The 144179-nt window shown below is 40.4% G+C and overlaps 1 long non-coding RNA gene across 10 annotated transcripts; it reads right to left on the bottom strand.

The window, feature by feature from the left end:
- Nucleotides 1-60029: 60029 nt before the first annotated feature.
- On the bottom strand, nt 60030-128086 carry LOC131813115 (uncharacterized). 10 transcript variants are annotated; one of them, XR_009346612.1, is made up of 5 exons: nt 127937-128086; nt 127651-127820; nt 100730-100840; nt 74331-74504; nt 60030-62189 (listed from the first exon to the last, which is right to left on the bottom strand). It is a non-coding gene; the product is annotated as an uncharacterized LOC131813115 (long non-coding RNA). The 10 variants fall into 10 exon arrangements; XR_009346613.1 differs by lacking the exon at nt 60030-62189 and adding an exon at nt 72704-73085; XR_009346619.1 differs by lacking the exon at nt 74331-74504 and having other exon boundaries at nt 127937-128085.
- Nucleotides 128087-144179: the final 16093 nt, after the last annotated feature.

The raw sequence follows: 144179 nt of genomic DNA, 5'->3' as shown, positions 1-144179 counted from the left end.
AGAGGATTAGCAGAGAGAATATCCCAAGCCAGGACAGAAACCAATGCAAAGGCCCTGGAAGCCTGACTAAGCACATGGACTCTGTGAGGAGCATAAAGAAGGGTGATGTGGCTAGAGGATCATGAGTCTGGATAGCAAAACCTGAGACTGGAGAGGAAGGAAGGGAGAAGGCCACAGGGCTTTGTGAGGGATCCCACTACCACATCTCCAGATCCCAAATAATGAGGAAAAGTACATTGCAATGGAGAGTTCAAACTTTTGTTGAAATCTGTCTTCACATGTTAACCTTGCATCATAGTTCAACAGATGGAAACGACAGGGCACTCTGATCTGGTGATATGAAGTTTTCTCAGGGATGCAGGGAAGCCACAGTGAAGCTGCCCGGGAGACACCTCCTCTGCCATTCTCTTTGTGTTAGCCAATATATTTGCATTTGTTCTTACAGTTTTGAATGTGAAAGGTCTAAAAGGCTATGTTTTCCCAACACATTCTCCTGAGGCTCCACTATAAGACAGGAAGGTCACATTTCAAAAAGGGACACAACAGACTAATTGGCCAGAAGTCTGCATCATCTGCACATGAAAGGGCTGGAGATACACTCTTGTTCAGGAATGGAGAGGGTCCCCTGCTCCCTTGGTCTCTTTCCTCTACCTGGTGTACTTTGGCTCTTGGATTCGAACTTAGAAGTGTTCAGAAGAAAACCACAGGCCCCAAATGGGGTCACCTAGACAAAGTTCCCAAGTGGGGCTAAATACCTGATCTAATTGCAGTTTCAACCTCCCCTGGGAAATGTAGTGTAAATTGGTCAGTCAGGAATTTTTCAGTGGGCCTTGAAGATTCTACCTCAAAGGCCCTCTTCATTCCCCAAAGGAAGATGAGGTAATTTGAATGATAAGACCTCTTGCTTTTCGTCTTAGAAGTGGTCTTGGCTAAAATAATGAATACTGTTATGCCAGAAAAAAAAAAAAAAAAGAAGTGGTCTTGGCTGAAACAGTCTTTTTCTTTTGCTCATAACTTTCTTGGCAGGCCCTCCTTCTGTAAAAATCTTCCATTTTGTATACCTCCTTAGATCTCCCCTCTACTTGCCAGATGGGATGCTGCCCTATTCATGAATCATTTAATAAGGTCATTAGATCTTTAAATTTTATTACACTGAATTTTGTTGTTTAACAGAGAGAACACCAGTATGTGTTTTCTGGGCCTTTGGTTTTTCTCATAAGTTTATGTTCAATACCTCTAAAAACATGGTTCATCTTCTGGACACAGAAAAGGGATGGCCACTTTTCTCTAGGAACTTGTCTAAGTATGGTAAGTGTGTGTGCTTCTGGAGAAGTTCCACTGATCATTTCTTGCTTGGACTATGTAATGCTCTATGTTGCTTATTATCTGAAGGAATCTGTTTTTGTTTTTGTTTTTGTTTTTCCAGTAAATGTAGCCTTTGGGCTCTGCCATGCATTGGGAACTTTTTCAATGCAGGATCATTATTATAACCAGTAGCCATTAAATGCTTAAACAAGGCAATTACTGAGGTAAATAGTTAAATTTGTAAAGGACAAAGATGTTAAGCCAAAGAAATCAGGGAGGGAAAATAATAAAGGTAGAAATGATTTTTAAAGAATGTCAAAAGAGAAAACAGTGGGTGTTTTGGTTTCTCTCTTCCTTCCCATGTCATTAAACAGAAGGGTGAAGAGCTTCTTATACCAATAGGATTAATATGTCTGCTGGTAAGGAAAGTGATACCAGGCATAGAGTCAGGAAAAGTAAATCCTAATTAGAGTGACCATATTTCTGATTTGCCTGGGAAAGTCCAAGTTTCCACCTGTTCTTCTGGCATAGTTACTAACAATGTTCTCCCTTCACTTTCAAAAATTCTTTTTTGGGATGATAAATTATATGGTGGCATTAGCCTTAATTTTGCTTCCTCCAGTAAGTGGGTATGTGTCTCTGGGTAAATCCCTCACCAATCCAAGTTTCACTTCTATAAAAAGAGTTTAAATGAGTTTTAACTAAGGTGATTTTTAAAAAAGATTTTATTTATTTATTTGACAGAGATCACAAGAAGGCAGATAGGCGGGCAGAGAGAGAGGAGGAAGCAGGCTTCCCACTGAGCAGAGAGCTGGGATCATGACCTGAGCCGAAGGCAGAGGTTCTAACCCACTGAGCCACCCAGGCGCCCCACTAAGGTGATTTTTATCCCAATATTCTGTGGTTCCATTAAGGATAAATGAAGAAAAAGTAGAATTTGGGAATTATGGAATGTATATGCTTTGAATTAAAGGGTATCACTTTTTTAAAAAAAAACATATAATGTATTATTTTCTTCAGGGGTACAGCTCTGTGAATCATCAGTCTTACACAATTCACAGCACTCACCATAGCACATACCCTCCCCAATGTCCATAACCCAGCCACCCTATCCCTCCCTCCAACCCCCAGCAACCCTCAGTTTTTTTCCTGAAATTAAGAGTGTTTTATGGTTTGTCTTCCTCTCCGGTTCCATCTTGTTTCATTTTTTCCCTTCCCTACCCCCAACGAACCTCAGTCCTGCCTCTCAAGTTCCTAATATCAATGAGATCATATGATAATTGTCTTTCTCTGATTTACTTATTTTGCTTAGCCTAATACCCTGTAGTTCCATCCACGTCATTGCAAATGACAAGATCTCTCTTTTTTGATGGCTGCATAGTATTCCATTGTATATGTATCTATACACCAATTCTTCTTTATCATTTATCTGTTGATGGACATCTAGGTTCTTTCCATAGTTTGGCTGTTGAGGACATTGCTGCTATAAACATTCGGGTGCATGTGCCCCTTCAGATCACTACATTTGTATCTTTAGGGTAAATACCCAGTAGTGCAATTGCTGGGCCACAGGTTAACTCTATTTTCAACTTTTTGAGGAACCTCCATACTGTTCTCCAGAGTGCCTGCACCAGCTTGCATTCCCACCAACAGTGTAGGAGGGTACCTCTTTCTCCACATCCTCGCCAACATCTGGCATTTCCTGACTTGTTAATTTTAGCCATGCTGACTGGTGTGAGGTGGCATCTCATTGTGGTTTTGATTTGTATTTCCCTGATGCTGAGTGATGTGGAGCACTTTTTCAGCTGTCTCTTGGCCATTTGGATGTCTTCTTTGCAGAAATGTCTGCAAATGTCAGAAATGTCTTCTTTGCAGAAATGCATTTCTTGATTGGATTATTTGTTCTTTGGGTGTTGAGTTGGATAAGTTCTTTATAGATTTTGGATAATAGCCCTTTATCTGATATGTCATTTGCTGAAGAAGAATGGCCCGACTATGCCTTGGATCCTGGTTTAAGGTAACCCCGAGCTGAAAGTTCACTCTTTAGCTCTGTCCCTGCAATGGCTTTCCCACTCCAATACCTGGGAGCTCTGCTGCACTCAGGCACCCCTGATCTTTCTGTGACCCAGTGGGTCCTGAGGCCACCCTGTTCCTGTGAGGATCCACACCCTGCTTAGCCTCTGGAGAGACGTTCCTCAGTGGAGCAGACTTCTAAAAGTTCCCATTTTGTGCTCTCCTGCTCTACCACTTGCCGGAAGCCGGCCTCTCTCCCCCACGCAGTCTGTCTTCCCAAATGTTGCCTTGAATTCACGTCTCTGCATATCCTACCTTCCAGAAAGTGGTGGATTTTCTGTTCCTAGAATTGCTGCTCTTCTCTTTTCTCTCCTGTTGAGTTTGTAACTGTTCCTAGTAGTTTGATAACTATCTAGCTGAACTCCTGGCACCTGGTGATACTTAAGTCTCCTACTTCTCTGCCACCTTGCTCCTCTCTCAGTATCACTTTTTTTAAAATATTTTATTTATTTATTTGTCAGAGAGAGAGTGAGCGAGAGCGAGCATAGGCAGACAGAGTGGAAGGCAGAGTCAGAGGGAGAAGCAGGCTCCCTGCGGAGCAAGGAGCCCGATCCCAGGACACTGATCCTAGGACGCCGGGATCATGACCCGAGCCGAAGGCAGCTGCTTAACCAACTGAGCCACCCAGGCATCCCTCAGTATCACTTTTGAGGGCATATTTGTCTCCTAGTTTAGTACTGCCTTTGTGTATCTAACAGCTTTTATTGATGGTGATTGGAAGATTGCTCTCTGTAGGCATTACACTAAAGATCTTAAAGGCATTATCTTATTTAATCCTAACAAAATTATTACAGTTTTTATTTTATGTGGACATAGTCACTTCAAACCATCTTTCAGAACTAATTCTATCTGATATATACCATCATGCCATATCTAGGATACTTTCCTTCGAAATTGCAAAGAAAGTACTTAGTGGATCAGCCAGGATAGGCTAAGTAAGGAATGCAGCAACAACAAATAATTGTTTTACTACCTTAAAACATGTATTTCCCAATCATGTTACATTTTCATGAGACGTTATTTGAGGTTGCTGCTCTAGCCTAGTCTCTCTCCAGAACTCACCAGGGTTGACAGAGCAGTTGCCATCTAGACTGTGGTCCCAATGTATTGGTAAAAGAGAAGAGACAGGGTAGAACATTTTATGCTGGCTCTGAAAGCTTCATACAGAAGAGACTACATCAGTTCTGTTCATATTTCACTACCCAATTCAAGTCCAAGAGAACAGGAAGTAAAATTGTACAATGAACCAGGAGGGAGAACAGGAGTATTTGGTGACAAGCACCAGTGACTACCACAGCAAGGTATTCCCCAAACAGAAGATTGAAAGTCTCTTTCAGCTTTTAAATTCTCTCAGTTCCAATTAATTCTTAGCAAAATTTTGTAGAATGAAGTGTGGATTTTGATTCTGTTTCTTTAATGCTTCATTGAACTCTTTGTTAACCACAGACTTACTAGCTCACCTCTGCTAAGAAACAAAAAGCAAATAAAAAACACCAGTTTCTTTCTATATCCAAATAAGCAAGTAGAATGATAAGGATATATACTACTCCTAATCCAATTATGTCCATCTTCTCCCTCAGAAGGACTTAGCTGTATCTACTATACAGCTAAGAGATGACACTTCAGTGAAGGAAAACATGTGTTTACCTCAGGAAAGAGTGTCTTTATGACACTGATCTGCTCTGATGAATCCACTAATGTGAAATTTCTGACCCAATAGGCAGTGATTGCACAGCTCTGAGACTCCTCTCATTATTCATGAAATATGTGCCGAGCGGTGTCAGTGCGCTCCCTGCAGACTCACCGCCAAGCAATTACTCATTTCCATCACTTAGCTTTTTATTATTATTATTTTTCAGTCTATATATTCCACACACTTCAAAAAGCAAAGCACAGTCCCAGAATGAAAATGATGCTTGTCTTGTTTGATTTTAAATAGAAAAGCACTTTCAAGTCTTTAAAAATTGATGTTGTTTTAAACTTTACAACAAACAAGAGGGGGAAGTGGTAGCTGCAGAAATAAATGGAGAGCAATCAGGAGCACTTCCACTGTTATACATATTTGCTACCCAAGAGCTGCTGGAGGGACTATATTATATATCCTGATTTATTTCCCTGACACCCCCCAGGAGCCCTTAAGAGGAACAATGAACCAGAAATGGCAATGGAGCCCTGGTTGCAGTCCTTAGCCAGAGGCAGCAGTACTCATGGGCAGTGGCCCATGCTTAGAAAAGGGACAGGCTCCAGGAACCATGTCCCTTTCTCATCACAAGGCTTCTTGTAATGTCCTTGCAGACATAAAGTCTAACATTAAAGCATGACTATCTTTTGCTGCTCTGTGATCTCATCTGTGCAGAGCACTTGTAGCCCTGTGGATACCCAAATGAAGAATATGCCAACTCCAGAAGTTGTGCCAGAAGATTTTTGGAAATGATGAAACTTTATTAAATGAGAAGTCCTCAGTCCTAGGCTCCAACCTTCCTCTGTGGACAAAATATTAAATTCTGTAGTCAATTATAGTTATGGCCCCAGCTCTTCTTAGTCCCTGTATCTACCTAGAAGGAGAGAGAGCAACATATGGAATTACATCACTTCAAGGGCAATGACTAGTGGTTTGGTTGGATGGTCAGGAACTTGGTAGCAAGGAGGTCTGGGGAGAAGCCTGTGGAGACATCTCTCAGAATAGGCAAAATATGAAAAGTTTGTTTTTGTTTTTTTTTTGTTGTTGTTGTTGTTTTTAGTTTCACAAAGAATCTTAGTGATCAGGTGGGTAAGATGACCAGTTCTGTGGCTCTTGGTCAGCCTCTTTTCTGAGCAACACCTGTCCTTGCCCATTAAGCTAATAAATACGGTGGCCATGTCAGCAGGAATAGGGGTTAGTCATGGACTCAGCAACATGAATGTCCACTCAACAAGGCTACAGCCATGCTCCAGGTCCATCACCCCTTGCTAGCTGTGCACCTACAGATGCTGTAGCTTCACAGGGAAGACAGCCTTCTGTGGGTGTTTCCGTAAGCTCCTCCTTTGTTGTTCCAGTTTGGTGGTAGGATGCACTGGGCTTCTTGTGTTTCTCTTCAAACTCTGTCTTCAGAACCTTGCCAGTGGTCATCCAGCGGCTATATTAATTCTTTCCCTGATCCTTAAACTTCCACTTCCCCAGCAGGGGGCCACATTTGTATAAAGTCTAATTTTCATAATAGATATATTATGGAATATTATGGAAATACAGAATTTATTTTATTTATTTATTTTATGAGCCATAAAATATTTATTTATTTATTTATTTTATGAGCCATAAAATATTTATTTATTTATTTATTTTATGAGCCATAGTACCCATGGGGCTTTGTTTCCTTGACTGAACTCTGGCAGGTAAAAGGGGTTTAGGGAATGGCCATGTAAACCATTCACTGAGGCCTGTGAAGATTGCTTAGTTTAACAAGAGATGACTTGTATTTGCAGTTTGTCCATAGTCTGGAAGGTGAGGATCAGGATGGGATGGGCTTCCCATATGTAGAAAGAAAGAAAAGGAAATACTCTGAATCTAAAATAAAGTTAAAGGCTTACTTTTGATAGTGAGACTGCATGATTTATGTTTTTCTTTTTTCTACAGCTATATAATTTCCAAATTTTTTGGAATAAATATACTTGATCTATTTCTTGATTAGTGGAAAAAATGAAATTTTCTTTAAATAAAGTCAGGAAATTTATAGAATATAGGTCATTTGGTAACTTACATTCCTACACTTGTGAAAGAGTTGAATTAACCAGTTTGCACCCAGTGTCAGCTATAGTTCAAAAATCACCCGGGTTTTTAGGACTTCAAACAATAAGTAAGACTCACAGGGTGTATGTAAGGCTCCTCCTGAATAGGAAGAGGCTTCCTAAGGCTCTAAGTATGGTGGTTTATTGTAAGAACACATAAGACATTACAATTGCTATACTTTATAGTTGTCCCAGATTTCATGGAGGCACAGAGTACATGGGCCTGGGTTGAGGTTCCTCTGGCTCTTGGGGGAAAGTTATGGGTCTTTACAGAAATACTTTACTAATCGATGGTTCAGCATCTTCCTTCCTGTGGTTTTCTGTGTGTGTGTGTGTATGGTTGGTAACAAAGAAAATTAAATCATTTCTCAGAAAAAAATTAATCCATCCCATTCTTCATATGTCACAAATATTTTATCTTACAGGCATTGAGAAGCAATAGTGAGCTTTGAAACAGGAACGTAAACTGTTCAAGAGTGAGGTTGAGATTAATAATGAAACACCCTGGAGGGGTGCCTGGGTGGCTCAGTGGGTTAAAGCCTCTGTCTTCAGCTCAGGTCATGATCCCAGAGTCCTGGGATCAAGCCCCGGATAGGGCTCTCTGCTCGGCAGGGAGCCTGCTTCCTCCTCTCTTTCTGCCTGCCTCTCTGCCTACTTGTGATCTCTGTCTGTCAAATAAATAAATAAAATCTTTTTAAAAAAATGAAACACCTTGGAAATGGTACAAAGAGAAGAGTCACAGAGGCAGAGAAGCCAACCGGGTTGCTAGTAGAACAATGTATGCAAGAAATAGGGAACTGACTCAGGAAGCCAGCAAGAGAAGCCAAACATTATGTTAGAGAAACTAATGGAAGTATTAACATAGTTAGAAACCTATTAGTTTAATTTTAACAAAAAGCCACATTTCTGTTGGCAAAGAACAAAGAAAGGTCTACCTTGCTTTTAGGCAAACGGATGTGGGATTTACAGTGCTATGGATTTGTTAAGAGCAGATTCTTCCTTCCCGTCTGACAAAGTGAACAGATGAGGCATGATCATATGATTGCTATTATCTGAACGAGGGGAAAGCACAGATCACCAGAGATTAGACTGTGCTGCCATAACAGCCCCCAGTCCCGGGGACTTAAAACCACACATCACTCACACTACATGTCTGTCATGGTTCAGCTGAGGATTGCCACTGTTCTAGGGCTCGTCTCCAGGACCAGGCTGAAATTGCAGCCACCATCTGCCACCACTTACTTGCCTTTCATTGGAGAGAGAGAAAGAGATAGCGGCCAGCCATATAGCAGTTTCTGAAGAACCATCTGGAGTGGAACATGACATTTCATTGGCCATAGTGAATCCTATGGTTCCACCCAATTTCTGAGGAGTGGAGAAGTATAGTCCTACTATATGTCCAGTCAGAACCTTCACAGAATCTTTCTGTAAACAGCACTAATGTCTACCCCATTGGTTATGGCTCATGGTTGGCAGGGATGTCTTAGCTGCCTTGAATCTCATGAACTACCCAGAGATCAGGAAACATGATTTAAATTAAGACCCCACCTGCTGCAGCAAGCAGTGATGCTATTAATTCCCACAAGCTCAGTTAGGAAGCCCTAAGGTCTTAGCTATTTATAGTTGCAAACACCCAAGACATTTCCTGACAGATTATGGGTGTGGAGTACAGTAATAGTCTTAGTAGAATTTCCGTTCTGGTTTCTGTCTTGTCAGAATCTTCCCTGCGGTCTACCTAGGGCCTCCCCAGCCATCCGCTGGGCTTGTGCTTCACCTTCTGCCCTGCGGCACATGGCGATTGTTAAGCAGCTGTCCTCTCCCACTGCGGGGAGGGACTTGCATCCACAAGGCGTTTTCAGTGCAGCGGCAGGTGCTGGTGGAGCACTGGGGAAATGGGCTGCGTGGAAAACTCAGGGACTTAATTGAATTCGAAGCATACACTCTGGATATTCTGGCCTATAGTCTTCAAAGCCCTTTTTCTGCTTGCCGGAGAAAACCTATCTACTTTCACGTGCTTTGCTGGCATTTATTCTCTGCCCTTTCTACTAGGTCCAGTGGCCATCTGTTATCCCCTTGTATCTTCGCTTTCTATAAACTGGAGAGAAGATGGTCTTTAGCAATAGTTTTGCAGTCCTTGCCAGAAATGGACAATAGACGCAGTGCTAGAATGACTGAGGACCTTAAGACATCCCACATGCTAGCCTCTACCTTCTTGGTACCTGCCAGCCCTCTAGGTAGGGATCCTTACACTTTCCTGATGATAACAAGCAATCAGGTTATTGGTTAAAATACTGATTACCCATCATAGCCTGGGGGAGATGTGAATCCGAAGGTCTGGATAGAACCCAGGAGTCTGATTAAAAAAAAAAAAAAAAAAACACTTGAGATGAATCTTACTGTCAAGCAAGTTTGGGAAATACTAGACTGTATTTGTTCCCTTCTTCTTGCGATGCTTGGATATTTTTCAACTTCACCAAACAAAGCTGCAACGCTAGAGAATAATACCACCAACCCTTTCTCAAATAATTTCAACTCGATCTGCTCTTTCCAAAAAATTTTCAGCCTCAGTATACCAAGTGCGCTTTCATAAAATTTGATATAATGTTGGGCTATTTTCTTCAGGTTCAATGCTATGTATATTTAGTTTCTTCTAAAAGTATACATTCCCTAAGGTCAAGGATAGTGCCTCTACTTTATCTTCCTCTCTCTCCTCCCACATCTAGTGACATTTATCTATCTTCCTAGCTAGCTAGCTATCCATCCATCCGTCCGTCCATCCACACACCTATCTACCTATCTCTCCCCATCAGAGTGGAAACACCTTGAGAGCATGAAGCTTGCCTCGTCCACAGCATCTAGAACTGCTCCCAACATACATTAGGGACTCTGAACAAATGAGTTTTTACTTGTGGGTCAGATTAAAAAGTAAGTTTTTTTTTTTTCAAAGATTTTATTTATTTATTTGACAGAGAGAGATCACAAGTAGGCAGAGAGGCAGGCAGAGAGAGAGAGAGGAGGAAGCAGGCTCCCTGCTGAGCAGTGAGCCTGATGCAGGACTCGATCCCAGGACCTTGAGATCATGACCTGAGCTGAAGGCAGCGACTTAACCCACTGACTGAGCCACCCAGGCGCCCCAGATTAAAAAGTAAGTTTTGAACAAGTCTGAGACATCTCAAAAGTCACAAGGTTGCCTTCTGTCTTCATGGTGCTTTATCAATATGATTATTCCCTTCTCCTCTTTGCTCTCTTTCCAGTTCCTTTCCTTTTCTTCTGTCTAGATTCTCCTAAAGAGTGTTTTCACCTAAACTAATGGATAGAGCAACGGAAGCCCAGAGGTGAATACAAATAGCGTAGAGTTTGGACTTTTGCCCACCCATGATCTATTTCTCATGCTTTGGTTGACCGCAGTCTGAATCTCCCTCAGGGAACTGTCTCAGTTTCTGTGTTGAGGTAAGATTATCCCAGAACTGACCAATTCGCATATTCCTTGTCTTCAAGACTTACTTCAGGAATGGCTGTATGGTCTCTGCATGATCTAATCGAAGTCTGGGATTTGGGCTGGGATTCTGGGAAACAGTGGGTCTAGTCCTGCGGAGGCTTGCTAGCTGGAAGAGCTAGAGCTTCCAGGAGCCTGTCTGTGGAAAGGGCCTGCCTGAGACTGAAGCGAACACGGCGCAGAACAGGACAAAGGACTGGCCTTGGAAAGAGAGAGGCACAGTGTGACATCAGGGCACAGGCCATAGGAGTGTGAACCAGGAGAAGTGGCTATGGGACACATGTTCTCTTTTACCTCACATAAGCACCCAGACACTGACTGTGTTGGGGGGCCACAGTCCTCAGGGCAGGCTGAGTAAAGAAAAGAGCTTTCTTTGGAGGAGACATACTGCCCAGGTGCTCTGCCCACACATGGCCAGGCCATCCTCTTGCCCTCCTTGACCAGTATCTTTCACAGGGTTTCCTAAGTGCCCTCACATGCTATTTTTAGATACTCTGCACTCATGTTGCCACTCCGTCTGTGGTCGACTTGTTCCCACTCAAGTCTGTGAGCTGCTCCTCAGACTTTCCATGTGTTGCTCTCCCACAGCTGGCAGCCGCTGTAGGGGCTCCGTGCCCAATCCATTGTTTACACAGTGCAGGGGGTACACGTAGTAGATTACAGAGTTCACCTCCAAGTTTCTTCACCTTCACAAATCCAAGGGACATGCTTCCACCAGAGTTTAGGGCTGCTAAAGGAAATGCTTCTTGTTTTCTCGACCTTGCTGCATGGAGATGAGTCAGCTATGAACTGAATCATTGGCCCCCTTTCTTCTCCACAGAGATGACAGCCTGTGAGGAGACATGCCACTGAGAAGCAGACAGCAGTCTCCTGCCACTGGACGAGATGGGCCATGAGGACAGCCTGGCTCACTGCTCCACTCACTGGAGGAGCCCGTAGTGGCCTGCATGCCACCTATGAAAAACGGAAGGAAAACATTTCAGCACCCAAATGGAGAGGATGAGAAGGTAAGAGAGAGAGCGAATGGAGATTGTTTTGCTCTGTTTTTGTTTATAGTGTCTACTCCTAAGGAAACTGACAGCAGCCATCCCTGTGGAAGTCTATGGAACCCACTGGATGGAAATGCAGGCTGAGGCACAAATGCCTGGCTCATTTCTTTTTTTTTTTTCCTTTTTTTTCCCTCATATAATGACATTTACCTCCAATTGTTAGAAAAAGTTGCTATAAGTCGTTTTCATTTGAGAAACACTTTGAAGAGACTAATCGAAACACCACTTTTTCACATCTTAGCTATTGTGACTAATGCTGCAATGAATGTGGGAGCACAGATATCTCCTTGAGGTACTGATTTTATTTACCCAGATATATAACCCAAAATGAGAAGGCTGGATCACCTGGTAGTTCTATTTTAAATTTTTTAAAGAACCTAATAGCTATACCAATTTACATCCCTGCCATCAGTGTACAAAAGTTCCCTTTGTGTTTGTTGATGGGTGAATAGCTAAAGAGGATGTGGTAAATATACGTAATATGCATATATTTATAGATCTCCATATAGATACAGAAATACGCAATGGGATACTATTCAACATTAACGAAGGAGATACTATTATTGGCAACAATGTGGATGAACCTGGAAGTGAAATAAGCCAGTCATAGAAAGGAGAATACTGCATGATCTCACTCATATTCAGAATCTAAAAAGTCCCAACTCACAGAAGCAGAGAATGGAATGATTGTGTGCAGGAGCTGGGGGATGCGGAAAATGGGGAGATGGTGCTCAAAGGGTCCGAGATTTCCGTTGTATGAGATGAAAAAGTCTGGAAACCTAAAAAGTAGTATGAGGACTATAGGTAATCACTGTATTGAATACTAGATATTTGCTAAAAGACTGGATCTTGGTCTCTTTCATCACACCCACAGAGAGAAATGGAACTGTGTGAGTGGATGGACATGTTAATTAGTTTGACTGTTGGAATCGTTTCACTGTGTGTGTGTGTGTGTGTATCAAACCATCATGTGGTACACTTTAAAAATACAAATTTCCATTAAGGAAAGGAAATGTCACTTTTCCTCATAACCAATTCCTGTTAGAATGGGATTTCGACAAGATTTCTCTGCCTAAAGGGAGAGGCTGCCTTTACTCACTACTTCTCACAAGCGCTACTGGCTCTCTTCAAATTCCCAGGTTACCTCATTGTCTTCTTTTTGCCTTGTCTACCTTTTCTTCTTCGAACCTATATTGAAATCATGTCTGAAGTATGGACAACCAGCTATGAGCAGGATAGTGATTGTGAAACACAGATTGCACAAATAAACAAATGCCGGTGGACATGGTTTCGGCAATTAGACAAACATTTTGTTCCTCTTGGCAAATACTTTGATGAACAGATCCCTTCTTGGGCCAACTTTACTCTCCCACTCTTTAGATCATCTTCTCAGCTCTGCTAGGCTCCCTTCTTCTTTTTGCTGCCTGCCTTCAGGGCAAACTTTAATCAAAGTTTATATGCAGTAAATCAAGATGGAGGAAGGTTTCTTGGAAATGCATAAAGCCCAATTCCACAGAGCTAGAGAAAGAGGTAACACTTGTGTAAATACAGCTAAGTATTTAATTAGCAACTCTGGTCCAGCTTGTGTGGAAAGGCAGGTGAATAGGATTCCTATCAGGTGTGCCCAGCTCTTAAAGACCTAGTGTCTTATTCTAGTCTGGCAAATATGCTTACAAAATACAAGCAAATCTCCAAGGGCCACTCTTACGCACTTTATATGTGTTAGTAATTCTCTAATCACTCATATGATGTTCACATAATGGCTTCTATTAATGCAACAAATAAGTTTTGCAACAGTGCCCTACATTTGTTTGATGTCTCTCAGTATTTCTGTCTCCTGACAGTGATAAAAAAGAATACCCTATCTTCCTTGATATTTTGAGGTAATTATTCCAATTGCTGTTATACAAACTGATTTGACTCCGGTGGAAATCCCACTAACAGTGACAACCTGGTCTTTGCCACCATTTGATCTCAGGAACAAGAATACTGCTTTAGATGTCTCTGTCTATCCAAGGTTACAGAGAGATGTTGACAATTGTGCATTCTGGAGACACAGAGACTTAAGCTAGGTGTGACCCCTGAAGCAAATGGCCAGTTTCAGTCATACTCTCAAGTCTCTCAACGACCAAGTGGAAAACAATGGAAGGTGTTGCTAACTGTTAGTGTGTAGTATCATTTATAGCCCCCTTTTGCTCCCTTACAAAAATTATTTTTCAAATATGTAAGAATGTAGCATGGCTATATAATTTTTTTTTGTCACAATCTAACAAATACCAATGATAAAAAATGGTCCTATTTTATGTCATTTTTGGCATGGATGATAATAATAACTAGTTTTAAGAAGTTATATATCACAACATTAATCCTCTTAGGACATGATTGAGTAGTTGTAACTGTATCAGTATAATAGAGGAAGGCACAAGGCAAAAAGAGGGGCTTAGAGAAAGGTTGCAGACAGATGTTTGCAGGAGCTGACTTACAGGAGCCCCCGAGAGCTAGTTGTGTACAACTCTCTGTACTTTGCAGTCAGTGACACCACATGGTGGCTTGACATCCCACCATGGAAGCACTTATACTATGAAAAATAGCAAATACTACAGATCAAAAACGCTACTCCCCCAAAAGCTGGTTGGTAAACATTTACTTGAACACCATTGGTTACAAAACTAGTAAGTAAATGATTTGAGATCTAAACTCATCTGACTCCAACTTGGGTGGAAACCACTGGCCTAAAAGTCAGGAGGCATTTGTTCTACTAGCTTTGCTGTGGAATTTTATGTCCTTAATTAAGCAAGCCCCTTCATGTGTGCACCCAGCATTTCATCATCTATAGCATGCAGTTCCTGAATCTTTAAATGATGAAGAGAAGTATGAAGGGATATTTAAGGGAACTATCAGTATACTTTTGCTTGGTGAGGACAAGAGTCTGAGCTTTGGTGATCCCCACCCCCCACCGTGTTCACTTAGTAGAATGGAAGCAAGGACACTCCTCTAGCCAGCCATCCTTCTCTAATCCCTCTTCCCCTGACCCCTGTTGGTAAAGTTCCCTCCAAAACAAATCCTGAGACAAAGAATTGAATGCAAATGATTTGCTATGGAAGTTCTCCCTAAGAAACCCTGGGAAGCAAGATAGGGATGAGGAAGAAGCCAAGCAAAAATGTGATTTTGGGAGAAAGCCATAGGGGCTCAAGACCATACATTATACCCCAGTTTGTCTGGCCTTGGATGAAGGGAGCTGGGATTTTGTGCACAACCTCCCCACCCCCGTGCACCCATCCCCCACATGCAGCCATTGGCTCTGGGGGACAGGAGTTAAACCCCCAGGCCCTTTGATCTCTGCATAGAGAGTTTGATTCCAGCACCACCACTGGAAGTCACAGGTGCTGGTCATTAGCGGCAGAGCCTGGAGAAGAGGGAAATGGGTGTACAGAGCAGGGAAGAAGGAGGCAGTGACAATGTTGACTACACTTGAACAAATCATCTTTATTGATGATCCGTCTTGATCCAGACTAGCCAAGGGTAATATAACTTTTGTCAGAAAAACTAACCTGATTTGTCTATTCTCCTCCTGGTTTGATGGAGGCATATCAGGGAACTAGAGCACTTACAAATCTCAAAAATAAGACAATAGTCCTTCTGGATAAAAATATTCAGTCTTACTTCGGAGAGACACAGACAGACAGACAAAAGCAGAAACAGAGACAGGGAAAGGGCATACATGGTGGACACCACAGCCTGTGTTAACCTGACTATGAGAGGAGGGGCTGGTCACTTGCGGAGGGCACACAGTGTGTCCCTGACCACAGATTGCTTTTGAATATGGAGCTTTTCCTGTTATGACATGTTGCAATAACCAAGTTTTATGCAACCACCCTTCCCTCACCCTAAGAAAGAATAAAAAGTACATGGCCAGTACAGTTGAGTGTAATTTGATAAGTGAATAAATATAAGTGGATATTTACACTACTCAGCAAAGAGATTGTACCAGGTTTTCTGGCTGGGCATTCAGACTAACCATAATGCAAAACTATCTGTTTAATCACATGTCATTCATGCCACAGGAAACCATGATACCTTGAGAAAAATCTCTTTATAGTCCTGCATCATTTCCATGAAATCTTAACGTGCCACAGAACTCAGTGTTTCCCCTTCTGTAAAACGTCCAGAGATAATGTAAGAATTATTACCCCAATGTACACACTGGGAAGCTGAGGCACCAATTAAGGGGCAAGTCCCTTAGAAGAGTCTTATGCTTTGAAATAATAGTTCCTTGCAGGGAGACTAGCATTGACTCTGAATACTTGGAGACAATACTTTCTATTGCATGGAAACAGCCACACCCCACCACACACGCAGTGCTCACCAGGTTTGGTGGGGTTTTTTTGGTTTGGGTTTTGTTTTCTTTTAAAGACTTATTTATTTATTTGAGAGAGAGAGAAGGGAGAGGCAGAAGGAGAGAGACAATCTCCAGCAGATTCCCCACTGCTTCAGCGGGACCAGGGCTCCATCCCAGGACCCTGAGATCATGACTTGAGCTGAAACCAAGAGTCAGCTGCTTAACCAACTGAGACACCCAGATGCCCCACAGGTTTTGTGGGGGTTTTTTTTGGGGGGGTTAATCTCCTATATCAAGCAAGCCTGCATTTTTTTAAAAGATTATTTTTCTATTTGCTCCTTTCGTTTTAAAATGTAATCCTAGTTACCTCAGGGAACAGAAAATCCTAGTGTGAAATAGTTAATAAGAATTTTTAATAATCATTACTCATAAAATCTCAAGTAGCTTTGGTGGACATCTGGTCATCATTAAGAGGATTGAATTTATCAGACAAGTCATTTTGCTGAATTAGGTGGCTAACTGGCAGGGTCTTTCTTACTGAAAAAGCATTAAAATAATCAGTGAAAGCCTCAAGAAGCCCTTGATTGGACCATTTTGTCATTGTTTTAGTGGGTATCATCAAATTCCCACTTGCAACTGCTAGGAATTAATTCAAGTTCCAGGACCCTGCATAAAGCTCACATAACTAGGTAGCCAACTTAAAATAGGGCAACTTAACTAAAAATAATAGACGAATCAGTATCTCAGGTCCTAATTTACATAAAGGAATTCATGCTTTGGTATGATACTGACTTTAAGTACGGACAGTCCCTTATATTTCCAAGTCTAGACTTAGAACAGATATGGCATAATAACAGGAATGCCCAGTTAGCAAGTTCCAGGTCTTCCTTAGGTAAAGAAGGGGCTTCAGAGATGACAACAGATGTTTTAATTGGTCAAATACCAACTGTTCTTTCATGCAGAAACGAATAAGCTACAACTCAGTGCCATGTTCATTTTTTTCATGTACTGTGTATCAAAAAGAAAAAGAATGCAATATTTGAGTCCCAGAGTTAAAAAAAAAAAAAAAGTCATCCAAACTATTTAAAAAGGAATTAGCCCTAGAGTAAATGAGCAAGGACATGATTGGTTTAAGGGGGAAATACTAGGGCAAAAATCTAGAGTGCAGTATCTCTCTTCACCAGTACTAGGGGTTCTGACATTTTAATAGGCAGTTCAAACCTTTCTCTTCTGGTAATATCCTTTGCCTTATTCCTGGATGGGAAACAGAATTCTAGTCTTTGAATTCAAACATTCCCCAATAGTCATGTGGAGGCTGCCCATAGCTCCTAGGTCTAACAACTCTATCAGGGTAGAAGAAACAATAGTAATTAGATCCCATGAGCCTCTACTTGCAGTAGTCAAGGAATGGAAGGTAAACTGATCGAGATGTGTGGCCAGGCAACTAGACTTATGAATACCATTTGATAGAAAACAACCAGAGAAATAAGGAGGAGAGTTGGCCCCCTGGGATCTTAAATGCATAGAAGTACCTCTGAGTATACTTGCATGCTCCCTCTCTAGGATGGAGAAATTCTGGGCAGAGTTTTCCAAACCACTAATGCTTACAGTGAAGAAAGGTGCTATAGATAGCCTACACCTTAGATAGGCTCCTTCTCAAAGTTTTTGCTGAAGCCATACGCCAGCTGGCCTGTTCTCGCATTAAACTGTCTTACACAAGCTACCTTGTCCTCTATGTAAGCTGAATTGTTTTGTTTTGTTGTTTTTTTTTTTTAATATAATTTTTTACTTTTTATAAACATATATTTTTATCCCCAGGGGTACAGGTCTGTGAATCACCAGGTTTACACACTTCACAGCACTCACCAAAACACATACCCTCCCCAATGTCCATAATACCACCCCCTTCTCCCAAACCCCCTCCCCCCAGCAACCCTCAGTTTGTTTTGTGAGATTAAGAGTCACTTATGGTTTGTCTCCCTCCCAATCCCATCTTCTTTCATTTTGAATTGTTTTTTAATTTCAATATTTCGCTTGTCATTTTTCCCTTCCCACAAACAAAGTTGACTGGAATCTTGCAGACACCAAATTTTAAAACTTTTCTGTATAATTAATTTATGTGCAAAAGCATATGATCCTTGCAAAATGGGAGGTTTTCATAGGTTTTACCAAAACATAATAACTTAATTTACTTATTAATTAGAGTGTAGTAGATAAGAGGATAGGCTTTGATACATGAGAATCTTATTAACAGACATCACACCACTTGTGAGTCTTGATTCAAAATGTCCTCTGTGTCTTACGCCTTGACATGAAAATCCAAATAGGATCAACTAAAAGTCCAAGCCTTTCACTGAAACTGCCATCAACTACTTGTGTATCTGAGCATGTTGGAAATTTTGGGGTCTTTAGTTTTCCTAATCTACAAAATATAGGAGTTGGAATCCAAAGGGATTCATTCATGCTGCAACATCTACTTTTTTTATTAACCATAGTTTATAGTAAATTAGAAAGTTTACTGTAGCAGGAAGTGATTTTGTTTAAGTAAAAATTTAAGAAGAGAAATTTGGTAGCAATGTCAAGCACCAACCACAGAAGGGTGGTTGTGGAGGGTGGTGAAGGGAAATAATCATCATTAATGCCATTTGCTGAACAAATAGCATTGTTCAACAGGCTATGGGATCCTCCAAGGGCTTCCTTTCATGGGCTTTATTGGTCTAAGGGGGCCACTAGACTATTATTCAAAACACTTATCAACATTTACCATTTCTCCCTTCTTAGAGAGGTGGCTTAATTCATACCATGGGAAGGTAGGTGAATCTCTGTTCTTGCTTTCTTCTTTCAAATACTGGTGAAGGAGGGGACATGAAAAGATTGACATTTCAAAATGTTTTTCTGGAGCTGCAAGAATAAGACTGGTTTAGTAATCCTTGAATAAGTTCAATAGGCCTCCATTGTAGAAGGAAGGATAATAAGCTAAGATAAAGTGTCTTCCCAGAGGATCCAAGTTTGAGAGACTCAGAAGAATGGAATGAGAGGGTGATACAAGGAACATATAGAGCCAGAATTAACCAAGCCATAGACATATGTAAAGCCCTCTCATCTTCCCAACCCATTAGCTGAAGGGCTCAAGTTCTACAAGACAGAGTGGAGTCAGTGTAGAAGACAGACCTCAGACATGAGTATTTAGAACTGATATAGGGTAGGAGAACTCCATGGAGTTCCCAAGAATCTTGAACCTTCATATATAATGAGAAATGGGAGCATGGCATTTGTCTATAAGTCTAAAAGTACAAGAAGCCTTCCAACAACTTGGAGGTACTTCACCCTCAAATCTTATAGAAATTCTTTAAATTATACTCTTTAAATTATATTGCCATCCCCATCTTACATCTTTCTATCCCACTGTGGTCCGAAGAAGAGCCTAACACTGTGGTTCAGGAAGAAAAATGAAAAATGAAGAGGGCTTGGAGCTTTTGTTTTTTTCATGATGTCAACCAAAAAGCCACAATCTTGGCTGAATGACATCAAGGACTGTTTGGGAGTGAGGTAATACAATGGTGGTTCTCACCATTGATTCCCAAACTGGGGAAAGTGAACAGAAGATAGATAAGATGTTCTGTCTTCACCTAGATGGGAATTAGAGTTGGAATTTCAGATTACCTTTTTTTTTGAAAGATTTTATTTATTTGAGAGAGAGTGTGTGTGCACAAGGGGGGAGGGGCAGAGAGAGAAGGAGAAGCAGACTCCCTGCTGAGCAGAGAACCCAACTCAGGGCCCGATCCCTGGACCCTGGATCATGACCTGAGCCAAAGGCAGATGCTCAAACTACCTTTTTTAAGGTGTTTATCACTCCGGGACTCTCCGACTTGAGCAGCAGGATCCCATCTGTGGTAACTGGGTGCAGCCAGAGTATCTGTGACCTACCTTTTGGTACTGTTAGCAATCCACAAACGTCTGGAAAAGGAGAGTTTTTTGGTTGATTATGAAACTAAAACAATACTCAAAGGAAGGAATTTTCTTCCCCAAATGTCTTTTTTTTAGTACCCTTTTTTACTTGTTCTGCTTTTGTACAAAGTAAAAAAAAAAAAAAAAAAAAAAAAAAAAAATTAACCCTTTCAGAAGATTCATGACCCCATCAGATAAATTTGCCCTCTCACGTTATCAGTACTAAATGCTAAATTCTACCCTACTGCTTTTACATTTTTCACGTTTCATCTGAAGGATCAAAGCACACTTCCAATTAGTTCCTCAAGGTCATATTGCCAATTCTGGTGTCAAAGTCTTTGAGCTTATAAAACTTTCACCATGTGTGGGTGCCCGGGTGGCTCAGGGGGTTAAGCCTCTGCCTTCGGCTCAGGTCATGGTCTCAGGGTCCTGGAATCGAGCCCCACATCATATCGGGCTTTCTGCTCACCAGGGAGCCTGTTTCCCTTCCTCTCTCTCTCTGCCTGCCTCTCTGCCTACTTGTGATCTCTGTCTGTCAAATAAATAAATAAAATCTTTAAAAAAAAATAATAACTTTCACCATGTGTGAAAACGAAGATGCTGACAGAATGGGAAAGATTTGTTTGACCCCCTCGCACATTTTTGCTTCCTCCCCTTGTTTGGAATACCTGGTCAGAATTCAGAATGAATTGTGTGTCTGTGGCATGGAATAAAACTAAGCAGCCCATTATGAACTCAGAATGGGCGCTCAGAATTAATGATTTTTACCTAGTGAGTTCTCTGCTTTCTAAGGCCGAAGAACATCTGATGAGGCTGAGTAAATGAACAAGAATGACATGCTTTTCTGAAAAGAAATAGGCAAAATAGAATCAGTATAATTTGTACTAGAATCCTAGGGTTATAGATGAAATGAAGTTTTTGTTTGTTTGTTTGGTTGGGTTTTTTTTAACCATAAAAGTATTAGAAGCTCACTACAGGAAATTTGAGAAGTTTTAAAAATTTGAAGCCATCCATTTTTACAGTAACATTTGGTATATTTTTCTATATGTTTTTCATATATTTGAGAGTATGATTTATATGCAATTGGTTCTACTGTTTTTTAATACATCATTTAAAAGGCTGATGCTAAAGTTCTGTCCCTAAAGATACCTTTCAGTGACAAAATAAATTCCTTATTGCATTATGTAAAACCATGATTTATGTAATTATGTGGGTTAAAATACAGTGTGGATTTAAATATTTTAAATTATTCTTTTACTAAGTAAAACTGTGTAAACATGGGGTGATATTTACGAGTAACAAGTGTAAAATCTGAGTTTCTCTTTTACATGGTGATAAAGAGTGCTTAATGTAGTTATAGTGTTCTTTCCACAAAAATATTGGAGGGAAAGCAGGCCGATTGGTGCTTCTTTCCACCCATGGTGGTTGTTATCTTTTTGAATATGTATGTCTACGCTTTGCCTCTGACCCCGGTCAGAACAAGCAAAACAAAAACCGTGTTCCTTCTGCTGTAAACAATAGCGATGACCCAGGGGTGAGAAGAGGCTCCGGCTGCAACAACACACTGCTGTTCCCGGCCACGGAGCTCATAAATAGTCTCTCTTTCTGTTGTGTCCTTTCTGTGCTTTCTCGTTTCCAGCCAGATTCGGGTGCAGTCATTACGGCTATGGCCCAGATATCTGTGCTTCTTTGGGCCGCCCAGTTCTTGTTGAAAGGTCACTGGCTCTTCGATTTCTTTGAGAAGAGACTTCAACCATGTCTTCCATCCTAACAATGGTTCTCATGGCTGTTACACTTTGGAAGCTGTGGGAGTTGGTAGTTGATTTTGTTTTTCTTCTATATTACAAATTCTTTTTCAGGTTTCATTTTTCCTTGCTCACTTGACTGATTTTTTTCTCATGCAACTTTCCAGCCGATAGTTCATTTCTTACTTAACCTTTCAACATTGTCTCAGGTGCTTATTTTCTTTCCATCAGGTCCGTTTGTCAATCTTCTAATGGATTAACTATGAAGGAAGGTCTTCTCCTTGCTACTGATCCCCCAGAATCTCGGGGATCCCCCTGACTCACAGGACAAGAGCCAGAGACTTAGACCTTAGAAGGCCAGCAATTGGAAGGCACGAGGCCAAAAGCCTTGCCCTAATGTTGAAATGTTGTTCTGCTAATGTGTATCTCTTGCCTAGTATTTCTTATTAATAAGACACTAAATCAGGTGCAATCCAGTGTTTCCATTGCCAAAAGAAAACATCTCTTTTTAAATTAATCAATGTAAATGGGCCTTTACTGGAAAATAGAAGGGAAGTGTTTCTAGAACTCAGGATATAATGTTACCTCAGGGACTACCGTACCCTCTTTTCAGTTTGAAGTAGAAATTTTTAAAAAATGCAGAGACGCTAGGTCTGGACTGGCTGAGAGAAGGTTCACAAATTATTGCTGAACAGGTACTTTTTTGTAAACTCAGGACTTTTGTTTCTCAGTTTACTTTCGCTACATTTCATTTGTATTCAGTCTGGTGGGAGCCCAAATCAAGCGAATTATCTGGATGGAGCAATTTATGAAACAAGAAATAACTCCACTTCTTCCTTATTTCTCTTTCTCATTCCCTCATGGACCAATGCAATTATCACTCAGCCAGGGACTAACATAAATATTGATCAAAGCAGAAACCCTGCAAGGTGACTGCTCCGCTTGGCCTTGCTTCAACTTTTCCTGGTCCTTAGTGCCTCTCCTGGTGCAGAGGCTAAGCTGCTTTCATTTCTCAGCTCCTTTGTGCTTCACTTTTTCTCTCAAGACAATCTAATTTAAAATTGATCCAAAGCCACCCAATTTTCCCTCCAATATCATATAATCTATTATTTGACACAGGCATTTATACATGATTATATACTATGTAAACCAAATGAGTTTATTTAATTAAGGAAAATCAGGAGGAACCAGTTTTTAAAAACAGTGGGCTGAGCACATGCATTGTCTTCTCTCTTTTCCCTAAGTCTGCAACAGCAGCTCCAAAGGGTGACAGGAGCCAGGATGGAGATATCCGTGGATGAGAGACTAAGGGAATTTTGGAGAAAGGGACCTCTAGAAATGTGAATCAGTCTGGCATCAGATTTTTCATCAGAATGAAAATATTAAAAGGCAGCAATTCTGTCCTTCAAATATTGAAAGCCAAATGATTTAGAACCCATCGTTCTAAACCTGGCCAGTTTTTAAATAGATGGTGAGGACAAAATGAAGTTCTTTTTGGTAAGACAATATCTCTAGTAAGATAATATCTTAAATGTTACTTCTCCACAACTGTTTTTGAGGAGGAAACTTCATCGTTGAACTCCAGGGCCCTGAGTATGAACACCAAGTGGAGGGAATGGGATCAAGAAGCACATGCCATAAGGAGTCTCACGAAGACTCCTCGGTGGCCTAGGGGCCTGGGATCATCAGTCCAGATAAAAGTAGAAACAGAAAACATTTCCAAAGGGTTGATTTGCCAAAATGTTAGGATTTTTTCTTAAGCTTTCATTTTTTAAACATTTTTTTCAACTTGTTGATGGAATACTTAATATGCAAAAAGCTGCACATTTAATGTATACATTTTGACGCATATCCCCATGATACCAGTATCACAAAAAAGGTAATAGACATACCCACCACCCCTCAAAGGTGTCTTGTGTCTTCTTACTTTGTGATGGTGTATGTGTGTGTATGGTAAGAACACTTAGCATGAGATCTACCCTCTTTAGTTTCTAAATACACAGCACAATGCTGTATTGTCAACTGCAGACACAGCGTTCCCAGCAGATCTCTAGAACATATTCATCTGGTCTAGCTGTAACTTCATATCCATTGAACAACAATGCCCCATTTCCCCCTCTCTTCATCCCCTGGAAGCCACCATTCTATTCTCTGCTTCTGTAAGTTTGATAATTTTAGGGTTCTCCTGTTTGTGAAATCAGTCAGTATTCTTTAAAAAAAAAAAAAAAAAGAGGGTGCCTGGGTGGCTCAGTTGGTTAAGCCTCTGCCTTTGGTTCAGGGTTCTGGGCCCGAGTGGGGCTCTCTGATCAGCAGGAGTCTGCTTCTCCCTTTCCCTCTGCTCCTCACCCGGCTTGTGCTCTCTCATTCACACTCTCTCTCTCAAAAAAAAAAAAAAAAAAAGAAAAAAGAAAAGAAAAAGAAAAAGGGAGAGACAAATCAGGCAGTATTTGTCCTTCTGTGACTGACTTATTTCACTTAACTTATGTTCCCAGCTCATTCATGTTGTTGCAAAGTTATGATTTCCTCTTTTGAAGCTTTTATTTTGCTTCAACCACTGACCCCTTATTTAATTGGGTGAGCTTCCCTTTAAATGCTGTCCCCTGGGCTGTTCTGCTGTCTGATGCTCTTCCTCTCCTACTGCCTAGGTCTGAAATACTTTTGTCATGTCAGTTTTGCCAATGTAGGGGCAAGGACAGGACAGGTATTCAATCAAATAGAGAAGCCAGTAAACAGTATTAATGGTAAGCCCATTTATTTTTTCCTTTATAAAATGAGTGAAATCAGGGGCAGGATGGTGGCAGCAAAAAAAAAAAAGAGAGCAAATATTAATCTTTCATAAAGGGAATAGAAAAAAAAATCAACTATTCAATGATTTAAATATTTGGCAAGTTGACCATGACATTAGATGAGTAAGTTAGTAGGCTCCAAATAAAATATCTTCAAGGAAAAGGAAAGGATTTTAAGAAACTACAAAATGAATAAGAAATGAGGTTATTAGCGATATGATAAGAAAGGTGTATGTATCATCTCCTGAGAAAAAAGCAAAGCAATCAGAAACTCCAGGGGAGGAAAATGCTGTACAAGAAAAGTGTAGCGCCAATATGAATCTGAAATTCAACATGACTTTGAGCATTGTGTACAGTTAAAAAAAAGAAAATCCATTTGATCTTCATGTGAGGAACATTCTTAGTTGAATGAAGGATGGGATGGCATTGGGACCATTAGAGAAGGAAATTTGATGACAGCACACTGCTGGAAATGCAAAAAGCAGTGGGAATGAGCTTCATGATGATCAGAATATGCCTCTATTTTTCTATAATTCTTGCTGCTTTTCCTTAGTCTGTCAGCTGAGCTTTAAGGCTGGCTTCCTCTTCAACTCAAGATGGCTGCCTGTGTCAACAGAGCCTCGTGTTTCTTGTTTCTAATGGAGGATGGGGAGAGCAGGAGTGAAGTCCCATAATCACTGAGGCTGGCATTCATTGGACCATCCCTGAGCCATTCCTCAAAACCAGAATGCCAGGTTCTGATTGGGTTTGGCTTGGATTATCTGCAGAAAACAGAAGGCCCCTGGGTGAGGGCAGTTCTACCCCAACCACAGACTGCTGTGTCACGAAGGAAGGCAGAATGGGTTCTGGGAGGCAAAAACAACATGCAACATGCCCTACTACTTTCATGGCTTTTGTAAACTTTGTAAAAGGATGTGATTTTCTTTCAATTTACCTTCAGAACTTAGAACTGGGCTGTGCTAGCAGCTACTAGTCATGTGTGGCTATTCACATTTAAATTCACATTTGGTTACAATTAAGTACAATTAAAACTGGTCTTTCAGGGGTGCCTGGGTGGCTCAGTTGGTTAAGCAGCTGCCTTCGGCTCAGGTCATAATCCCAGCGTCCTGGGATCAAGTCCCGCATCAGGCTCTTTGCTTAGCAGGGAGCCTGCTTCTCCCTCTGCCTACCACTTTGTCTGCCTGTGCTCACTCTCTCTGACAAATAAATAAATAAAATCTTTAAAACAACAACAACAACAACAACAAAACTGGTCTTTCAGTTTTACTAGCCATATTTCAAGTGCTTAATAACCACACATGGCGGGGCGCCCAGGTGGCTCAGTGGGTTAAGCCTCTACCTTCCGCTCAGGTCGTGATCTCAGGGTCCTTCGACCAAGCCCCGCATCAGGCTCTTTGCTTAGTGGGGAGCCTGTTTCCCCCCGCCCGTCTCTGCCTGCTTCTCTGCCTATTTATGACCTCTGTTGCCAAATAAAAAAATTAAAAATAAAAATGAAAAGTGTAAAAAAATAACCACACATGGCTCATGCTACCATATAATACAATGTAGATTATTGAAATTTCTATCATCACAGATAGTTCAGTGGACATAAATGCTCTGACTTGAGGATGCATGTTTTCTATGAAGTCCCATACTTGGGTATGCTTTATCTGTGATTACAATGCCTATTTCCCCCCAAAGCTTGCAGCGTAAATAAGAAACACGGAGGTTTTTCAGCTTCAGCAATATCTCTTTCTTGTGTACTTACTTTCTCAAAGGAAAGCTTCTAGGGGTCACTGGACAGAGATTACGAGGTAGATCAATTTTTTTGCATTTCAGCCCATTTTGGTTGCCTCTTATCCACCTGTTCCCTATATGCCCTCCCTCTAGGTTGTGCTCCATTCCATGATTTTCCTCCTTAAACAGCAGCTGATACTCCATTATGCAGCTACCATTACCTTACTTTCTAAGGTGCATATCTCATTATATTGAAATTGATCTTAATGTGTTCATGGGTGTGAGTACTGGTTGGAGGGCTGGCACAAACTTTAATGCAAAACTCTGTATTTAACAAAGAAATGATTTGGTGATAATTGAGGTAGCTAAATTTAGTAATTGATTGCCAACATAATTTTTTATTTTTTCTGAGTAGAAATAAATTTCTTGGGGGTGTTTGAGGGATCACATCCTTCCAGAATACACAAGAAGGAGCTGAAGGTGGTGTGGAACAAGCAGGGTTCTTCAATGTTGCTCTCTCTGAAGGCATAAGGAAAAAGCTTTTGAAATAGGGAGTGATTTAAAGGTTTACAAGTGTTAAAAAAAATCAGCTAAAAATTAATGAGAAAATAACATAAGTATCATTTACTGGGCACTTAATGTATGCCAGGTACTGCTTTATCTGTAATATTCCATTTCTTAATCTCAACAATTCTATGAGATAATTCCTATTGTTTTCCCATTTCTTCACTGTTAAGGAAACTGAAGGACTGAGAGATTAAGCAACTTGCTGTAGGGTCCAAGACTATGAAACGACCCTATATATGTGAGCCAGTCTTGTGATTCCCGCCTTGGCAGGCAGCCTCTGTGGCTTCATCAGCATGCACTGGCTTGAGGAAGCCATTAAAACTCCCCAGGACCAGTGACTGGCCTGGTCTCTGAATTTTTGCTATCCCTGTTTATCAGGAAGTAAACACAGGCAGGGGGTTCTAAGGTTAGTTGGTTGATTTTTATGAATCCCCCATAGCTGAAAAGATTCTAAATAGTCAAAGTTTGCTTGAGGGTGAGATAGTCCAAGTCAAGCTAAGCAGCAACTGATAAAGTAGAAATTAGTAGTAAAATCTATTCAACATTTACTTAAACATTTATATTAGTTTAAATCTTGCCCTATTTTGACTTAAATCTGTTCTATGATAATGATTAGAGAATGTCAGTTATTTTCAAAGAGTCTTATTTTCCTGTATGTGGTTATATTGTTCTACAACCAAGCAGCCATAGGACTTTTCAAGGAACCAGGTGTCCCTCCACTAAGACATTTCTTTTCTTTTCTTTTTCTTTTTTTAAGATTTTATTTATTTACTTGAGAGAGAGGAGAGAGAGCATGAGGGGAGAGAGGTTAGCGGGAGAAGCAGACTCCCTGCCAAGCAGGGAGCCAGATGTGGGACTTGATCCCGGGACACCAAGAGCATGACCTGAGCCGAAGGCATTCACTCAACCAACTGAGCCACCCAGGCGCCCCTCCACTAAGACATTTCTAACTGCTTTAGTGAAGGCAGGTCCTTCTGGGCTTTCTTATGGCTCATAGTTGGGATGGGTGTGCAGATCACACATGACAAATCCAATCTATCATTTGGATTCTCTCCAAAGCCTTTGGATTCTCTCTTCCATGACATGACAGGGAAGCTCTGGAATCTCAGTCTCTTAAGCTGTAGACCACCTTGGAGTCCAAGTCTCTTCCCACCAACCTATAAACTCTTAGAGCTACCTACAGCTGCATGAGCTAACACCTTAAATCCAAAGAGTGAATTGAAGTAGATAGGCAGTAAAGTAGTAAGTGGCACAGCTAGTTATATATCGTTTACTGAAAAGTAATCCTAATTGTTTAATTCAAGGAAATACCTGAAACATAACCCAGAGACTTTAAACCCAGAATCCTCCCAAATTTTCTAACAAAGCCATATGCAAAATTATACCTGTAAAAATCCAACTAATGAAATAGAAAGCCAGATAAATGTCCTTTTTGTTTGTTAAGAGATAGTCTGCATTTCAAAACACTTGTAACAGTGTTCTATTTCTTGTGTTGTGAGTCTGTGCAACCCAAAGGGCTTGGGCTCTGACTTTAAGCCCATGCATTTCACACAGAGAGGCAAGAGGGCCTGCTCACAATGAAACCTCTGACTATGGGCTAATTATCAATGTGGTCTGGTCACTTGCCTAGCCCTATTGCCCCAGGATACTTGTATCAACTACACCATACTGCCTCTCAAATTCATGTTTATTTTGGCATAGAAAGCATTTCACAAAATGATGGGAAATGAATTTTCTGTGACTTATTGGTGAGGGAGATATTCGGGGGAAAGGAGAAAACTTTTTCCCTGGGGTAATTCCCCTAATTTCCTAAAGGATAAAATAAAGTTTGGGGCAGCTATATGTAGAAGAATGAAACTCGACCATTCTCTTACACTGTACACAAAGATAAACTCAAAATGGATAAAAGACCTCAATGTGAGACAGGAATCCATCAGAATCCTAGAGGAGAACATAGGCAGTAATCTCTTCGATATCAGCCACAGCAACTTCTTTCAAGATATGTCTCCAAAGGCAAAGGAAACAAAAGAGAAGATGAACTTTGGGGACTTCATAAATCAAAAGCTTCTGCGCAGCAAAGGAAACAGTCAAGAAAACAAAGAGGCAACCCACAGAATGGGAGAAGATATTTGCAAATGACAGTACAGACAAAAGGCTGATATCCAGGATCTATAATGAACTCCTCAAACTCAACACACACAAAACAGACAATCATATCAAAAAATGGGCAGAAGTTATGGACAGACACTTCTCCAATGAAGACATACAAATGGCTATCAGACACATGAAAAAATGTTGATCATCACTAGCCATCAGAGAGATTCAAATTAAAACCACATCGAGATATCACCTTACACCAGTTAGAATGGCCAAAATTAGCAAGATAGGAAACAACATGTGTTCGAGGGGATGTGGAGAAAGGGGAACCCTCTTCCACTGTTGGTGGGAATGCAAGTTGGTGCAGCCTCTTTGGAGAACAGTGTGAAGATTCCTCAAGAAATTAAAAATAGAATTTTCCTATCACCCTGCAATTGCACTCCTGGTTATTTACCCCAAAGATACAGATGTAGTGAAAAGAAGGACCATTGTACCCCAATGTTTATAGCAGCAATGGCCATGGTCGCCAAACTGTGGAAAGAACCAAGATGCCCTTCAATGGACGAATCGATAAGGAAGATGTGGTCCATATACACTATGGAGTATTATGCCTCCATCAGAAAGGACGAATACCCAACTTTTGTAGCAACATGGACGGGACTGGAGGAGATTATGCTGAGTGAAATAAGTCAAGCAGAGAGAGTCAATTATCATATGATTTCACTTATTTGTGGAGCATAACAAATAACATGGAGGACATGCGGAGATAGAGAGGAGAAGGAAGTTGGGGGAAATTGGAACGGGAGGTGAACCATGAGAGACTATGGACTCTGAAAAATAATCTGAGGGTTTTGAAGGGGTGGGGGATGGGAGGTCAGGGTACCAGGTGGTGGGTATTATAGAGGGCACGGATTGCATGGAGCACTGGGTATGATGCACAAATAATGAATACTGTTATGCTGAAAATAAAAAATAAATTAAAAAAAAAAGAAACGAATAATAAATAAATCCAGAAAAAAAAGGTTAAAATAAAGTTGAGAGCAGTATAGATTTGATCTGATCCAGCCAGGGGTTGAGGAGGGCTGAGACTAGGCTGAGACAAATAAATAACACCATTTTTCCAGATGCTCGTTCAAGGCATTACCCTTAGGGGATATCTACTATCCATACTTGTCTTTATCAGATACTTTCCAAACACTTTATTTTTTATTGCTTTTACCTTATTGTAGGTGGTAGTGAAAACTCTGCAGTTCTACTCTCAGCAAATTTCAGTTATACAATATAGTATTATTAACTGTAGTTAATAATCACCACGTACATATGAGATACTCAAATCTTATTTGTCTTTAATAGAAAGTTTGTGCCCTTTTAACCACCTCTTTCTGTTTCTCCCATCCTCTAGCCTTTGGAAAACACCATTCTACTCTGTTTCTAGGATCTTACCTTTTTTTGTTTTGATTTGATTTCACATATTAGTGATACCATGCAGCATTTGCCTTTCTTTGGCTGACTTAATTCACTTAGTACAATGCCCCGCCACCCCAGTTCATCCGTGTTGTTGCAAATGGCAAGATTTCCTTCTTTTTTAAGGCTAAATAATATTCTGCTGTGTAAACACACCAAATTTTCTTTATCTATTCATCCATTGATCAACACATAGTTTCCCTACCTGGTTATTGTGAATAATGATACAGTGAACGTGAGAATACAGATATCTCGTCAAGATAGTGGTTTTGCTTCTTTTGGATATATGCCCAGAAGTGGCGTTGCTGGATCAGAGAGTAGCTCTGTATTTATTTTCTTGAGGAAAAGCCATATTGTTTCTATAGTAACTGTATCAGTTTACATTCCCACCAACAGAGTGCAAGTTTTCCTTTTCCTTGCTAGCATTTGGTATCTCTTGTAGTTTTGATGATAGACATCCTAACAAGTGTGAGGTGCTATCTTCTTGTGCTTTTGGTTCTCATTTCCCTGATGATTACTGATGTTGAACACATTTTCTATTGGTCATTTATATTCCTTCTCTGGAAAAATTTCTATTCAAGTCCTTTGTTCATTTTTCAATTGGCTTGTTTGGTTTTTTGCTCTTGAATTATATTTTTACTCTTGAGTCATTCCATAGGTTGTCTTTTCATTTTGTTAATGGTTTCCCTTGTGTATGTAAGCTTTTAGTTTGATACAGTCCCACTTTTTAAAAAAATTTTTTTTAAAGATTTATTTATTTGACAGAAAGAGAAATCACAGGTAGGCAGACAGGCAGGCAGAGAGAGAGGGGAAGCAGACTTCCCGCTGAGCAGAGAGCCTGATGTGGGGCTCGATCCCAGGACCCTGCTGAGATCATGACCTGAGCCAAAGGCAGAAGCTTAACCCACTGAGCCACCCAGGCACCCCTAGGCCAACTTTTCTATTTTTGCTTTTGTTGCCTATGCTTTTAGTTTTAAAAAAAAATCATTGCCAAGACCAGTGTCAAGGAGGTTAGTCCCTATGTTTTCTTCTAGGTCTTTTATAGTCTCAGGCCTATGTTCAAATCTTGAATCCATTTTGAATTAATTTTTGTTTATGGTTTGACATCAGGGTGAAATTTCATTGTTTTACATGTGGATATCCAGTTTTTGCAGCATCATTTATTGAAGAAACTCCTTTCCCCATTGTATATTCTCAGAACCTTGTCAACAATCAATTGGCCTTGTATGCATGGGTTTATTTCTGGGTTCTTTATTCTGTTCCATTTATCTAAAAGTCTGTTTTTATGCCCGTATCATAATGCTTTGCTTACTATAGTTTGGTAATATAGTTTGAAAGAAGGAAGTGTGATGCTTTGTTCTTCTTTCTCTACATTGTCTTGACTGTTTGGGGTCTTTTGTGATTCTTAGGAATTTTAGTATTTATTTTCCTATCTGTAAAAAATAACATTGAAATTTTGATAGGGATTGCACTGAATCTGTAGTTTTGGGTAGTATGGACATTTAACTATATTAATGTTCCAATCCATGAACATAAATATCTTTCCATTTATGTGTGTCTTCTTCAATTTCTTTCACCAATGTTTTGCAGTTTCAGTGTATAGGTCTTTCACCTTCTTCATTTTGTTCCTAAGCATTTTATTCTTTTTGATGCTATTGTAAACAGATCTTTTCTTAATTTCTTTTTCCAGATATTTTGTTGTTAGTATATAGAAACACACTGATTTTTGAATATTGATTTTGTATCCTGAAACTTTACTTAATTTGTTTATTATTTCTAACAGTTTTGGGTGGGATTCTTAAGGTTTCCTATATCTAATATCAGGTCATCAGCAAACAGACAAATTTACTTCCTCCTCTCTGATTTGGATGGCTTTTATTTCTTTTTCTTCCCTAAGGCTAGGATTTCATTACTATATTGAATAAATGTGAGAGTGTGAGGTGAGAGTGTATATCCTTGTCTTGTTCTTGATCTTAAGGAAAAGTTCAGTTTTTCATTAATTGAGTATGACGTTAGCTATGGGCTTGTCATATGTGGCCTTTATTAGATTGAGGTACATTCCTTCCATACTCATTGTGTTCAAACTTTTTTTTTATCATGATATAATGTTAAGTTTTGTCTAACGTTTTTTCTGTATCTATTGAGATGACCATGTTCTGTTTTTTTCTCCTTTATTTTTTTCATGTTTTATATTACATTTACTGACTTGCATATATTGAACCATCTTTGCATCTCTTGAATAAATCCCACTTGATTATGGTGTACTTTCCTTTGAATGCATTGTTGATTTTGGTTTGCTAATATTTTGCCCGGGAGTTTTGCACCTTTGTTCATCAGGAACATCAGCCTGTAGTTTTTTTCTGGTGTCCTTGTCTGGCTCAGGTATCAGAGTAATGCTGAACTCATAGAATGAGTTTAGAAATGTTCCCTCTTCTCTTTTTTGGAAGACTCTGAGAAGAATTGAGAATAATAATAATATCAGTTATTATTTAAATGTTTAGTTGAATTCACCAGTGAAGCCATTATGTTCTGTTCTGTTGCTTGTTGGGAAGTTTTTGAGAGTTAATCCAATCTCTTTAGTAGTAACTGTTCTATTCAGATTTTCCATTTCTTCAAAATTGAGTCTTTGTAGCTTGTGTGTTTCTAGGAATTTATCCATTTCTTTTTTTTTTTTAATATAATTGGAATTTATCCATTTCTTAAAGGTTATCTACTTGGGTAACATATAATTTTGATAGTACTTTCATAAGATTCTTGGTATTTCTGTAGTATCAGTTGCAGTGTTTTCTTTTTCATTTCTGATATTTTTGGTCTTTCTTTCTTTTTTTTTTTTTTTTTTAGCCCAGGTTAGGGGTTACCTATCTTATTTATCTTTTCAAAACATTAGTTATTATTTTCATTGATCTTTTCCATTGTCTTTATAGTCTCTATTTCGTTCATTTCATTTTATTTACTTTCTCCTACTAATTTTGGGCTCAGTTTATTCTTTTTCTAGTTCCTTGAGGTATAAAACTAGGCTGTTTATTTGAGTTCTTTTTTTTTTTTAATGTATGCACTTCCCTCTTCAAACCGCTTTTGCTGCATCCCAGAAGTTTTGGAATGTTGTGTATCCATTTTTATTTGTCCAAAGATTTAGTTTTTATTTCTCTTTTCATTTCATGCTTGACCCATTGATTGCTCAGGGACTGTATTGTTTAGTCTCCACATATTTGTGAATTTTCCAGTTTTCCTCTTGTACTCGTTTTTTAATTCTATATCATTGTAGTCAGAAAAGATGTTTGATATGATTTCAGTCTTCCTAAATTTCTAAGACTTGCTCCGTGGCCTAACATACGATCTATCCTGGAGAGTGTTTCGTGTGCACTTGCAAAGAATGTGTATTCTGCTGCCGAGGGATAGAATGTTCTATACATGTGTGTTAGGTCCATCTGGTACCCTTGGGCAGCAGTTTGTGAGGTATGCAGTCAAATTTCTTGCTGGGAAAGGCTGGGAAACTGGTGTTTTTGCCTGCTTTCTGTATGCTGAACCCTGAGGGGATAGCTGTGGCAAGTGTTGATGTCCCTTTTAACAAGTGTTTCTTTGTTTGCTATAATCCCAAGGGACTTATGAATGCAAGCCCTCTTGCTTTCAGAGCTAGATGGTTTGGGCTCCTGTCCCTTGGGTGGTAACCCACAACTGGGGCACAAAAGAAATTGTGGTCCAAATCTTTCATTCCTGTGGGTGAAGCTAAGAGTTAGGGATTCCCTCCTGACTGTATGACATTGTGTCAAAGGTAGGTTTATGATGAGAGTGTGTCTCAGTATTTCTTACTGTTTTAAGGTAGGCATTTCTTGTCATCTGATGTATAGGAGTCCCTCACCTAATTTTTGAATTTCTCTCACAGGGAAATTGTTTTCTGTGGCTGTACTCAGTGCAATCATGGGGGGGGGGCGCGGAATTCAGGAGCCTCCGATGTCACCATCTGGTCTGGATCCCCCAGGTTATCTCAAGTACTTGAAAAAAGTAGAAATGTAGGAGGGAGGATATAAGAAGTTATTTCTCACAGATGCAAAAATTAATTGACATGTTAGTTTTAGAAGCTATCATATATTGTGTCCTTTAATCCGAATGACTCTCCAGAAGCACAGGTGTTACCATTCTCATCTTAGAGATAAGAAAACTGAGTCCAGGAAAGATGAATGACTCACCCACATTAGTAAATCTCAGAACCCAGTTGACAAGTTGGTTAACCTCTTCTGAGGCTCCTATTTTTTTCTGCTTTATTGCCCCTTAATAACAATTAAATCTTGTTAAAATACTTATTTAGCATCTAAATAAAATGTCTTCAGAGCCTACACAGGGAAAGTGCATCAGTTATCCAGGCAACTGGAACAAGTAAGACCTGTGGTAGGAGAGGAGTTTATAATTATTTAGATAATAAACGGATTGTCTGTTTTATCCAATGTTTTATAACAACTCTCCATTTCTTCCTTTCTTTTTCAGTAAGTCTAAGTACATAATGCATGAAATATAATTTCTCTCACATTATTTATGGCCTCCTTCCTTTGACATAGCTTTCTAATTGTAACAGGGTCAGCTTCAATTTGCCATATGGAAACTTAATTGAAAACGAGTGAATAATCCAGTCCACTAAAATGTCAATCCTGTAAGGAGAGAAAAATAGGTCAAGTTAATAATTTAGCCTCATATAAGATTTACTGCCTTTCTTATTTTCTACACATTTATTCCAGTCTTTTGTGAGTACTGGCTCTGGTTTTGAGAATTGGAAAGATCTGGCCTATAAAGTGTTCCATAAAGCATACCACTGAAGAACTCTGAGGCTGTCTGCTTTTCTTCTATAAAAATGTTAATTAAACTGAATGTATTATTAAAAATATATTAGTTGAAATAATGCATTGTCAAACATAATCCTGACATATAATAAAAAGTATTACTGAGCATAGATGTTTTTGTCAGTTTCTCCTCTTTTTGAGTCACATATGTTGGGCTAGAAAAGATCAAGTCCTATGACTTGCTACTTTAAAAAAGTTATTTCCCACAATAGACACCTTGCAAGCGGAAATGGAGTCCTAGTACCTGAAATGAACCCCTGCAAGGCCTTGTTCTCATCCCCTTCCTAAGACCCTAGGAAGTTTATACACACACACTTCCACATCATCTTCAGGTTTTAAGAAACAGTTTTAAAATCATTAACTTGTCCAGTCCCTTTTCTTTAGAAGAGGAAATGTGCCCGAGCATGTCAAAGCCTAAAACTACACAGTTTTCCACAGACAGAAGCTGTTAAGGACACAGGTGTTAGGCCTAAATGGCTTGTGGCTTGTGGCTTGCACTACAGGGACTCCTTCAACCACTTCTTTAAATGCAGACAGGGCTTATGTTCAGACAGGGCGCATGCTATATTTCAGAATTTCCAAAGTCACTCACTTTGAGGAAAAGTTGCAGAATTACTTTCCCTGAAGAATAAAACATGTTGACTAGATACCTGTCTGTTCAGGACCAGAAAGGAGCTATGTTCTCTTCAGAAGTTGCCTCCTCTTCTATATCACTGCCCTCCTCCATCCTATCTGCTATTTACACAGATATAATTTAGATGAAGCTTCAAAGAACTTGTTTCACTAAAGAGTCCTATTTATTTTGATTAGGAGATGAATCAACCAAATATATAACTCATTAAGAAATTCAGCTTCATTAAATTTGCTTGTAATAAACTGCATTCATGTAAAGAACAAAATTTGATGAGTTTTGACAGTGATAAACCAGTGAACCGCCAGCATTATCGTGATACAAACCATATTTATCACCTCCAAAAAATTCCTCTGGTTCTTTTGTAATTTATTCTTCCCTTGGCTCAAAGCTCCAGACAATGTTTGGTCTGCTCTTTGTCCCTATAGATTAATTTGCATTTTCTAGATTTTTATGTACTCTGAAGTCTTTTGTGTCTAAATTTTTCCATCATGGTGACAGTTCTTTCTTTTTACTACTGAGTGGTATTCCATTGTATGGATTTACCACTTTTGGTTTATCCAATCAGTTACTGATGAACATTTGGTGTGTTTATAGTTTGAGGCCATTTGGTTTTCCATTTCATATTGTCAATGATATATGAGCATTCCAGCTGCTCCAAGACTTTATCAACACTTGATATTATCAGTCTTATTAATTTTAACAAGTTCAATGGTTATATATTAGTATCTTATGGTTTTAATTATTATTTCCTCAATGATTAATGATGTTGAACATTTTTTCCTGTGTTTTTTGGTTATTGTACTTTTTGAAGCATGTGTTCAAATCTATTATCACGTTCACTGTCTTCTTCTTGAGTTTTAAGATTTTTTTTTAATAAATTCAGGATACAAGTTCTTTTTTAGATATATGTTTTGTGAATATTTGCTCCCATTCGGAGTCCTTGCCATTTGCACCACAGAAACATTTATGGTCCCTATAACCCATTTTTGAGGCATATTATGTAGATGGCAAACAAGACAACAAATAAAGTTAGAGTGTGTGTTCCACAATTTAATTTTAAAATATGCATTACACACTTACTAGTAGTGATTATCTTCTCTTCATCCCAGGCTGTACATTATGTACTTCATAGTCTGATTCTTCTTCTCTGAAAAATAATATATTACAGCTAACGCCCAGGGCCATTCCTGGCAATAATATCCTTGCTATTTTAATGTCTAATTTAACACACACATGCACACACACATAAACACAAGCACACACACACAATGCAGTTCAATGACCCCAAACCATAATTGCCCATTAAGTGTATGTTTTATGTAAGTGGATCTCTTTTCAAGTGTGGAAATAACTGCTTAACAACAGTCTTGTAATTAGCCCACAAAACAGGCATGATCATTTGTTAGAAAAACAAAGTGGACTCAGCTCATTTCCAGCCTGAGATGCTAAGCATCAAGTTTGAACTGAGAAGAGCTTTTATAACCAATGGATACAGCCCTGAAAATGGAGTTTCCCACTGGTGATGCCAAGGGACACTTGAGTACAGAATCAGGCACTGTGGTGATAAACATCTGACATTTTCATTTGCAAGTATTCATGTTTCATTTTAGATAATGTTCCCTCTATTTACTTCTTCAGCAGCAATGCATCAAATACCCTACAGTGTAATTCTTCTCTCAGCACTTATCAATGAACTATGAGATAGTATTAAATAGAATTAATTAGAAGCTTTAATGAATCATGTCTGTCCTCATTTATTATACAATGTAATTTTCAAGGAGTGATTAATTATGAGTTACAGATGAGTGAATGGTTAATGTAGTTTGTTAACCTTACTAAGGAGTGACGATACACAGCAAGCTGCTTCTTCTCTGTTTATTAGCATGTGGCTTTGTACCACTATCGGTTCAACTAAATGAAAATGTTTTAGTGACTTTGCAATTAATATGCACTGTCAGCTAATAATTTATTCCCTTATTTTCTTTCATCTATATCCTAAGAACATTGTGAAGATTTACAGGTAGAATTTAGCCGCCCTTACTTTGGAGTGTTTCTACAGAGCTGTTAGTTTGCCCCTAGCACGTCCACCTGAGCTGCGTGATTATTTTAAGTAGATCCTATTTAATACAAGGTGGCTTGAAATGATTCTCCCTGCATATTTCCTTGAAGAATAGACCAATTTACCACATCATTACTATCATTATCTAAAAAGTGGTAGCTGGCTGCCCTTCATTTTCAATTTTCTTAGATGCACCTTTCAGAAGCTGAAAAATGCCCAAGCTGACAAAAATGCTGTGGTTAAATACAGAATAATTTTGTGGACGGAAAGTAATGGAGAATGGCATATAGGAATGCCAAGAGGTTTTTTTTTTTTGTTTGTTTGTTTTTTGTTTTTGGCTTTTTTAGCCTTCCCAACAGACACACTCATAAAATACCATGACATCCCTGGGGAATGAGTCACCATCTCACAACAATCTAGTCTGCTTCTTCTTCAAAGAACTCATTTGCTGTGGTTAGATGGAGGTGGGAACCCTCATGGCGTGCCCCCACAAACGCCTCCATTTGCTACCTGAAGTGCAGAGAGCAAGCAGCTCATTTTGCTGTGGAAAGCAGAAGCTAGTGTTTTCTGCTCTAAATCTAGGGAAGTTTGATAGCTCTTTGGAGGCCCGGCTAACCTCAGTAGGAAAAATAACAATACTTATTTATATCTGTGTGGTGTCTAATGATTTTCATTATTTTTTCATAGGTATTATCTTATTAAATCTAGGTAAAAATTCCCTGAATAAAGAAACTATTACAAGATGTTAGCTGACTTGTCCAGGCCCCCATGAGCAGTGAAAGGATAAGCTAAATATTAATTCAACAATATTGAGCACCTAATATGAGACATCTACTACTTGTTGACTGGATAAGTCTAAGTCTTCTCCATCATGAACCTAGATACCAGTAGGGGAGACAAGACATAAATGAAGAAAGATAGTGATAAGCCCTGTAAAGAAAATCTGAAAAGGAATGTGTTCAGAGAAGAACTGGGCATGAGGAAGGTTATTTATTTCTTTTAAAATTTTTCTTTATTTGTTTGACAGAGAGATCACAAGTAGGCAGAGAGGCAGGCAAAGAGAGAGGAAGAAGCAGGCTTCCTGCTGAGCAGAGAGCCTGATGTGAGGCTCAATCCCAGGACCCTGAGACCATGACCTGAGCTGAAGGCAGAGGCTTAACCCACTGAGATCCAGGCTCCCCAAGAAGGTTATTTTAGACAAGGTAGTCAGAGAAAGCCTCCTTGAAGAGATGTGATATCAGAACAGAACTGAGTAATGAGGAGTAAGTTAATTAGGAAGAACATTCCAGGCAGAGAGAACAGCAAATCCCAAGGTCCTGAGCCTTTTGGTGTGTTTGAAGAAGTGTAAGAGACCGACGTGGCTGGAGAGAAATGCAGCGAGGGAGAGATGAAGCTAGAGAGATACACAGGGGAGATCTTCTAGTTAGTTCTTTTGGAGGTGCTAACAAAGACTTGGTATTTCAACTCAAGAGATAATGGATGTTGAAAGGACTTTTCCAATCCAATTCTGCCTAGAATTTGTAGGACATGAGAAATGGAAGCTAATGTGCTAGAACATCAGATAGCATTTTAGTTTCCATTTCTCATTTTAAGGAAGAGAAGTAGAAAAAAGAATTTCCCCTGGAGCCTAGGATTTGAAGCTATTAATATAAAAGTATACTGGTAATGTCCTATCTTCATTAGGGGACTCAACTGCCAGAAGAGCAATGCTCTTTGAAGTCAAGGACTACTTTTTATTCCATACTGCACACAAATCAATGTCTCATGTTTCCAATAATTGCTCTCTGAAATGAACTGAATGACCTGATATTTATTGCTCTGTCCAGCCCTAGTCTGAGGAATCCTGATAGGGGATGTCATGGTGTTTGAAATTGCTGTAGCAGAACTGAACCAGGAAGAAATAGAAAGCCTGAACAGACCCATAACCAGTAAGGAGATTGAAACAGTCATTAAAAATCTCCAAACAAACAAAAGCCCAGGGCCAGACGGCTTCCCGGGGGAATTCTACCAAACATTTAAAGAAGAACTAATTCCTAGTCTCCTGAAACTGTTCCAAAAAGTAGAAATGGAAGGAAAACTTCCAAACTCATTTTATGAGGCCAGCATCACCTTGATCCCAAAACCAGACAAGGATCCCACCAAAAAAGAGAGCTATAGACCGATATCCTTGATGAACACAGATGCGAAAATACTCAACAAAATACTAGCCAATAGGATTCAACAGTACATTAAAAAGATTATTCACCACGACCAAGTGGGATTTATTCCAGGGCTGCAAGGTTGGTTCAACATCCGCAAATCAGTCAATGTGATACAACACATCAATAAAAGAAAGAACAAGAACCATATGATACTCTCAATAGATGCTGAAAAAGCATTTGACAAAGTACAACATCCCTTCCTGATCAAAACTCTTCAAAGTGTAGGGATAGCGGGCACATACCTCAATATCATCAAAGCCATCTATGAAAAACCCACCGCAAATATCATTCTCAATGGAGAAAAACTGAAAGCTTTTCCGCTAAGGTCAGGAACACGGCAGGGATGTCCATTATCACCACTGCTATTCAACATTGTACTAGAGGTCCTAGCCTCAGCAATCAGACAACAAAAGGAAATTAAAGGCATCCAAATCGGCAAAGAAGAAGTCAAATTATCACTCTTCGCAGATGATATGATACTATATGTGGAAAACCCAAAAGACTCCACTCCAAAACTGCTAGAACTTATACAGGAATTCAGTAAAGTGTCAGGATATAAAATCAATGCACAGAAATCAGTTGCATTTCTCTACACCAACAGCAAGACAGAAGAAAGAGATATTAAGGAGTCAATCCCATTTACAATTGCATCCAAAACCATAAGATACCTAGGAATAAACCTAACCAAAGAGACACAGAATCTATACTCAGAAAACTATAAAGTACTCATGAAAGAAATTGAGGAAGACACAAAGAAATGGAAAAATGTTCCATGCTCCTGGATTGGAAGAATAAATATTGTGAAAATGTCTATGCTACCTAAAGCAATCTACACATTTAATGCAATTCCTATCAAAGTACCATCCATCTTTTTCAAAGAAATGGAACAAATAATGCTAAAATTTATATGGAACCAGAAAAGACCTCGAATAGCCAAAGGGATATTGAAAAAGAAAGCCAACGTTGGTGGCATCAGAATTCCGGACTTCAGGCTCTATTACAAAGCTGTCATCATCAAGACAGCATGGTACTGGCACAAAAACAGACACATAGATCAATGGAACAGAATAGAGAGCCCAGAAATAGACCCTCAAATCTATGGTCAAATAATCTTCGACAAAGCAGGAAAGAATGTCCAATGGAAAAAAGACAGCCTTTTCAATAAATGGTGCTGGGAAAATTGGACAGCCACATGCAGAAAAATGAAATTGGACCATTCCCTTACACCACTCACAAAAATAGACTCAAAATGGATGAAGGACCTCAATGTACGAAAGGAATCCATCAAAATCCTTGAGGAGAACACGGGCAGCAACCTCTTCGACCTCTGCCGCAGCAACATCTTCCTAGGAACAACGCAAAAGGCAAGGGAAGCAAGGGAAAAAATGAACTACTGGGATTTCATCAAGATCAAAAGCTTTTGCACAGCAAAGGAAACAGTTAACAAAATCAAAAGACAACTGACAGAATGGGAGAAGATATTTGCAAACGACATATCCGATAAAGGACTAGTGTCCAGAATCTATAAAGAACTTAGCAAACTCAACACCCAAAGAACAAATAATCCAATCAAGAAATGGGCAGAGGACATGAACAGACATTTCTGCAAAGAAGACATCCAGATGGCGAACAGACACATGAAAAAGTGCTCCATATCACTCGGCATCAGGGAAATACAAATCAAAACCACAATGAGATATCACCTCACACCAGTCAGAATGACTAAAATCAACAAGTCAGGTAATGACAGATGCTGGCGAGGATGCGGAGAAAGGGGAACCCTCCTACACTGTTGGTGGGAATGCAAGCTGGTGCAGCCACTGTGGAAAACAGCATGGAGGTTCCTCAAAATGTTGAAAATAGAACTGCCCTATGACCCAGCAATTGCACTACTGGGTATTTACCCTAAAGATACAAATGTAGTGATCCAAAGGGGCACATGCACCCGAATGTTTATAGCAGCAATGTCCACAATAGCCTAACTATGGAAAGAACCTAGATGTCCATCAACAGATGAATGGATCAAGAAGATATGGTATATATACACAATGGAATACTATGCAGCCATCAAAAGAAATGAAATCTTGCCATTTGCAACAACATGGATGGAACTAGAGCATATCATGCTTAGCGAAATAAGTCAAGCAGAGAAAGACAACTATCATATGATCTCCCTGATATGAGGAAGTGGTGATACAACATGGAGGCTTAAGTGGGTAGAAGAAGAATAAATGAAACAAGATGGGATTGGGAGGGAGACAAACCATAAGTGACTCTTAATCTCACAAAACAAACTGAGGGTTGCTGGGGGGAGGGGGTTAGGGAGAAGGGGGTGGGATTATGGACATTGGGGAGGGTATGTGATTTGGTGAGTGCTGTGAAGTGTGTAAACCTGGTGATTCACAGACCTGTACCCCTGGGGATAAAAATATATGTTTATAAAAAATAAAAAATTAAAGTCTAAAAAAAAAAAAAAAAAAGAAAGAAAGGACTACAACTTGTCACAGTTCTCTAAAGGAAATGCATTAAATTCAAGGGTGGATAGTAAGAAAAAAAAAAAAAGTTTGCTTGTCCCTCTGCCCCTTCCCTTCCTCTCTCTCTCTTTCTAATAAATAAATAATAATAAAAATCTTTAAAAAATAAATAAATTTCATTAAAAAAAAAAATGTTTGGTAGAATTCCCCCAGGAAACCATCTGGCCCTGGGCTTTTGTTTGTTTGTTTGGAGATTTTTAATGACTGTTTCAATCTCCTTACTGGCTATGGGTCTGTTCAGGCTTTCTATTTCTTCCTGGTTCAGTTGTGGTAGTTTATAGGTTTCTAGGAATGCATCCATTTCTTCCAGATTGTGAAATTTGTTGGCATAGAGTGCTCATAGTATGTTCTTATAATTGTTTGTATTTCTTTGGTATTAGTTGTGATCTCTCTTCTTTCATTCATGATTTTATTTATTTGGGTCCTTTCTCTTTTCTTTTTGATAAGTCTGGCCAGGGGTTTATCAATTTTATTAATTCTTTCAAAGAACCAGCTCCTAGTTTCATTGATTTGTTCTATTATTTTTTTGGTTTCTATTTCATTGATTTCTCCTCTGATCTTTATGATTTCTCTTCTCCTGCTGGGTTTAGGGTTCCTTTCTTGTTCTTTCTCCAGCTCCTTTAGATGTAGGGTTAGGTTGTGTACCTAAGACCTTTCTTGTTTCTTGAGAAAGGCTTGTACAGCTATATATTTTCCTCTCAGGACTGCCTTCTCTGTGTCCCACAGATTTTGAATCGTTGTGTTTTCAATATCATTTGTTTCCATGATTTTTTTCAATTCTTCTTTAATTTCCTGGTTGACCCATTCATTCTTTAGAAGATTGCTGTTTAGTCTCCATGTATTTGGGTTCTTTCCAAACTTCCTCTTGTGGTTGAGTTCTAGCTTCATAGCATTGTGGTCTGAAAATATGCAGGGAATGATCCCAATCTTTTGATACCGGTTGAGTCCTGATTTAGGACCGAGGATGTGATCTATTCTGGAGAATATTCCATGTGCACTAGAGGAGAATGTGTATTCTGTTGCTTTGGGATGAAATGTTCTGAATATATCTGTGATGTCCATCTGGTCCAGTGTTTCATTTAAGGCCTTTATTTCCTTGCTGATCTTTTGCTTGGATGATCTGTGCATTTCAGTGAGGGGAGTGTTAAAGTCCCCTACTATTATTGTATTATTGTTGATGTGTTTCTTTGATTTTGTTATTAATTGGTTTATATAGTTGGCTGCTCCCACGTTGGGGGCATAGATATTTAAAATTGTTAAATCTTCTTGTTGGACAGACCCTTTGAGTATGATATATTGTCCTTCCTCATCTCTTATTATAGTCTTTGGCTTAAAATCTAATTAATCTGATATAAGAATTGCCACTCCTGCTTTCTTCTGATGTCCATTAGCATGGTAAATTCTTTTCCACCCCCTCACTTTAAATCTGGAGGTGTCTTCAGGCTTACAATGAGTCTCTTGGAGGCGACATACAGATGGGTTTTGTTTTTTTTATCCATTCTGATACCCTGTGTCTTTTGATTGGGGCATTTAGCCCATTAACATTCAGGGTAACTATTGAGAGATATGAATTTAGTGCCATTGTATTGCCTGTAAGGTGACTGTTACTGCATATTGTCTCTGTTCCTTTCTGATCTACCACTTGTAGGCTCTCTCTTTGCTTAGAGGACCCCTTTCAATATTTCCTGTAGAGCTGGTTTGGTGTTTGCAAATTCTTTCAGTTTTTGTTTGTCCTGGAAGCTTTTAATCTCTCCTTCTCTTTTCAATGATAGCCTAGCTGGATATAGTATTCTTGGCTGCATGTTTTTCTTGTTTAGTGCTCTGACTATATCATGCCAGCTCTTTCTGGCCTGCCCGGTCTCTGTGAATAAGTCTGCTGCCAATCTAATATTTTTATCATGTTACAGACTTCTTTTCCCAGGCTGCTTTCAGGATTTTCTCTTTGTCACTAAGACTTGTAAATTTTACTATTAGGTGACGGGGTGTGGGCCTATTCTTATTGATTTTGAGGGGCGTTCTCTGCACCTCCTGAATTTTGATGCTCGTTCCCTTTGCCATATTGGGGGAAATCTCCCCAATAATTCTCTCCAGTATACCTTCTGCTCCCCTCTCTCTTTCTTCTTCTACTCGAATCCCAATTATTCTAATGTTGTTTCATCTTATGGTGTCTCTTATCTCTCAAATTCTCCCCTCATGGTCCAGTAGCTGTTTGTCTCTCTTTTGCTCAGCTTCTTTATTCTCTGTCATTTGGTCTTCTATATCGCTAATTCTTTCTTCTGCCTCATTTATCCTAGCAGTGAGAGCCTCCATTTTTTATTGCACCTCATTAATAGCTTTTTTGATTTCAACTTGGTTAGATTTTAGTTCTTTTATTTCTCCAGAAATGGCTTTTATATCTCCTGAGAGGGTTTCTCTAATATCTTCCATGCGCTTGTCGAGCCCGGCTAGAACCTTGAGAATTATCATTCTGAACTCTAGTTCTGACATATTACCAATGTCTGTATTGATTAGGTCCCTAGTCTTCGGTAATGCCTCTTATTCTATTTTTTTGTGTTGAATTTTGCCGCCTTGTCATTTTGTCCAAATAGGAATATATGAAGGAGCAAGTAAAATAGTAAAAGGGTGGAAAATATGCTTTAACCAAATCAGAAGAGATCCCACATCGTGAGGTGGGAGAAGGGGGATAAAAAGAGGTTCAGAAAGAAAGAAAGGAGAAAAAAAAGAGAGAACAAATAAAGAAAAGTATAAAAAAAGAACAAAAACATATATATATATATATATATATATATATATATATATATATATTAGATAAACTAGTTAAAAACGTTAAAAAAGAAAAGGCTAAAAGTTAAAAAAATTTTAGCAGAAGAAGAGGAAAAAAATGAAAAAGAAAATAAATTAAATTAACTGCAAGACTAAAGAATCATAGGGAGAAAGCCATGAGTTCTGTGCTTTGCTTTCTCCTCCTCTGGAATTCTGCTGCTCCCCTTGCTATTGAAACTGCTCTCCTTGGTAGGTGAACTTGGTCTTGGCTGGATTTCTTGTTGATCTTCTGGGGGAGGGACCTGTTGTAGTGATTCTGAAGTGTCTTTGCCCCAGGCAGAATTGCACCGCCCTTACCAGGGGCCGGGCTGGGTAATCCGCTCAGGTTTGCTTTCAGAAGCTTTTGTTCCCTAAGCACTTTCCGTAGAGTTTTGAGGACTGGAATACAAATGGCGGCCTCCTGGTCTACAGTCTGGAGGAGTCAGGAGCCCAGGGCCCCACTCCTCAGTGCGCCCTCAGAGAACAGCGCCCAGTAACTCCCGTCTGCCTGACCTCCGGCCGCGCTCCAAGCCTACCGAGCCTGTGACCGCTTCAAGGTATCCTCGAGCTGTGAGCTCACAGTCAGCTCTGTCTCTGTAGCTGGCTTCCCCGTTCTAATACCTGTAAGCTCTGTGACACTCAGACACCCCCGATCCTCTGTGACCCTGCCGAACCTGAGGCCACACTGACCCCGCGTGGGCTTCACCCCGGTTTAGCCTCTGGAGCGATGTCCCTCAGCGGAACAGACTTTTAAAAGTCCTGATTTTGTGCTCCATTGCTCTGCCACTTGCTGGGAGCCGGCTCATTCCCCCCGGGGTCTATCTTCCCCTCGGTTTGATTTCACTTCTCCGCCAGTCCTACCTTTCAGAAAGTGGTTGTTTTTCTGTTTCTAGAATTGCTGTTCTTCTTCTCTTCAATCTGCTGATGGATTTGTAGGTGTTTGCAATCTTTAGATAAGCTATCTACTGATCTCCTGCTAGCTGAAGTAGTCTCAGCCCGCTACTTCTCCGCCATCTTAACTCCTCAACATATTTGTATTTTTGATGAAAAAAGAAAAACCTCTCCTTATCCATTTGCTAATAAGTCTGCTTCATAGTCACAAATTTTGTACTTAGTATTCTTTGCTTTATAATAATATATTTTCTGAATTAAATTATAAGGTTCTCATGTCACATGCATCTTTATACTTCTCATGATGTTTAGTGCAACAGGCACTATATATATATATATACTATATTAATGTCAACTGACTAATTAGCAAAGATTGGATGTTATCATTTCTGACTCAGATAAGTCATGTTTCTAATTTAATTATCTGTAAATCCAGAGAAATGTCTGCGTGATCAGGCTATTTAGAACCATAGTATGTAATCATATAATCCCAGAGGTGAAGAGACCATAAGTGGTCATTTTTCCAATTTTTCATCCAGTGCCTTTTAACTTCATGCTAAAACGTACCAATTAATAGGTATCCTGCATGGCTAAATACTGTCTGTTCAGGAGCGTCACAGTGACTAAAATATTCTAACTTTTAGAAAAATTTCCCTTACCCTGAGGTATGAAAAAAACCTCCTTGTATAACTTCAGTGGTTCAGTATGATCCATTAAATCCATCCAGAATGAATCCAGTGCTCACTTCCTATGAAAGACTTTCAGACACTGGAAGAGTTTTTGTTTTCTCTTTCCTCAGCTATATAGGTTGTGCCTCTCACCTCAGTGCTGGTGCCTGCCTATAGAAACCACATCCACTGTGTGTATTCCTGTAATTACTATGGCATTTCTGTCTTCCGGAATCTCAGTTACTTTGAGTTAAACTTTAGGGGGAAACATGGAAAGTCCTATAAAATCTAGCATAAAGTTCCTGGTAATAGAAGGAAGCCTAGAGGAAAGAAATCTGAAAATTTGTTATTGGAAGGAAATCCTAGTCTAAGGCATTGATTTTCAAGGTAAAAATTTTGAAATTAACTCGAGAAAATATTTACCATTCTTCCACCTACACTGGTGTTAAGGAAGAGGGAGTTAATTTTTAAGGTCTACATCACAACAGCCCCAAATCACCCTCCAGAACTATGGATACATGACCAACAGCAGCAGGAAGTGGAACAGATGGGCTCTGTTTTTACCTTTTAAAAAAAATTTTTTTTAATTTTTATTTTTTATAAACATACAATATATTTTTATCCCCAGGGGTACAGGTCTGTGAATCTTCAGGTTTACACACTTCACAACACCTTCCTTGTTTTAATCTGTGCCATTGCAATAGCTTGATTTTTATGTCCCTTGTTGCATGATTTAGTTATATGGTGTAAGAATACCAGGTATTGCTCATTTTTATTCTGCACAGATGCAATTGTTGACATTCAATGTCTGTTCCTCAGGCTTTGAATGGCAGTGACCCTGACACCGGCCATATCACCTTTGTCCCCTGTCTGATACCTTTGCAACTGCAGTGTGCCAGGGGTCTTATTAATACGTTTTCCTTCCAGTATTTTATTAATAGCTGGCTTTCATTAAACTACTCTTATCACTTCAAGGCAAAGGGATTTCTCATTGAAATAAGAACAATATTTTGAGTGCTCATAGAAAACTGAGTCTAAGAGCACCATGCAATTACATTTTTTACTCAGCTTATATTATTATTCTTACCATGAAGGTAATCAGTGTGATAACTGTCAAAATCTTTCTTTTCCAACTTCTAGCTTTCCAAAATTACAGTCTTCCATTGAGGACATTTTAAAGTAAGGGACAAAAATTTCAGGTCTTATAAGCTTTAGAGAAGGCAAAGGGTTATATGGAAAAATCAGTTATTCCTTGGACTTTCTTACTTTGTTGGAAGCAACTCAGATATCCTCTCAGAACTGAAAGCATACAATACAGGCCATTACAATGGGTAAGAAAGCATACATTGAGCACTCCTGGAAACCTTGGACTAAGCCAAAAGTAGGAATTAAATTGAAAAGTGACATTGATGTCTTTCTTGCTATGACTAAATTAAACTCTCAAATTTTATTATTCCCAAGTCCTCATCTGTGTGCTCGTGTTCATTTTATTATAACTAGGTAATTGTCAAATTCCAATTTGGTTTAATTTTTCAGCTAGAGGGGAACTATATCAAATTTCAACCTCACAGAAGGTACTTGGGAAAGGCAGAACTATCTTTACCTGTTGATAAGGAGAAAAGTGTGCAGCATTTAGAAACATTTCTACACTATTGCCTTATCCAGAAATGTGACAGCAAACAGTGCTGACCATCAAGAAAGTCACACAAATCTCAGGTTTGCTTCTCAGAATGCGGCCCAAGGGGTGTGCACCCCTTTTACTATGAGAGTTTATTAAAAAATCCAAATGACAGGTCCACTCAGCTGTGTTTGAAAAGGAATCCACTAAAAAACCTAAAACAAAACAAAAACAAAACAAAAAAAAAACACCCTTCAAATGTGTGACACCATATAAAATTTCATCATGAAATTCCAGTCGTACAACTCCCTTTATAGAGTTGGTCATCTATTAAATATTTCCTTCTCTATGTTTTATACTATGTATTTCAGGAAGTGATTTATCCCTGCTCCTCTCACATACATGTCTCAAAGTCCCCATGCAGGTTTCTATGCAGATAACAATGCAGATGCCAGTGACTTCCCATAAAAGATCTCAAAAATACAATTCAAAAGGCACATGCCCTGGGTTTCATTTCATGTTAAAATCACACATTGTAATTCCTGACCCAGATTAGCATCACGATATCTGTGATGTATTCTTCCTACTCTCATCCTCTGCAAGTTCAAGTGTTTTCCACTTGCTTTGCAATCTGCAATCCACTCCCTTTCCACTGTATCTTATTGTTGTTTGTATCTTTCTTTTTTTTGAAAATAAAAAATACAATTGTTGATTGAAGTAATAAAGCTCCCATAAAGTAGAGACTTACTGACTGATTTTCACGATCAGCATTCAACACAACTGCTAAAGAGTCACTTCTGTTGGTTTCTAAATAAGCATAATTCAGCATCTGAGTTCCCAGGAATTCATAAAATATCCAGAAGAACTTAACATCTCAAGATCTGTACAGTGTCTAAAATTGTGCTTTTGTGGACTGCTCAGAAAGAGCTAAACCCACCATTTGCCCAAGGCCCAGTCATCCTAACCTGCAACTCAAAGTCAGGATTTGCTCAAAAACGTGTGCCCACCAACACATGTTGTTTCCTGTCTTGCTAATTTTGGCCATTCTAACTGGTGTAAAGTGATATATCAATGTGGTTTTAATTTGAATCTCCCTGATGGCTAGTGATGATGAACATTTATTCATGTGTCTGATAGCCATTTGTATGTCTTAATTGGAGAAGTGTCTGTTCATATCTTCTGCCCATTTTTTGATATGATTGTCTGTTTTGTGTGTGTTGAGTTTGAAGAGTTCATTATAGATCCCGGATATCAACCTTTTGTCTGTACTGTCAATTGCAAATATCTTCTCCCATTACGTGGGTTGCCTCTTTGTTTTCTTGACTGTTTCCTTTGCTGTGCAGAAGCTTTTGATTTATGAAGTCCCCAAAGTTCATCTTCTCTTTTGTTTCCTTTGCCTTTGGAGACATATCTTGAAAGAAGTTGCTGTGGCTGATATCGAAGAGATTACTGCCTATGTTCTCCTCTAGGATTCTGATGGATTCCTGTCTCACATTGAGGTCTTTTATCCATTTTGAGTTTATCTTTGTGTACGGTGTAAGAGAATGGTCGAGTTTCATTCTTCTACATATATCTGTCCAGTTTTCCCAGCACCACTTATTGAAGAGACTGTCTTTTTTCCACTGTATATTTTTTCCTGTTTTGTCGAAGATTATTTGACCAAAGAGTTGAGGGTCCATATCTGGGCACTGTACTCTGTTCCACTGGTCTATGTGTCTGCTTTTATGCCAGTACCATGCTGTCTTGGTGATCACAGCTTTGTAGCAAAGCTTGAAATCAGGTAACGTGATGCTTCCCCCGTTTTATTTTTGTTTTTCAACATTTCCTTAGCAATTCGGGGTCTCTTCTTATTCCATACAAATTTTAGGATTATTTGCTCCAGCTCTTTGAAGAATACTGGTGGAATTTTGATCAGAATAGCATTAAAAGTCTAGATTGCTCTAGGCAGTATAGACATTTTAACAATGTTTATTCTTCCGATCCAAGAGCATGGAATGGTCTTCCATCTTTTTGTGTCTTCTTCAATTTCTTTCATGAGTGTTCTGTAGTTCCTTGAGTACAGATCCTTTACCTCTTTGGTTAGGTTTATTCCCAGGTGTCTTATGGTTCTTGGTGCTATAGTAAATGGAATTGATTCTCTAATTTCCCTTTCTGTATTTTCATTGTTAGTGTATAAGAAAGCCACTGATTTCTGTACATTGACTTTGTACCCTGCCACATTGCTGAATTGTTGTATGAGTTCTAGTAGTTTGGGGATGGAGTCTTTTGGGTTTTCCATATAAAGAATCATGTACTACAAAGAGAGAGAGTTTGACTTCTTCATTACCAATTTGGATACCTTTTATTTCTCTTTGTTGTCTGTTTGCTGTGATGGAAGGGATGTGGAGAAAGGGGAACCCTCTTCCACTGTTGGTGGGAATGCAAGTTGGTGCAGCCTCTTTGGAGAACAGTGTGGAGATTCCTCAAGAAATTAAAAATAGAACTTCCCTTTGACCCTGCAATTGCACTACTGGGTATTTACCCCAAAGACACAGATGTAGTGAAAAGAAGCGCAATTTGTACCACAATGTTTATAGCAGCAATGGCCACGGTCCCCAAACTGTGGAAGGAACCAAGATGCCCTTCAATGGACGAATCGATAAGGAAGATGTGGTCCATATACACTATGGAGTATTATGCCTCCATCAGAAAGGACGAATACCCAACTTTTTTAGCAACATGGACGGGACTCGAAGAGATTATGCTGAGTGAAATAAGTCAAGAAGAGAGAGTCAATTATCATATGGTTTCACTTATTTGTGGAGCATAACAAATAGCATGGAGGGCATGGGGAGATAGAGAGGAGAAGGGAGTTGGGGGAAATTGGAAGGGGAGGTGAACCATGAGAGACTATGGACTCTGAAAAACAATCTGAGGGTTTTGAAGGGGCGGGGGGGTGGTGGGAGGTCAGGGTACCAGGTGGTGGGTGTTATAGAGGGTACGGATTGCATGGAGCACTTGGTGGGGTGCAAAAATAATGAATACTGTTATGCTGAAATTAAAAAATAAATTAAAAAAACAAAAACAAAAACACGTCTGCCCACAAGTCTGACACCATCTTTTAGAGGTATTCTTTGGAACTAAGACATTATCACAATTTACTCAGGTTCTTATTACATTGCAAATAGTGGAGAATGCAGGTCATCCACACATTAGCATGTTTTCAGATTAGCTTGTTGTCACCTTGAGCTACAGAAGAACTGAGGCATAGGACTGGCCAATTTTAATAGAGTGTGAAGGCACAGAACATCAGTTTGTAAAATCTTCAAAGAAGCAAATACATGTCTTTGAAATCCCCAGTGCATCTACCATATCACTGGTCTTTATACTTGCTGAACAATACTTGGTGCCGAGAGCACCAAGAGGGCAAACCGAAATAATTGAATGTGCTTGTAGAAGGCTGACTCTTCTTACCTTGGCTTTTGCTCTTAAATCTGTTAACTCTGACCTCAGCTTACTGCCCACTTATGTGCTGGCTTATTTCCTTGACATCTCTTCCTCCATGTTCTTCATGGGTGAGTCTAGAGTTCCTGAAGTTTTCATTTTAACCATCTTATCCCAGAGATAAAGAAAGAAGGGCAGATATGAGCCTCTGTGTTTGTGGTGGTGCTGGTGGGGAGGAAGGAGTTCTAGAAATATTATTAATGATCATCTCACCTTCATAAAGGAAGTAAAAGTTATTCATAAATGTGTAGGTTTAGATATTGAGTATGTTTTATTTAGTTTCTATGGTACCTATTCGATAAGGCAAAAATAATTTTATTCAGATCAGCAAACTCCAGCTTGGCATTTAAAAAAATTCTAATATGATTTAATCTTTAGTATTTAATCTAATATGATTTAATCGAGTTAAGGAAGATGGTCCATTAATTAGGTGCCAACTTCTTTCAGGGGCTTTAGGAATAAATGAACCAATAAAATGAAGCATCATTTCCAGTGCATTAATGGGGAGCTGTGTTTTGATGGGGATGCATGGGGAGCTGGCGCAGAAGGGGAGAGAAGAGAACACTGCCTGACATTAAATAAAAACCACACTTTTTCTTAGGGGATGGAAGGAACTGCTGCAGGCGGCCACTCCCTCTCAGAGGTTGTGATGAGACTCCACTACCCATTTGTCTTTGTATTTCTTTGGTTGTTTGTTTCTCTTGTTGTTGTTGTTGTTTCCTGCAAGCATTGAAATAACTTATTTTTCTTTAACTCTGGTTACTTTTTTTCCCCACATTTATTGAGGAGCAATTGATAAAAAATGTATATACTTAAGGTGTGCAACATGCTGGTTTGATATAAATTTTCCTTGTGAAATGATTACAGTCAAGTTAATCAGCTCACAGAGTGACCTTTTTTTTTTTTAAAAGATTTTATTTATTTATTTGACAGAGAGAGATCACAGGCAGGCAGAGAGGCAGGCAGAGAGAGAGGAAGAAGCAGGCTCCCTGCTGAGCAGAGAGCCCGATGCAGGGCTCCATCCTGACCCTGGGATCATGACCTGAGCCGAAGGCAGCGGCTTAACCCACTGAGCCACCCAGGCGCCCCCAGAGTGACCTTTTTTATTTTCATGTGATGAGAATAGTTGCTATGTACCCTCTTAGCAAATTTCTTTTATACAGTAACGTATTATCAACTAGAGTCACCATGTGATGTGTTAGATCCTAGGAGCTTATTCATCTTTTAACTGAATGTTTGGATCCCTCTAACAGCCTCCCCCCATTTCCCTAGCCTCCAGACCAGACAACCTGACAACCACCATTCTATAATTTTATTTTCAGTGAGTTTGCTTTTGCTTTTTTTTTTTTTTTAATTCTACATATAAATGATACCATGCATTATTTGTTTTTATCTTTCTGGCTTAGTTCACTTAGCAAAATACCCCATAGATTCATCCATGTTGTCACAGATGGCAGGACTTCTTTCCTTTTTAAAGTTGACTAATGCTACTGAATGTGTGTGTGTGTATGTGTGCATGTGTGTGTGTGTACCTCCTTTCATCCAGTGACTGACACTTGTTTCCATATCTTGGCTACCATGAATAATGCTGCAATATATGCACACGAGTTTATGCACAGTATATATGCAGATAAATGCACAGGAGTACATTTATCTCTTTAAGATAATGATTTTGTTTCCTCTGGATATGTACCCAGAAGTGGCATTGCTGGATCACATGGTAGTTATATTACTTAGTTCTGTTTTCCATAGTAGCTGTACCAGTTTACATTTCCAACAATGGTGTTCCAGGGTTCCCTTTTCTCCATATTTTTACCAGCACTTGTTATCTCTTATCTTTTTCATCATAAATATCTAAACAGGTATGAGGTAATATGTCATTGTGTGTCTGATGTGAATTTTTCTGGTGTTTAGTTAGATAAGGGTTGAAGATTTGTTCCCTGTGTTTTATTCTAGGCATTTTATGCTTCCGGTCTTATGTTTAACTCTATTCCATTCTAACTTGATTTTTGTGTGTGGTATAAGATAATTTTTTGTTTTCATTCTTTAGCATGTGGATATCCTCTTTTCCCAACATCACTTACATGATCCTTTCTCATTGTGTGTTCTTGGCTCCCTTGTCATAGATGAATTAACTACATATGCTTGGGTTTATTTCTGGGCTATTATGTTCCATTGATATATGTGTCTGTCCTTATGCCAGTGCCATACTGCTTTGATTACTACAGCTTTGCAATATAGTTTGAGATTAGGAAGTGTTAATCCCCTAACTTTGTTCTTGCTCAATATTGCTTTGGCTATTCAGAGCCTTGTGTCATTCCATATATATTTTAGGATTGTTTTTCCCATTTTTGTGAAAATGCCATTGGAGATTTTATATGGATTGCAATGAATCTGTTGAATGGACAGGGAAATTGGATAAAACTAGTCAAGAAATGGCTACAGGGATATCCCCCACTGTCCACATTTGTTCTAGAGAAGAGAATGCCAGGATACTGAGATTATCTTGTCTGCTTAAAATCCTTCCTGTGTTAGACTATAAAAGAACAGAAATTTGGCCAGTTTATGCCATTTCCTTTTTTGTCCACAACACCACCAATAAACAAATGTATCACTGAGTAGTTGATTTGTGGTTGGGACTATGATTACATTCATGTGGTTATCATTGTAACACATGATTATGTGTGATACATATGTACATATGTGTGATTATCATATGATATCATGTATCACATGATTACATTCATGTGGATACATAACATGTGGTTATCCCTTTACACTCCCATATGTTGTGAAAGAGGTACTATTTTTACCCCATACAAATAAAGAAACTGAGGCTTGGAGGGAAATTAAGTATATTACATAGCTGCTAAGTACTGAGGTCAGTATTTGAATTCATGTACTGCTGAATCCAGAGGTTACATGCTTAATTCCTACATAGAACTACCTTTTAAAGGGCCCTCCTCCTCCTTTGTTTAAATCTCAGATTTCATGTGCTTTATTTGGCTCATCTGAAGAAGTGGAATGGGGACAACAATGGGCTGTTTACTTCTAAAACTACCTTAACAGCCATCTGGAATCATAATGACCTGCAGGAGGTTATTTCTCAATCTACAGATCTTAGAACATAGAGGCCAGCCCACTACCAGACTTGGGCACAACAGATTTTGAGAATGGGTATGGAATACAGCCTATCTCAGATCAGTGAACCTCAATTTCTACATAAGAAAGAGAAATCATAACAGCCAGACTAATTTAATTGGATATAGGTATAGGTAGAATTTGGATACTGGAAAGGCATGCTTTTTATATCACTCTTCTCAGATTTTCCTGGACCTCAGTTAATTTTTGATTGAGTGCTAGAAAGCAGTCAATGGGAGATTGAGTTCTTTAATGAGTTTTTAAAATCAGAGTGTTTTGTATTAACATTCAGTTCAATTAAAATTCACCATATTGAACCCTTGTCAAAAAAGAACAGGTAATGATTTTACTTTTGTTTTGCGTGTCCTTGTCCTAAGATCAGAGCCCTGCATATATTACAAGACTCCCTTCTAAAGGATCTTTTCTCTCATCTACTTAAAATTCTTGCATGTCTTCTGATTTTAGTTAAAAATCCTTACCATGAATCACAAAGCCTTCCTCTCCCCAGTCCTTCACACAGCCCCTGCACTTTGTACCATGTAGAACTATTTGTGAGTCTTAAAACATGCCTCTCCCTCTGCCCTTTGTGGGCATGCATCTATACTGATTATTCTGCTCCACAAATGATTCCCTACTTGTTTCCTCTCCAGTTCCACCAACTCAGCCTCAAATATCAATTTATATTTCCTCTTTCTGGGTCAAGTTTCTGAATGGGCTCACCCAAACTCAAAGAAAAGCATGGGCTAGCATTCTCATCAGTGTCTACAGCCCAACAAGCTGTCAAGAACTCATTCTGCAGTCACACAACAGGGTTTGACCTATCCCTTACTACTTAACAGCTGAGTCAACTTAAAGCAAGTTACTGACTTCTGTACCTCAGTTTCTTTGTTTAGAAGATGGTTATTAATAGGACCAAACTCAAAGGTTATTGTAAGGTTAAATGACAATGTTAAGTTAAAGAAGTTAGCATGGCACCTGAATCATTAAAAGTTCTCCATAAATGTTAACTAATAATCCCTGATCAGTAACACTACATTGTTTTACACTACATTGTTTTAGCATATTTATTGTCCTGTCTCTCACTAAACTGTGACCGATTTGAGGTCAGTCACTGATATGGGATTATTAGTTAATATCTATGGACTTGATTAACATTAACCATTAGTTAACATTTTGTCTTAGTTTTCCCTTGTGCTCAGCACATTGTAGGTGCTCCACAAATGTCTATTAAATGAGTGAAAATTAAATATCATAAAGATGATCAAAGAATGAACAAGATGCCCATGCTTAAATATGCCAGTTAGTTAATTATTGTGTTAAACATGTATGTCTAGAGTTCTTTAACATTCTCCAAAGATGTGCTCACATGGTAGAACTTTGATCCACTGCACATAAGTCACATCTATAACATGTGAGCATGAGAAAGTGGCCTCTTTATCAAAACAGTATAGGCGCACCTGGGTGTCTCAGTTGGTTAAAGCCTCTGCCTTTGGCTCAGGTCATGATCCCAGGTCCTGGGACTGAGCCCTGTGTTGGGCTCTCTGCTCAGCAGGGAGCCTGTTTCCCTTCCTCTCTTTCTGCCTGCCTCTCTGCCTACTTTTGATCTCTGTCTGTCAAATAAATAAATAAAATCTTAAATAGATAAATAAATAAATCTTAAAAAAAAAACAGTATAAATCTATCTGCTATGGAAGCAGAGCTTCTAGGTAGAAAAGGATCATTATGATCCTGGTCCCCAATTCTTTTCACCTCTCCCCTGCCCTACATGAGATCATTTCTGCTGCCACAAACCAGCATGCAGGGTCCCCCACCTGAAAACCACACTACCTCTTGTAAACTCTGACCTGAGATATATGCTGAAATACCATTTTTTGCATACTCACAGTAACTGTCTAAAATGACAAAGAATGTGAAAATGTGAAAACGCCCAAGTTTCTCCAGTATAGGTTTATGATAGTACATCTAAGAAGTCCTAATGTCCTAATACCCTTTGCCATCTCATGGAAGCCGTGGCCAGTTGGTTATTTCATTCAATATCTGCCCTGATTTCCACCTATACTGCAGAAATTAAGAAGATATGAATCACATTTCCCAGATGCTGTTGCCTCTGGGTTACAGATGTGACTGAAGTTCTCCAGTCAGTTTCACTGAATTCAGAGCGGGGAGGGTAGAGAGAGGACTGGGTAAGGCAGTGTCCATTTTGTCTGCAAGATTAAAGCTCTCTCATGCCTAGAAGCCAGCACTGGGGCCAGTGGTGTTTTTAGTTCCTGGCTCTCTAATGGCAACAGAGCAGTGCTATTTCTGCAACATTGTGTTGAAAGTCATTACTAAGGGCCTGGTAGGGAGCCCACTTCCTTTAGCCCAACCACACTTCTGTAAGCATCTAAGTCTTGGGATTAAATTCTTTTCTGCTTAAAATAACTAGACTTGTATGATATAATTCCTTTGGCAGGCTTTCCTCCAGCTTTGTCGTTGCTGTGGTCTTGTTCTCTAGCCAACATCTTCCCCCTTCCTGACTCCCCTTCCTCTGTCCTTCAACCCTACCCATCCTGTGCTAGAAACTGACTTAATGGCATTGCCTTTCTCCAGATAAGAGTCTCCAGATATCTCTTCGCTCTCAGATCCCAGTCAAGATTATAACCCATTGCACTCTGATTTCCAGGCCAAAGTTTCACCTTCTCATTAGGAAGTACACTGCTTTTTACCAACAGCCTGCACACGCTCACAGATCCCTAGGGAATACCTCGACCAGGGAAAGCTTCTGGATCTACTCACTTTGGGAGAAGTTTTTCCCCTTTTTATGGCATCAAATAATTCCACCCACTACAAATCCCTGATAGAAGAATACACCAAAAACACAAGCCCTGAAGGATTCCAAGAACACAACCTCAGTCACAGATAGTGATAACCGCCACATGTAAAACTACAGATGGTCACAGGAATAGAGCTCCAGCTTCTTATTACAATGTGTTTATTCATTCATACATGCAAACACCAAGGGCCTTTTGCTTTCTACTCACATTTCATTCTTCCCTTTCCCTTCCTAAGAGAGGAGGTTTACTCTCTAATGCTAAGATCACATTCTGAGAATGCTAAAACGTTACACAGCCAGGATGTGAGCACTTTGAGAATAAGAACTGTCTTAACCCTCTGTCCATCCTCAGCACCTAGCATTGAACCTGGCCCACAGTAGCCACACACATTCCCACAACAATTCTGTGACACCCAGTGGAGGTCCTACAACTTAATTAAATTCTGACACTAACTCCTTGGAGTTCACACAGAACCCACAAGTTAAGGGCTCAGTCCCATAAGACTGACCCAATTTCATCTGCCAGTCAAAAGTCTCAACTGTCTACAACATACCCACACTACTTCCCATCGGGCTACAAATTCAAGCACTCTCATAACACCCTTCAGGTTTGATCATTCACTCGGGAACTACAGACTCACAGAATGCACTACACTAAAAATTAGCATTTTGTTATAAGGATAAAACTTAAGAACAGCCAAATGGTGAAGATGAGCAGGGCCAGGTCTGGCAAAGAAGAGTACAGAGCTTCCATCCCTATGGACTTGGGATGAGGGGCGGTGGGCACCACTCTCCTAGTATATTAATTAATATGATCACCACCATGGAAGTCTTCTGAACTTTAGTGTTTGAGTTTTTATTGAGGTTTTACTAGGTGGACATGACTGATAAAATCAATGGTCTGACATCTGAATTCAATCTCCAGTCCCCCTTCTCTCCCTCAAGGTGTACAGCTAAAAATGTCAACCCCCTCACCAAGTGCTTAGTCTTACAAGTGGGGCCAGCATCACCCTTGAAAGATCCAGGGGCTCCCCTTGAGTCACCTTCTTAGCATAAACTCAGGTGAGCTGGAAAGGGGCTGTTTAGTAATAACGAAAGGGACTCCCATCAGGAGTTTTTGAAGCTCCATGACAGAAAGCAGGGACAAAGACTGATACGGTCTTTATTATTTCACACTATCTGAGACACATTTACCAAATTGAGTTGAGCTGGCTACCTCCAAGTTCCCATTGGTCACTTTATAAAAATTAAATGAAAGGGTCTTCAATTCTAGGATTAAAATGCTCCCATTGGAAGTAATGGTCTTTAATCTCTTCCTTGAATATTCATTTAAAACACAGTTAAATAATCCCCCATTGAAAGCCTGAATTTAAGTCCCTTTTTAACCAAGATGATAGGAGATGAATTCTGCAAAATCCCCAAATGGGCATTTAAGGCTTTAGAATATTTACTACTAGCATTTTTATATCACCTTTGAAGTTGCTATTGTAGGGATACCAGATAACTTTATGGCCAAATTCTGGGTGAAAATACAGCCCTGACAGCCAGAGTAGATATCAACCACTTTGAGTTTTATCAAGGTAAGCACACAGTAGAATAAAACATTTCTTTGTGTATCTGACCAGTGTTGTTTTGAGCAATGAAAATGGAATGAGGGTAGAGCTGTACAGTTACTATGCTTCAGGGTTTGTACTACTTAGATTAGAAGACAGAAAATCTGCCAGGAAGGGTTTGCTTTTGTATATAAGGAAAATTTAATGGTAGATAAATGGTAGGTAGATCCATAGGTAGATGATAAATAGATATTCATGTTTACAGATATACATATATGTGGATATATATAAATGCATGTATTTGAATATACAGGGAGTCAGTGAGCTTTTTTCCTACAAAGGGACAAAGAGTAAATATCGTAGGCTTTCTAGGTCATACACCACAATTACTCAACTCTGCCATCATAGTGGGAAACCATGCCTAGACATTAAATGAAGGAATAGTCATGGCGGTATTCTAATAAAGCTTTATTTATAAACACTGAAATCTGGATTTTATATAATTTTCACGTTTCACACAAGAATATTCTTCTTTGGATTTTTTTCAACTATTTAAAAACATAAAAACCTCTCAGCACAAAAATGCTCTCAGACAATTTACTGTAGACAATCTATGATGATGTCTTATCAATCTGGTTGCGTGACCTGAGTGAAACTGCTTGACCTGGGGACTCTTCTTCCCAGTCTCCCTCCTCTATCTCATTCTTGAAAGACAAGATGGGTTTAATGGCAAATGCGCCCCAGATACTTCCAACATTGACTGTTCATGCTATTAATATCAAGGCAACATAGCCGGTGACAGCTTCTTTCATTGATTCATAATTCTTGTCCCCGTTAAAGGGTATCTGATCTGACGAACTATACAAATTTCACTAAGAATATGCTAATGGTGTCAGTTGATATAAAAATAAAACCACAACTTATTTCTTTCCTGACTAGGGAATTAAGGGAGAAAATGCCACCATTGGGGGTGGGTGGGAAATCCCAAGGCTTGGAAAATAGCTCTGATTTTTGAAAGCTCAAGTCTTGTTCAAATCACAATCAAACTGCCTCTTAGAGATTATGCCCAAGTCAGTGGTGGGTGTCCTGTGGCAATGGCAGTATTTCTTATGTACTCACTTCATAGAGTTTCAAGCTTTGCAAATATATTTCAGAAAGTGGTTGTATTTTTTAAAGAAATTTTTTAAATTCTCTGTTTAAGTGAATAGATTCATCAATCAGAAAGCCCAAAGGCAGGTGGGGAAAAAAGGGCAATTTTTTATTGTTATTAAAGTAGGAGAGGCCTGAGGCTCAATTTCTGAAGAGCATGATCCACAGGACTCCTGTTCAAGGTAAGCAGCTGCTGAGACACTTCAAAAGATCATCTTTATTGCAAAACAATTGTCTGACCCAGTTTCTTGGTCAGCAACATGCTTTTGTAGAAACTTCAGGAGCTGATGAAAAAGCTTAGCAAGATTAGCATGTGTAATTTCATCTAGGGCTACTGGGAGGGGAAATATGAAAACGTTTTCAGGTCCCTTGGATTTACTGCTGACAGGTCTATGGCCATAGGAGCAAAGAATGAAACAAAAGACATTAACCTGTTTTAAAAGACAGTGTCTAATTTCTTGGCAAATGGGTTGCCTCTTTGTTTTCTTGACTATTTTCTTTGCTGTGCAGAAACTTTTGATTTTGATGAAGTCCCAAAAGTTTATATTCGCTTTGGTTTCCTTTGCCTTTGGAGACATATCTTGAAAGAAGTTGCTGTGGCTGATATCGAAGAGATTACTGCCTACGTTCTCCTCTAGGATTCTGATGGATTCCTGTCTCACACTGAGGTCTTTTATCCATTTTGAGTTTATCTTTGTGTACGGTGTAAGAGAATGGTCGAGTTTCATTCTTCTACATATATCTGTCCAGTTTTCCCAGCACCACTTATTGAAGAGACTGTCTTTTTTCCACTGTATATTTTTTCCTGTTTTGTCGAAGATTATTTGACCAAAGAGTTGAGGGTCCATATCTGGGCACTGTACTCTGTTCCACTGGTCTATGTGTCTGCTTTTATGCCAGTACCATGCTGTCTTGGTGATCACAGCTTTGTAGTAAAGCTTGAAATCAGGTAACGTGATGTCCCCAGTTTTATTTTTGTCTTTCAACATTTCCTTAGCGATTCAGGGTCTCATCTGATTCCATACAAATTTTAGGATTATTTGCTCCAGCTCTTTGAAGAATACTGGTGGAATTTTGATCAGAATAGCATTAAAAGTCTAGATTGCTCTAGGCAGTATAGACATTTTAACAATGTTTATTCTTCCGATCTAAGAGCATGGAATGGTCTTCCATCTTTTTGTGTCTTCTTCAATTTCTTTCATGAGTTTTCTGTAGTTCCTTGAGTACAGATCCTTTACCTCTTTGGTTAGGTTTATTCCCAGGTGTCTTATGGTTCTTGGTGCTATAGTAAATGGAATTGATTCTCTAATTTCCCTTTCTGTATTTTCATTGTTAGTGTATAAGAAAGCCACTGATTTCTATACATTGACTTTGTATCCTGCCACATTACTGAATTGCTGTATGGGTTCTAGTAGTTTGGGGGTGGAGTCTTTTGGGTTTTCCATATAAAGAATCATGTTATCTGTGAAGAGAGAGAGTTTGATTTCTTCATTTCCAATTTGGATACATTTTATTTCTCTTTGTTGTCTGATTGCTGTTGCTAGGACTTCTAATACTATGTTGAACAAGAGTGGTGAGAGTGGGCATCCTTGTTGTGTTCCTGATCTCAACAGGAAAGCTGCAAACTTTTTCAAAGGAAACAGTCAAGAAAACAAAGAGGCAACCCATGGAATGGGTGAAGATATTTGCAAATGACAGTAGAGACAAAAGGTTGATATCCAGGATCTATAAAGAACTCCTCAAACTCAACACACACAAAACACACTCAAAAAATGGGCAGAAGATATGAACAGACACTTCTCCAAACAAGACATACAAATGGCTATCAGACACATGAAAAAATGTTCATCATCACTAGCCATCAGGGAGATTCAAATTAAAACCACATTGAGATATGACCTTACACCAGTTAGAATGGCCAAAATTAGCAAGACAGGAAACAACATGTGTTGGAGGGGATGTGGAGAAAGGGGAACACTCTTACACTGTTGGTGGGAATGCAAGTTGGTGCAGCCTCTTTGGAGAACAGTGGGGAGATTCCTCAAGAAATTAAAAATAGAACTTCCCTGTTACCCTGCAATTGCACTACTGCGTATTTACCCCAAAGATACAGATTTAGTGAAAAAAAAGGGCCATCTGTACCCTTTTATAGCAGCAATGGCCATGGTCGCCAAACTGTGAAAAGAACCAAGATTCCCTTCAATGGATGAATGGATAAGGAAGATGTGGTCCATATACACTATGGAGTATTATGCCTCCATCAGAAAGGATGAATACCCAACTTTTGTAGCAACATGGACAGGACTGGAAGAGATTATGCTGAGTGAAATAAGTCAAGCAGAGAGAGTCAATTATCATATGGTTTCAATGATTTGTGGAGCATAACAAATAGCATGGAGGACAAGGGGAGAAGGGAGTTGGGGGAAATTGGAAGGGGAGGTGAACCATGAGAGACTGTGGACTCTGAAAACCAATATGAGGGGTTTAAAGCAGCAGGGGGTGGGAGGTTGAAGGAACCCGGTGGTGGGTATTAGAGAGGGCACGGATTGCATGGAGCACTGGGTGTGGTGCAAAAATAATGAATACTGTTATGCTGAAAATAAATAAAAAACAAAGACAAAACAAAACAAAATTACTTTCCAGGCAAGAGATAATACCTTTCTTAATATAGAAGTTTAAAAGAATTAAAAAAAAATTCTTGGCAAATGGGCTTGCTGTTAGGGTTTGTAGATCACAGAGGTCTTTCTGTATTCATAGTCTTTTGCCTATCAAAATATTTTTATATTGTGATAAAATCCTACTGTAAAGCACATTTTGACCATTGACTAAGGACTCACTGCCTCGGTATAAAAAGATATTCAAGTTGGTGCAGCCTCTTTGGAGATCAGTGTGGATATTCCTCAAGAAATTAAAAATAGAACTTCCCTATGAACGTGCCATTGCACTACTGGGTTTTTACCCCAAAGATACAGATGTGAAAAGAAGGGCCATCTGTACCCCATTGTTTATAGCAGCAATGGCCATGGTCGCCAAACTGTGGAAAGAACCAAGATGCCCTTCAATGGACGAATGGATAAGGAAGATGTGGTCCATATACACTATGGAGTATTATGCCTCCATCAGAAAGGACGAATACCCAACTTTTGTAGCAACATGGACGGGACTGGAAGAGATTATGCTGAGTGAAATAAGTCAAGCAGAGAGAGTCAATTATCATATGGTTTCACTGATTTTTGGAGCATAACAAATAACATGGAGGACATGGGGAGATAAAGAAGAGAAGGGAGTTGGAGGAAATTGGAAGGGGAGGTCAACCATGAGAGACTATGGACTCTGAAAAACAATTTGAGGGTTGTGAAGTGGTGGGGGGGTGGGAGGTCGGGGTACCAGGTGGTGGGTATTATAGAGGGCACGGATTGCACAGAGCACTGGGTGTGGTGCAAAAATGATGAATACTGTTATGATGAAAATAAAAAATAAATTTAAAGAAAAGATTAAGAAAAAGATATTCTTCTATCCAGTCTTATGTCTCCTTGAGAAAGAATTCTTGGTGCATAAGCATCTAAACAGTATTTAATTTGGAATCCTGGCATGCATCATAAAACTAACATAAAGAGCAACAATGTATGTTTTAATGATTTCAAGGGGAAAACATTTTCTCAAATGGCTCTAAGTTAAGGTCTATTCATTGCATTCTGGAAAATATGACATCTTTAACAAAGTGCTCTTCAGCTTTGTATTTTAAACATCTATGTACTCATATTTATCAGCAAAAAGAATCTTTCAAAAGAGCTAATTGGTTTTAGGATTTCCTCTTCCAGCTTTTTTTCCCCCCTTTAAGTTCATTTTGGACAATATCATTTTAATTTATTTTTAACCCTACTTTTTGTAGTATTAGTTTCCCAGGTTGCTGTAACAAAGTACCAAAAACTAAGTGGCTTAAAACAATGGAAAATGACACCTCATGGTACTTAGAGCTTAAAATCCAAAATCCAGTTATCTACAGGGCCATGGTCTCTTTGATGGCTCTAGGAGATGATCCTTCTTATATCTTCTAGCTTATAGTGTTTTCTGGTGGTTCTTGGTGTTTCTTTCTTATAGCTATCTCAGTACAGTCATATGGTTATTTTCTCCTTATGTACCTTCACGTGGTCTTCCCTCTGTGCACACTGTATCCAAACTCCCCTGCCCCCCCCTTTTTTCCCAATTCTGTTTGTTCAGTGTTCCAAGATTCATTGTTTATGCACCACACCCAGTGCTCCATGCAATATGTGCCCTCCTTAATGCTCACCACAAGGCTCACGATCCCCCCTCTCTTCTCCACTCCAAAACCTCAGTTTGTTTCTCAGAGTTCACAGTCTCTCATGCTTCACCTCCCCTCCAATTGACCCCAGTTCACTTTTCCTTTCCGTCTTCTAATGCTCTCCATATTATTCCTCATGCTCCACAAGTAAGTGAAACCATATGATAATTGGCTTCCTCTGCTTGATTTATCTTACTCAGCATAATCTCCTCCAGTCCTGTTGATGTTGATACAAAAGTTGGGCATTCATCCTTTCTGATGGAGGCATAATATTCCATTGTTTATATGAACCAAATCTTTTTTATCCATTCTTCTGTTGAAGGGCATCTTGGCTCTTTCCACAGTTTGGTGATGTGGTCACTGATGCTATGAACATTGGGTTACAAATTGCCCTTGTTTTCACTGCATCTGTATATTTGGGTAAATACCCAGTAGTGCAATTGCAGGATCATAGGGTAGCTCTATTTTTAATTTTTTGAGGAATCTTCACACTGTTTTCCAAAGTAGCAGCACCAACTTGCATTCCCACCAACAGTGTTAGAGGGTTCCCCTTTCTCCACATCCTCTCTAACACTTGTTGTTTTCTGTCCTATTTATTTTGGTCATTCTAACTAGTGTGAGGTAGTTTCTCAATGTGGTTTTGATTTGAATTTTCCTGATGGCTAATGATAATGAACATTTTTTCACGTGTCTGTTAGCCATTTGTGTGTCTTCTTTGGGGAAGTGTCTTCATGTCTTCTGCCCATTTTTTGACATAATCATCTGTTCTTTGGCTGTTGAATTTGGGAAGTTCTTTATAGATCTTGGATATCAGCCCTTTGTCTGTAGTGTCATTTGCAAATATCTTCTCCCATTCTGTGGTTGCCTCTTTGTTTGTTGACTGTTTCCTTCACTGTGCAGAAGCTTTTTGATCTTGATGAAGTCCCAAAAGTTCATTTACACTTTTGTTTCTATTGCTTTTGGACAGGTCTTGAAAGAAGCTGCTGTGGCCAATGTTGAAGAGGTTACTGCCTATGTCAAATATGTAGATTATTTGACCAGAGAGTTGAGGGTCCATACCTGGGCTCTCTACTCTGTTCCACTGGTCTATATGTCTGTTTTTGTGCCAGTGCCATGCTGTCTTGGTGATCACAGCTTTGTAACAAAGCTTGAAATCAGGTAATGTGATACTCCCAGCTTTGTTATTCTTTTCCAACATTTCCTTAGCAATTCAGGGTCTTTTCTGGTTCCATACAAATTTTAGGATTGTTTGTTCCGGCGCTTTGAAAAATGCCAGTGGAATTTTGATCAGGATGGCATTGAAAGTATAGATTGCTCTGGGCAGTACACACATTTTAACAATCAAACTTTCCCTCTTTATAAGGATGTCAGTTATATTGAATTAGGGCCAATCATAATGACTTGATTACCTATATAAAGACCCTATTTCCAAATAAGGTTGCTGTCTGAGGTACCATGTGTTAAGACGTCAATGTATCTTTTAGGGGGAAACACAATCAACCTATAGCACTTGCATTGTTATAATATAATGTTAAATGACAAAAGTAATATTTGCAGAGTATGACTGAGAAAATTTAACAGCACTAACAAAGGTGACAGGGTCCTTAAGTCATTTTCAGCTGTCTTAAGCCTTCACAACTTGGGGTATCTGCTCACAAATACAGCTTAGTCCAGCTCATCCCAAGCTAACTATAGGAGGGTAAGGAGGAGATAGGTCTGGATCTCTTTCGGGCAGAACTTTTCCTCATGGTTCCTAATAAAATATCAGGACATTCATTCTGACCCTCTTAGAATGCACTTCAAGGTCTTCAAGGTCCACCAGCCACAGTGACCCTACCAATGAGCCAGCACCAAAGGAGTAGAGCAGTTCGCATTGCAACTATTCTATGACTCCTCTGAGGAGGCATCACTCCTAGCCTGTGCTGTGGCAGTGAGAGACACTCTCTCACAGATCAATCAAGCCTTTGGCATATGAGTGTTGGGAAAATTTGTTTCAAACAGAGATAAGTATCAGAGCCTAGAGCAGTGGTTCTCAATTTCAATCACCTGTAGGGTTCTGAAAAAGATCTTGGTGGCTGATCCTCACCTCCATGCTAGTAACTGAATTGCGTTACTGTGCCATGAGAGCAGGAGCATTTTAAAGCTGCCCTCATGTTACTAATGTGTGGTGAAAGGTGAAAACAGCTCATCTAGCACTGTGTTAAACAGACACAATATTAATCAGACATTAATATATCTAGGAATCACCTGGTGATCTTGTTAAAACACAGATTCTGATTCCATGGGTCTGGGATGGGGCTTGAGTTTCTGCATTTCTCGCAGGGGATGCCATTGCTGTCAAATGCTTGACCACTGAGCTATACCCCTGCTGTTGACCCATTGACCACACTTTGAATAGCCAGGATCTAGAGAGCTAGTTATCCAACCTGGCTGCACAATGGGGTATCCAGCAGGCTTATACAAACTGCTGACCCTTGGGTTTTTACCTCCGATATTCCGATTTAATTGGTCAGGGGTGCTGTGTGAGCTTCAGGGTTTTTAAAAGATTCCTATGTCATTCTAAATTGCAGCCCAGTGTGAGGACCACTGTTACTGAAAAAGACAAAAGCAGTCTTTAGTTGTTTCTGACAATCCAACAGTGTGAGCAGGTGGGCTACACTAGGCATCACACAAGTGTACCCATGCTGGGCAAGGGAAGGTCACACCAGTGAGTACCAAGAAAGTTGCCTAGATAATCCTAATGTTCTAGCTTTAGGTTTCCACCCAATATTCATTACCTTCTTACCACTGCTATATGCTCATTAATACACTGACAAGTGTCCTGGTGGCATTCTCCTTGAGTCATGATACCATCCATTAATAACTGCCTTTCTCTTCCATGTCCCTGCTTCCCCCCTAGAGAGAAGGCTGGCTGGTCCTGTGGGCTCTCTGCAGGGAAGAAAGAAAGACTGGCTAAGTTCTCAAGGAGCATGGCACCTAATGGACCAGTTCACTTGTTGGGCACATAATTTAGAAAGGTGTCAAAGTGTGAGAGGTAAAACTAGAGAGAAAGGAGAAAAGAGAATAGGTTAAGGTGTTTTTATTACACTGTGTTCACCACTGGGGTAAGTGAGGGGAATATTAGTCTCTATGGGAAATCTTTAACAGAATTGATGAGGCTCAAAAATGCATTCATGGTGAATGCAAAGTGCTCCTATAAGCCTGACTTTAAGGCTTGTGCAGCATAAAAACCAAGGTTGTACAAGGAACCAGGAATCGATGCATAAAATAATTTTTAAATATTTTATTCATTTAGTTTTTGAGAGAGACAGCACGAGTTGGGGGAGGGTCAGAGGGAGAGGGAGACTTTCAAGCAGACTTTATGCTGAGTGTGGAGCCTGATGGGGTCTTGAGCCCAAGGCCCTGAAATCATGCCCTGAGTCCAAATCAAGAGTCAGATGCTTAGTCGACCTAGCCACCCAGGTGCCCCTGTGCAAAACAAATTTTTAAGGACAGGTGATAGGGGATCAACAGGCAGAAGTGAGAAAGCAGGCAAGGTGGCTTGTGGGGGATGGTATCAAAAGAGGTTAATTAAATCTCCTTCATCTTGGTCAACTAACGGCTTCCTTAGTCCACGTGAGAGCTGAAACAAGGTTTTGAAACAGCAGTCAGAACTGCTTGAACAGACTTGACCCCCAGGGAAGAAAGCTGAATACTCCCCACCACAGCAGCCCCGCCATATATCCAGTCCCAGTTTACATGGGTTGTCCCAGCACCTGGTGCAGTTTGTCATTTTAGCACTCTCATTGTGTTTGGGTTTGGACAAGAAGTGGTCACTCGTCAAATGGTAGACTCTGTGTTAAAGGCTGAATTGAGTCCTCCTAAAATTCATGTGTTGAAGCCTCTACTTGAGTCATGTCTACTAACATTCCATGAGCCAAATCAGGCCACAAGATCAAGATCAAAGTCAAGGGTGATTAAATATACTCTGCCAACCAAAGCCATGGTAATGGTGTGAATATACAATAGTATTTAAAAGGGAGTGAAAAATCACATCAATTATTTGATCTACCACACTTAAGTTCTATCAGTATATTTTTAGAGATTGACTGTCTGTGGATTTATTCTTAACAAATGAACTTCAGACTAGGGACTTACCATCAGGCATATCTAGAATAATTGTCTAGACAACATAACTATGAAGCAATCTCTTCCCATTGCTGAGACTTAGTTTCCATAAAAAAAAAAATCCATCTAGCTAGATTGACAATTATAGAAACCACTTGGCACACATAGTGTTTTATCTGTTTAATTAGTTGCAAATATTCCAAAGGATTTTGCATTAAAATCCTGTTTCTCTCAATAAACTGAAGACTCTGACTACCATGTGCATGAAGATAACAATCACCATTGGAGCTGCAATTCCCCCTTGACATGTCTGCCCTTGCCTGATGCCACAGTCCCCACCAGACAACTTCTTTTTTTTAAAAAATAAGTTTATTTTTATAAACATATAATGTATTATTAGCCCCAGGGGTACAGGTCTGTAAATCGCCAGGTTTACACACTTCACAGTGCTCACCATAGCACATAGCCTCCCTAATGTCCATAACACCACCAACCCTCTCCCTACAACCCTATCTCTGGCCACCCTCAGTTTGTTTTGTGACGTTAAGAGTCTCTTATGGTTTGTCTCTCTCTCAATTCCATCTTGTTTTATTTATTCTTTTCCTACCCCCCAAACCCCCCACATTGCATCTCCACTTCCTCATATCAGGGAGAGCATATGACAGTTGTCTTTCTCCGATTGACTTATTTTGTTAAGCATAATACCCTCTAGTTCCAGCCATGTCGTCGCACATGGCAAGATTTCATTTCTTTTGATGGCTGCATAGTATTCCGTTGTATATATATATACCACATCTTCTTTATCCGTTCATCTGTTGATGGACATCAAGGTTCTTTCCATAGTTTGGCTATTGTGGACATTGCTGCTATAAACATTTGGGCGCACATTCCCCTTAGGATCACTACATTTGTATCTTTAGGGTAAATACCCAGTAGTGCAATTGCTGGGTCATAAGGTAGCTCTATTTTCAACTTTTTGAGGAACCTCCATGCTGTTTTCCAGAGTGGTTGCACCAGCTTGCATTCCCACCAACAGTGTAGGAGCGTTCCCCTTTCTCCACATCCTCGTCAAAATCTGGCACTTTCTGACTTGTTAATTTTAGCCATTCTGATTGGTGTAAGGTGGTATCTCATTGTGGTTATGATTTGTATTTTCCTGATGCCCAGTGATGTGGAACACTTTTTCACATGTCTGTTGGCCATCTGGATGTCTTTTTTGCAGAAATGTCTGTTCATGTCCTCTGCCCATTTCTTTTTATTTTTTTAAAGATTTTATTTATTTATTTGACAGAGAGAGATCACAAGTAGGCAGAGAGGCAGGCAGAGAGAGAGAGAGAGAGAGGAGGAAGCAGGCTCCCTGCTGAGCATAGAGCCCGATGTGGGACTCGATCCCAGGACCCCGAGATCATGACCTGAGCCGAAGGCAGTGGCTTAACCCACTGAGCCATCCAGGCGCCCCTCCTCTGCCCATTTCTTGATTGGATTATTTGTTCTTTGGGTGTTGAGTTTGCTAAGCTCTTTATAGATTTTGGATACTAGCCCTTTATCTGATACATCACTTGCAAATATCTTCTCCCATTCTGTCAGTTGTCTTTTGGTTTTGTTAACTGTTTCCTTTGCTGTGCAAAAGCTTTTGATCTTGAAGTCCCAATAGTTCATTTTTGCCCTTGCTTCCCTTGCCTTTGGCGATGTTTCTAGGGACAAGTTGCTGCAGCTGAGGTCAAAGAGGTTGCTGCTTCTGTTCTCCTCAAGAATTTTGATGGATTCCTCTCTCACATTGAGGTCCTTCATCCACTTTGAGTCTCTTTTCATGTGTGGTGGAAGGAAATGGTCCAATTTCATTTTTCTGTATGTGGCTGTCCAATTTTCCCAACACCATTTGTTGAAGAGGCTATCTTATTTCCATTAGACATTCTTTCCTGATTTGTCAAAGATTAGTTGACCATAGAGTTGAGGGTCTATTTCTGGGCTCTCTCTTCTGTTCCATTGATCTATGTGTCTGTTTTTGTGCCCACCAGGCAACTTCTGTCAGTTAGGCTGTGGGCTTGCCTTCTAACTGAGCTTGGAACCCAATCTAGAGTATCCAGCTACAACATTCTGATATTCTGAATTGACAGGTTATACTTCCAATACAAACTCACTCCCAGTGTTGCTCTTCAAATAGTCTCTGTGTTTGGCAGTGTTTAAGTTTGGGGCGAATTTCTTACTACAACTTTAGTCTTGCATATAAAATCCGTTCTTCACACCCTTTATTCACAGTTAGAAGGGAATGCCTTCTGAGTCACCAATGTTCCAGATTTCTGTGCCGGGATGTTCTCTTAAGAACTGAAAGCTGTGTGGCACTAACGGCATCTTCTTTGGGGACTAGTTGGGAGCTTATCCTGAATAGAAACATAGTTTCTCTTTCTTTCTTTCTTTCTTTTTTTTTTTTAAGATTTTATTTATTTGACAGATAGAGACACAGCAAGAGAGGGAGCACAAGCAGGGGTAGTAGGAGAGGGAGAAGCAAGCCCCCTGCTGAGAAGAGAGCCCAATGTGGGGCTCAGTCCCAGGACCCTGGCATCATGACCTGAGCCAAAGGCAGATGCCTAGTGACTGAACCACACAGGTGCCCCCACAGCTTTCTCCATCCATGGTTGTTTCATCAAAATACTCATATCCAACCAGCTACCCTACTGGCTTGTCTTCAGGACCAAGTGGGTGGGCTTTCAGGCATGCTGTGCTCCCCCACAATTTATGACGATGAGCAAAGCTCTGTGAGGGTTGCCTCTCACAAGAGAACCTCAAAGAAGAGTTGTCAAAAGCTGGAAATAAAACAACAGACAAGAACTCTGGCAAAAGTTGAGATACTGAAAGATAGGTGATTTTATTATTGTTATTTAGTGTTTTGGGCTGGGCAGCTGCTGTAGAAGACAAAAAGGAGAGAAAGAAGAGAGTCCCAGAAGCAATACATGAAAGAGAGCATGAGAACTATAGAAAGTGAGAAAAGCCAGGAAAGCCAGGAGTATTATGAAAAATAGCTAAAGAAAGAGATTCCATACATCTTTCCTTCTTTGACCTATTTGAACACCAAAAAGTACCCTTAGGTGAGGGCACCCTAACTGGGGCTTGACATAACATTTGCAAAGTCTTTGTAGTTAAATATATTCATATATCTTTATCTAATTTAACCTTTTTTAAATGTCTGATCTTATTTTTTGTGTATGTTACTCTTAGAAAATCCCATTTTTGGCTGGACTCAGACTTAGATATAAATGCTCTCAAAATTTGGCCTCCTTCATTCTCTTGTCCAAAAATTTATCAAATTCTGCAACCCCACCCTTATTTTTCTTGGTATACCATTTCTTCAGAGCAATTCACTGATGTTTGCATTGCAGGACAAGTGGAGTAATAAAACACTGAACCTTGTATAATTTAGCCCTGGGTTTCTTACCTTCTTTGTGCAGGGGCTTCCTTATAACACACCAGTGGGCATCATTTTCTTTAGAGAATTTTTGAAAATTTGCAAATTCTGCTAGTTCAATTGGGGTTACAGTGACAAAGAGCAGTATATCAGTATTAGTCAGTTCAGGGATAGAAATCTTATTTTTTTTTAAACAACAACCAAGTTGAGAACAGTCATACTGGTGTTTACAGTGAAAGCTTGAACAAATTTGTGCTTCCTTTCTCCAGTTCTCCTGGGTCTATAACAGGAATTTCTCTACTCAGTGACGAGCAGACATAGTTATGGTCAAGACAGCCTACTTCATGTGGAAACCTTGTTTGCTGAACTGGACCATACTTTCCACTCTTCACTAGAGCATCAGCAGCAACTTCTGTGTCCATACCTTTCTCATAAAGGTATGTTGTTTTGCATTCATCATCCACTGCAGTAAGTTTCCAGCAGCTGGTGACTGGGAAGGAGATTTTCAGTTTCATCCTGAAACAGCTGATCATCTCCAAGATGCCCTGAAAAAGAGACAACCTCATTTCATCTTTCCTACAGTCCTTTACTGTACATTACTCTCTTATGCATGAGAAACAGAAGCAGAGAGATTTTTCTCAAAGTTTTTCATTCCATAAACGGTAAAAACAAGATTTGAAACTATGTCTCTGCTGCCACAGACAACACTCCTTCCACTGCATGAACCTGCCATCTTTAGATAAATAGGTGGGGATGGAACAAAGGCCTAAAACTGTTAAAACACTTGCCAAAATTCACACAGCTACCAAATAGCAAAGCCAGGATTTGAAGCCAGTCTTTCTGACTCCAGGCCCTAAACTCTTAAGCACCTTGATAACTAGGATTTCAAATCTTTTCACATAGGTAGATATCAATCTGGAGCTCAAATATATCCTGGGAAAGGAATTATATAAATTTATAATTATTGAGAAAAAATAAAGGAAAATTATTAATATTCCTAATAAAAATGAATCCTCCTAGCATACAAGGCTTCCAAGTATGGAGGTGTGGCTTAAGGGAAGGGCCAGGAACCTCTGTGTGCACTCCAACACTGTGTGTGTGTGTGGGGGGAGGAGTCAAGATGGCGGAGAAGTAGCAGGCTCAGACTACATCAGCTAGCAGGAGATCAGCTAGATAGCTTATCTAAAGATTGCAAACACCTGCAAATCCATTGGGAGATCAAAGAGAAGAAGAACAGCAATTCTGGAAAGAGAAAAACAACCACTTTCTGAAAGGTAGGACTGGCGGAGAAGTGAATCCAAAGCGACAGGAAGATAGACCCCGGGGGGAGGGGCCGGCTCCCGGCAAGCGGCGGAGCAACAGAGCACAAAATCAGGACTTTTTTTTTTTTTTTAAAGATTTTATTTATTTATTTGAGAGGGAGAGACAGTGAGAGAGAGCATGAGCGAGGAGAAGGTCAGAGGGAGAAGCAGACTCCCCATGGAGCTGGGAGCCCGATGCGGGACTCGATTCCAGGACTTCGGGATCGTGACCTGAGCTGAAGGCAGTTGTCCAACAAACTGAGCCACCCAGGCGTCCCCAAAATCAGGACTTTTAAAAGTCTGTTCCACTGAGGGACATCACTCCAGAGGCTAAACCGGGGCGAAGCCCACGCAGGGTCAGCGTGGCCTCAGGTCCCGCAGGGTCACAGAAGGATGGGGGTGTCTGAGTGTCGCAGAGCTTGCGGGTATTGGAATGGGAAAACCGGCTACAGAGACAGAGCCGACAGTAAGATCACAGCTCGGTGTTACCTTGAACCGGTCGCAGGCTCAGTGAGCTCGGAGCGTGGCTGGAGGTCAGGTAGACGGGAGTAACTGGGCGCTGTTCTCTGGGGGTGCACTGAGTTGTGGGATCTCGGTTCCTCCGGGCTGGAGACCAGGAGGCTGCCATTTATATTACCGTCCTCCAGAACTCTATGGAAAGCGCTGAGGGAACAAAAGCCTCTGAAAGCAAACCCGAGCAGATTACTCAGCCCGGCCCCTGGTAAGGGCGGTGCAATTCCGCCTGGGGCAAAGACACTTGAGAATCACTACACCAGGCCCCTCCCCCAGAAGATCAACAAGAAATCCAGCCAAGACCAAGTTCACCTACCAAGGAGTGCGGTTTCAATACCAAGGAGAGCAGCAGAATTCCAGAGGAGGAGAAAGCAAAGCATGGAACTCATGGCTTTTTCCCTGTGATTTTTTTTAGTCTTGCAGTTAATTTAATTTTTTTCTTTTTCATTTTTTGGTTTTTTTCTCACCTTCTGGTAATTTTTTTTTTTAACTTTTACCCTTTTTAAACGTTTTTTAACTAGTTTATCTAATATATATATATTTTCCTTTTTATATTTTTCTTTATTCGTTTTCTTTTTCTTAATTATCTTTCTTTCTAAATGCCCCAATCAAAAGACACAGGGTATCAGAATGGATAAAAAAACAAAACCCATCTGTATGATGCCTCCAAGAAACTCATTTTAAGCCCAAAGACACCTCCAGATTTAAAGTGAGGGGGTGGAAAAGAATTTACCATGCTAATGGACATCAGAAGAAAGCAGGAGTGGCAATCCTTATATCGGATCAATTAGATTTTAAGCCAAAGACTATAATAAGAGATGAGGAAGGACACTATATCATACTCAAAGGGTCTGTGTGTGTGTGTGGTACTGTGTGTGTGGATGTACCTGAATGTGGATATAGGAAGGGAGCTGAGGTGCTCTGATGGAAACAGGCGTGCTGAAGTTGGGAAATACGCCTGGGTCTGATACCTGATGGACAAACACAAGCAAGTTCAACTAGTGCAGTGAAAAGCAAGGTCCAAGCTCCAGTAGGATCAGAAACCAAGAATTAAGGTAAGAATTTATGATCATAACCAGAGTTGGAGAGGATGCTCTGTGTATTATTTTGTAAATATGTTGTGTTCTACTTTGTGGATATAGAAATTGAAGTTGAGAAAATATAGACACATTGCCCAGTGCCAGAGACAGAATGTGGCAGAACAAAGATTCAAACCTCTTCAAGTAGCAAGATGAAGACAAACACTTCCATGAGTAGGAGAGTTCAGATGAATCTAGACTATTAGGAAATTTACCAAGGTTCGGTGAAAGCAGAGGGCCAGTTGCCCTTACCATGGCCTTCAAAAGGAAATACTCACATCTGGCATCCTATTGTCACATTCTGGGAAAGGAGAGAGCACTTGTTTTTAAATGAAGCCACTTAAATTTCAGAATAGGAAGACAAGGAGAACAAAACAGATTAAAAGCTTTACTATCTTGGAGGGAACTGTTCAAACTATTCAGGCACACACAAAAAAAAAAAAAGAAGAAGAAGAAGAAGAAGGAAGGAAGTAGGGAAGAAGGAGGGAAGGAAAGGAAGGTGTGGGGAAGAAAAGGAGCAAGCAACAGAGAGAGGAAGAAACGGTAAAATGAAATAAAAAAGGGAAAGACAGAAAAAAGAAAGGAAGGAGGGAGAAAGGAATGAAGGAAAAACAGTGAAATGTTGAAGGACATGGGCCCACCACAAATTAGAGCCCTGAGCAGTGAATCTATAGACAGCTGTCACTGAAGGTTATTTTCAGATACTGAAATAAAATAACACCCTTATCTTCTTTGCCCCTGTAGATCATGAGTTCTGGAGATCATGGCCAATAATAACATACAAATTTTGATAATTCTCCAAGGACTTACAACAGTACTGTGCATACAGTGGGTGTTGAATAAATAAAGGGTGACATTGATTGGTAGTCTTTTCTCTAAAGGAAATTTATCTCCAATTCAAATCTCCAACATAACACTGAGCAAGGTTAATCTTCATATTCCCACAGATGGAGAGTAATGGGATAGGCCTAAGTAGGCAGAAGTGCATCAGGAAACCAAATTGGGAAATGATAGCTATTGTCACCCAGGGAATTGCCAAAAATGGATGTCAGTCATGGTCCCCAGCTCCAGTGCCTGAACACTATTTTCCCTGCAGATACAAATACACTGGTGAAAGAATACTGACCAAAATAAAAAACACATAATAAATAAAGTTTTAACAAATTATTGAGAACTGACTTCCGGGGCACCTATGTGGCTCAGTTCATTAAGCATCTGCCTTTGGCTTAGGTCATTATCCCAGGCTCCTGGGATCCAGCCCCATACCGGGCTCCCTCTGCTTCTCCCTCTCCCTCTGCCTTCCACTCCCTCTGCTTTGGCTCTCTCTCTCTGTCAAATAAATAAAATTTTTAAAAAAGAAAAGAAAACTGACTTTAGCAAGTTGGTCATGAACAGCTCTTAGATATGAAAAGCTCTTAGTTTCTGAAAGATGGCAGCAGCCAAAATGCTAAAGGAAGGTGACAGGCGCTTCCTCCTCCTCATTCTCAAACCAAATCTCAGTCAAAACACTGCCATACATGCACACAAGTATTGAACAAATGCATGTCAGCAAAGTGGTTTGGGTCCTTTGTAAATAAACCTCCCTTAGCAAGCTGACACTAAGCTCATACAACCTGCTCTGTAAACTTGAAGAAGCCGTAACTCTGTCCTTTCAGGGACTCCTAAATACTTCAGCCAGTCCCTGCATCTTAATTAGCATTCATTTCACCAATGGGAGTCCATTTCTAATAAACAGTATGCTGACTAGAAGTTGCTAGTTTCTCCAAAAAGCAATTATTTCTAATATCCATTATGCCAGTTAACAAATAATGACATAAGGATAAAACCATGTCTTTAATACTTACTTCTGAAATGTGGCCTTTGTTATATACTGTTAGATGATCACCTCTGATGTGGGGATTCCTGTTTGTAACAACCTGCCCCTTGGGAGTAAGACCAGCACTCATGTTTACATTATACTAGCTTTCTGTTGAGTATTTATAGTATATAACAACATAACATAAATGATGAACCATATTAAAATACTCTCCCTTTATTTTTATTAATAATGATTTTAATAACTGGCAAGTAAATACATTCCAATTTTCACATTAAATATATTTAATATTTTCTTCTTCTTGAATGGGAGAGAATATGAGACCTAATTGTCTATTATTCATATGTACACAAGAAGACCCAACCTAGCCACTCCAAGATAATTTCATACCCTGTGATATGACCTATACAATATTTTGAGCAGCTACTTTCATGTTTGTCTTTTTAGTGGAGGGAACACACATCAACAGGAATCACTCTGTTTTCTAATTTCCAGGTGTGGCTTAATCCCCAAGACCACAGGCCTTGGAAAGCCCATTGTCCTCCATAAAACTTCTGTAAACCCCCAGAGAATGTTATAGTCTTCTGTCCCCTCAGGCTCTTGCAGGCACATGAAGCTATATGCCTGGATTCACTGTGGTTTAGGTTATGGGTCTCACCTGCCCCCGTATCCCAAACCTTTTCTCATCACTTGACCCTAATATGGAAGTGAGTTCCTTGCACCGATTTTCAGAATATGCCCACATGCATTTTCTTTTTTTTTTAATTTTTAATTTTTTATAAACATATATTTTTATCCCCAGGGGTACAGGTCTGTGAATCACCAGGTTTACACACTTCACAGCACTCACCAAAGCACATCCCACATGCATTTTCTTATTCATTCACTCATTCACTCATTCAATGTCTTTACTGAAGATCTAGCAAAATTGAGATGTTTATATTTCCCAAATCCAAAACTATAAAATTTAAAACAAAAATACTTATTTTGGCTATTCTACCACACAGACCAATGTCCCATATCTGGCTGCTTACTGGTCCTCTGTGACAGTAGAGTTATTGGTTTTATGACATATTAGTTACATTATTTTATAGAGCAGGGTTCCATACTGTCCTTTAAAATCTCTCTTTCCTCAACCCCAGTCAGCGCTTTCAAATTTTGCACCATTGGGTGGTCTTGATTTTTCCAGGAACATACAACTTTTCACAATTGGGAGGAACAACAATAAGCAAAGATACGCAACATAGTGGCCATTTGAAAGTCGCATTATATGTGAGAAAGAAATACCAGGAACATTCAAATCACAGGACAATTATCTAGAAATCTCTAATACACATTTTCTAACTTTCAATCTCTGAGTTATTTACATAAGAACTATTATCCAGGAAAGGTCATTTCTCCATTCTTCTCCTCTAATGTTGAAACAGTATATTATTATTTTTTCCACATCTAATTTTGTGATACATGACCTTTCTTCAGTTTTCTAGAGAAGAAAGATTACTTTATTTCCAACATGATGAAGCTCTTACTCCCCTAGAGACAGCTTTTCTCATTCTATTCAACTCTCTGAAGATGAAAAACTAACCCTTTGAGATTATAAAAATAATCCATGGGTATGTTTATCTTCCCCCGGGGTCTGGACTGTAAGGTGACACAGAAAGAAGCTGGCATATTTATTACCAATAAATTCCTCATGTTTGTTCCCTTTATTATTATAAAAAAGATTAATCTGAGGTCCATTTGCCTATCCAGATGCAAATGAGGGAAATGTGTGTGGGTGTCTGTATCTTCTGATGTCTGAGTACTGCAAAATCCAGAGAGTTCTAGCCCAAGAGGCATGGGGAAGCCATGTTTGCTTCAGAGCAGTCCTGCCCAGATGTGTGTGAGAAGTCTGGGAAGAATGAGTTGCCTAGAACTGTACTTTCAACTGTGTAGAAATATGTTTTGTGAAAGATAAGCAGCAATGAAATTGCAAACTTATAGAGGCACTACTTCTCAATTCTAAAGGAATTAGCTGAGAACTTATTAAAATATAGTTTCTAATTCATCAGATCTAAGATGGGACCAAAGAGTCTGCATTTCTAACAGACTCCCGGGTGATGTCAAATGCTACTGGTCCAAGACATTAGAAACCAGTGGAAGTCTTTGCATGGACTCCAGAGGACATTCTAAACACAAGCTATTTTGAGTTTTAGTTCATTGTTACAAAGGACTTCAAAGCTATATATATTTTTTAAATGTCTGGATGAAGTCAAACTGTTTTAAAGGTTTTTATGGAAGCAAATGGCCTACGTAAAAAGTGAGGAAATCATGTTTCATGGATTTTTCAGAAAGCCATTTAACCACCATCCAGACCAAAAAAGAGCACTTTACCAGCATCCCTGAAGCCTCTTCACACCTACATCTAAATCACTACCCTCCCTTCCCCCTTCTCAAAGGCAATTAGCATCCTGATTCCTGTAAGCAAGGTTGGTTTTTACCTCTTGTAAACTTTAGAAAACAAAATTGTGCAGTAAGTTCTCTTATTTCTGGTGTCATTCACCATTATGTTTGTGATATTCATCCTCATTATTGTATGTAGTTGTGTTTTGTTCCTCTGTACAGGAGTTTAGCAAACTTCTTCTTTACAGAGCCAGATAATAAATAGTTTTCATTTCGACTGCCATAAAGACTCTGTCAAAATTACCCAACTCTGCCGCTGTAGTATAAATACAGCGCTAGATAATCCAGAAACAGACCTGGCTCTGTTCCAGTTAAACTTTATTTACAGAAGCAAGGTCATAGTTTACTGACCCCTCCTCTACTATAGTCCATCCTAAGTATATATCATCATTTATGTCTCCATTTCCTTCTTAATGAGTAAATTAGTTTTTTATTGCTGCTATAATAAATTACCACAAATTAAGCAGCTTAAAGGAAAACAAATATACCATTTCTCACTTCTGTATGTCAGAGTCTGGGTGGCCTCAAGTTTCCCCCACTCTGGGTCTCACAAGGCTGAAATCAAAGTATCAGGGAGCCTGGGGTCTTATCCAGAGGCTCTGGGAAAGAATTACTTCTGAGCTCATTCTTGTAGTTGGGAGAAGTTGGCTTATTGTCATCATAGGACTAAAGTCCCTGTTCCCTTCTTGGCTATCAACTGGAAGCTGCCTTTAGCCCCTCAAGGTCTCTCTTTAGTCCTTGTACATGGCCCCCTCCATCTCATAACTGGAAACAACTCAGCAAATGCATCTCACACTTGGAATCTCTCTTCCAGGGGCTTCATTTTTTTAATGTTTTATCTTTAAATTATTTTCCTCATCAACCGGTTTAGGGTATGGTATGAAGGACAGATGAATAATTATTATTATTTTTTTTGTCTGGATATCCAACTGACCCAGAACTGTTTATTGATAAGATTGTTCTTTCTCCATTGCTCCATGGTGTCAAATAAGTCAGTTGCCATGTATATGTGAGTTTATGTTTGGACTACTTGTTCCATTGGTCTAGTTCTCTATCCTTACACTACTAATGACTATAGCTTTATTACAAACTATCTGATAGTATAAGTCTTTGAATTTTGTTCTTTGAGATTGTGAGTCTGGCAGATTTTGACCTGAGACTGATTTTGATTGACACGTGCCACCTGATAGAGGGATTGTGGGGATGGCTTCCATCTGCCTCTTACCACTGAAACCACCAATACCACTATAAATAACTGAGGATTCACTCTATGAATTAATTAGTTTGCTATGCATTGCTAGGTAATTTTAAACTTTATCCCAAAGGCAAACAGGAGTAAGTAAAACAATTTAGGCAATGAATTAAGTTTTTTAATTGCTTTTTTAATAAAGAAGTTAGGTGAGAACAACATGGTTAAGTTTTACTTTAAACAAATACATGAATAATAATAAAGTAGATGGGTGAATCTGGAGTTTACTGAAGTGGTTAGGTTAGAGATGACAGGACCCTGAAATAAACCTGTGATAAGAACAGTATAGGAAGGTGGTAGAGGTAAAATAATAATAATAATAATTTAATGGATGCTACTTGGAGATTAATTATAACTGTAGTGTTGACTCCAGTAATGAGGGACATGGTTCTCAGCCAATACTACTGACAAAGAATTCAGGAAAAGTTATATATAAAGGTAATGGGTTGAGTATTGAGTACATTGAGATTAAGTTGCCTGCAACCTATCTAAATGGGAACATTTATCAGAAAGAGGGGTTGGTGCTCAGCAGAGAACTCAAAGCTGGAATAGGCTTTTAGGGGGGTGGGTTTCTGCAATTAGATAATAATTGGAGCTACAACTAAATCAGATCACCTAGCAAATATGTACAAAGCAAGGAGAAAAGAGTACTGTGAATAGAATCTCGGTGAATTTCAACATCTGTATAACATGCTAACAGAGAGAGAAAGAGAATGACTTGTTTTAGAAGTGTAGAGGGAATCAGGAACAAACAATAATCTTCAGTCCACCTCATGTTACAACTTACTTTATAATAATAGAACTATTGCCATCTCTACATAGCAGTTGCTTTACTTAAAATACATAATGTATGGAAAAAAATATTAACCTTGTCTTTGTCCTTTCCAAAAAAATTCATTAAAATAGTGTTTTCTATAGTTGAAGCATTACCTCTGATGTTAATCAAATTATATGAACACAACAGAGATTAACTGATGAGGAACGATAATAATTTTCATGATGCAGTGAGGCAGCCTCATTTTAATTAAAAACCAATAATGACAGAGAAGTGGGAAGAAAAAATTTTCAGCTGGGAATCATGTGCTCAGGACTACAAAGAATAAAGAATGATTTTCTTGGAGCATGGAGATGGTTACTTAGACTGAGAGTAAGTTGGGTACCCTCTCTTCAATCCAGGGTTCTATTTGCATGTACTGGTGAGCACTGGGTATCTGCAGCTTCTGAAGATGATGTTGGGAGCTCCTAGTGATCTCTCTGTAGTTTCCTAGCAGGGCCCCTACAGTGAAATGCCTGCAATGTGGATAAAAGTGAAATGCAAGGCATGCTGGGACAGGAAAGCCTCTCTACCAGCCAAGCTGTCCTCAACCTGTGAAGAGTCTGTTGCCCTCTGAGCTCTTGAACACAACAACCAAAGGCCATCAGTTCATGAGTTCCATGTTCATTTCATCCAGTAAAAGAGTTGCTTCATCCACAGGGCAGCAAAACAATATAAAATTAGAGGAGAGAATCAAATCAATAGACAGTCCAGCAGGAGACAGTGAGTGTTTTCCTTTGAGCTGTTAGCAGTTGTGCTGGGTGAATACAGATAAGTTGATAAATGGCTGATTCGATAGACTGGTAGCAAACACATGCTTTGTCAGAGATGACTTTTTAAGTCACCATACATCAAACAGACAGTGTCAGCCTTTGAGGATAAACCTGTGAAGCCTTGTTGTGCTCTTTGAACTACCTGAGACCCAGAGACTGATAAAGGGCCTGAGTGTTCCTCTGAATCCACTGGGAAGATTGAAGACTTCAAAGAGGAGCACCATCATATCCAAAGGGAAATACATTGATTGAAAGAACTAGTGTGAAATAGTCTTTAATAATTACCAGAAAGCTCGAATTGACTGGTGTTTTGCTGAGCTATATTTTATCTTTATTGGATTAACTGTGACACAGTAGGTTATGTCAAAGGGAATCTGCATGAATATTAAAAGTAAATGTGTGAATAATAACTTACATTAGATGCACTAGCATGCAGTAATTTTTATTCACCTACATAATTAGATTAAAAAAAATCTACTGAATAAAATACATTGTCTTACTATAATCTGGTTTGAAAATATCCAAAAGTTATGGCCATAAGGATGTTTGCTGGTATTTTACATATAAATACATAATTCACCCTAAGAAATGTTTTCCAAAAGGTCCCTGATAGCTACAAGAGTTGGTAAGAGTGAATATTAACAGTCTGAGGCCAGTAAGAAATACCCTTAAGGTCAAATAAGACTTCCACAATGTTGCTACCAGAGTAAAACCACCAATATGTAACTTTTATGTTCATCTCAGGGAAATTATGTGGGATAATAAATTACCTAGGAAAATTAACTTCCAGAAGGCCCTTATCTGCAATTTAAAAGCCCACCATGATTATTTTTATATGTCCATTTTCCTTTGTCTACTCTAGATCTGGAAGATAAACATTACTTTTAATTGAAGCCACACTCCTCTTTTGAGCTGGGCAAAGCTGGCATCGAGATTCTTCTGGTAGATCTCAAAGCCTCCTGGTCTTTAGGCTGGTAGCTTCCCATCCTCCACCAGCATCTCCCCCAGAGGGTGTTTTACATTGCTGCAGAAATTCAGCCAGACTCTGCTGTTAACAAGAGGAAGTTGTTCCAACGTGGATGCGGGGGACTCCCCCTCCCGTCTTTCTCTCTGCTCTTGGCAACTTCTGAATATCCTGGGCCACTGCAAAAGATTGTCCATGAAGAGGAGTCTAAACGTGGCTAATGTGGCTAAAATGTGGCTCAGCAAAGTATGTGGGAGGAATGGACATCAATTCTCCTGGTTACGCTGGCAGTTGTAGCTGGGAGCTCTCCCCAGAAGGCCACATGGCTCATCAAGCAGGTGATGCGTGGGGTTTATGCTCATGCTGATGGTCGGGCTGCCTGTCTTCCCTGGTCCCCACAGCTCTTCAGTGTGGAGAAGAGATGGTGCTGGGCTCTTTCCGCTGATCTTGCTTTCCTCCACGTAGTATCCTGGATTTCGGTTCCCTCCCTCACCCAGCTCCTGTTTTCCCTTCCCACCCCAGTGCCCTTGGACTAGGTGGCCACATGCCCTGATTTGTCGGAGTCCTGGACTGGCCTACTCACTTGGTCCCAGAATAATAATAACGCCTCCTTTCATCCTCATCTTTTACCTGTGTGGGCATTAAGTGATGTGGTCACACTAATTTTGCCCAGTATTGACAAGAAGGTCATTGTCTGGCCCAGTCTTCCCTTGTAATCTGCTGTTACAGCACAAACCTGATTCCTTGTGTCTTGTGGGGTCCTATGCTTGATTCTTTTTTAATTTTTTTAATTTCTTTTTATTTTTTAAAGATTTTATGTATTTATTTGACAGAGATCCCAAGTAGGCAGAAAGGCAAGCAGAAAGAGAGAGAGAGAGAGAAAGGAGGAAGCAGGCTCCCTTCTAAGCAGAGAGCCCAATGCGGGGCTCGATCCCAGAACTCTGGGATCACGACCTGAGCTGAAAGCAGAGGCTTTAACCAACTGAGCCACCTCAAGGAAGGATGGGCCAAAAGTCTTCCGCCAAGAATTATTCTTGCCTCATAATCATTCAAATCTGTGTGCATTTTGGCTCTGAAGCAAGCTCTCTGCATAGAAAGGGTCAGTGGAGGAGACTGGTTAAAAGCAGCAGCAAATCTCTCCCAAGGCAGGTCTCACTGTGGCACCGGAGCTCCACGTACTGCGCTTCTTGAGGCTGCCTTAAACCCTGGAGCCCAGCTGGCCCAGAACCCAGGCGCCAGTCTGCTCCCCAGAGCCTCTGGGCTGCAAGGGCTGCAAGGACCCCCCTCGGCCAGAGAGCCATGGAAGAGGCTGCCAAGATGAGACTCATCAGGCTGGTCCCCTTGCAGCTTCTCATAGGAGTGAGAGTTGAAGGGAAAGGACAGAGAGAAAAATCTGCAAATGGAACTAGAGGTATGTATTTAAAAGATGAATAAGAACAAATGATTCTCTTCTGAAAATCTAATTCAACATGTATGCATCAGAGCAGAAATCACTGAAGCCAGGTTCTCATGAGAGTTAATTATAGCGTGTAAACAGATAACTAGCCATTATAAATGGAGAGTGCTTTAGGATTGTCAAAACAATCGCACCGAAATGACCCCGGCGCTATCTTATCTCCATCATACATTCAATATATTTGTGGACCTGTATAGATAAGAGGGAGTTAATATCTCAAAAGCAGGGCTGTTTTTTCCCTGATCGAGTTAGGTGTTTTTCAGTGATGGATGAGGTCAGTCCGTGACCAGCAGAATTTGTCAGAATTAACACAACTGTTCCTATGTGCGGTGTTTGGGTTGTGATTTTCATTTGTGGTTTTATTGTTCCCTTCTCAACATTTCATGGCACTAGCAGATGTTTCCTAAGCACGCACCCCTGTATTATGTTACATCCCTTTGCAGAATGATTTTGGGCCAGGGCATCCCATGAGGTTACAGCTAGTGAATCTTGTATAATTTTTTTCCCCTTGATCAATGTAATGTATGCATGTAGTAGAAAATCAAGTAGAATAGACTGGCTTATAAAATACAGTGAGTGTCTGTCAACTCCCAACTCCCCACTCCACTTTCCAAGGGCAATCATGTTTCTTCCTGTTTCTTCTTCTTTTGAGAGTTAAACCTAAAAACAAATTATTCAGATCCTTGTGTAATTCTTGATGTATAAACTTTATGTATTTTCAGTTTAACTCCCTTCCATACTCTCTTCCCCATTTCTCAATTCTTAATAGTTATATATTGTTCTTAGTGCTTTTAACAGTTATGTTTGAAACTGAAAATGAAATACATAGCCCCTGATTTCATGTTCCACACAATTTTGAAAATACAGAATGAATCTGAGGCACCTGGGTGGCTCAGGCAGTTGAGTGTCGCCTTTGGCTCAGGTCATGATCCCGGGGTCCTAGGATCCAGCCCCACATTTGTCTCCTTGCTCAGTGTGGAGTCTCCTCCCTCTGCCGCTCCCCTGGCCCATGCTCATATAAATAGATGAAATGTTTTAAAAAATATATAGAATGAATCCTAAGAGCAACTTTGTAAAATAAGAATTTTAAATGTGTCTATCCTTCCATCTCTCTCCTGCCCACCCTTCTACTTCCCAATCTATTTTAAACATTTAATTGGTCTATGTGTCTGTTTTTATGCCAGTGCCATGCTGTCTTGGTGATCACAGCTTTGTAATAAAGCTTGAAATCAGGTAACATGATGCCCCCAGTTTTATTTTTGTTTTTCAACATTTCCTTAGCGATTCGGGGTCTCTTCTTATTCCATACAAATTTTAGGATTATTTGCTCCAGCTCTTTGAAGAATACCGGTGGAATTTTGATAGGAATGGCATTAAAAGTATAGATCGCTCTAGACAGTATAGACATTTTAACAATGTTTATTCTTCCGATCCAAGAGCATGGAATGGTCTCCCATCTTTCTTCTTCAATTTCTTTCATGAGTGTTCTGTAGTTCCTCAAGTACAGATCCTTTACCTCTTTGGTTAGTTTTATTCCCAGGTATCTTATGGTTCTTGGTGCTATAGTAATGGAATCGGTTCTCTAATTTCCCTTTCTGTATTTTGATTGTTAGTGTATAAGAAAGCCACTGGTTCTGTACATTGACTTTGTATCCTGCCACATTGCTGAATTGCTGTATGAGTTCTAGTAGTTTGGGGGTGGAGTCTTTTGGGTTTTCCATATGAAGAATCATGTCATCTGTGAATAGAGAGAGTTTGACTTTTTCATTACCAATTTGGATACCTTTTATTTCTCTTTGTTGTCTGGCTGCTGTTGCTAGGACTTCTAATACTATGAGGAACAAGAGTGGTGAAAGTGGGCATCCTTGTCTTCTTCCTGATCTCAACAGGAAGGCTACAAGCTATTTCCTATTGAGGATGATATTTGCTGTGGGTCTTTCATAGATAGATTTGATGAAGTTCAGGAATGTTCCCTCTATCCCTATACTTTGAAGCGTTTTAATCAGGAACGGATGCTGGATTTTGTCAATTGCTTTTTCTGCATCAATTGAGAGGACCATGTGGTTCTTCTCTTTACTCATATTACTTTGTTCTATCACATTGATTGATTTGTGAATGTTGAACCATCCTTGTAGCCCAGGGATGAATCCCACCTGTTCATGGTGGAAAATCTTTTTAATGTGCTGTTGGATCCTGTTTGCTAGGATCTTGTTGAGAATCTTCGCATCCATATTCATCAGTGATAATGGTCTGAAATTCTCCTTTTTGGCAGGGTCTTTGCCTGGTTTGGGGATCAGGGTAATTCTGGCTTCACAGAAAGAGTCATGGACCCTCAACTGTATGGTCAATTAATCTTCGACAAAACAGGAAAAAATATACATTGGAAGAAAGTCTCTTCAATAAATGGTGCTGGGAAAACTGGGCAGCTATATGTAGAAGAATGAAACTCGACCATTCTCTTACACCATACACAAAAATAAACTCAAAATGGGTAAAAGACCTCAACATGAGACAGGAATCCATCAGAGTCCTAGAGGAGAACATAGGCAGTAATCTCTTCGATATCAACCACAGCAACTTCTTTCAAGATATGTCTCCAAAGGCAAAGGAAACAAAAGTGAAAATAAACTTTTGGGACTTCATCAAAATCAAAAGCTTCTGCACAGCAAAGGAAACAGTCAAAAAAACAAAGAGGTAACCCACGGAATGGGAGAAGATATTTGCAATTGACAGTACAGACAAAAGGTTGATATCCAGGATCTATAATGCACTCCTCAAACTCAACACACACAAAATAGACAATCATATCAAAATATGGGCAGAAGATGTGAACAGACAATTCTCCAATCAAGACATACAAATGGCTATCAGACACATGAAAAAATGTTCATTATCGCTAGCCCTCAGGGAGATTCATATTAAAACCACATTGAGATATTACCTTACACCAGTTAGAATGGCCAAAATTAACAAGACAGGAAACAACATGTGTTGGAGGGGATGTGGAGAAAGGGGAACCCTCTTCCACTGTTGGTGGGAATGCAAGTTGGTGCAGCCTCTTTGGAGAACAGTGTGGAGATTCCTCAAGAAATTAAAAATAGAGGGGCGCCTGGGTGGCTCAGTGGGTTAAGCCACTGCCTTCGGCTCAGGTCATGATCTCAGGGTCCTGGGATCGAGTCCCACATCGGGCTCTCTGCTCAGCAGGGGCCTGCTTCCCTTCCCCTCTCTCTGCCTGCCTCTCTGCCTACTGTGATCTCTCTCTGTCAAATAAATAAATAAAAATCTTAAAAAAAAAAAAAAGAAAAGAAAAAGAAATTAAAAATAGAACTTCCCTATGACCCTGCCATTGTACTCCTGGGTATTTACCCCAAAGATACAGATGTAGTGAAAAGAAGTGCCATCTGTACCCCAATGTTTATAGCAACAATGGCCACGGTTGCCAAACTATGGAAAGAACCAAGATGCCCTTCAATGGATGAATGGATAAGGAAAATATGGTCCATACACACTATGGAGTATTATGCTTCCATCAGAAAGGATGAATACTCAACTTTTGTAGCAACATGGATGGGACTGGAAGAGATTATGCTGAGTGAAATAAGTCAAGCAGAGAGAGTCAATTATCATATGGTTTCCCTGATTTGTGGAGCATAACAAATAGCATGGAGGACATGGGGAGTTAGAGATGAGAAGGGAGTTGGGGAAATTGGAAGGGGAGGTGAATCATGTGAGACTATGGACTCTGAAAAACAATCTGAGGGGTTTGAAGTGGTGGGGGGGGTGGGAGGTTGGGGTACCAGGTGGTGGGTATTATAGAGGCCACAGATTGCATGGAGCACTGGGTGTGGTGAAAAAATAATGAATACTGTTATGCTGAAATTAAATTAATTTAAAAAATTTAATTGTAGCTATTATTTTGGCTACAGGTTGGCTACAAAAGTTTACAAGCATGGCTGTAACAATAAATATTGCTCATTGTGAAGTTAGAACATGCGAGAGTTAAATTTCGTTGTCTGCAGTTCCTATGACACCACTGTCCCCCCTGCCCCCTGATCGTCTAAATCACAATGCTCCTAGTAATAAAGTCACTGGTAAAATTTCTCCTTTCTTTCCCTCTACCAATAAATCAAAACCATGCCATATTATGGGTTGTTTTGCATTTTGGCCATGAGTTGTATTTTTTTTTTCCTGGGCATTTCCTATTTTTTTTTTTTAATAGTTGAAAGAATTATATCCCTTCATTGTATGTCAAATGTTTTGGAGATTCTCATTCTCTTTCACTTAATATGCATACATACCTCCTGAAGATATTTTACTTGCATCACTAACCCATGTTCTAATTTGAACTTTTATAAGCTTACTACTCAACTAGTCTCTTAGAATTTTATTTTATTGGATCTGTAATGTCAATAAATTCCCTCCTTTGGGTGTTGGGGTATATCCACAAATAATTTCTTCAGATATGGTAAATAAGAAATAAAGCTCTTGTGTTCTTACCTACTTAGAATGATTTTGTTTTGCTCAGAATGTGATTTGATGTGGGTTAGGGTTTTTTGTTTCATTTTTTAAATACATACTAAGCAGTAATGGTTACTGATTTCTTTTATTGCAAAGATTCCTTATTCTCCATAGCTTTGGGGTTTTGTTGTTGATTTACTTTTTTATTTCTTTAATACTTTCCTCCTCTCCTCCTCTACATTCTCTCTGCTTTCCCTCTCTCTGGATATCTTATTAGATAAAGGTCTAAACTTCTGGGCTGATCTTCCATATCTTTTATTATTCAGCTAGTTTTTCTTTCCTTGTCTTTTTTTGCTTTATATTCTGGAATCTTCCAAATTTTCTATTAAGTTTGTTATTATGGATATCATATTTTCAATTTCCAAGAGTATTTTTTCTTCTCTGATCATTTGTTTGCAACCTGTTCTTTTATGGGTGGCATCCCATTTTGACTCTGAGAATCCCAATCATATTTTTTCAAAAAATATTTTATTAATTGAAATGCTTACTGAGATCTTTGGGCTTCACATGCAATCATAAAAAATAATATTCACATTACCTAAAAGCATTGTGAAACTATAGTATAATATCACAACGAGGATAATGATAATCCACTAATCATATTCAGATTTCCCCAGCTTTATTGGACTGATTTGTGTGTGTATGTTTAGTTCTATATGATTTTATCACATGTACAGGTTTGTGCATCTGTTGGCACAGTCAAGGTACTGACTCGTTATCACCACGAGGATCCCTCTAGTTTCCTTTTTACCTTCCACTTCCTTTCCTACTCCCTTCATCTACTAGATAACCACTAATCTGTTCTCCCATTCCCACAATTTTGTCATTTTAAAATGTTATATAAATTAGATCATGTAACTTTTTCCTTTTTTCACTTGGCATAAATTACCTAGAAATTCACCCAAGCAGTATGTATTTTTATTGATCTCTCGTTCATTTTTGAGTAGTATTCCATGATACATATGTAACACAGTTGAACTGTTCCCCAGCTGAAGGACATTTGGGCTATTTCCAGCTGGGGGCTATTATGAATAAAGCTGCCATGAAATATTCATGTACAGGTTTTGTGTGAATATACATGTTTATTCCTCTGGGAAAAATACCTAAGTGCAATCACTGGGTCATATGGTAGTTGCATTTTTAGTTTCATGAGAAACTGTTGAACTCTTTTGCAAAGTGGCTGTGCCATTGAACATTTCTACCAATAATGTATCAGTAAGCTGGTGGTTTCTCTGTATCTTCACCAGCATTCTGTATTCACTGTTTTCATTTTTTAGCTGGTCTGATAGTTGTATACTCATATCTCATAATTTTTAAATTTGAATTTCCTCAATGACTAATGATGAATATCATTTCATGTGCTTATTTGCTATCTGTATATCCTAGTGAAATGTCATGACATATCTTTTACCCATTTTGTAATTGGGTTCTTTGGTGCTTTTCCTGCTGAGTTTTGAGAGTATTTTATATATTGTAGATATTAGTTCTTTATTGGATATGTGGTTTGTGAAAATTTTCTCCCAGTCTGTAGCTGGCTTTGTCAGCCTCTTTATATGGGTGTTTACAGGACAGAAGTTTTAAATTTTGATGAGGTTCAATTCATCAACTTTTCCCTTTCCCTCCCATTGTTATTATTTACTGATTTATTTATATTTATTAACATAAAATGGATTATTTGCTTCAGGGGTACAGGTCTGTAAAGCATCAGGCTTATACATTTCATAGCATTCACCATAGCATATGCCCTCCCCAATGTCCATAACCCAGCCACCCTATCCCTCCCCACTCACCCCCCAGCAACCTCAGTTTTTCATGAGATTGAGTCTCTCATGATTTTTCTCCCTCCCTGATCCCACCTTGTTTCATTTTTTCACTCCATACCTTCCACAACCCCCTGCCCCGCCTCTCAAATTCCTCATATCAGAGAGATCATATGATAATTGTCTTTCTGTGATTGATTTATTTCACGTAGCATACTGCCCTCTATTCCATCCACGTCCTTGCAAATGAAAAGATTTCAGGGTTTTTTGATGGCTGCATAGTATTCTTGTGTGTGTGTGTGTGTGTGTGTGTGTGTGTGTGTGTGTGTGACATCGTCTTTATCGATTCACCTTTTGATGGACATTGGGGTTCTTTCCACAGTTTGGCTGTTGAAAACATTCCTGCTATAAATATTCAGATGCATGTGCCCCTTCGGATCACTACATTTATATCTTTAGAGTAAATACCCAGGACTGCGATTCCTAGGTCATAGGATAGCTCTATTTTCAACTTTTTGAGGAACCTCCATGCTGTTTTCCAGAGTGGCTGTACCAGCTTGCATTCCCACCAACAGTGTAGGAGGGTACCTCTTTCTCCACATCCTTGCCAGCATCTGGCACTTCCTGACTTGTTAATTTTGGCCATTCTGATTGGTGTGAGGTGGTATCTCATTGTGGTTTTGATTCGTATTTCCCTGATGCCCAGTGATGTGGAGCACTTTTTCATGTGTCTGTTGGTCATCTGGATGTCTTCTTTGCCGAAATGTCTGTTCATGTCCTCTGCCCATTTCTTGATTGGATTCTTTGTTCTTTGGGTGTTGAGTTTGCTAAGCTCTTTATAAATTTTGGATACTAGCCCTTTATCTGATATGTTGTTTGCAAATATCTTCTCCCATTCTGTCGGTTGTCATTGGTTTTGTTGACTGTTTCCTTTGCTATGCAAAAGCATTTGATCTTGAGGAAGTCCCAATAGTTCATTTTGCCCTTCCTTCCCTTGCCTTTGGAGATATTTCTAGGAAGAAGTTGCTGTGGCTGAGGTGAAAGAGGTTGCTGCCGGTGTTCTCCTCAAGGATTTGGGTGGATTCCTGTCTCACATTGAGGTCTTTCATCCATTTTGAGTCTATTTTTGTGTGTGGTGTTAGGAAATGGTCCAGTTTCATTCTCTTGCATGTGGCTGTCCAGTTTTCCCAACATCATTTGTTGAAGAGACTGTCTTTTTTCCACTGGACATTCTTTCCAGCTTTGTTGAAGATTAGTTGACTATAGAATTGAGGGTCCATTTCTGGACTCTCTATTCTGTTCTATTAATCTATGTGTCTGTTTTTATGTCAGTACCATACTATCTTGATGATGACAGCTTTGTAATAGAGCTTGAAGTCTGGAATGTGATGCCGCCGACTCTGGTTTTCTTTTTCAACATTTCTCTGGCTATTTGGTCTTTTCTGGTTCCATATAAATTTTAGGACTGTATGTTCCATTTCTTTGAAAAAAGTTATGGTATTTTGATAGGGATTGCATTAAATGTATAGAATGCTTAGGTAACATAGACATTTTCACAATATTTTTTCTTCCAATCCACGAGCATGGAACGTTTCTCCATTTTCTTTGTTATTTCCTCAATTTCTTTCATGAGTACTTTACAGTTTTCTGAGTACTGTTTCTTTTCCTCTTTGGTTAGGTTTATTCCTAGTTATCTTATGGTTTGGGGAGCAATTGTAAATGGGATCGACTCCTTAATTTATCTTTCTTTTGTCCTCCTGTTGGTATATAGAAATGCAACTGATTTCTGTGCATTGATTTTATATCCTGTCACTTTATTGAATTCCTATATGAGTTCTAGAAGTTTTGGAGTGGAGTCTTTTGGGTTTTCCACATAAAGCCTTATATCACCTGCAAAGAGTGAGAGTTTGACTCCTTTTTTGCTGATTCAGATTCCTTTTATTTCTTTTTGTTGTCTGACTGCTGAAGTTAGGACTTCTAATACTATTTAGAATAGAAGTGGTGATAGTGGACAGCCCTGCTGTTTTCCTGACCTTAGGTGAAAGATCTCAGTTTTGTCCTGTTGAGAATGATACTTACTGTTGGCTCTTCATAGATGGCTTTGGTGATACTGAGGTATGTACCCTTTATCCCTACACTTTGAAGAATTTTGATCAAGAAAGGATGCTGTATTTTGTCAAATGCTTTCTCAGCATCTATTGAGAGTATCATATGGTTTTTGTTCTTTCTTTTATTAATGTATTTTATCACAGTGATTGATTTGCGGATGTTGAACCAACCTTGCAGCCGAGGAATAAATCACACTTGGCCATGGTGAATAATCCTTTTAATGTACTGTTAGATCTTATTTGCTAGTATTTTGGTGAGAATTTTTGCATCTGTGTTCATCCAGGATATTGTTCTGTAATTCTTTTAGATGAGGTCTTTGTCTGGTTTGGGGATCAAGGTGATGCCAACCTCATAAAATGAGTTTGGAAGTTTTCCTTCCATTTCTATTTTTTGGAACAGTTTCAGGAGAATAGGTATTAATTCTTCTTTAAATGTTTGGTAGAAATCTCCTAGGAAACCTTCTGGTCCTGGGCTCATGTTTGTTGGGAGATTTTTGATGACTGCTTCAATCTCCTTACTGGTTATGGGTCTGTTCAGGTTTTCTGTTTCTTTCTGATTCTCTTTTGGTAGTTTATATGTCGCTAGGAATGCATCCATTTCTTCCAGATTGTCAAAGTTGCTGGTGTATATTTGCTCATAATATGTTCTTATAATTCTTTGTATTTCTTTGGTGTTGGTTGTGCTTTCTCCTCTTCCATTTATGATTTTATTAATTTGGGTCCTTTTTCTTTTCTTTTTAATAAGTCTGGCTAGAGGTTTATCAGTCTTATTAGTTTTTTCCTAGAACCAACTCCTGATTGATTTGTTCTACTGTTCTTTCAGTTTCTATTTCATTGTTTTCTGCTCTGATCTTTATTATTTCTCTTCTCCTGCTGTATTTAGGCTTTCTTTGCTGTTCTTTCTCCAACTCTTTTAAGTGTAGGATTAGGTCGTATACTTGAGACCTTTCTTATTTCTTAAGAAAGGCCTGTGTGGCTATATACTTTCTTCTCAGGATCACCGTTGCTGTGTCCCAATGATGTTCAAGAGTTGTGTTTTCATTTTCCTTTGTTTCCATGAATTTTTCTTCAATTCCTCTTTAATTTCCTGGTTGACCCATTCATTCTTTAGGAGGATGCTTTTTAGCCTCCATGTATTTGAGTTCTTTCCAACGTTCCTCTTATGGTTGAGTTCTAGTTTCAAAGCATTGTGATCTGAAAATATGCAGGGAATGATCCCAATATTTTGGTACTGGTTGAGACCTGATTTGTGACCCAGGATACAATCTATTTTGGGGAATGTTCCATGTGCACTTGAGAAGAATGTGTATTCTGTTGCTTTGGGATGGAATGTTCTGAATATATCTGTGATGTCCATCTAGTCCAGTGTGTCATTTAAAGCCCTTATTTCCTTATTAATTTTTGCTTAGATGATCTGTCCATTTCAGTGAGGGGGGTGTTAAAGTCCCTTACTATTAATGTATAATTGTTGATGCGTTTCTTTGACTTTGTATTAATTGTTTTATATAATTGGCTGCTCCCATGTTAGGGGCATAGATATTTAAAAGTATTAGCTCTTCTTATTGGATGGACCCTTTAAATATGATATAGTGTTCTTCCTCCTCTCTTATAGTCTTTGGCTTAAGATAATTTATCTGATAGAATGATTGCCACTTCGGCTTTCTTTTGATGTCCATTGGCATGGTGAATTGTTTGCACCCCCTCATTTTAAATCTGATGGTGTCTTTTGGTCTAAAATGAGTTTCTTGCAGACAGCATATTGATGGATCTCGTTTTGGTTTTGTTTTGTTTCTCCATTCTGATACCCTGTGTCTTTTGTTTGGGGCATTTAGCCCATTTACATTCAGGATAACTATTGCAAGAAAACAATTTAGTGCTATTTTATTGTCTGTAAGGTGACTGCTACTGTATATTTTCTCTGTTCCTTTCTGACCTGTTACTTTTAGGCTTTCTCTTTGCTTAGAGGACCACTTTCAATACTTCCTGTAAGGCTGGTCTGGTGTTTGCAAATTCTTTGTTTTGGTTTGTCCGGAAGCTTTTTATCTCTCTTTCTATTTTCAACGATAGCCTAGCTGGATATAGTATTCTTGGCTGCATATTTTTCTCGTTTAGTGCTCTGAATATATCACGCCAGTCCTTTCTGGTCTGTCAGTTCTCTGTGGATGGGTCTGCTGCCAGTCTTTTGATTTTGAGGGGAGCTCTCTTTGCCTCCTGGATATTGATGCTCATATGCTTTGCCAAATTAGGGAAATTCTCTGTTATAATTTGCTCCAACAGACCTTCTGCCCCTCTTTCTCTTTCTTCTTCTTCTGGGCTCCCAATTATTCTAATATTGTTTTGTGTTATGGTATCACATGTCTCTCAAATTGACCCTTGAAGCCCAGTAGCTGTCGATCTCTTTTTCTCTGCTTCTTTATTCTCCATCATTTGTACTATATCACTAATTCTCTTTTATGCCTCATTTATCTAGCAGTAAGAGCCTCCATTTTTTATTAACCTCATCAATAACTTTTTTTTATTCAACTTGGTTACACTTTAGTTCCTTTATTTCTCCAGAAAGGGATTCTCTGGTATCATCCATGCTTTTTTCGAGCCCAGCTAGCACCTTGATAATCGTTATTCTGAACTTTAGTTCTGACATCTTACTAATGTCCACATTGATTAGATCCCTAGCTGTCAGTAATGCTTCTTGTTCTTTTTTTTTGAGGTACGTTTTTCTACCTTGTCATTTTATCCAGGCAAGAATAGATGAATGAGAGAAAATACTAAAGGGTGGCAATGGCCCCAGTAAAATATATACTAACCAAATCGGGAGAGACCCAAAACCAAGTGGCAAAGAAAGGAGGGGAAAATAAATAGATAGATAGATAGATAGGACTGGTGAATAGAACAGGGCCACACACCTGATTCTGGGTGCATTTTAGTCTGTTAGAAGAAACTGCCTCCCAAACATTAAAGAAAGAAAAACACATATGTCACACACACACAAATGTAAACATGACAAAGGGATGGAATATGACTGTAAAGATGAAAATTTAAAAAGATTCTAAAAAGGAATTGATGATAAGTTGGTTGAAAAAATAAAAAAAAGGAAAAAAGGAAAGAATGTGATCATGCTGGAGACTAGAACAAAGCCATGCACTAGATTTAGGGTATATTTTGATCTCAGAAGAAACTGTATTCCAAAATTTTAAAGAAAAACTTGTATGTATACAAAAATAAGGTTAAATACAATTAAGGGATAGGATATGACTATAACAATAAAAATTTTAAAAGATTTTCAAAAAAGGTATTGGTAATATAAAATAGTTAAAAACATTAAAATAGGAAAGTGGAAAAAATTTTAAAAATAAGATAAGAAAAAAGAAAACTAAAAATATTTAACTTTGAAAGACTTAAGAATCATGGGGGGTAAAGCCATGAAGTCTATGTGTTGTATTCTGTAGCTCTGAAGTTTTGCAGTTCTCATTGATGGGTGAACTTGCTCTTGGCTGAATGTTGCTGTTGACCTTCTGGGGGAGGGTTATGTTGCACTGATTCTCAAATGTCTTTACCCAAGGCAGAATTACACTGCCCTTGCTAGGGGCCAGGCTAAGTAATCTGCTCAGGTTCATTCTCAGTAGCTTTTGTTCCCTGATCACTTTCTGTATTGCTTTGGAAGAGGAGAATAATATGGTGGCTTCCCAATCTCTGTCCCCATAGGGACCAAGAGCTCAGGGCCTGACTCACTGCACCCTCAGAGAAAAGCAGTCAATCCCTCCTGTCTCCCTGGTCTCTGGCCATGCTCCAAGCTCATCCGGCCTGTGACTGATCGTTTCTATCTCTGATGCACAGCCCCATTTGGAGTCTCCAAACCCAGCAGATTCCTACAGTGCGCTCCTGCACTGCTCCTCCTGGGGGAGGAAGGTGAGTCTCCCTGGATCTGCCACTAGTGGAGTCCCTGCTCAAAGAGCAGTGGTCCAAATGTGCCTTGGATCACAGTTTAAGGTGGCCCTGAGCTGAAGACCCATCCCTCAGATCTGTCTCTGCAGCTGTCTCTGATACCTGGGGACTCTGCCACACTTGGGCACTCCTGGTCTTTTTTGTGACCCCATGGGTCCTGAGACCACACTGTCCCCTCAAGGGCTGCACCATGCTGCTTAGCCTCTGGAGTGACATCCTTCATGGGAGCAAACTTATAAAAAGTTCTGATTATGTGCTCTGCTGCTCTACAGCTTGCCAGAAGCCAGCCCTGCCCCCACAGTCTATCTTCCTGTATATCACCTCACATTCACTTCTCCGCATGTCCTATCTTCCAGAAAGTGGTCACTTTCTCTTCCTAGAGTTGCTGCTCTTCTTCTCGTTGATCTCCTGTTGAGTTTGTAGGTGTTCAGAATGGTTCGATAACTATCTAGCTGGATTCCTGGGACCTGAACGATATTTAGGTCTCCTACTCCTCCACCATCTCGCTCCTCCTCCCTCCCATTGTTTTTCATACTTTTTGTGTCAAGTCTATGAAATGTCTATCTCTAATTTTTATAAATTTACATTTTACACTCATATCTATGATCTATTTTAATTTTTTAAATATTTTATTTATTTATTTGACAGAGACAGAATGCACAAGTAGGGTGAGCAGCAGGCAGAGGGAGAAGGTGGAACAGGCTCCCCGTTGAGCAGAGACCGTGACATGGAGCCCAATCCCAGGACCCTGGGATCATTACCTGAGCAGTAGGCACATGCTTAATGGACTGAGCCACCCAGGCACCACTATTTTGAGTTAATTTTTATACAAGGTGTGAAGTTTCAGTCAAGGTTAATTTTTTTTTAACCTATGGATATCAATTACTCCAGCCTTTTTGCTGAAAAGGCTGTCCTTCCTTTAGTGAATTACTTTTGGATCTTTGCCTAAATCAATTGCACATATTTGTGTGGATCTATTTCTGGGTAATCTTTTCTGTTCCACTGATCTTTGTGTCTATCCCTCTGTCAGTACCATACTGTCTTGATTACAGTAGCTATATAGTAAGCAATAATATGTGATACAGTGACTCCTCCCACTCCCTTCAATGTCAAGGTTGTTAGCTATTCTAGGGCTTGTGCTTATCCATATAAATTTTAGAACAAGCTGGTCTATGTGTATAGAAACACCTGGGATTTTGATAGGACTTCCATTAAGCTGACAGATCAGTTCAAGGAAAATTGACATCTTTTGTATGTTGAGCTTTACAATTCATGAACACTGCATGTCTCTCCATTTTTAGGTCTTCCTTTATTTCTTTCATCAGCATTTTGTAATTTTCAGAATACAGATCTTATATATATATATTTTAACTGTATATCTAAGTATTTCCATTTCTTTGGAGTGATTGTAAATTGTATTGTGCTTTGTATTTTGGTTTCCACATGTTCACTGTAGTATACAGAAATGGGATTAATTTTTTTTAAGATTTTATTTATTTATTTGACAGAGATTACAAGTAGGCAGAGAGGCAGGCAGAGAGAGAGAGAGAGGGAAGCAGGCTCCCTGCTGAGCAGAGAACCCTATGCAGGACTCGATCCCAGGACCCTAGATCATGACCTGAGCCAAAGGCAGTGGCTTAACCCACTGAGCCACACAGGCGCCCAGGACTGATTTTTTTGCATGTTGATCTTATATCCTGTGACCTTGCTGAATTTATTAGTTCTAGATGTTCTTTTACAGATTTTCTGGTATGTTGTTCTAGAATCTGTGAGACAATTTTATCTCTTCCTTCCAAATCTGTATGCTTTTTACTTCATTTTCTTCATTGCAGTAGCTAGAATTTTCAGTACTGTTGAGTGAGAGTGGTGAGAAAGGACATCCTTGCCTTGTTCTTGATCTTAGAGGGAAAGCATTCTGTCCCTCACCATGATATTAATTGTGTATTTTTTGGTACCTGCTACTTATCAAGTTGAGACAATTCTGCTCAATTCGTAACTTGCTGGAATTTTTATATCATTAATGTGTGTTGAATTTTGTCAAATGTTTTTTCTGCCACAAAAAGGAGATTTTTTTTCTCATATAGGTGTTGATATGGTGGATTATATTGATTAATTTTTGAATGTTCAACCTGTCTTCCATACCTGGAATATATCCAACTTAGCCATGGTGTATAATTCTTTTTATATGTTATTAGATTCAAATTTGTTAAGGATTTTTACATTTAAGTTCAGAAGAGATAGCAGTTTATAATTTATCATCTTTGGCATTGATATCAGGGTAAGGAGGTCTATGCCATCTTGTCCAGAATGGAAGTCTTCAATCACAATGTTTAAAGTTCTATTCTGTTACTTATAAATTTTCCACATTTGTCTATGTTTGCCTTTCCTCCTCCATACTTCAATATTTCTTAAATACATAGTGATTCTTAATTTTCTATCCATATTAAGTATGGAGTATGAGGCAGCCTGAATAGACCTTCCATGTAAGTGGGTGGGGCTTGTCTCCTTCACTTTACATTTATAGCCAGAGAACAAGCCATCAGTCCATTGAAGTATTATTAACAACTTTCTGAAGGACAAAAGGCTATTTTAAAAATCAGAAAGAACAGAGCAGAAATGCTGGCCCTTCAGTATACACAAGGAAATCTGCTGATCAGAAGGAAAATGAGAGGTGTGAGCCACAGCAAGGGAGATGGAAAGGAGAGGTGAAAAGATGTAATGAAAGCACAGGATTATTTCAAGTTCTACATTTAGTTATCTATTTTTTCTTCTACCCCTTCCCTTTTCTGTTTTATCTACAGATAAGATCATCTCAAAATAAGGTGACAATATGATTGACAGCACTTAGGGCAGCTATCTTAGTGGCTAGACTCAAGAAAAAAATTCTACTGCATTATAGCTTTATAGATATCCAGAAATTAAATGGCTCTCTCCTAGCTTACACACTCATGTTTTCAGGTTGCTATTTTGAATCAAAGTCTAGTAGAATATGTTACAAAATTTCTCTTAGGAAATATTGATCTACCCCAATGCCTGAAGACAGAGTTTTCATCCAGTTTTCCTCTTTATAGCAAGAGTAGGAAACATCCCTCCGGTTTTTAAAGCACTAACCAATTGACAAATTCTCCTAGTGTCTCATCTATAAATAACATGATACTTAAAACTTTAACTTCATGGTGCCTGGGTGACTCAGTGGGCGTAGTTAAGCCTCTGCCTTTGGCTCAGGTCATGATCTCAGGGTCTTGGGATCGAGCCCAGCATGGGGCTCTCTGCTCAGCAGGGAGCCTGCTTCCCCCCCCCACCCCGCTGACCTCTGCCTGACTCTCTGCCTACTTGTGATCTCTCTCTCTCTGTCAAATAAATAAATAAAATCTTAAAAACAAAACAAAACAAACAAACAAAAAAAGCAACTTTACATTTAATCTCTGATCTTAAGGTCCTCATTTATTCTCACCTTTGTGATTCTAGTTCCATAAGGCTAGGGAGTGCCTGGGATAGACAGCTGAGGCTATCCAAGCCTTGACCAATGGAAGAAAGAGTCTTCAGTTACAGAATGTGCTGAAACCTGAAAAAGACCAGAAACAAGGTTATCAAACACCAAGAACTATATTTATCAGCGTTGCCATTGTTGTTGTTGTCGTAATAAAAAAGGTTTTTTATAGCCAAGCAAGACGCTGGAATACTATAATGGCTTTATGTGTGTATCAAAAAGCAGTGCTCTTGGAGATTGGAAAGGGGTTCTCAGATGTCATCATATCATTGCTGACAGATAGTCTGATTGAATACTTCCAATGTCAGGGAAGTCATAATAGTAGGAGATTGCTCACACCATCAGAAAATATTTAATAAATACTTCAACGCACACACCTCCCTAAAATAAGGGTGCCTAAATGTTTTGGTTTTCCCAGAGCAGTTCCAGTTAATAGTCGTGTCAGGGTGATGGGTATAAAGTATGCTCCCTTTCATTCTCAAAAGTTTCCTGGTCATCTGCCTATAATTGCCATATTTTAGTTCTAGTTTTGTCCCTGAAAGTACAGAAAGTTCTCAGTATATGAAGATAATCAGTACTCAAAAAGAAGACCACCTTGAAGTGAATCCACTTTAAGTGGGCACCAAAATCTCATGGTGAAAAATGAAAAAAAAAAATTCGATTGGGCCAGTACTATGAAAATGAAACTTAACAGTATAGAAAAGAAGTGTGTTTATCTTGTGCCACTAATGGAATTTAGATAAGAAATGCATCTCTATGCTAATTCTTAATTTTCTTAAGAGGTAAAAAAAAATCAGAGGTAAAATATTGACAGAACATTTATTATGTCACTTCTTACTTTTAAAATATTACTATAAAGTGAATAATTTTTCCTAAAGTACTCAAAGGATTCAACCATTTTTCCAAGGGATTTTCCTAATCTTTATTAGTATACCAATTATCCTTATTTGAAGTATCACTCAAACTGTCTTTGCATCTTATCTTCTTCAATCTTCATTTGTATGCCCTGTTTTTCAACAGTTCACACAGAATCTAGTAGTCCTCCAACATCACTTTCATCAATTCTATGAAATCCTGTAATGGTTTGCAGGGTAATTTGCAATTTCCCCACATGGTAAATTACATTGATCTACATCATATTGTGGACTACTGATAAATATCAGAGAATGTGGGGGAATAAAAGACAAAAAACAAAATTGATGTGATAGGTATGGTTTTATGTCAGTAAAAAAAGTGTTTTATGTCTGAGCTTTTGAAACCGGCAGAACTTAGTTAAAATTCAGGTATGTGCTCTGTGTCCACTTTTAAATAATAATAAGCACCATTTTTAAACAATTACTATATGTTAAATTGTTTGTTAGGCAGTATGAGTACAGAACTGAATATACATTCCTTAACATCAAACAAACAAGCAAACTGTTTGTTAGGCAGTATGAGTACAGAACTGAATATACATTCCTTAACATCAAACAAACAACTTAGAGCAATTCATATAAAAGACAAGGTTCTGGGCAAACATAATGCAATGACATGTACAAGTAATCAGCAATTTCCTAGTGGGTGGAATATCTCATGAGTGAGTAGAGTTTGGCCATACAAAAATGTGAGCTAGCTCCAGGCAAAAGGAGCCTATGAACCTGTGTGAAGTTTAAAGATGAAAATAGTAGGGCACTTTCTGAGAACTGCATTGACATTTTTCCAGAAATGGATGGAGCGTAGCATACAAAGGAACAGTGCCAAGGAATGTGACTAGAGAGGTTGTCATGACCAGGCATTATTTGGCCCAGTAAGTGCAAAAGAATAAAGCCAAGATATTGTAGATGCATAAGAATTTAGAAGGAACAGCCCACTTAATCAGCACTGCCCTTACCACCACCTCTAAACTATGATGCTGAGACACTATCTTAAAGTTTTCTAACCTAGTATTTCTTACAGTGTATTTCTGTGTTGCTTTCTCACTAGCAATAGTTATGTTAGCCTAGTAAAAAAGAGCCTGTGTGAATATAAATACATGCAAAACTAGATAGATTGGACAGATCAACAATTAGGTAGACAGAAAGGCATTTTTTTATACTCAAAAGATTTTTAAGTGCTCCAATTTTTCACCCTTTATTTGCTAACACCTGCAGAGTGCATTCTGTAGTATTTAACTATTTCCAATTCTTACCTTCAGTCAACTAAGATAGGCTCAGGCCCACTTTTCAAACATAAAATTATTTTGGCAAGTTACTTGAACTAAAATTTCAGAGTTACAATTAGCAGAGTTACACTACAACTCTACAATAGCAGAGTTACAATTAGTGAAGAAAACAGAATTCTCAAATATGACCTTGACTATGACTGATTATAAAATATGATATGAATAAAAAACCTTTTAAATCATAATTTTGACTTGTCCTATCATTTGAGGAACTAAGAAAATGACCTTTTTTTTTTTTTACTGTAAAACTATGTAAATCTCAGAAAATAACCTCTGTAATTGAGTGTCATAGGTCAAATTCCCTTAAAGCATACTCTGTAACAGGGATTTGAAGATGCATGAGTTGAGGGAGTGCTCTTGAGAAAGTCTTGTAAAGGAGGAAGTGAATCAGGACAGAGAAGAGGTTATAGCTGAGCGAGGATATGGTTTCACATCCACAAGAGCTCTGGAACATAAATTGTACCAGAGTGCTATATTTCCTTGAGGCAGGAGCACTCAACATTACCACTCAGCCTTTGGGTATGGCTCTTCCTTGGGATGCAGGATGATATTTAAGAACCCACAAGATAAAAGCAATTTCTACAAAGTAGAAAGTCATCTGTGAGCATTTACAGCATCCTGCTAAAGAAGGTGGGGTGGGGCACCAAAACGTCTAATACAGTCCACCCCTTGTACTGAGCAAATGTACTTGTTTCTCATGTTCTATTCACTCTATCCAGCATCTAGGTGCAGCTACTCCAGGATCCTATGGCTATAGTTCCTAAGAAGATTTACAAAAGGGAATTTGTGGGTCAAACTACCATACCTGATGTTGCACTTAAAATCCGAGATCATGCTGATACTATTTCCATCCCTTGCCATCTAGATTTCTCTCACTCTTAGTTCATCATTCTGATACTCTAGGTGGTTTTTCTGATAGGATGACCCAGATCTTCACCACTAAGGGATCGTAGGCCCTTATAACGTGATGGTTGCCAATTTACTGAACATATGAATACCAGGACTCTAATGGATTACTTTAATACCAAACATATTCTTCCTTGCCCAATATATGGTGCCATTCCTACTACCTATGATATTCAGAGACAATTACCCATATCAGTGGGGTAAATCGTTTTTGTGCCTACTGGACTACTAGCACAGGAACTCAGAGTGATGAGGTGGCAACCTTAACTTTAAATTGAATGAGACTCAGGCTGTGTTTTCTGGTGGAAGTTTCTCCCCATCTAGGAACTAGAACCACAAGACTAACAATCTCAAGTCGAGGGGTAGGGAAGCACAAAGCCCCTTAAAGTCTCTGGGAGTAATAAAAGCAGGACCTTTTCTACTTCCACCTTTTGGTTCCCAGATCCATGTATCTACCTATTTGGAACTCAAACCCATATAACAGTCACCCCTCCACTGGTGTCTCAATGTTCTACGAGCCAATGGTATTCAGATGTAGGGGAAACTGGAAAGGGAGTATCTTGGACTGATCCCTCCAAAACAGAACTTGAGATGTGTCCAAAAGCATGGGGCTTGTGTGGGTGGTAATTATAGGAAGCTGTCATAGAGGAGTGGGGAAATTAAATAGGAAAAAGAAGGAAACCAATACGCATGCATTAAGGAACATGTTACAGCTGTGGGCAACTCTGAATCAATCCTAATAGGAACCTGTGGAGAGACTGTGAAATACACCTGAGTTTTCCACCTGAGGGGCGAGGAAGCTAATGTACTTATTTTTTAGCTCTCATCTCTACTTGGCTGAGAGCTATTCCATTTTGCCCTCTATGTGGGAGAGAGAGCCCTCAGGTAGAGAGCTGTAGAAGTTGGCAGTAAAGCACTATTGCATATATGGGAATGGTGAGAGCCAAGGGGCTGTGGTGGGGGCACTGACACAATTTACTGGTAGGCATCCTAAACGCCATGAAATTAAATTTCTAACACCCAGGGGAACGGGGGCTTATAAGAGATACTTAGCCAGAGTTACCTAAGGGGAAATATAGTTACATTTGTTATAGACTGGATTTTATGGATGAATGTTTTATGGATGATATGGGAAAATCAATTCAAAATGTTGCTATGTATACCAACCAAGCCATGAAAATAACAACTGGTCGGGAGTTGAGTATCTGCATTACAGCTCCTAGTGGGCCTCGCTTTCTCCCTTGGTAAAAAGGCAAACACCTAATTCCAAGGAGTTTAGTTTCTATAAAAAGCATTAAAGTTCTGGGGTAAGAGGAACTACAAAATGACACCATAAAAGTTGACAGATCTCAATTTACTGGTAAAGAAGTACAAATGGCACATATCAGAGCTATGTTAGCCAAGACCTGTAATTATAGATATTTAATAAAATTAATGGCCAGTAATCCAAAATTTTAAAAGCACATGTGAGAATCAAATAAAATGGAATAAAAGCAGAGTTAATTTTAGACTTTTAAGGAAATTATGGACTAATGATTTCTGCAGCAACCTTGTGAAAAAACAACTCCAGACCTCATAAATACTAAACGAAGTCTGAAACTCTAAGGCAAACAAGATACAGAACCTTCCATGTTTAAGGGCACAATAGTAATTTTAATTTACTTATTTGAGAGGACTAAGCATAAAGAGCTCCAGCAAAAACAGTAGTATGGTATAGTAAAATGAATATGAGGTGTTAGTCAGATTTGGGTTTTAGTCTTATCTTCAGCACTTACTTGACTAGAAAAACCTGGAAGTTTCTAAGCATTGCTGAGGCTATTTCCTGACAGCAATCATGATATCCTTCTACACACATTATTGCAGGGCTATATTAACTGAGATAACATGTAAAAAAATACTTTGGAAATGACATATGTTCAATACAACTAGGCCTTAGTTTATGTTTCAATGATAAAAATGCAGAGCAGAGACAATTAACCAAATATAACAAAAGCCTCCTACTATCCAATCATAAATAAAAGTTAGATGCTAGGTAGGAAAAACAATTTTGTGTAAAGTATTGAAGGAAGGAAATTTTGTCTGAATCACTGTAGCAGGTGGTAGGACTTCTAGTCCTCCCATTTATCTTGTCCTCTCTCCTCCTGACTGATTACCTTTCCCTGCCGCTTTCAAACTGGGCAGAGTGAAGTGACTGTTCTAGGCCAACAGTCTGCTAGCAGAAGTGATATCTGAGTCCACAGGGCCAAAGCTCTAATTATCAGTGCAAAGCCCCCACCCCCCACCCCGGTGGCATTTCCTTCACCTACAAAGGTGACTGAGGAGCCTTAGGTGAAATAGTGGAGCCAAAAGATCCAGGCCACTTGGGTAAATGATGTGGGTAAATAAGGAATATTATACCCGAGCCATCTGGACCCACAGTAGATTTTGCATGAGCAGGAAATAAACCTCTATGACACTTTTGAGTTTGTTTTGTTTATTGATATTTGTTACCACTGAATAACTCAGCCTATCCTGACTTGTATAATCACTGAGGTAATTGGCAGGGGTTTCTATACTTCCACCTATGACACAACCACAGAGTTCCGCTGATGTTAAACTTTAGATATCAGAATCTCCTAAGTGCTATTAATCAAGAAAACTTTTTTGAGTATATTCAAACTCTTCAATTCACTAACTTGCCTTTCAGCTGCATTTTAACAACGCTAGAAAAACTGGTTGGTTTAGCAAATTCAGAAAAAAATAAGTTACTTTCCTTCACTCCTGAGTGTGCTTCCACTGAAATGTTTAGTCACTACTGAATTCTTCCACCATCTCAAATTTATATTATATACAAACTACATAGTATAATTGATCTTATTCCATAGCAAACTGTATTGCTATGAACCAATCACAGAAGGAATGGAATTAAGTATAAGGATGGATGTAACCATTTATATTGTAAATTATGGATTATAAATCCATAGAATGAGCACCCACACATATATCTGCCATTACCACAAAATTTCCATGATTTGGGACAAATTATTTATAGTCTATTGCCATTTCTCTGTCTATGAAATTGGGAATGTTGGCCATTCCAAACATACTATATTGAGAGAGACACGTAGATTTGGGAAAAGGGAATGTGTATAGAGAGCAAGAATACATTCCAAAGGGCACTCAGCTCATGAGGAAAGATACAAAGTAAAATAAAAAAGAATATGTATGTTTAAAAATTTATTTATTTATTTATTTGAAAGAAAATAAGCATGAACTGTGGGGAGGGGCAGTGGAACAAGCAGACTCTCCACTGAGTGCAGAGTCTGAGATCATGACCTGAGCCGAGTCAGATGCTCAACCAACTAAGCCACCCAGGCACCCCAAGAATATTTAATTTAAATTGCAGTGGCTCATCAAGTATATAGTTGGTTTTTAATTTCCCTTTTATTTTGAAAGAACTGACTAGAAAAGACTCCCTGCCACTTAGAGTGGAGAGGAGTCACAGGGTGGATTTCTGCAGAGGACACTTTGTTTCCTACATGACGTCTGATTAGTCTTTCAAATACTAATTAATGTCACTAACCTCTGAGATGTGTGGTTCCATGATTTGGAATTTTGTTATTGATCCTTGTCATGGTTTTCAAAGTGTGGTTACCTGGACCAGCAACAGAAGCATCACTTGGGAAATTTTTAGCAATGTAAACTTGGCCTTACCCCAACTATTGAATAAGTACTTAGGTGGAGCAAGGCAGTCTGTTGTGACAAGTCCTTCCTGTGGTCGTTATGCATGCTCAAGTTCGAAAAACATTGGGCAAAAGGGTCTTTCCTTAGAAATCTGCAAAACGTAAAATGCTTTAAATGCATTCTAGCATTCAGAGATCAGATACAAATCAAGCACCTGTAAGACCTTTTTCTACTAGAGAATCTATATTTTCTGATTCTTTTAGATTAAGATATGACTCCCTAAATTTCAAAATGGAGCTAGTTTTTATGTTTAAGTAATAAACCCTTGAAAATATGCAATTTATATTGGAAGTGCTGACACAATCTTAACGATAGCATTGCAAATGGCGATGCTATAATTAAGCTTCCATCTCCTTTGGAAAAAAGGAAGGGAGAGAGAACGTGAAGAAGGAGGTTACTGTTCAATGAACTGCTCTGTCATTTGCCGCAGTGATTCTTAATTGTGTCTCATTTCGGCAAGATGATCATTACTCTACTTGTCTGTCTGATTTAGAGACCACTAAAAGTGTCTTGTAACACGCAGCCGTCTCCCTTGCAACAGTCCTTTGGCTCTCACCCTCATTACTCAGAATCTCTTCAATTATTTGTCATTAAAGTAATAAAAAGGACTGCAGCAGAAAATGTGGGAGGTAACTGTTGGAGGTCTGCCCGGGGAGGAAGAAAAAATGCAAACTGTTTTCAAGGTGCTGGGAAGGTGACATCGTTAATTAAGTGTTAGGGAATATGCAAATCAGTCCCACTCTCAAGAGACTGTAATAAAACTGAGAAAATACTATCATCACTGCAAGTGAGAGAAGGCCACGTTACCCCATCTGGAAGACGATGTCATTTTCTACTGGGGACTCAGGCAAGGAAGGGAGGGGGCTGGGAAAGATGATGAAGGTGGAGTTGTTCAGGGCCATTGAGTGTGCTCAGGCTGTTAAGAGTTCAGAATTAAGGTGTCAACACAGAGGGCCAGTGGATTACAACTTTTAATGAGGGATGTTTGTCTAATCACAGGATTTGCACACCCAATTTCCTCTGCAAAATGACTTACAACTCATCAGCAGGCAGTGTTTTTGCAGGTGAAAGGAAGGGGAGAGGAAGTGAGGGGAGGCTGACAGCTGGCATAGTAGGCATCTTGGGGGCCGTTCCAAAGGTGGTAATGAAGCAAAGTACTAAGAGGTACGTGGACACTTGCTTATTTATTAAACATATACTGAGTACCAACAAAGGACTCGGGGCCTTTGCTCAAGCTAAAACCTCTGCTGTCCTCCTATAACCTGTTGCCTTGGCCAACTCACTGCTCATCTTTTGGACTGTGTAGTTAATGTCAACTCCGTGTGAAAACTATCCCTTATTCCCACCCCCAGATAAATATACCAAAGCAAAAAACGTATGCTTGCTATACATGCCCAGTTTCAAGGCAAATTCTCTTGCCTTATTCCATCCAGTTTCAGATATTTATATGAAACCTTATATGGAAATATTGGAGCCATACCTGACCCTAGAGTTTCTCAGGTAGACTTTATTTCATCACAAGGAAATAAAGTCTTCTCAATAACCTTTAGGAAAAGTCTTCTTGCATACTGCATTAGTTAATGACTCCTTCATTTAGATACTTAATTAAAACTCAGAAGTCTATATGTCAGCTGGGCTTCCTCATGAGCTTTGGTGACCTGGAGGTTGGGTTAGGTGACCCTGCTGTGGGGTAGGTGGGGCTTGCTCATCTACTTGGCTCTAAGTTGGCTGAGGAAAGCCTTAGTTTGGACAATTGGGCTCTTTTTTCCCAGGGTCTCTAATCTTCTAACAGGCTAGCATATGCTTGTTCACAGGCTGGGAATAGGATTCTGGGAGAGAGTAGAAATATGCAAGAGGTTAAGGCATAGGTTTCGAACTTGTGTGCTCTCACTTTTGTCCCATTTTATTAGCCCAAAGATTAATTTCAAAATCAAGGGATGGGAATCCACTCTACCACTTAATGGGAGGAGCTACACTGTAACAATTCAAAGGGCTTAGAGGCAGGCAGGGTTGGAAAATCGAGATACTCAATTCCTATCTGTGGGTGTGGATAGAGCTGAATGTCCTGCGCTATATGGATCATGGGGACATGGGGGTATCTTATGGTATCTTATGCCAAAAACCACTGTCACGAGATTGTGTTAAAATTGAGAAAACAGGTTCCTTCCAACCACAGAATGAACTTCCTTGCTATATTAATTTCCTAACCTGTTATAGCAAATTATCATGAACACAAGAGACTTTAAAAAGGTAAATTTATTTTCCCACAATTCTGGAGGAGAGAATCCTGGAATCTTCCTCTTCTGTATCTGTTAAGTATATCTGTCATTGAACTTATCCACCTGGATAATTCTGGATGGAATTCTAATTCTAGAATTCTAGAATCTTTAACTAAATTATATCTACTATAGTAGATAGTAGATAGTACTATAAAGTACTATTCACAGGTTCTGGGATTAGAAATAGACACACATTTTCAGAAGTCGCTATTCAGCCCACGGCCGCCTACTGTCTGGCTCCACTCAAAATATGCACATCATTTCCACGTGCAAAATACATTCACCTCATTTCAAGATCCCTGAAAGTCTCAGCTCATTATAGGTATTAGCTCAGATTTAATTTCTCATTGTATATCATCAACTCAAAAGTCAAAAATCACATCAAAATCATCTAAATCATGTCTGCATGAGACTCAGTATGATCCATGATGGGACAAAATTCCACTCTTATCTGTGGACCTGTGAAATGAGTAACCACAAGTTACCTGGTTCCAAAACCTAATGGTGGGACACAAATAGGGTATAAGAGTTAGAGACATTACTATTCCAAAAAAGAGAAAATGGAAGGAACAAAGGAGTCACCAGTCCCAAGCAATTTTAAAGTCCAGAGGGGAAAAATTCCATTAGGTTTCAAGACTTAGAATATCCCTCTGTGGCTCAAGGTTCTCTGCTCCGGGCCAGAGGCTCTGCCCTGCAGGCCTGTGGCAGCTCAGCTGGCTTCTGCACCTGCTCAGTTTGGTAGGCCTGTGCCTCTCAATCTATCAACCTCTTCAAGTCATTCTGCTTTTTGGTGTTTTATCTGAAGACTAACACCGGCTGAGCACTATAAAGTCGCTCTATCAGCTTGTTTCTTTTCTATAGACTTTTGTGAGCCCAACCGACCACTTTCACTTTGTCCTGTCTCTATTCCTTTCAGGATTCCCCTTCAGTTAGTAGTGTTTCTGCTGATACAACATTCTCAGAAACCTTTCAGGTCTTCTGTGTACGTCACAGGATCCAAACCATTAAACAAGAGGATTCCCAACACATCATTCCTGGAAAACCTCATCTCTATTACTGGATTCTGCTGAGATGATTGTATGCATGAGTCACTGCCCAATCTCCTCAGCAAAAGATTGTTTAGACACACCCTTGGCCTTCTCTCCAGGATGTTTTCCTAACAGCGAATCTCCCAGATTTAGCATCTTTTGCAATGAGAATTTGCTGAGAGTTTTCCAAATAAGAGCTTGCTCCTTTTTACTTAACAGTTTCTTCCTTAATTTATCTATTTCCCCTAGCACATTACTATAAGCATTAAGAAGAAAACAAGCCACACCTTCAACATTTAGCTTGGAAAACTCCTCCACAAGTCGTCAAGTTCATCCCTTAAAAGTTTATGTTTTACAGATTTAATGCCATGAAACCAACAGCATTTTTCACAGAACTAGGATAAACAATCCTGATATTTGTATGGAACCACAAAAGACTCTGAATAGCCAAAGCAATCTTGAAAAAGAAAAACAAAACTGAAGGGATCACAATTCTAGACTTCAAGTTATATTACAAAGTGGTAGTAATTAAAACAGTATGGTACTGGCATAAAAAAAAAGACACTAAAATCAATGAAATAGAATAGAAAACTCAAATAAATCCACACTCATATGGTCAGTTAATCTTCAACAAAGAAGGAATGAATATGCAAAGGGAAAAAGTCTCTTCAGCAAATGGTGTTGGGAAGACTGGACAGCTAGATACAAAAGCACCAAACTGGACCACTTATCTTACACCATACACAAAAACAAACTCAAAATCTGAGACCCATATGTGAGACCTTAAACCACAAAAATCCATGAAGAGAGCATAGGCAATAAATTCCCTGACATCGGTCATAGCAACATTTTCTAGATACGTCTTTTGAAACAAGGGAAACAAAAGCAAAAATAAGCTACTGGGACTATCTCAAAATAAAAAGTTTCTGCACAGCAAAGAAAACAATCAACAAAACTAAGAGGCAACCTACTGAATGGTAGAGGATATTTTCAAATGGCATATCCAATAAAGGGTCAGCACCCAAAATATATAAAGAACTGGATACATCTCAAAACCCCAAAAACAACTAATCCAATTAAGGTAGTCAGAATACAGGAACAGACATTTATCCAACGAAGTCATACAGATGGCCAGCAGACATGCAAAACAATGTTCAGCATCACTCACCAGGGAAATGCAAATTGAAACCACAAAAAAAGTATCTCATACCCGTCAGAATGACTAAAATAAAAAATACAAGAAACAATGTGTTGACAAGGATGTGGAGAAAAAGGAACCCTCCTGCACTATTGGAATGCAAATTGGTGCAGCCACTGTGGAAAACAGTATGAAGGTTCCTCAAAAAATTAAAAATAGAACTGCCGTACAATCCAGTAATCACACTACTGGGTATTTACCCCCAAAATACAAAAATAACTAATTCAAAGGGATACATGCATCCCTATGTTTATTATAACATACGCTACAATAACCAAATTATAGAAGCAGCTCAAGTGTCCATTGATAGATAAGTGGATCAAGATGTGGTGTGTACACACACACACACACACACACACACACACAGAGGAATATTATTTGGCCATAAAAAATGAAATCCTGAAGTTTGCAACAACATGGATAGACCTAAAAAAAATAACATTAAGCAAAATAAGTCAGTCAGAGAAAGACAAGCACCATATAATGTCAGTCATATGTGAATTCAAGAAACAAAAAAAAAAAAAAAATGAGCAAAGAAAAACAGACAAACCAAGAAATAGACTCTTAGCTATAGAGTACATACATGGTTATGAGAGAGGAGATGAGTGTCGGGGGGAGGAGGAGGGAATAAGTGATAGGGATTAAATAATATACTTATCAAGATGAAGGAAAAAAATCTGTGTTCTACACAAGTACAGAACATAAGTCAGCCATGTTTTCTGTTATAATATAACAAGGATTGCCTTTTCTCCAATTTCCAATAACATGTTCCTTATCTTCTTCTTAGCCCTCACTAAAGACTATCTTAAACATCCAGATTTCTTCCAATGGTCTATACAAGGCAGTTGATATATTTTATTTTATCATGCATCTCGAGATTTTTTCAACCTGTACCCACTATCAAATTTCAAAGCCACTTCTGCCTTTTAGGTATTTATTTACATTTACAGCAACCCATTTCAAAATCTGTATCTATTTCCTACAACAAATTACCACAAACTAGATGGCTTCAAACTACAGAAATGCATTCTTGGATGGTTCTGGAAGCTAGAAATTCAGAACCTAGTAGGATCATACTTCCTCTGGGGACCTTGGGGAAAATCCATTTCTTGCCTCTTCCAGCCTCCAGTGGCTTGAAGCATTTCTTAATGCTTATAACCACATCACTCCAATCTCTGTCTCCATGGTCACAGCTGTCATTAGGTTTAGAGCCTACTATGATGATATCCTCATCTCAGATTCCTTACATTAATTACATTTGCAAAAACCCCTTTTCCAAATAATTTGATGCTCACAAGTTCTGAGGACTAGGATATGGACATAGATTTTTTTCAGGGCCACCAACCAGTCTGCTACACTGTCATCACCTCATTATTGTAGCTAATTCACTGTGAGGCTAGTAACAGCTCTGGTCATTTGTGCCCCAGTTTTCACTAATCCATGTGAATTTCTTTTTAGTTTATCTACTATTATATTACAAAGCAACTTAATGTCTTAAATAATATTACTAATGATTCTGGGAGTTGACTACATAGGTCTATTTCACTTCATGTCAGCTGGGGCACTAGGATGGTTGGAAAAATCCAAATGGCTTAATTCTTATGGGTTCTAGTTGGTACTAGCTGTTGGCTGAAGTTCAAACAGGGCTGTGGCTGGGGACCACAGTTCTCCACTGCGTGGGCCTCTCCTTGTGTTTTTTGGGGGGTTCCTTACAACATGATGACTTGATTTCCAATGTGGAGCATCAAAAGGAAAGAAGGATAAGTTGACAGTTCTTTGAAGGCCTGGGCTTAGAAATATTAGACTAATTATGACAGAATTCTCTCAGTCAGAATAGTTAGAATACCAACCCATATTTAAAGGGAGGAGAAACAAGCTTCAGTTTTCAATGGCAGTACTTCGTGAGCATACAGAAGTGGGAGTAATGTTGACAACTATCTTTGGAGGCCAGTTACCACAGTCTGCCTTCCTTCACCCCACCAGCAGGTCTACCATGAGTGTTTCACAAGCTTGTCTAGCTGAAAGGGTAAATGAGATCTGAAATCTAGCTCTTGCTTCACTTTCCAAACGAATTATTGGCTAGAGCAAAGCTATTTCCATTCACAGAAAAGCATGCTTTTCTCACATTTTTCCTATGGAATAATGGTAGCTTTGTCTACCAACAGACCCAGAAGTTAGCACTGTAGCTTCCAGTAGGATTACTCAACAAAACCAAGATTGCTAGCACAGGGAGTTTGTATTTGAATGGAAAGTATGCTGATCTTAAAGTTGGAAATCCTTTATTTGAGACTGGCACCTGCTACTTAACTAGCTAAATTGACCTAGACAAGTCACTTAACTCTTTACAGTGGAGTTTCTTCATCCGCATGATAGAGATAGTAATTATTGCCCTTTATCACTCTCACGGCACGGTGAGGGTCACGTGATAATACATGTAAGACTACTGTGGAAAATACAGGCTACCGTGTAAATGTAAGTCTTCATCCAGAAAGTATGCTCACTCCCACCTAGTTTTGCAGATGCCAATCCCCTATCTTCATCTGGGAGTTAGAGCACAAAGGGCCATGAAACACTGGCCCACAGAAATCTCTCTAACTAGAGGAAATTAGTAAGAATAAGGCACCTTTTGTGATGAAAAGAACTTCATATTGGAACAAAGATCATCAGATACTATCACTTCTATACCTCATTTGTCAGGTCCTTCCAACTATGGAACACGAAGAGCTAAGAAACAGTCCTAGTTCCTACAGTATTCTATATTTATTTTCCAAGCCCTCCAGGAGGAAGAATACCACCTGCCCACTTTAAATGAGTGCAGTGCATATTGAAAACACAAGGCACTAGGTAAATGATAGATAATTACCAAGCACGCATTGACATTATGTAAAACACTCTGGCATTTTTCTGTGCTGCAATCCATTGAACTGCATCACTCTGACCAAATAATGAATTACAGTCCATTTATGAATGCTCTGTGTTTAATGCTAACCTTCTGCTACGTCTCCTCAGTGTCTTGACCATAACGACAAGTGCACACACAGGGTGGGTGTGAATGCATCAGATTTCTCATTTTTATAGTTGATGAATAATGAATACTGTTATGCTAAAAAAAAACACCAAAAAATCCAAATTTGTGAGCATCTAATGTCATTTTCATAAACTAAAGCTATCCACTCAATGGGCCTGCAGAATAAGGCATCGCCCTTTAAAAGTGGCCTCTTGGTCAGCAGCCATGTTCCCTGCACCAACGAGACCCCAGCCCAGGAGAACGAGGACGGGCACTCCAGCGTGTAAGTGGGCATTCACTCCCAGCACCGGGCAGAGCCTCCCGGCCATTAAGTGAGCCCTAACAATTCAGGCTTTCAGTCACCAACCTAATAGGCACAGGCACAGGCAATTTGGGCTTTGCCAAACACTCATTTTCACATCTTAAATCAGTACGTGTCGGAGCTAAACGGAGGCTCGGCTCTGCCACAGGTCTTGTGTTCTGAGGCAAACTCGCCTTGCTCAGGAACTCGGGGGCCCGCACACTCACTGCAGACCTCTTTTTCCATAAAGATCTGTGACAAAAAGCAGTGGTTTGTGCCTCTGATCAAATGCCTGGGGTCTTCTCTGGTGGCTTAGGACTACTTTTATTTTTAAATTAATTTATTTATTCTCAGCATAACCGTATTCATTATTTTTTCACCACACCCAGTGTTCCATGAAATCCGTGCCCTCTATAATACCCACCACCTGGTACCCCAACATCCCACCCCCCGCCCCCCTTCAAAACCCTCAGATTGTTTTTCAGAGTCCATAGGCTCTCATGGTTCACCTCCCCTTCCAATTTTCCCCAACTCCCTTCTCCTCTCTAACTCCCCTTGTCCTCCATGCTATTTGTTATGCTCCACAAATAAGTGAGACCATATGATAATTGACTCTCTCTGCTGGACTATTTCACTCAGCATAATCTCTTCCAGTCCCATCCATGTTGCTACAAAAGTTGAGTATTCGTCCTTTCTGATGGAGGCATAATACTCCATAGTGTATATGGACCACATCTTCCTTATCCATTCGTCTATTGAAGGGCATCTTGATTCTTTCCACAGTTTGGCGACCATGGCCATTGCTGCTATAAACATTGGGGTACAGATGGCCCTTCATTTCACGACATCTGTATCTTTGGGGTAAATACCCAGGAGTGCAATTGCAGGGTCATAGGGAAGTTCTATTTTTAATTTCTTGAGGAATTGCCACACTGTTCTCCAGAGAGGCTGCACCAACCTGCATTCCCACCAACAGTGTAAGAGGGTTCCCCTTTCTCCACATCCCCTCCAACACATGTTGTTTCCTGTCTTGTTAATTTTGGCCATTCTAACTGGTGTAAGGTGATATCTCAATGTACTTTTAACTTAAAAAGCATAGGCTTTTCAGGAACTCAAAGACAGCACAGGAAAGCTGAATCTGCATGCTGACACATCCGGGGTTCCCAGTAAATGCCAGGAGGGCTATAGCCTTGGAGCATTTTTGAGTAGGACACCTGGCTTCCCTGGACACGTCTCTTTTTATAGAACCTCCTTGACAGAAGCTTCTCCCTCCCTCTTCCCATGGCATCTGGATGGACTTTCTTTCCTTTCTTTCTTTCTTTTTTTTTTTTTTTTTTAAGGATTTTATTTATTTGAGAGAGACAGAGAGAACACCAGCAGGGGGAGGGGCAGAGGGAGAAGCAGGTTCCCCGCTGAGCAGGGAGCCCGATGGGGGCCTTGATCTTAGGACACTGAGATCATGACCAGAGCCAAAGGCAGACGCTTAACCCACTGAGCCACCCAGGCATCCCTGGGTGGACTTTCAAGATGGTATCTTATCCCCAACAGCCCACATTTTTCTTCTTTTTTAAGATTTTATTTCTTTATTTGACAGAGAAAGAAACAGCAAGAGAAGGAACACAAGCAGGGGAAGTGCAAAGGGAGAGGCAGGCTTCCCGCTGAGCAGGGTGACTGATGCAGGGCTCAACCCCATGACCCTGGGATCTTGACCTGAGCCGAAGGCAGCCACTTAACGACTGAGCCACCCACACGCCCCAGCAGCCCACTTTTGAATGCCCAGCTAAATTCCTTATTTGTTTCTCAGGAACTCCAAGAGCCATTTACCACAACATGAGGCCAACTTGCTGAGAGAGCCCAGCACATAAACCGAGTCCTGTGTCGGTGCCCACCAGCAAGGGGCAGGCACGCCTACAAGGATGGATCAGATGAACTATCAGATGAACAAAGTCGAGCCTGGCAGAGTGAGCCCACCCTGCAGGCTGAGTCGAAGATAGAAGAGAATGGAGAAGAGAAGGCGGAAGAAGAGAACTAAGGAGTGAGCCCTCACCCCCCACCCCACCGCCAGGTGTCCAGGAGGAACGAATGGAGACAAGGGACAGTCCTGTCACAGAGATTCAGAAGCATGTCATATAGTGCCCTCTCCCTCGGTCCCTCTCACCCTTTCCATCTTGTTAACCAGCCACCATTTCTTAAGCATTTACTCTATGCCTGGTACCAGTCCAAGCACTTTACACACATTACCTACTATCTCACAGCAAACTTAGGAGACAGGTATGATTGCTGTTCCCATTTAATGGATGAAAAAACCGAGCCCAGTGTTTCCCAAGGTAACAGCTGATGCATTATGGAATCAGGGATTTGGGTCCAAAGCTCTGAACTATATTCTAATTTCTGCATATGTACCTTCATTAAGCAAATAAGTAAGACCTACTGTGTGCTTACCTTAATCCCACCCAAGAGAAGTGACATAAGAAGCCACGTTCTCTACTCAGAAGACGCACAATCCATAGGGAGAGTGGAGAATCACAGGCAGAACCCAGTTGCGCAAGCACACCAAGTGGCTGCTTCTTCATTCCGAATTGTTAAGGAATACAGAAACCAAGGAAGACAGGCTTCCTGGTGGACCAGCCGGGGACATGCTCTGGAGAAGGCACGGGCTGCCACTCCAGGTCATTTCTCCAGGCGATCGCTCTTCTCTCATGTAGATGACTTTCTTAAAATTATCTTCATCAGAGAGAGAACAGTGCTTCTGAAGAGGAGAGGAGACCTACACAGGGTGGTCCCTACAAGTCAGCGATATTCACAAAACAGGACATGCTCGTTCAACCCCGGGATCACATTGAGCCAAACCCAGGGACTTCACACTTCCACACACACCATGCTGAGGCCTGCCCACTGCTGTATTTGCCAAGCACTGCCAACTCTGCATCAAGGGAGTGGTGGGGAGAGTACGGACTGATAAAATTTATCCTGGAAAATATTCCGCTTGTACTCACCCACCTCCTCTCCCAGACAACTGAGCCAGCCGCCTGTAGCTCCACATGAGGGAAAATACGGGGTGGTACTTAGTTCCAGCCCTCACCAGTTCTCTAAGGGAAAACAATAAATATCCTCCAGCTATCCCAAAGTTTGTTCGGATTACAAAGAAATGCCAAGAACAGGATACCAAGTGGTCACCTGACAGGCTCACTGCCAGAAGGGATGACAGGTTCCAGCGGCACAATGTTGGACACATGACATCCAGGAGAAAAAGGAGCGGGAAGGCCTGACCTCAGCCCGGCCTCGCTCAGAGCAGCCCAGTGCCACAGCACTCACACCGGGAGAGGGGCTACTCATGTCTTGCGGAGGGGAAGGACCCAAGAGAAGTGACATAAGAAGCCACGAAGTGCTCAGCAGGAGCCAGACGAGCTCCTGAGGACTAACTCAGTAGGAGTTTCTGGCTTCAAGGACAACAGCTCACATGCTGATTCTAGATACTCTGAGTGGCAAAGACAATATTTAGAGAGACAGTTTTGTATAATCACGCCCTAGGTGTACAGGAGAAACCCCGGGCAGGCTCTGCTTTCAAATTATACTGATTTATATCCCAATAAAATGGCATTTGTAAGGTAGCAAGTGAGCTGTTAGCGGTTTGGGTTTGGGTTTTGCTTACCAAATTTCTACAGACATCTCCTCTGTGTATCATGTACGAGTCAGCATCTCAGACATCAGCAGCCGGCTGGTCAAAGTCTCTTCTCGACAGCGTCTGAGACACACACACATACCTACACTGCTTACCTAGAAACCACAGATGGCACCACCACCAACAAAAAACAAAAAACAAATAAACAAAAAAAAAAAAACTGGAGCTCTGCACAGATGAGGCAAAGCAACTTCTCAGAGGAGGGTAGGCAGCAAAGGCCTCGGTCAGCTCCAATGACTGATCTCTTCTGCCCCAAGCCACTTCCTCTTTGTCCCTACAGATCCCTCCTTCTTGTTCCTTGCCTCACTCAAGTCCTACCTACCCTCTGCACGTGCAGCCTGCTCACAGGCTGAGGAATCCTTTTCATGACAGATCGAAAAAGGGGCACTACTTATTTTCCCTACACTTCTTTTTCCTTTTTTTTTTTTTTTTAAGATTTTACTTAATTATTTGACAGAGAGAGAGAGAGAGAGAGAGAGAGATCACAAGTAGGCAGAGAGGCAGGCAGACAGAGAGAGAGGAAGCAGGCTCCCTGCTGAGTAGGGAGCCAGATGCAGGGTTCAGTCCCAAGATCCTGAGATCATGACCTGAGCCAAAGGCAGAGGCTTAACCCACTGAGCCATCCACGGGCCCCTTACATTTATTTTTCAACTGGAAAATTCTAACCTCAAGGGCCTGCAACATGAGCACGGAAGATGGAAGTAAGGTCTCAAAACTCCTGATTTTTTAAGTTACAAAGAAAACTCTGCGTGGTTTCAAAGGCAGGAAACGCCGAGCTGCAGAAAGAGCTCTTGAACTATGGGAAAGAATGGAAATTAGCACATTCCTTGCAGGTGAACACTTACAATATCCATACTACTGGAGAGAAACCAGCCTCGTTTGTCACATTAGATCATAATAAAAATAACTAGGTAGTTTTGACAGAAAATACGTCCCAAAGAGAGGCCCCGCTCAGAGCCAAATTTCCCAGCTGAAAACCATCAATAAAAACTTCTCAAACACCAGAGATCAGCAGTTTCCAGCATTCATTTGCTCAAACATTACGTTCATCATCCAAAGTTGAATGTGTGTATAAAGGGAAAAAAATCTACAACATTCACCCCACCTCCTGTCCTGACATCTCTGAACATATACAGTTGAATAAAATTCCTTAAGCTCACACTTGAAAGGTCATAGAATAGGGGGGTGAGCCCCATGGTCATTTCTCAGGGGGAGGTAACATGACACTTAAGTGACCACAGTGTGACCTGTAAGCCATACTTGCTTCTAACGTCACCTAAAAAAGAGAGAGGCAATAAACGAGATGGGTTACCTAAGAAAGATTTATTACACAGACCCAGATGTTTCAATCCCATTTAGATATTGTAGAAGAAACTGGATGGCAATTTTTTTTTCCCTCCTCTCTCTCCTGACTGCCCATTTAAAGGAATTCATTTAGAATGTTAATAAAGTGATAAATTGGGTTTACTATCTCTTTCAAGGTTGAAAGAGGAGGCTTTCTGTTGTGATAATCTACCTTATTAAACCAAGGCAAAACAATTAAGTATTGCCTTCTAAATAAAGGCTCAGGCAACTGCACAGCAGCCCTACCCCAGATAGACCAGCGCCACTTCGTGAAACATGAAACAGTTTGTCACTTAGGGGATGGCCCACCGGGCAGAGCCGTGACTCTCACATATGATGTTACTCGAAAGTTCAGTAATACGAAGAGTGTTCTGTGAACTTTCTAAAAAGCTGAACTATTAAGTTGGGGAGTTGGGTCAAACCATGCCACACACGAACATCATTCATAACCGTGGGGCACAAGGGAAAACGAAAGAAGTTTCTGTGTGCAGGAAAGTGGCCCGGAGAATTCTGAGCTCAGAGTAAGCCTCTGGCTGGGGGGGAAGAATCCAGCCTTCAGGGAAGTTGGCTACTAGCTGCTCCTAACCACCCTCTCCAAGGCAGGTATTAAAAATGGATTGGCAGTAGCCGGCTTCCCAGGTCACCTCTCTCAAATATCTTGCCAAATCCTAACTAGTGTAAAGAACATTCGAAGCAGGCCTGGCCAGGTTCGGGCCCACCTCTTGCTACCTACTAACCAGCTGCTTGAGACACCGGCCCTGTCAGAAATGGGAAGGGAGGACCCTCAGATGACTCCCAGCTTCTTCCAGGTCCGGGTGCAGAGGGGTCTTCGTTAAGGCATGCCCACCCTTTCCACCAGGAAGCGGCTTCTTTGTCTCATGATCAGTAATAGGTTTCTGCTAAAAACAAAATACCTGGCTTGCATAGGTACACACAGCAGCTGCCTAGAATTCAGGGTGAAAGCTGGTAACACATCTCCCTGTAGGAAGACAGGGAGCCTTCAAAGAGGTCAGACGATGCGACTGACCTTGTAGCTCACCGGGCGTGGGCCTTGCCCTCCCACCATACCCTCTCCAAGGGTATCCGGCGTCACATGTCTGTGCCTCTCCACCCAGATGCCCTCCTCAGCCCCACTCCGCCTGGGAGGAAATGGTCTTTGCCTTTAAGGGATCACAACTTTGCTAGAAGGTCAGAGAACGTACTGACCCTGTCACCTCCCCTTCTAAAACCTCCATATGTAATTCCTGGAATTAATCTGAGCACCCATCTCTGTGAGCCTGCTGTGTGTTTTCCAAGGCTTTGGAGAGGCAGCCAGTGTTATGGGGCCTTAGGTTTCCAAGCGGCTTGGTAAGATACAGGCCTGGGGTAACAGGGAATGGGGGGACTGAAGAGTCAGCCTCTTGCTTCTCAGCTCCCCAGCAATAAAACCTCAACCCTCTATGTTTCTGGTCCCATCGGCCGTAAATGATGCCCGCCTGGGTGGTCCAGGGATGCCTTCCCGGTGCTGGCAAGCAAGCATCCAGCCAAACTGTCCCCCGGCCGCCATCACTGTGCCCTCCCTTCACAGGCTGGAAGACCATGATTAGACCGTCCTAAAATGCATAGAATTCACAGTCACTGAGTGCAGAATGTAGTCGATGATGCCATAATGGTGTTGTACAGTGGGTGACAGAGGACAGCCACCCCCGTGAGCATACCATAACACACAGAGCTGTCAATCACTACGTTGTACACCTGAAATGAATGTAACATTGTGTGTCAACTACACTTCAACCAAAAAAAAAAAAAAAATCACTGAACATCACCTCTAATGCATCTATTTGAACCTTATCTCTCTTAAAACTTTGCAGCCTCTCCTATCAGAGGAAACATGTGAGGGCGCACGGAAGCAGAAAGGCAAATACAAAAAATCACATTCAGCACAGTCCTACGGATGATCTCACAGCCAGGTGGGCCTGAGATCGCCCCTTCCAAAGGGAAAACAGGCCAGGATGTCTTTTGTCCTTCCAGCCACGTAGGACTGCCATGATTCTACAAACCCACCCAGTGATCCGCAGCAAACCAAATCAAAGACGTTTGCTGGCTCCTGGAGTTTAGGACAAAGCCTTACTTCAATTAAAATGCCTATGGATCGTAGGCATTTAAATTTGAATTATTAAGCTTCCAGCCACCATCCGAATGGATGTAAATTATCTAGCTCCAATTTGTTTCGTTTAAAACGGACCTTGGGCTTGGACATTTTGGCTGCGGTGCATATTACTGTCCAGGCACAGAGAACACAAACGGAAGAGCAGTTTCCACTCTTAGGAGTCACAGCCCTTGACCTCCTAAGCTCATCCCCCACCAGGGTCATCCCTTACTGAGGGCCATACGCACGTACGTGCATGTGTGCACATGTGTGTGTGTGTGTGTGTGTTCACAGTGCTTCACACACAACAATTTATTCATCCCATCAACAAGCATTTATTGAGCCCCTACTGATGAGTATCTAAGTTGGTCTTAGAGATACACACCCATGAGCAAGTCCAAGGTAACAGCCCTGGGACGACCTGTGAGGAAAGCAGGTAATCACCTAAACAATGACTCTACAATGTGGGAAACACAGGGATGGGACAACAGGTTATTAAAAATAATACCTCAGGTAGGGACAGCGTGTCAGGTGTTGACAGCCACAGTGTCTCATTCCCACAACACCTTACAAAGGTAGGTGTCTCCCCACTTTCCAAATGAGTGTCCCGAGACTGTCTCACACTGCACACTGCCTCTCTACCAGCATGAGCGCCTGCATCGTCATTTAGGTCTTAAATCCCCATCGTGGTCCCAACGCCGCACCTGGCCACCTGCATGGCTTGTCCAGGCACTGATCCAGATGTCACTCGGTGTTACACAGCGCACTGCATGCCCTGGGAAGAAAAGACCACGGAGCTCACTCACCACAAGGAGCGCTCCGGCAGGCCACAAGAAACAAGAGAATAATGACAGCACAAAGCAAGGACCCAGCACGGCACGACAGTCTGTGGTCGCCTACCAGCAGAGCGGAGTGCTTCAAGACAGCAAGTCTGAAGAACTCACTGTGGAGGGAAGGTCTTCAGGAGGCAGGGCCCTGGTCTTAAGATCATGTGAGGTCAGACGGCGGGAGAGGAAAGCGGTGCTCAGCGGGATGTCCAGAAGGCTCCCACGTTAGGCTGAACCACCCCTGTAAGGGGAGCCCAAGGGCGGGACAAGCCAGCCTGCTCCAGCTGCTAAGAGTGGCGAGGGTACCCCGTGGGGCTAAAAGTGACCCAGCTATTACAGCTCCGTTCACAAGAACCCCTCCCAGAAATCACTCCAGGGGATGGAAGCAGTGCTTTATGGATGGAGAGTGAGACCCCAAAGGGCCTCCTGGAGTCAACACAAAGTTGAAGACTCAACAAACAGTCTTCTAAAGGGGCAGCAGTGCTCATGACAGGAGTTTGGACTCAGAGTGGGGAGGCCAAAGGCAACATCAATGTGCCTCCCCGCACATGACCCTTTTCCCAGAAGACCTCCATTCACAAAATTGGCAAACAGAAGGCTGAACAAAAATTGACTTGCAGGCCAAGTTATTATCCTGCCTGGAACACCCACATGTGTCAGTCAGTCCTGCAGATAATATCTCCCTTGGTTAAATGCTTTACTGCAGATTAAAATACTTCTACATGTGATTTTCAAAATAGCCACAAATAAGCACTGAGACTCTCACTTTATTTTTTTTCTAAGTTTTTATGTATTCATTTAAGTAATGTGTATACCCAACACGGGGCTCAAATTCACAACCCAGAGAACAAGAGTCACATGCTCCTCTGACTGAGCTAGCCAGGCACCCGTAGGCCACTTGCTTTAAAAATGAAGATCCTGAGGGGAGCCTGGGTGGCTCAGTGGGTTAAGCCTCTGCCTTCGGCTCAGGTCATGATCTCAGGGTCCTGGGATCGAGCCCCGCATCTGGCTCCCTACTCAAAAGGAAGCCTGCTTCCCCCTCTCTCTCTGCCTGATGCTCCGCCTACTTGTGATCTCTCTCTGTGCCAAATAAATAAAATCTTTAACAACAACAACAAAATGAAGATCCTGAGGGTCAGAGAGGGTAAGGGACTTACTCAAGGTAAGTAGCAAGTTGCAGAGCCAGATTTTGAACCAGGATCTCTGTCCAGGGGTCTGTCTGCTGGATCATTACTGCGACTATCAGAGTACTTTATAAAGTTCTTTACAGGGACAGAGAGCTTTTATGACAGTCCTGGGGAGTCCACACAGACACACAGACACACAGACACTCATACATAAGGTACTCTCTTGTTTTCCTAAAAGTAAAGCAATAATAGTAATAATATCGAGTGCACACATCTCACCTCCTCTGGCTATGGACTTGGTCTCAGCATATGCATAAGCGAAAAGAGTACCTTTTATTTCGATGACTCCTAAAGACATGCCGGTCAAGTGTAGAATGTACACAGGTCTGGGTATAACTCACTGCTCACAAGGGCCCTGCATCTGTGCTCCTTATCTGCGCATTTCCATTTCTGTGCTCTTTCCTTCATCTCTGTCTTAGCTCAGGACTTGTTTTCAGGAAGTGGTTATTTCCAAGGCAGATGTAAAAACCACAGGGCTTGGGAAAAACAAAACAAAACAAAACCAAAAAAAACAAACCACTTCCCCCTCAAATCAACCATTTTCCTCATTTTCAGGCAAAGCAAAAGCAGCTGTATCAGGCAGATGGAATATATATTTTATTTAAAAAACCCACAACTCCCAGTTTCTCAGAGCCCTTTCTCCTAAATCCACAGGTCACACAAATTAAGTCAGCCCATCAACGAGGTGTCAATTAGCCTTACATGGTGGGGAGAAAGTTCTACACAGAAACGAAGACCAAGACAAAAGTCAAAGCTAAATGTAGTGAAAATGGAGCACGCCACCTCCCAGCTCAGAGGCAGAGGGCCTGCCATCTCGCCCACTAAGTGAAGATCACAAACCCCCACCCCCACCAGCCTTAGGGAGACTGCATTTTTTTTTTTTTCTTTCTTTCTCATAACATATAATTCTACCAAAAGATCTTACTGAAAATAAAGTCATATACTTAATCCATAAAGCAATTGGCTCGCCTAATTTTAATCACCCCTCTTTCTAAGAGAATTTATATAATGAGCCCACACTACACAAATGGTATCAAAATATATTTTTTCACCATATTTTTCCCCCAGTGGGGAAACTCAAAGGCAAACTCCATATACCACTCGCTTTGCTGAAAACCACAGGAACAAAGTGATTTAATTCTAGTTAAAACAAGTACTTCAACCACTTTCACCCTTAAACCTTTATCTTAAACATATCCATGAAATATCATTTTTCAGAACTTTCCTTCTTCCTTATTCCCTCAGAAAATCTCCAATATATCATAAGCTCCTCCTAAATGCAGGCTCTCAGTGACATCCGGAGTTGTTATTAAACACATACAGAAATACTTTGTTACAGTAACCTTTTAAAAATGGCTTTTAGGGGCGCTCACTGAGTGAGCCACTGGGTGGCTCAGTGGGTTGGGCCTCTGCCTTCGGCTCAGGTCTTGATCTCAAGGATCCAGGATCAAGCCCCAAGTGGGGCTCTCTGCTCAGCGGGGAGCCTGCCTCCCCCCTCCCCCCGCCTCCTTGTGATCTCTCTCTCTTGGTCAAAGAAATAAATCTTTTTTAAAAAATGGCTTTTAGGGGTGCCTGGGTGGCTCAGTCGGTTAAGTGTCTGCCTTCTCAGGTCATGATCCCAGGGTCCTGGGATTGAGCCCTGTATCGGGCTCCCTGTTGGGGTGTGGGGGGAAGCCTGCTTCTCCCTCTCCCCGTCCCCGTTTGTGTTCCCTCTCTCGCTATGCCTCTCTCTGTCAAATAACTAAACTATTTTTTTTAAATGGCTTTTGTTCCCCATTCTTTTTTTTTTTTTTTAGATTTTATTTATTTATCAGAGAGAGAGGGGGAGAGAGCGAGCACAGGCAGAAAGAATGGCAGGCAGAGGCAGAGGGAGAAGCAGGCTCCCTGCTGAGCAAGGAGCCCGATGTGGGACTCGATCTCAGGACGCTGGGATCATGACCTGAGCCGAAGGCAGCTGCTTAACCAACTGAGCCACCCAGGCGTCCCTTGTTCCCCATTCTTATCTGAACTTGTAACAAATTTTTGTTAAGCTCCACACTGGAAATTCCCATTAGGTAACCTAGGGTGTGGGTGCTTTTGAATTTCCTTCTTAAAAAAAAAAGGCTTAGGATCAGGACATTAGATGAATATGGAAAAGTCCATATTTTGATACAAGTGTAAGTAAATACACACTTTGTGTTTGTTTTAAGATCATTCACACAAAACATTATCCACTAAAATCAAATACTTATGTTGAACCTAAATTCAGGCGTGAAAATTGGGTTTCATGCTACTTAGGCCAGAGCTCAACACATCCTGTCAATAACCAGTCAAGGGGAAACTGAGCCCCTCCCGAGACGCCTCAAAATAATCATTCCTTGTTCAGCAGAAACTGAATGACTTTGCCCTCAGAGTCACAGCTTCCGCAACCAATGGAAGTATGCTCTGAATCCAGATAGCCATATTAGACTCTCAATCTTTTATCTGCTACAAATTTAACATTGTAAAGGAAACCAAAGCAACCAGGAACACCAACGGGGTAATTAAATCTCTGGCTGGAGGAAGTTTCAAAATCCAACCCAACACCAACATCGGGCAAGTCGTCATATATCACCTACCCATACTTGCTCTCGTTACTCTGAAAATTCAAAAAGAGAAAGCATGAATATTTTAAATCCTACTAATTCGTCGGTACGCTGTTCAAGTCACATACAAGACCTAACACCAGATTTGCAAATATATCTTACTAAGATTTTGCCTCACCTCGGAACTACAAAAGCGGACAAGAATTACTGCAGACCATTAAATCTGTTCCCGTCCAGGGGTCTTAATCAATATCGTATGCAGCATCGTCTAGCACTGAAATTGCCTCTTCCATCATAGCCCATTTTCGCGGCTTTATTTCTGGACCCCAGGACGCGCTGGGCTAACAACTCTTCTCTGTAATTTGCACATCTCTTGGAAGGGAGAGGGAGCCCCCAATTCAAACTGCGTTTGTCTACCGCCCACTGCCCCCAATATTATGCATTCGCACAACCCAGTAGCATGCGCTTCCGGCACCCCCCTGCCGCCCGCCCCCCCCCCCCCCCCCCGTACCTGCCAAGTTCCTCGCCGGTGTCATAGTAATCATCCACGTTTTCCTGCCTGAACACAGTCAGGATAAACTGTCAGTCCTCCCCAAAGTCCAGCGCACTTCAGCTCCGCTTCCCACACCCTCACCACCGCTCCTGCGCCTCCGTGGGCCCCTCATGCATCAGTCTCCAGTCCTTTAAAATAATAGCAATAATAATAATAATACAATGACAACCCAAAAACGAAAGAGTCCTCCCCGGCTAAGAGCCCCTCCCGAGGACCACCTCTGCCGGGTTGCTAAGAGGCGCACCCTTTGTTAAACCTGCGCCAGGACGTCCCCCGGCCCCGCATCGCCCGCGCGCGCGTGGAGCCGGGCACAACCGCACCCCGAGGTCCGCGTCGGCGAAAGCAGGGCGCTCGGCGCGGATCGGAACCGGCTCCGGAAGTGACTGGCCTCCCCGCCTCCCCTCTCTCCACACACGCACGCCCACCCAGCTCCCCACCTCCCGGCTTCCGCACTCCCCGGCCGCCTTGGACACCCCCGCTCCTCCCTCGAGCCAGGCAGTCCCCAGAGGCACATTCCAGGCGACTCCCGCCCCGTTACCCGGCCGACCCGGCGTACGGCCGCCCAGGGGAGCAGGGGAGGAAAGAGAGCTGCCGAGGGAGGCGCGGTCGCCCGCTCCCGGTCTCCGCGCCCCGACACAAAGCGTCCGGCCCGGCCCGCGCCACCTGTTCCCACCCGGCCCTCGGGCCAGAGGGAGCCTCCTGGCTGAGACCCCATTTCTCCCCGCAGTCCAGCCGCCCCCTTTTGGGCCTTCCGGGTTGCCCTGGGCGCTGCCCCGGCAAACCCCGCGGCGCCGCCGCCGAGAAAGCAAAAGCAGGCGGCGGGGCCCGCGAGGGGCCTGGGAGCGCGCGCGCCGCCACTCACCCCGGGCGCCCGGGAGCTGCCCGGGTCCCTCCGTAGCTGTCGGAGACCGACCGAGGGAGCCAGCGCCGGAGACTAGCGGGGCGGCGGCGGGAGCGGGAGGAGGGAACGAGTGGGGGGCGCGGATCCCACGCGTCCGCCCCGGCGTCGGCTTGATCGGACGCTCCCCCCCGCTGGCTCGGGAGCAGCCCCTCGGCTCCTCGCAGCCTTCCTGGCGGAGGGCGGCCGGCCTACGGCCAATGGGGACATCGCGGGCGGGCTGGCGGCACGGCCCACCCACCTCCGAGGTGCCCGGCCCGGCGGGCGCCGCGTTTTCTGCGCAGCGCCGACTGCTCCTCCCAGCTCCGCGCTCGGGGCTCGCTGGCGCGCTCTACCGCGCACACCCCCGCACACACCCACTCACCCACACCCACTCACCCACACCCACCCTGGAGCCGAGGGAGCGCCGCGCGCGTCGTGGGCGCCCGACCTGTGCACGCCGCTCGGCTGCCCCCTTCCGCCGCGTTCCAGAGAAATGCGACTCCTTCGTCCAGCGAAATGTGCCCTGAGCGCCTGGCATGTGCCAGGCACTGTGCTCGGCCCTGGGAACTCAAGAGACCAAAATAAAATTTTAAAAATCCCTGTCCTCGTGAAGCTTACATTCTGGTGGAGAAGATAGAAAAGAAATATGTAAGCAAATGAATAAGACCATTTCAGAAGAGCTCAGTTCTAGGGAGACAGTAACACAGGAGAATGGGAAAGAGGAGGGCAGGGAGGGAGTGAGTCGAATTTACTTGTCTTTCCTCTCCAGAATAGGTGTTTTGAGTTGAGATCTGAATGATAAGGCATGCAAACAGAAAAGATTGGGGTCTCAGAGGACCAATGAGCAATAGAAACGAAGGGTTTATGTGTGCTCTTCAATATGGTATAGGCTTGAAAAGTGGCTAGTCCCAAATGAAGTGTTCAAGAAGTGTGAAATGCACATCGGATTCCAAGACTGGGTATAGAAATAAGAATGAAAAGTATCTCGTGGATATTTTTTTTAATAACTACATGTTCAGATGATAGTATTTTGGATATACTGAGTTAACTAAAATCTATTATCAAAATTAATTTCACCTTTTCCTTTTTAACTAGAAAATATAGCACTACCCTCAGGGCTTGCATTATGTCTCTGAAGAGTGTGCTGGTCTGCACAGAGACCGCCACACAGAGATCTCCTGGAAACTCCTCCACTTTCTCTTTTTCTTACCCCATGTTCCCATCAAGACTTTGGGTCTGGGAAAGAGAAAGGATGGTTTCCCATAGAGACTCCTGGGGATCCTTAAACAGGAAAGCTCCTGCATGGAAATATACCTTACTGCTTCGAATTGTAGGCACTATGTGAGCCCTCTGAGATTTCAGAGTTATATCACTGTTCAAATAACCCAGATTTTCTAAAATGAGTTTTAAACTCTCTCTGGGTCAACAGAAGTTTCAATTCTAGAAATGTTGGCCTATTGCCAAAACAAAACAAAATAAAGCAAAAAACCACAAAATGCCCCTCAGACTTATCAAACTGTCCTCCTTTTTAAAAAAAAATTTCATTTATTTTACTTATTTTTAGACAGAAAGAGAGAGGGGGAACACTAATAAGAGCAGGGTTGGGTCAGAGGCAAGGGGGAGGCATTGAAAATCTCCTGCAGACTCACTGCTGAGCAGAAACCCAAGGTGTGGCTCAGCCTCACGACCCTGAGATTATAACCCGAGCCCAAACCAAGAGTGGGATGCTTAACGAACTCAACCACCCAGGTACTCCTCAGATCATCCGCCTAAAGAACATTTCATTTAGTGGCCCACAGGAAGGGCAAATGTTCATGATAATAGAAGAAAGGGAAGGTTCCAAATCAGGAGACGGTACCAACCTAGGTGGTGGGTTTGAGAATTAATACCAAAGGATCATAAGAGGTGAGAAATACAGTAAAAAAATAACAACAACAAAAAAAGTGATTCATCTGGGGGAAATGCAAATGAATACATCTGTTGGGGGGAAATTTTAAACACAGACGTTTGGGAGAAACTTGGAAAGTGCTCATCGATTACTGCTTTCTGGGTAATATTTTTCCGCCAAAATAAATGTAAGTGTGTTTTCCAAGGCAATGAGCATTGGATCTGTTTGGGGGCTAGCATGTCTTGCCTACCAGGTTCTGCATGCTAATCACGTGAGATTTTTCTGAGATTCTGGGAAGTGCATGGAGGTAGGAGTCACAAAATTGGATCTAATATTGGTGGAACCATTTAAGGGCTGAATGACCTTGGATGTGACCCTTACATTCTGAGCTTTGTGTTTGCATTCATCCAGGCAAGCATTTTAGAGAAGGAAAATGTGGTAGTTAAAAAAACATGGCCAAAAATTCAATCAAGAAGTGGAGTCTAATTTTTCTCCCCATGACCATGAGCTGGCTCATATGCTTTGCTTCTCAGAAAATGTGACGGAAATGAGACAGCATAATGTCCTTCCAAGGCTAGGTCATAAGGCATTACAAGCTTCTGCCTCACCCTCTCCTTCTCTGTAACTCACTCTGGCTCTCTCTTTCTCGCTCTACTCTCTCACTCCCTCTGCTCTCACTGGAAGCCTTCAGCTGCCATGGTTACCCTGGGGCTGCCATGTGGAGAGACCATGTGGAGAGACCACAGAAAGAAAGAAACCCAAGGAAGCCAGCTGTTCCAATCTCACCCCACTCCCAGCTACTCCGGTTTTCACAGCCCTGGCTCTGGGAGTACCATCAATGATTGTTACTTTTTAAGTCATTATTTTGGGGTGGTTTGTTACACAGCAATAAATAACTTATCAGAGAGTTAGGAAGAAAAGAAGAAAAGTCTTAACATGTACCAGATGCCAGGTAGACTAAATTATTCTCTTGCTTAATCTTCAAAGAAAGATTAAAAAAAAAAGAATTTTAAAAAAGGATTAAAGATTTAAAAGATTAAAAGATTAAACAGAAAGAGGGAGAGAGTATAAGCAGGGGGAGCGGCAGGCACAGGGAGGGAGAAGCAGGATCCCTGCTGGGCAATGAGCCAGATGCATCCTGAGACTCAATCCCAGGACTCTGGGATCATGACCTGAGCTGAAAGCAGATGCTTAACCAACTGATCCACCCAGGTGCCCCTTAAATTTTTTTTAAAGATTTATTTATTTGGGAGAGAGAGCCTGTGTGTGCATGAGCAAGAGCAGAGGAGAGAATCTCAAGTAGACTCCAATGCCCAGCATGGAGCTGTATTCAGGGCACAATCCCAAGACCCTGGGATCATGACCAGAGCCGAAACCGAGTCAGATGCTCAACCAACTGAGCCACCCTGGCACCCCCAAGGGGCTCATAGTTTTTAAACAGCCCTATGAAAACTGTTTCTGCACCTGTGGCTTCCCTTGGAGGAATTGCCCATTATGCAGCCAAGTACCTCTTATGCAGGAAGTCACAAGACTGCATCCGATCCCTCCCAGTGCTGAGAACTAACATAACTCATCTCTCTCGAACAAATGATGTTTCTTCTTCGCAGGACAATGAAAATGGTAAAACTCATTCTGTTTTCCATTTTCCCTGGATTCCAAAAAGCATGTGGGACATGCTCAGAAAGTACAGCCCTCTGAGTAATGTCCAATTCTCCGTGTTCCATAAGCACGTGTAATCTAGTATATGTTAGATACCGAGGATGCAGAGATGAAAGAAATAATTTCTATCCTCAAGCAACTCAGGCTAATGAAGGAGCCCGATGAACAATGAAGGCATTTTCATTACCATGTGATTTTGCTAGAAATAATCTGTTCACTTCTCTAAAGCCTATCTTTACCCTTCTCCAAACTTACAGGTCACCAGGCTGGGCTATGAGATTATTTAACTCATTTCCTTGTCCTCTGCCTGCTGGTTGGTTTGGCCAGTGGGAAACCCTGGTATGAAGTCTAGTAGAAAAGGAGAATGAAGCCAGGAGAGTTACTCTTCTGTTCTTCTGTTTTCTTTACTTTTCTTTCTTTTTTTTTTTTTTTAAAGATTTTATTTATTTATTTGACAGACAGAGATCGCAAGTAGGCAGAGAGGCAGACAGAGACGGAGAGAGGAGAAAGTAGGCTCCTTGCTCAGCAGAGAGCCCAATGTGGGGCTCTGTCTCAGGACCCTGGGATCATGACTTGAGCCGAAGGCAGAGGCTTTAACCTACTGAGCCACCCAGGTGCCCCACTCTTCTGTTTTCTTCACAGAAAGGTTGCCTTTGGTCACTGTCAAACAAAGCTCATTGGTCTTCATCAGTTAACCTCTCCCACATGATTTTCTCTGTCTAGACTGTCAGTAACCACTCTCTCACCTTGTCTATTTAGACCTAGAGTGGGTGCCAGATCAACCGTTACTAACCTGGGTTCCTACCCTATCCCTTATAGTTCCCCTGCCCCTCTCCCACACCTCTCTGAATCATCCTAATTAGCAAGCGCCATCTCCTTCCTCTGGGACCCTGATTGCTAGTGTAATGAGAGCAGAATCTCAGACTGCTGTGAAAACACGAAGGGAGAGCATGTAAATCACTAAAGGCCAAGGATAGAGGGTGATTATAGGGTTGGCCTGGGATTTTAGGGAAATTTCCTAGAAGAGCTGACATCCTAATAAAACATGAAAAAAAGATTAAGAGTTGGCAGAATAAAATGGCGTGTGATGGGGTGGTGGATTGGGGGGCACCAAGGGTGGGAAAGAAGGACATCTAGACAGAGAAAAAATAGTGAGGGTAAAATCACAGATTTGGGATAGATAATGGATCATTCAGCTCTAAGCAATAGAGCTCAGGCTGTGAAAAGGCAAAAAGGAAGAGAAGAGTGAGAGAAAGGGTCTTTCCCACCATGTCCAGGACTTAGGTAAGAGCAGAGAGGTAAACCAAGGTAGATTTTGACAGCCTTTCTCTTAGACTTGCCCATTATGTCATTAATTTGGCAGATGCTCAGAGATGATGGGTAGAGAACAATAACAAGATACTTTAAGGAGGTGGAAATAAAAAGACTTTGTGCTTGAGGAAAAGGAGAGGGTCAGGGTGATATCCAAGCTTTTGGTGAAGTGATTAGGTAGATATTGCTGCCATGGGGGCTGAAATACAGGAGGACAAGTTGTTTGGGGAAGGGAAGATGAGGTCAGTCTCGGGGATATGAAGTTAGAGGGCCCCTGGGGTAGAGATGGGGACCCGTGGGATAGACAGGGTGACTCTGGCGTCCACCAGGGAAGCCAGAGCAGGAAGTAGATGGGAAGAGGATTCAGGACTAGAAAGAGCACTTGGGGTCAAAACTTTTGGGAGCAGAAACTATCAACCCAAGCAAATACAGAGGGGTAAGTATGTTTGGTCAGTAGCTATAGGTTGCCAACTAACCTGATAAGCAGGTTTTACTTGTGCTTACTTGTTTACTTGTGTTTCCTGGGAGTAGAACTGGAACCACCAGTGGGTACTGAATTAAGACCTCATGAATCCTGAGTACCTTACATGCCTCTCTATATAATACTCAATGAATATTTGTTGTCTTCTTGGTCTTATAGGGTTACTAACTTCTTATCCATGCTAACAGATATGAATTTCATCCATCTCATTTATTTTCTTGTTTTCTGTAATAAAGTTGAATTTGCATACATACAAAAAATACCAAGTGCAGGTTACACATGTGCTTCTGAACTATGAATTATTTGAAGCACCTTTCTGACCCCTTTTCCCACCATTGCTCCAGACTCATCTTTTTTTGTAGTACAAGGGTATAAATATTAAGGCTACCCATCACCACCAGAGTCTCTGAGATGGAGTATATGACTTCAGAATTAAGAGCCCATGGAATGGATTTTGCCTACTTCTCTGCCCCTGCTTCCCCTCTAACTCAGCTTATTTCTAATTTTCATTTATTGTACCTAAAGTGTTGAATGAATCTCTGACCCCCATCAAATTCTTCGTGAAGACAAGTAGGGTGTACATAAACACATGCAAATCATTGACCAGGATCTGAAAGGCCATAGGACATTATAAACGTCTGGGGCTACAAAGTTTACTCTTGCCCTTAGCCTGATTTCTTTTGTGCATGGCCCAGTTTCTTCTAGGTTCTGACACTACCCGAGGCAAAGATTGGTAACGTGGACAATATATCTGTCTGTCTATCTATCTATCTATCTATCTATCTATATAAAGCTCATGGCCCAGAATGTCAGTCAGGTCCCTAACTAAAGGCACACAGGGTTCCCTCTACACAGCTGTACACTTAGCTCTCTTGGTTATCATATGCAAATGTTGGATTTGTGGGACAAGTCCCCTTCTTTCCCCACAGGAGTTACCCGCTGGTGGATTTTTAGTGTAGTTAGCTACCGGGTTCTCCATTTCCCTATGAGAATGTGTGGCTATAATTGGAAAGAAGAGTAGATCATTCAAAGGAGTTTCTCCTTTGTCCAACAAATTCAAAGCAAGACAGAAAAAGAAAAAGAAAGTCAGGCAGAAAGAAACACTCAAGATTATTCATCCATTAGAACTGGATGTACCAATCATGATTGCAGATAAAATCTGAACTTACAGCTACATCAATTTAGTGAATGTGGTTATACTTATTTTCTACTGCTTCTAATTTTTTTCCTCTCTGCTGGTGACTAAAAACCTCTTTAAAGCTATTGGACCTAATACCATTGATTTCTATTTGTTTTTCCTTTGAGCAAAAATTATGGTAAAAAATACTTTCAGTCATTATCAAAATTCATCTTTTTAGGAACAGATAGGTATTAGATATTACAGAAGATTCAATATCAATGAAAGCCTCTGGGTTTCTTAGACTGGTTTCATGAAATACAAGTCCCATTAATCAAGTCAGTGAAGTGATTTATAGCCTTATTCATAGCAGTTTGGTAGGATTATGGAAATATTGCTTTTTAAAAAGACAAACTTGCCATAAATCTTTCCAGAAGGTTCTGTCAGTTTGAAGATTTGCAAATAGAGCAATAGTCTTTGACCCATTCAATGCTGTATTCTCCCACCAAGAACTTAAAACTTATAAAACCTATAAAATTGGTGTTTTCTGCTTGTATAGACTTAGTGAGTCTAAATTTACTCTTTTTTTTAAAGACTGTATAAGAACAATGTGTGTAATTCAATTTTCTGCTGAGTATTTCTGCAATTTTCTCTCAATTTTAAGAAATTTTGAGATGAAAATTTCTGAGAAAATATTCCTCAAGAACACTACTCTGGGTTTATAATATCTTAGAAATCCTGGATTACTTCTCATGATCTAATGCGCTCATCATTAACTTAATTATTTATTGCATGCTAAGAATAATGGTTAAGACAGACCCAGGAATGGATGATTTAGAAGGAGTTACAATTTACATTTCTTTAGAATTTTCTTAAGGAAAGGATCTATTTGGATTTTCTGTTGTTTCCTGCTGGTTTCCTAGAAGAAATCCCTGAATGAAAATTTCCAACCACAATCAATAAATATAGTCCCAAACCAAGGTTACCCAAAAAAGGCACCATAATTGAAAATGCATTTCCCACCTCTCCTGCACAATCCCACCCCACTCCTTCCAGTCTACCTCACCCTTTTAGGGTTTAAAAAACACAGATTTCCCCCCACCCTATTCTAACTTTTTGCATAGGTGATTAATTTTTCAAATATTAACTAAATAGATTCTTCCACATATTAAAAAATTACATTTAAATCGACTTAAATATGTCTTAAGTGACTTTAGCATGTCTTTTAAATTTTGATTGGGTACTTGATTATAAGCTGCATTTACATAACATTTTAAAATACTTGTAAGCTCTGGGGCACCTCGGTGGCTCAGTCAGTTAAGCATCTGACTCACAGTTTCTGCACAGGCCATGATCTCACGGGGTGTGAGATCCAGCCCTATGTTTTGAGTTTGGGATTCCCTCTCTTCCCCTCACCCTTCCCCCGATTGCACATGAGTGCACTCGCTCTCTCTCTCTCTCAAATAAATAAATCTTTAAATAATAAAATAAAATACCCATTGGCCCCTTGAGTGTTAGAAGTCCATGTTTTATGTCTTAGAATAACTCAAAAAGCTAGTACTAAAAAGGTGTGGTACTAGGCACATGAGAGCACAGTAAGTATTTTCTCTTGAATTGATTGCCTTGTAGTGTAATTAATTAGCTATAATAATATTCTGATATGCAGACATTGTTTGCTTTTATCCAAAATGCATTCCAGAGAACTGGAGCAACATGTGGTCCAGGGTAAAACAGCGTTCTTCCATGGGAAAAGCAGGATAATTGGAGGTCGTCTTCCTGACCAAAGGTTTGGCATGAAATAAATTGTGGCAGTAAACAAAACTGTATCATAAAAGCCAATACTCAGCAACTGACACTCTGAAATTACAAAACAGTAAAATTCTGCTCCAAGCCTAATAAAATGGGCATAGATGCACTGCACATGCCCCCCCACAGCCCCCCATCATTATCGGTAGTTGCATATATGCATGTGTGTGTGTGCGTACATACAATATCACATAAATGGCTGTGTTAGAGTAAGCCTGGGTGGCTCAGTCACTTAGATGGCTGACTCTTAATTTCAGCTCAGATCATGATCCCAGAGTCTTGGGACTGAGCCCCTCCTTGGGCTCTATGCTCAGCGGGGAATCTGCCTGAGGATTCTCTCTCTCTCAGAGGACAGGAGTAGGCCTTCAGTTTCTGTTCTAACAACACCTCTTGCAGAATCAACATTTGATCAGCAGTCATGACAGCTGAGGTCTTCTCTTTCCCTATTTTATGTTTTCTCCCGCAAAATGCTTCTTTCAGGCATGCAGGCTGGACATGAAGGGAGACATCAGAGAGTTGTCTTGAGTCCCTAATGGCCCTGTGGCCAGTGTGGTGAAACACAAAAGCGGAGTCATCATTAGAATGGTGACATGACTTCGTCACCCTCACAGTTTGTATGAGTCTCCAAAGCATGGTGATGCCATTTAACATTGTGAACAAAAGAAGGATCAAGAGAAAAAGTCTACTAGAAGCATCTTCCCGGACAAGAAGGGTCACTTGGCCAAGGAGATTGGTGGAGGCTCAGCCACCATGAGAACCACATGCTCCAGAGTATTGCTCCTACCTCCAGAGGCCTAAGAGAGGGAGTGAGGGGTGGGGGTGCATTCTGAATGGCTTTGACACGAGCATTTATCACATTCATTCATGGTGGCTCTTTGTATAAACATTCTAGGGGCAGAACTAACTAGCAAAATGGGATCTCTCTGGCACATAGAATTCCGTACGCTATCTTGAATGTGTAAATTATTATTGATCACTTATTTTTCCACGCCCACTAGATTTCTCCTGCCTTCCTCTCCCTCTTTTTTTTAAAGATTTTATTTACTTATTTGACAGATAGAGATCACAAGTAGGCAGAGAGGCAGGCAGAGAGAGAGGAGGAAGCAGGCTCCCTGCTGAGCAGAGAGCCCAATGTGGGGCTCGATCCCAGGACCCTGGGATCATGACCTGAGCCGAAGGCAGAGGCTTTAACCCACTGAGCCATCAGGCGCCCCTGATCTTCTTTTTCTTAGACCAACGTGTTCTAGAAGTTTTACTGTGATTTGTGTCATATTTATTGATCAAATATTTCAAAAAGTTACCCTTTCTTCATGTTTGGAAATCAGAGTAACATTTATCCTTTGGTCCATTCCTGGTTTCCTTATACATAATTGGCAAAGATACTGACTTCTGTAAAATTACAGACTTTTCAGACCTAGACCCCCGGTTGCATTTAAAGTGGCTGGCTATTTATTCTTCACTATATCTGCTTCATTCTCATAGGTTGAAATTTCTTCTTTAATCATCCTTGCTTTTCATTTTTTGTTTGATTGCAAGATGCAGGTTAGTGTAATTTTTAACCATCCTGATATAGAGGTACATGTGGTATGACTTTTAAAGATTTCCTCTTGGTTTGTATTCCTATATTTTCCACTTGGCTTAAAAACATTTTCTTAAAGTAATACACATACCTATAGTATAAAATTCAAGTGCTATCAAGTGGAATATAGTGAAAAAAATTCTCATTTCTATTTTTTAGTTTTTCTAGTTGGAACCAACCCTACCTTTTAACAGGTAGTTATTGCGGTCATTTGTGTGTGCGTGTGTGTGTGTGTGTGCACGTGTGTGCATGTGCACACATGCATGAGCATGTGTGATGCCAATGGCAACATATTATTCACAGTATGATCTCCTTGTTTATTTAGCAAAATATCAAGTTACTTGTTTTTTGATAAAATATGAACTTGTCAGAGAAAACTCTTTGCAATTACAGTGGTTTTTTTAAGGTATATTTATTCAGGAAATATTCATTAAGCACCTCCCACCCTCTAGGTACTCTAGTATTTGATGGGCTATGAATGACAGGTGGTAAATGAAAGAGACATGGTTCTTGCTTTGATGCAACTTATCTAATGGTTAATGGTTACCCTTTCTCATTGGACTGGGTTGGCACTGTAGATACTGAAGAAACAAAACCCACAATAATATTCATCCCTTGGAATAAGCCATCTTCTGCTTTACCTTTATCTGAGGTTTGGAAGTCTTTGCTTTCTGCATGGTGATAATGATTTTGCTCTAAGACTGGATTTCTCATGTATTCATACATTCATACATACATTCATACATACATTCACAGCATGTATTCATGCTGTGAAGCAAGAAGGTTTAAAGGCTACTTAGACAAGTATTTTTTGTTTTAATAGCTATGGATTTATTTTTCTAATTCTCTTCCTTATGATCAATGATACTGATTTTTCAAATATAAAGATCAAATTTCCTCTTGGAATAAATCTAGGTAAACAAATAATGATAAATATGCAAATAAATGCAAATAAATATATGATCACAGCAATGATATTTATGGTAAAATATTTTGAAGGCTGTACTTAGATCACTGAAATTTGGGAACATGATTGTAGATAATAGCAGTGGTAATAAAAATGTTTTGGCAAGGAATCACATAATCATATTTGTGATTTAGGAAGATCACCTTGGTTTCCATATAGAGAATGGACTGGCAGCAGGGAACAATGGAAGGTTATACTAGGCTAGTTGGCAAACAAAGCTTGAGTTAAGGCAGAGACTTTGTGGAAAAAGCCCAGCTCTGAGGACCGTAGAATGTGAGAAGAGAGGAGGACCTAAGGAAAGCTCCCAGCTTCCTGGTTTAGGTGACTAGATAGTTGGATATAATTAACCAGAATATAAAATATAAGAGAAAAGAGAAACAAGCTTTGGAGAAAAGGGGAAGTCCAATCTTAGCTGTGTTTAGTAAATTTGAGGAGTCTGTGGGTCACAACAGAAATGTCCAGTAGGCAATTGGGTGCTGGGGTTCAAGGGAAGGTTTTGGCTGGAGGCATGAACCGGTGGTTAGAAGACATGAGTGAGAGTATAAGCCATCAGCATGGATGAGGCTGCCAGGGCATCCAGGTACTAAGGGAAGAGGGACAGTGTAAACACCCTCTACCAGTTACACCAGCATTTAAAAGTAGATAGAAGGAAAGGACCTGATTCAGGAGACCTAGCCATTTTATGGTTCAGGGTAACCTCAATAGTGAAACCAGGGGAGAAGAAAGTCTCTAGGAGGGGGTAAATAATAGTGCAGAAGGATGAGGCAAGAACGGCTTACAAGAATTATCAGCTAATAAGGGCTCGAGTGGTACCTTAGTGTAAGATATGGTGTTGTTTTTTTTTTTTTTTTTAAGATTTATTTATTTATTTTAGAAAGAGAGGTAAAGAGGGAGAGTGTGTAGGGGAGGGACAGAGGGAGAGAAAGAATCCCAAGCACACTCTCTGCTGAGTGTGCAGCCCAACGAGGGGCATGATCCCACAACCCTGAGATCAGGATCACAACCCTGAGCTGAAACCAAGATGCCTAACTGATTGAGCCACCCAGGCACCCTAATATGGTGTTTTTTAAGAGTAAAATGGGCTAATAAAGAGTAAAAGGTTTTCAAATTTAAGGCCTTTGAGAAGGTGAACAATAAAGAACACAGGAGGGACTTCCACTTCTGCAATGACAGTATGAGGAGCTCTGAAGACTTACTCCCCAATGAAACAACCACACCTTGTGAAGATTATTTAAAAACAACCATTTAAAGTTTCTGGAAATCAGGGGTTCAACAGTAGATCTGAATCGATGGAAGAGCAAATTAACAAGCTTGAAGACAAAAATCATGAGCCCAACAGAGAGAAAAAGGAGAGAATGAAGAAAATCTGTAAACACATCCGCACACAGTCCCCAGTGGAGAAGGGAGAAAGAAAACTGATAAGAAAACAATGTACATACAAGAAGCTCAACAAACTCTATGTAGTAAATGCAAAGTGATCCACACAAGGACATGTTGTAGTAAAAATATTGAAAGACAAAGACAAAGAGAAAATCTTGAAAGTGGCAAGAGAAGAATGACAAATGACATACAAAGGAATTGCAATAAGAGTAACATCTCACCTGAAACTTTTTTGACCAGAAAGAATGGAGGCCAGAAGGCAGTTGGAGGTCCTAGTCAAAATTTGAAAAGTAATCATACAAATAAGAAAATTTGTCAATCAATGATCTTATATTTAGTGAAACAATCTTTCAAAAATGAAAATGATATACAGATATTCCCAGATAAACAAAGATAAAGAATTTGTTGCCAGCCAACCCACCCTGTAAGAAATACTAAAGGAAGTTCCTCAAACCATTTAGGTAGTAATTTAAATCTATACAGACAAAAACAAAGAACGCTGGTAAAGGTTATTATGTTATTATAAAAAATAGGGTGAATGCACATTTCTTCTTTATTGTATTAATGGAATTAAAAAGCAACCATACAAAGCGATATGTTTTTTTTTTTTTGCAAAGTGATATATATTTAATTGTACTGTGGATCTATTACATACAGAAATGTAATATGTTTGCCAATAATGGTACAAAGGAGGTGGTGGGAATAAGGAATACTAGAGTAAGGGATTTGTGTCTAGACTATATAAAGAACTCCAACCATTCAATAATAGGAAGACAAGTAACCCAATTAAAAAAGAGCAAAGGATCTGAATGGACATTTCTCCAAAGAAGATACACAAATGGCCAAGAAGCACATTAAAAGATGCTCAACACCATTAGCCATCAGGGAAATGGAAGTCAAAACCATAGTGAGATACCATTTCATCATACCCACTAAGATGGCTATAAAAAAAGGGGACATAGTAAGAAGTATTGACAGGGATGTGCAGAAACTGGTAGGACTGCTGGAGCAGGCTCTTTGGAAAACATTTAGCTGTTCCTCAAAAAGTTAAGTATCAAATTAGCCATATAACCCAGCAATTTCATGTCTAGATACATGCCCAGGAGAACTGAAAATATAGTTCCACACAAAAACCCATACATGAATGTTCAGAGCAGCATTAGTCATAATAGACAAAAAGTAGAAACAACCCAAATGGTCATCAACTGAGGATAATAAAATGTGATATATCTATATAATAGAGTATTATTCACCCATACAAAGAAATAAAGTACTAACACTACTTGGATGAACCTTGAAAACATTATGTCAAGTCCAAGAACCCTAACACAAAACACTATACATTATATTATTCAATTTCTATGAAATGTCTATAGTAGGCAAATTTATATAGACAGAAAGTTTATTAGCAGTTACCTAGCTCTGGGGGAGGGAGAGTGAGTAATGGGGGGTGACTGCTAAAGCCAATGGGATTTCTTGTGGGGGATGTTAAAAATGTTCTACAGTTGATTATAGTGATGGTTGCAAAACTGTGAAAATACAAAAAGTCTCTGAATTGCACACTTTAAATGGGTGAGTTGTATGGTATGTGAATTCTGTGTCAATAGAGCCGTTGCAAGAGAAAGAAAATGCAAGAGGCATATCCCCAGCATTTGTAGAATACGTATTTACAAAGTGTTACTGTCTTGAGCGTCTCCTAGGCTTTCACAGCAATCCCGGGAAGAGATTGGTATTGCCAGAAAGTAAGCTCTAAAGACTCTAAGCAATTTACCTAAGATATTTGCTAGTTTGTGGTGGAGCAAGGAGATGCCAGCCACCATTCCTGAGGCCAGTTCCAGTGTTATTTTCATCACATGAGTTTTTCCCCAAAGTATTTTCTACTTACTCCTTACTTATTTACCTTAATTGTCTTATTTACAGAATCGTAATTAAGTCTCACTTTTGTGCCTGGCACTGTTCTAAGAGCCTCAAGTATATTAACTATTTAAATCCTTTTTAGGACATTCTGAAGAACATGCTACTTTGACCTTGTTTGCCAATTAAGAAATAGAAGTATGGGGATGAGCTTCCCCAGACCACAGAGCCAGGAAGTGGCAAAACTGGAATTCGAACCCAGGGAGTCTAGATCCAGGCCCTGTTGCTCTTGAACTTCTCTATACCTGGCAGAGAGCTTCTCTTCTTTGGATGTTGGGATCTTGGACCTCAACCTCAATTGCAGGAAGAGGTGAAGAGAACCTGCTCTCCCTGGGTAGTTACGCTGAGAGCTGCTGACGTGGTTTTGAGTTTCCCACACTGGATCCCAAGGTGAATGGCATCAGAGAACTGATGACTTCCCGGCTCAGAGCTCAGCTGGGAGCAGAGCTTGCTTTGCAATAACTAGAGGAATCCTTCATCCATCAGGTGATCTGGTTGGAGTGCGGATGGGGTAAGGCAGGGGAGAGGAGGAGCTGCCAATTGTTTGTGACCTCAGGCCCATGCAAATCTGCCTGGAAACATAATACCACTAAAGAAGGATGGTGAACAAGAGCTGTGGGATTCGAGAAGACTCACTGTGTGTACACACCCACACACACATGCATTGTGCGGATGGCCACACCACACTCCCCACAGCATCTTACTGCTAACGTGGCCACAGGGTTGCCTGTTACTTTATACCGTGGCTCCCGGGTTTTGGGTCAATGGGCGTCCACCGCCAGTTCCTGGACTTGTCTTTCTGGTTGGCTGTTTAGAGAAGGCTTACGGGTGTAACAGTGCTTTCCTTGTGACTTCCCGTCCTTATTTGCAATCCTGTGTGTCAAGTGTAATTAAGAGTTCCTACCAGGTCACGCATACTGCCCTCCCCAGTGGTGTCTGTGCCTGGCCACCTTGGGGGAGGCACAGTCTCTCTTGTATTTGCTCTGTGGACAAGGGCCAGGTTGCTTCGTTTCACAATTATGTTGAGCCATTCCGAGAGTTCACGGGCTGGAGTGGAGGAATATGCAGTGTTCCTAGCGCTGACTTGGGAGGGGAGGGCTGCACCGACCGGACCTGTACCTCGAGCTGTCATGTGATGTTCACCCGTGGTTAAATCAAGGGCTGTGCACTTTATTGTGGAGGAGGGGAGGGAGACGGTGTGTCACTGCAGGGAGGGGGAGGGATGACCATGCATCTGCTAGGGATGAGCCTTAGTTTGTTCATAATCTGGAGCTTCTGCAATTTATCCTCCCTTTAATGTACTCAGGCATATCTTCCTCTCCATGTCCTATTTAACTCTTTATTTATTTCAAGTACAACTTAAATCTAAATTATGATTTTATTTTAGGGAAAGGGTTTATAAATGCTTCTGTATTGGAAGTTGAAGAGCAGCTGAGACATGTTAGGATATTAGGACAATTCAGGTTTAGATGATTTCCAGTTTGTTCTGGTTAATACCATCTAGT

This window comes from Mustela lutreola, chromosome 12 (genome assembly GCF_030435805.1).
Source record: "Mustela lutreola isolate mMusLut2 chromosome 12, mMusLut2.pri, whole genome shotgun sequence".
Lineage (NCBI taxonomy): Eukaryota > Metazoa > Chordata > Mammalia > Carnivora > Mustelidae > Mustela > Mustela lutreola.
The sequence above is the reverse complement of the archived record's forward strand: the minus strand, read 5'-3'. Positions and strand labels throughout refer to the sequence as shown.